The sequence below is a fragment of the Xenopus laevis genome, chromosome 7L (assembly GCF_017654675.1).
Source record: "Xenopus laevis strain J_2021 chromosome 7L, Xenopus_laevis_v10.1, whole genome shotgun sequence".
Classification (NCBI taxonomy): Eukaryota; Metazoa; Chordata; class Amphibia; order Anura; family Pipidae; genus Xenopus; species Xenopus laevis.
In genome coordinates, this window is record NC_054383.1 from 105964172 (window position 1) to 106088349 (window position 124178).

Sequence of the window (124178 nt, forward strand, 5' to 3'; positions counted from 1 at the left end):
AATGCTCATTTCTTTATGTTTATGAGACATAGGGCTTATTCTGTTGTAGATTTTGCCCGAATCTTCTGCACCTTTTTCTTCCAGATGAAAAAAGTAGTGTGACTAATATATTCCACCTCTCTCTCTCTCTCTCTTTTTTAGGGAAAGAGCAACCTAAAGTTATCAAAGAGCAGTATATCTGGGCTCTACAAGTAGCAGCGGCGGCTGAGCAGTCGTGGCACAGCGGTTCAGCTGTAGATCTGCGTAATGAAGTCGTAGACGTATCAATTATTAAGACTGAAATAGTTTGAGTAGAAGTCCTGCTTTAGAGCTTCTGAGGGAGGATTGATTTGGCTTTAGCAGGTGGTGAACTCACCCTCTAATTCTCTTGCAGGCTCCCTACAGTTACGGACCCCACTATTCTTGCACTTACATTGCAGTGGCCAAGCAGTGTTACTAACAGTGTTGCTTTACACAGAGACATACTTTATCTTTCAGATGTCTGTCGTTAGAAAGAAAAATATTTATTATTCAATTCTAAAATAGGATGGCTGGAAATCTGGGCCACTCTTTGTTTGGAGACACATCTCCTGCCATTGCCACATTTCTCTTGAAACTCTGCTTATTAATAGAACAAGAACTTATTTTATCATGGGGATTCTGGTGTGATACATCCCTTTATTTCCTCCCTTTTATTCTGCCACTCTCTATTCAGTGAAATTAGAATTGCAGAGGAGTAGAAGATGGCCAATTAGTTATATAATTAGTTGACATAATGAAGTAAGTGATATACAGTATGCTAATTAAGTTTTGTTCACTTCTTATCTCCACTTTGTATGAAGAGACATCAGATGATGCAGTTCAGGAAACTATAGGAACAAAATGAATTGGATCAAAATGGCTGCTTGTAGCCATTGCTGTTTATTGAAATGAAGCTGGAAAGGGTAACTTTTCCTGGGCCCTGGAATACACTTATATGTAGGAAGACAGAGACAAAAACCTCAGTCACATTAGACATTTACCTGTTGACACTATGCAAGTTGTACGCAGCACCATAGAAGTATAGAGTATAGAGAAGTATAGAGTATAGCTTTAGGAAAGGCTCTGAGTCAAAGTGGTACCATTTTACACTTTATATTAAGGTCTGCCCATCTGTCGGCCCTCCAGCTTTTGCTCAGGTTCAGCCCACAGCATTTACTGACAGCTGAATGCCTCCAGGATGCTGCCATTGGTAGCTTAACAGATTAAGGTCCAGTGATTTTAGAGCCGGGGCTACTTTTTTAACCAATGCCTGTCCAATGGGAAGTGGAGACAGGGCCATTGGCTTTAAAGGGGAACTATCGCTAAAATGAAAATTTAATATCAGCATACTGAAATAAAAGGCAAATCAATTAAATATTCTGCACTGTTTCTGAAATAATCAAGTTTATCTTCACTATTTCTCTCTCAGCCTCTGTTTCTCTTCATTCTGTCTTCATGCAGGAGTTGGGTGTCAGATATTCATTGACAGTTGATCCAATATATCTTATAAGGGGGCTCATTTTGCCTAGAAGATGTATTAGAGCTCACTCTATTAAAATCACCAGAAATACTGTCTCTCTACATGCAGAATTTGTGCAAAAGTCAGTTATTTTGTTTGTACTGGAATCAGTTATTTGAGTGAGCTCTAATACATCTGCTAGGAAAGGAAGATATGATATATCTAAGATAAGATATATTGGATCTAACTGTCAGTTAATATCCCCAACTGCGGCAAGAAGACAGAATGAAGAGAAACAGATGATGAGAGAGGAATAGTGAATGGTGGTGGGCGAATTTCTCCCGTTTCGCTGAAAAATGTGCAAATTTCCCCCTAAATTTGTGGAAAACAGCGAAAAATTTGTGATACTCGAAAATTGCCGCCCCCATCGATTTTGGACACACGTCCGAAAAGTCACTTGCATCAGTTTCAATGCAGGCATTAAAGTCAATGGGCGTCTGAATAGTTTTGACTGCGTAAATTTTGACGCAAGCGACTATTTGGACGTGCGTCAAAAAATTTTTCCGGGAGTTTCACAAATTTATTCGGCAGCAAAATGCGAAAATTCGATGCAAATTTATTCGCCCATCACTAATAGTGAACATAAACTTGAAAAAACTTCAAAAACAATACAGAGTTTTTAATTGATTGTATTTAAAAAGTTTCTTATTTCAGTATGAGGAAGCTTTTATTAAAGGTGGTGGTTCACCTTTAAGTTAACTTAAAGATTGGCTTATTCTAAGCAACTTTTAAATTGGTCTTCATTATTTTAAATTATTCGTTTTTTGTATTCATCTTAAAACTGTTTCCAGCTTTCAAATGGGGGTCACTGACCCCATCTAAAGAACAAAAGCTCTGTAAGGTTACAAATGTATTGTTATTGCTAATTTATATTACTCGTCTTTCTATGCAGGCCTCTTGTAATCATTTTCCAGTCTCTTATTCAAATCAATGCACGGTTGCTAGGGGAATTCAGACCCTAGCAAACAGTTTGCTGTAATTGCTGTAATCCCTCCCTACATCTAAAAGTTAGTATAAAGGTGAACAACCCATTTAAATTTTCATTTTCGCGATCTTTCCCCTTTAACAAAGTTCCAATTGTGACCAGTCTAAGTCCCATAAGTAATTGTTTTATGAATACGAATGCAAAACATGGAAGCTGCACTTAGTAAAAGAGGCAGATAACAGACAGTAGCTATAATGGTGAGCCCCTGACTTAACCCTGTGTGTCCAGCTCCTATTACATCCACTCCCATCATCCTCTAACAACCTGGACTACAAGAAAAGATGCCGGGAAACGTAATCATCGGAAATTGAGTGATAAAAAGAAATTGTCACGGAGAGTCTTGTATTTGCAGTTCCATAATAGAACAGTCTGGATGATGGTTTTAACTTAAATGAAATCATTTTTTTTTATTATTTTAATTCTGATTACTATTATATAAGCTAGCTAGGAATATTTTATACTGGAAGTGAGACAAATGAAGACTTTGTTTTACATTATATTTGTGTATAAGCCACTTGCGTTATTCTATGCATAGAAAAATGAAAAAAGAAAACTTATTGCAAGTGACTGACTGTATTGGATTGATTGTTTTGTTTTGCATTTTTCTTTTATGTGTAAACAAATTGTTTTTAGCAATGAGGTTTGTATTTGTTTGGCATTATCCGCAGCCCCCATTTATACTTTTGTTAAACATTACTTGACCTTCACATGGATTTAGGGACTTGCCGATGTCCTTATTCCAGTTAATAGATGTTAAAGGGACAGTAACACCAAAAAAAAATTGAAAGTGTTTTAAAGTAATGACAATATAATGCAGTGTTGCCCTGCACTGGTAAAACTGACGTGTTTGCTTCAGAAACACTACTATTGATTATATAAACAAGCTGCTGGGGAGCATTGGCGGAAATTGAAAAAAGTGTATATGGCACAGGTTAAATAGTGGATAACAGATAACACCATTATGTTCTACGGAGCTTATCTGCTGTGTAACCTGGGCTGCCCCCATTGCTACACAGCAGCTTATTTATATAAACTATAGTAGTGTTTCTGAAGCAAACACAGCAGATTTACCAGTGCAGGGCAACACTGCATTCTATTTTTATTACTTTAAAGGAACAGTTCAGTGTGAAAATAAAAACTGTGTAAATAGATAGGCTGTGCAAAATTAAAAATGTTTCTAATATAGTTAGTTAGCCAAAAATGTAATATATAAAGGCTGGAGGGAACAGATGTCTAATAAAACAGCCAGAATCCAACTTCCTGCTTTTCAGCTCTATAACTCTGAGCTAGTCAGCGACTTGAAGGGGGGCCACATGGTACATTTCTGTTCAGTGAGTTTGTAATTGATTCTCAGCATTCAGCTCAGATTCAAAAGCAACAGATATGACCCATGTGCCCCCCCCCCCCTCATGTCTCTGATTGGTTACTGCCTGGTAGTCAGGGTAAACAATCAGTGTAAACCAAGAGAGCTGAAAAGCAGGAAGTCGTGTTCAGACTGACATGTTATACATCAAATCACTCCAGCCTTTATACATTACATTTTTTGGCTAACTAACTATATTAGAAACATTTTTTATTTTGCACAGCCTATCTATTTACCCAGTTTTTATTTTTACACTCAACAATTCCTTTAAAACACTTTCATTTTTTGACGTTACTGTTCCTTTAATTAATTGCTATAGTTTATGATATTGGTAATGTCTATCCCAGCAGTACCTAAATTGTACATTTCTTGATATTCTACTGCCACTCTGGCAAATATTATATTAGTACAGCTTGAAGTGCTTTATAGTTGTTATCCCACTGCCATTAGTACTTTATGCCATGATCAGGACTTGAAGTTTTGGCCATGACATTTCTTATTAGCTGATTTTCAGCATTACAGCTGACCTTAAAGGACCTGTAACATCAATTTTTTTTTTAAATTCGTTAGTATAGAACAAAAAAAAAAAAAAAGCACAAAGACAAATTAAACTTTTAAATTGCTAAGACTTTATTAAGAAATAAAGTACCGAAACTCCACTTGCGCTCCTCTTCAGAAACGACCATCCATAGTGCGGCGATCTATTTCTCCTCCCTGCCTTCCTTATAGGAGATAGCCAGGTAGGAGAAATCGAGCGCCTCACGATGGATCGTCGCCTTTTCTGAAGAGGAGCGCAAGCGGAGTTTCGGTAAGTTATTTCTTAATAAAGACTTAGCGATTTAAAAGTTTAATTTGTCTCTGTGGGGTTTTTTTTTCATTCTATACTAACGATTTTTTTTTTAAAAAAAATTGGTGTTACTGGTCCTTTAAATGGGCTGTTCACTTTTAAAGGAAAATTCAACCCTTAATTTAAAAAAAAAAAACCCTACATAGACCCCCCTCCCTCTTCCTCCCCACAGCCTAGCTGCTACCCCGGGGAAATGCCCCTAAAGCTGGCCATAGATGTTGAGATTTTTAAAAGATCAGATCCTCATCGTGAGACCACGATCTTCTCGGAACGATCGTACGAATTTACCATCAACTAAAAAGACCAATTTGCCAGGAAAACAAAGGGGAGCTGCCTGCTTGGCCCTGCAAACATAGATAGATTGCACTGGGACCGACAACGATTTTTTGACCTGGCCGATCAATTTCCCGACAGATGTCGGCCGAAAAATCGTAAGATGTACGATCGTTCAAATCCCACTAACCGCACGATAATTTCGAAGGATTGGTCGGGCTTCCCTAAAATTGGTCGTTCGGCAAGAAGAATCGTCGCGTCTATGGGGAGCTTAACTGTTTACTTACCCCTCGGTGCAGATTCAGTGATCGGAGTTCACGGCAGCCATTTTCCGTGTCTGAGAATGAGACCGGTGAACCAGCGCATGCGCAGTTGGAGCAATTACCCGGTTTGTGACAACTGCGCATGTGCCGAAATAGACAGAAATTGTCGAAGCGTTAGAAGAAGACACGAAAACTCGGAAGATGGCTGCCGTGAACTCTGATCCCTAAATCTGCACCGAGGGGTAAGTAGAAAATTAGGTGCATTTCCCTGGGGTAACAGCTAGGCTGGAGGGAGGGCGGTCTATGTAGGGTAGGGGTTAGGTTTTTTTAGTTAAGTATGTTATAGAATGGTCAATTCTAAGCAACATTTTATTTGGTCTTCATTATTTATTTTATTTTTTATAGTTTTTTTTATTTGACTCTTTCAAGCGTTCAAATGGGGGTCATTGACCCCATCTAAAAAATAAATGCTCTGGAAAGCTACAAATGTATTGTTATTGCTACTCCATTCCTGGGGCACATTTATTGTAAAAGTGTGAAGTTTCAGATGGGAGAGGTGCCCGCCAATTACTTGATTTGACAACATTTCCCCAGCCCGCCCTTCTCTATCTCACCTAGACCTGTGATTGGCCCCAGTGAATGTGACTTGAAATAGACCAATCTGTGTCTTTAACAGAAATTCTTGTTTTTGTATCATGAGCAGCTGTAGGTCTGGGATACAAGGCAGGAAAATAAATCCTATAAATAGTCCACACAACTCTGTACATGATGGAGATGCCTATTCCGAATTATTACAAAAACACTTGAAAACCAGGTGTCGTTTTTATTATGTGACAAAGGAACCAAATACAGAAATGACATAAAAAATACATATTACGCTATTTATAAAATAATGTATTTACAGTAACAATTGTGGAGTATTTTAACACTGCCCAGTGAAAGGAACTGATCACCTTGAATATAAGAACAGTAGAAAACAAAAATCTTAACGCAATAAAGTGCTTTACATTGCTGCTGCATGAAAAGCTTATTCCCACGCTGCTGGGACCTGTGCTAGCTCAAGGGCAAACAATAACTCTATATTATTATTATTAACATGGATTTTTAGAGCCAACATATTGCTCAGCACTGAATATGCAGAATGGGAATCCGGGATGAAGGAAACAAGGACAATTTCATTGTCAGGAATTCACATGGGGGAGCCAGGCATGCAGTATAAAATGCCAATGTCATCTATAAATGGATCAGTCTGTTACTGTCGCAGTGTAACATTACACACACAAGCGCTAGTGTGCAGGGTTAACTTGTATTTAATATTGCACAACACACACCTCTTGATTTGAGCCAATGGGCCTGCACTGAATATATTCGTATCTTCCAACTTCCATGTGCATTAGGTACAGGTGTGGGATCTGTTATCCGGAAACCCATCATCTACACCATAGACTCCATTTAATCCTAATGATTAAAAGTGATTTCCCTTTTCTCTGTAATAATAAAACAGTCTTAGATATAATTAATCCTTATTGGAAGCAAAACCAGCCTATTGGGTTTATTTAATGTTTACATGATTTTCTAGTAGATTTTCCAATTAAAAAAAATCCGTTATCAAAACTCCACGCCCAGAGCATTCTGGATAACAGATCTTATACCTGTACAGGAATTCCATACCTCCCGTTTTGAGTGGGACAGTCCCGCTTTTGACAGCTCAACCAGCATTTGTACTGACATTTCCGAGTTTCTCTTTGATCTGCTGCACTGAACAGCCAGAAAAAGATACAAAGTTTTTAACATAGTTGGCTCTTGGCACAGAGCCCAGAATAGATACTTAAGATACTTTTGTAACAGTTTTAGATAAGATAACAACGAAGACTCACAGCTTAAAGGGCAATTCACCTTCATTAGCAAAACTGTAATAACACATAAAAACCATAGAAATGTGTTCAAACTTTCATAACCTGCAAAATTTTGTAAAATGGACATGGTAATTAGGTAATTTTTTTGGGGTGACAGGATTTGAAGGCTTTGGATTCAATTAATCCAAATCCTCCTGAAAAGGTAGAAACCTGGATTTGGTGCATCTTTACTGGAAAGTGCTTGTGTGTATATTCCCTCGTGATCTGAAATCTACCCACTAGTGATGATTGAAAATTTTTTCCTGCGAAAATGATGCCCATAGACTCCAATGGGTAAAAAGATTTGTTGCGTGTCAAAAAAAATGTCACCCATAGACTTAGAATGCACTCCGGTGAATTTTCTGTTTTTCGCAAATTTTTGTGAAGCAAAACGGGTCAGATTCGCTCCATCACTACGAGTCTCCGCATGCATCTGAAACTGGGCAACACAGCTTGCCATCTGCCAAAGAGAAGAATTAACGCAACCGACTGCTCCATTTGTGTTATGAGGAAGTCATGGATCACTAATAAGTGTGTATGTGTATAGTGTCTGGGGTGGGGGCGGTCCGGACCCACCGGGGCTGCCTCATCATAGACCCCCATCACCCCAAACGCAAGCTCCCTCCATCCACCTCCCCCCGCGCTGGTGCGTCATTTCTAAGCTCTTCTTGTAGACGTGATCAGGGCCAACATCTGTGAGAGGCGGGTCTGGGCAGGCAGGGCCCACTAGTTTTTTTCCCAGTGTCCCACCAGCTCAGTCTGACTCTGCATGTATAGCGCTATTTACTATCAATCTGAGGCTCCACCACAAGAAATGGAAGCCTTTCCAGATGTCCTACAGTGAGAGTTCATGGTGCCTGTACCTACAACACTATGGTCAGTCATTCCTAATTCCAAAGAAAATAATATAAAGACAGGTACATCATAAAACTACCCAAATACCTTAAATCTAGTGAAGTCTGATATACTAATCTGAACTGCTGAAACTGAATCTCTGCTGAAAAATATTGTTGAATTATGACCAAAGCTTCAAGCCACTGTCAGCAGTCCCTTTGGGTGACTTACAGGCAATTTGATGAACATTACTCCTTTTCCATTGGTCTAAAATGCAGGCTCCTCCCATGGAATCTCAAGACATGGAAAGACCAAATCAGTTGGTGAGGATGACAAATGAGTTTCTTTGCTGATTTGACCATTTGGGTTGTGTGCCGAGTCATCAGATCGTCAAAGGACAACAAAAGTGGCCTTTAGAGACCAATCAGAAGAGAATCAAATTTACAGACGGATACATAATGTCACGGCACGGCAATTTGAAGACTTTAATCCACTGGTCTAGCAGTTTAGGCTTTACGAGTTCCATAAACATTTGTTATACATCATTTAGTTCACCATTAGAATAACTATGTACAATGAGGACCTTGCCCTGCAAGGACATCTGAGCACAATATACATTTCATTGGAATTGCTGTTTTTTTGTTTTTTAAACGTCAGCATTTTTGTTAATTCTGGCCCAAAAAATGGGGTTTGCACACGTGTGATATGTGATAACCAATAACTCATGCAAGGAAATCTAACGCTCAACACAAAGCATTGATCCGAGACAAAGCACTCGTGTTAGTCTTACAATAATGTGCTTAGATTCTCATTCTGTACAAGGAGAGAAATGGGGAACTCATGTGCCCCTAAAAGTGGCCTCTTTGTATTCACATGTAAAATTTTCACTTGGCTGCAACATTTTTGGAAAGTGTGATTTTTCCATTAGACAGAAGAGTACATGACATTATGTTCAATGAATATGATCAACTACACTGGAGGCATGGCCTGATGAACTGCCATGTAAATTCCATTCCCTAAATATTCTCAGAGCCTGTTTAGTTTATAAGTTTGAAAATAGGTCATTTTTCGGCAGGTTCTCTCTATACTTTTTTAATAAATTTGCAACCAATCAGTAATTTTGTTTTGATCTGCCTGATTGCTATGGGTTACTGCACTGGAGCAAAGTTGGGCCATGTCACCAATTAAGCCAAACACATTCTATATATTTTGCTAATTGAATTGACAGGATTTATAAATATATATGTGTGTACTATGGGTTGAAACCAGTTACAGGTATGGGACCTGTTATCCAGAATGCTTGGGACCTGGGGATTTCCAGAATTCGGAATTTTGAATGACCGTATTTTAAGGAGGTTATTTATCAAAGTCCGAATTTATCTCAATATTTTCAGCTACAAACTCTGATCAAATCCGCTCTGGGTTTTTGAGTTTATTAATTGTTACATTTTCCCAAAAATTTGCTTTGCGGGAAAAAAAATCAGGTTTTCAAGATTTTTTCAGATTTTTTACCCAAAAACTCAGATGTTTGGCCAAAAACATTGGGGTATTGCACGAAACCCAGCGCACATCAAGAAATCATTGGGACTTCTCCCATACACTTCTTTGCAACCTTGACAGGTCTGAGATTCAGACTTTTTCATCCTCAGGGGTTTAATAAATTCCGAAAAATTGAACAGTTGTATTTTTATTAAAATGTTTGGCATTGTGTCAAGTCACACAGCCAAATTCTTAAAGGGGTTGTTCACCTTTAAATTAACTTTTGGTATGACGTAGAGAGTGCTATTCTGAGACAATTTGGCTTCATTCTCTATTTCATTGTGTTTTTTAATTATTTTGGGGTTTTTTTGTTTAGCAGCTTTCTGATTTGGACTTATAGCAGCTGTTTGAGAGGGTCCGGTTTACCATAGCAACCAGGCACTGGTGTGAATGAAATATATGAAGATAAATAGGAGAGACCTGATTAGAAATATGTGTAATGAAAAAGTTACAATAAAATTGTGACTGGGTAATTGCTTTTTTGAAAAGGAGGCAGAACAGGAAGGAAAATAATTAAAAAAAACTATAAAAAAAAAAATAATGCCCATTATATGACATACTTAGGGGCAGATTTATCAAGGGTCAAAATTCGAAGTGAAAAAAAACGTCAAAATTCGACCATCGAATAGGGTAGTCTGACATTCGAAGTCGAAGGATTTTTAAGATCGTACTATTGTACTTCGAATCGTACGACCGTACGATTTAATCGTACGATTTAATCGTACGATCATACGATTTTACAAAAAAATCCTTTGACTTCTCAAAACTTAGCCGAATACTGAGAGACGGTACTTCGATTTTCGAATGGTCGAATTTGTATTTTCAATTTGAATCGAAGTCGAATTTGGCCTATTCGATGGATTCGAAAATTCACTTTCGGGTAAAGGGTTTAGTCACCTTTAAATTAAATTAGAGTGACATTTGCAACTGGTTTGTATTTGTTATTGTTTGTGGGGTTTTTTATTCAGCAGCTCTCCAATTTGCAGTTTCACCAATCTGGTTGCTAGGGTCCAAATTACCCTAGCAACCATGCCGTTATTTGAATAAGAGACTGTAATATGACTGGGAGAGGCCTAAATAGAAAGATGAGTAATAAAATGTAACAATAACAACAAATGTATAGCATTACAGAGCATTTGAAAGCTGTAAACAGTCAGAAGACGAAAACTATGAAAAAAATGAAGACCAATTGAAATGCATTGATTTGATTAAGAGACTGGAATAGGAGAGGGACTGAATAGAAATATGAGTAATAACAAGTAACAATAAATGTGTAGCCTTACAGTGCATTTGTTTTTTAAATGGGGTCAGTGACCCCCATTTGAAATCTGGAAAGAGTCAGACGAGAAAAAATAAATTGAAAAGTTGCTTAGAATAAGTTCTTTTATAACATACTAAAAGTTAACTTAAAGGTGAACCACCCCTTTTACAAGGGCAGCAGAACAAAATTCCATAAAATTTGTTTCAATCGTCCACTTTCAATTCAGATTTTTTTTTTTTTTACATGAAATGTGTAAATAGAATATGTAACTGAAATACAACAGATCCCTGCAGGATGCACTTATGTTATTTGTGCAAGGAAGCAGAGGAAAAGAGCAGGAGCCAAAGGGATGTTTTGTTTCTATTTTCCTTAGAAATGTGCCTGCCCAGTGTGCTGATATCATTCATCCAAAGGGCTGAAATGCCATTGGAAATACTTAAGCATTATTGCGGTGGTCTATTTACATGTACACACACACAAACACACACACAACACTATCACTGATAAAACTCAAACACTTAGGGGGGTTCTTCTTAAAGGGATTCTGTCATGATTTTTGTTGTGTAGTTATTTCTAAATTACACTGTTTACACTGCAAATAATTCACTCTACCATGTAAAATGTAATTTCTGAACCAGCAATTGTATTTTTTTCAATTTATACTATTGGTGTGTAGGCAGTCATCTCAGGTGATTTTGCCTGGTCATGTGCTTTCAGCACTTTAGGATGGAACTGCTGTCTGTCAGGCTGTTGTTTCTCTTTCTCAGTGTAACCAAATGTGTCGCAGTGGGACTTGGATTTTACTATTGAGTGTTGTTCTTAGATCTACCAGGAAGCTGTTATCTTGTGTTAGGGAGCTGCTATCTGGTTACCTTCCCATTGTTCTGCTGATGGCTGCTTGGGGGAAAGGGAGGGGGTAATATCACTCCAACTTGCAGTACAGCAGTAAAGAGTGACTGAAGTTTATCAGAGCACAAGTCACATAACTGGGGGCAGCTGGGAAACTGACAATATGTCTAGCCCCATGTCAGATTTCAAAATTAAATATAAAAGAATCTGTTTGCTCTTTTGAGAAATGGATTTCAGTGCAGAATTCTGCCGGAGCAGCACTATCAAATGAAACAAAACCATGTTTTCCCATGACAGTGTCCCTTTACTGAACATTTATAAACAGCGTTTGTCAATACACTGCTCAGGCTGAATGTGCATTCGTTTACACAGATTCATTAAAAAGTGAGTTGAGTTTAATAAAGTTCAGTGTGAGGAAACCAACAGCAGCAGCAGAGACACAAAGCAGGGTATGTTTATATTCTCTAATCCCAGGCACTCAGAGTGTCATGTTATTGTGTATGGAAAGCTCTCTCTATGTATCATCATCATCATTCCAACACCTCATTGCTGACAAACTGTATCAGTGACCAAAACTTTCATCTTACACAGAATAATTAAATATATATATATTAAGAAGAAGAAAGAGAAACAGTATATACACAAGAACTGTCGGTCGTGGTCCGATTTTCTCTTTTGTGCCCCTAAAACGCAGCAGGATTGAGACCAGAGACCTAATTCCAAAACAACACGCTTCGAGGTGTGTATCTATACAACTCCTGAACCTTTCTCGTACTTGAAAGGCTATTGCTTTTTATCGTTGTCCAAGGCTTTGAAAGTCAATGCAAAAATACTTTTCTGGCAGTTCGTCGGGAGAGATACGGATCCCACTTCCTGTTGCAGTTATTTCAGCAAATGGCCGCCATCTTGGAGCTGGAGATTGATCTGTGTGAAAGCAGAGGTCTTTAATACTTCTCACTGACGGCCTTTATGAAACACAACATGTTTTGATTATTCTCATCAAACCAGCAATTCCCCATGTGTTTGGTTGCTTGGCTGCCTTTTCTACAATCACATGTTGTCAAAGGTTTCTCCATTCAGTTGATCCCCATAATAAATGACCCTAAAATGAAAGCCGTTGAGCACAGAGGATAACAGCCTCATATCTCTTCTTCTGGAACCAATAAGCAATCATCACGTATGGTTTGTTGATTTCACGGCACGGCCATTTTGATTTGGCTTAACGCAGGCGGGTATTTATTTGGTGGGATACGCGACTGCTCGGAGGAGTATTAGTTAATATCACTGTTTTCGTACTCCTCTTTTATGGACTGTCTGCGTGACTTGCAGTCGGGTAAATCAAAGCCAAAATCTGCCCATTCATCAGCACCGCCCCGGTTGGGAATGGTGATGGTGTGCCGTACTCGGAAATGTACTGCCTCCATAACACGCTGGCGCTGGAGCTCACCGGAGCTGCCAATAGAAATGCTGGAACCGTTGCCACTTGATCGAACAAGCTGCTGGGCTCCATAGTCGTGGCTCTTGTTAAGCTCTTGAATGCCTCGCCATATCATTGCTTTGTAATGTTCTGGGATTTTCAGTGCCCCAAGATCCTAAAAGGAGAAACATTTAAGAGTTCAAGTATTAATATTATATCATTTTCCAAAAGTACAGGTGTTTAAAAATGAATATGCTTCAGCAGATGGGTTGGCATCTCCATACAAGGACCTACAAGCGGATGGACTTTCTAACTACTCTTGGCAGAATTCTCTAAAATTTCTCAAAAAAATACTCCAAAAATACTAAGAATTTCATATAAGATTACCCTCTTCCTTTTTAGTCAGCGAAAGCTGCCATTTTTGTTTGTTCTATCACTCATACAGTGGTAGAGAGTTTTCAGCAGCCACGTCAGTAGGCCGCCTCCCTGATCCAGAAGGGACCAATCACAAGGGGGCATCAGTTGCCATATGTCGCTGATAATAACATCATATCATTTGACAGTAAAGTAAGGATAAGTGATTACATAATTAACTTCACCTAATATGTAACAAATAAACAGATTTTGTTTAAAAAAACAAAAACATCTAGTAAAATCTTATTTATTTTCAGCTAATAATTACATCCAGTGTCATGTGTGTGGCAACCCTCCCCCCATTACGTCAACAGGACAATGTCACATTACTGCAGCATTTTACACATTTATATTTACATGGCCTACTATTGAGTTAAAGTGGTGACATTTTGTTCGGTTATTTTTATGTTCCGAAGGACAATATTTAGTAAAGGGATTCACCTCGGGAAATTGTATAGGGTATTATCACTTTAAAGGGGTGGTTCTCCCTTAAGAACACTTTTAGTATGTTATAGAATGACCAATTCAAGCTACTTTTCAATTGGTCTTCATTTTTTTCATAGTTTTCGTCTTCTGACTGTTTACAGCTTTCAAATGCTCTGTAATGCTATACATTTGTTGTTATTGTTACATTTTATTACTCATCTTTCTATTTAGGCCTCTCCCAGTCATATTCCAGTCTCTTATTCAAATAACGGCATGGTTGCTAGGGTAATTTGGACCCTAGCAATCAGATTGCTGAAATGGCAAACTGGAGAGCTGCTGAATAAAAAAGCTAAATAACTCAAAAAACACAAATAAAGAAAAACACTGGCTAAAATATCATTCTCTATATCATATTAAAGTGAATTTAAAGGTGAACAACCCTTTAAAGGAAGGTGCATACACAACCATGCCGATAGATAGTTTGGACTACACAATTTTAAATGTGCAGATATAATTTCCCATTTATATTTAGGAATTCGATTTAAAATAAAGTAGCCTTAAAGGAAAACTTTACCCCCAACATGAATACTTCAACAACAGATAGTTTATATCATATTAAGTGCATATTATAGAATCTTATCTGGTATATATATATATATATATATATATATATATATATATATATATATATATATATATATATATATATATATATATATATATATATATATATATATATATATATATATATATATATATATATATATATATATATATATATATATATATATATATTTATATTAAGTAAATATTGCCCTGTTATATCTCATGCCTTGAACCACCATTTTGTGATGGTCTGTGTGCTGCCTCAGAGATCACCTGACCAGAAATACTGCAGCTCTAACAGGTGTGAAGCAAAAGACAGAACTCTCTGTTAATTGGCTCATGTGACCTAACATGTATAGTTTGTTTGGTATGTTTGTGTGCATTGTGAATCCTACAATCCCAGGGGAGGCCCTTATATTTTTAAAATGGCAATTTTCTATTTATGAATGCCCAATGGCACATACTACTAAAAAATTATATTATTATGAAAATGGTTTATTTACATGAAGCAGGGTTTTACACATGAGCTGTTTTATGCAATCCCTTTTTATAGAGACCTACATTGTTTGGGGGTATGTATTTCTTTTAATTTTCCTGTAATCATCCCTATTTGTAATCATCCCTATTTGTCCTATTGTATCTCCTCTGTAGTGGCCTGTTACCTAGCTATGCAAATGTCTTCCCACGTTGAGATTTTGTGGTTCCCAAACTCTGAGATCCAGCCTCAAGGCTACTTAGTGACGTATTTGGGCAGAATGGATTTTTTTTGCCGTTGATTTTGGAAACCCACCATAAAGGTCAATTAGAGCAATATTTTGGATGAACCCTTATACGGTGTCTAGATATTGTTTGGTCTGAATAACTGATACAGGTTTTCATATGTCTATAACCTTTGGGGCTTGAAATGGGGGATTGAACTGAATACATTTCTGCCCTAAACTACCATTGCTATAAAATCAGAATATAACGGTGTCTAGCTTGATTGCTATAGAGAGGCTGGAAGAAAACATGCAACACTTGACAGCTAATACAGGTTAGTCTTAATTGGCTAAAATTTTGCTGTAGTTGTTTATGATTAAATGTTTATAAATAAATAAATTGATTCACATTCAATTCTAATAACTTTAACTTTATGGTTTTGCTGTTGGTATTCCCCAAACTAAACAATGCCAAGCCTGTGAGCATAGTCACTTAAAATATCACAGCACCGGTGGCACAGCAACAAACTCTCAAAAACCTGTTATCCGAATAAGGGGCAACAGTTTACTTCTTATATTTCCAGCTCTCTTATAGGGCTTTCATAGGGCTACTGAATATTATGAGTATTATAACAGTGTTAAAGGGGACCTGTCACCTTAAAAGATCATTTCAAATATTATTTTATGATGTTAGTCAAACAAACATCTTACACTTACTTACACTATAAAAATTATTTAATTTTTTTTTTAACCTTGGAATTCACAATCACAGAAAGCAGGCAGGCAGGCACCATTTTGTGCACTATGTTATTGAGGCAAGCTTTGCATCATGCCAACATCTTGTTTATGTGCTAGAATGGGGCACCTGATGTCCATGTCAATGCACTGGGAATGTGGGGAGTGCAGGTTTGCCCTGCCTAGAAAGGCGGACAATATATGATTGACAGCTGAGACTTTAATAACAAGTTTATAACAGGTATGGATATTTTAATAAAAAAAATTATTTGGGTTTCATGTTTATATTGAAAAAGACTTTTATTATAATAGAGATTTTTATGTGGGTGACAGGTCCCCTTTAATATTAATTATAATCCTAATAATAATCCCACGTTACTGTAAAAAAAAGTGTCGCTATTATGAAGAGATTCAATTGGCAGATTAAGAATAGGAAATGCTAGAGAACCTAGAATCTTATTGCCATGCATGATGCATCAAGAACACAAAATGAGAAGCTGACACAAATATATTGCATGTGATTGATTTAAAGATTTAAAAGTCCTGAATTATAGGGTCTCGCTAAAGCGCATGGATCTGCTGTATGAATTTTCATATTGAGCAACCCATATATATGCTACAAACAAAGTTCTACGAACTCCCCCAGTTCATGACATCATCTATAATGCTCATGCTTGCAACTAAGCACCTTGACCACCAGGTGTCCCCTCATGCACATTCATTGGGTCCCCAACAATAGAGGAGAAGTGAGGCAAGAGTGGAAGGCCAGGAATTGAACAGCAGGATTAGAGGACTTCTCGTACATCATATCAACACAGATAGTTCTGGTCAGAAGAGGCTACTGTGAGCACATATGGTGGAAGATTTGTGTACATTGCATGCAGAGGACAAGCTAGCAGTAAGTGGCTCCTGCCTGTGCAAAGCTTGTGCTAGAATATGGGATTCATCTTTAAAGTGAGCGATCAAGTGACTGAGAAGGTAACTTATTGTACTGAGCTGCATGGAGAACAGCAGCAATTATAAATAGCTTAAATTAGAAGAAGCCAGGTGTTAGCTATTAGCAGAGCTGAATCTTGAAATCTAAGATGATGGCAACTGTAGTTCAGTGCTGGAGGTAGCCTACTACATGACTACATTCAGTGTCGGACTGGGACACCAGGGGCCCACCCAAAAACCTTAGACAGGGGGCCCACCAAAAGACCTTAGATCAGGGGCCCACTCAGTACTATTATAATTCCTCTCCTCACTTAACCTCTATTCTCCTAGTCTCTTTTCTTTACATGCTATTATCTATTATTCAGTCTATTTAGTCTCTTTGTTCTCATAGAAATAGGGAATGGCCATGGAATATGACAAATGTTTTGAAGCAGGAGAGCCCACTGACACATGGGCCCACCGGGCGTTTTCCTGGTATCCCTGTGGGCCAGTCCGACACTGACTACATTGGCCAAGTAAGTACTTCAGTACAGACATGTCAGCCCTCAATATCATTTTCTATACAAATAGAAGAAGGAAAAAGGGGTGTGCAGTACAAAGACTGCAGCACTTAATTGCAGACAGGGATTGATTTTAGACATGGCCTTGGTTTAGTCTACTCTACTGCCCTTATTGAATCGCTTTTATCATATGTTATTATTATACATTGCAATGAAAATATCATGTAGTGTTGTCCTGCACTGGTAAAACTGATGTGTTTGCTTCAGAAACACTACTATAGTTCATATAAACAAGCTGCTGGGGAGCAATGGTGGAAATTGAAAAAAGTCTATATGGCACAGGTTAAATAGTGGATAACAGATAACATTATGTTCTGCAGAGCTTATCTGCTATCTGCTGTGTAACCTGAGCCTTTTCTCCTTTGAATGGCTGCCCCCATTGCTACACAGCAGCTTATTCATATAAACAATAGTAGTGTTTCTGAAGCAAACAGCAGTTCTACTAGGGCAGGGTAACAGTGCATTATATTTGTATTACTTTAAAAAACTTTCATGTTCCTTTAAGGGATCAGTAATGCCATAACGTACAAATATTTTTTATCTGTCCAACCAGCAGCTCTCTAAAGCACCTCTCTGGTATAGTGACTCCCAACCTATGTGGAGCCCAGTTTAAAGGTCAGTAAGGGTGAGATTTGAGAATAATGCTTATTTGCAGCCCTAGATTTTTTTTTGGAGCTCTAGCTAAATGACTGATATATCAGTCGTTTCCTACACAGGTATGGGATCTGTTATACAGAATGTTCGGGACCTGGGGTTTTCTGAACAAGGGATCTTTCCATAATTTGGATCACTATACCTTAAGTTTTAAAATAAATCATTGTAACATTAAATAAACCCAATAGGGTGAATTTGCTTCCAATAAGGATTCATTTTATCTTAGTTTGGATCAAATACAAGGTACTGTTTTAATATTACAGATAAAAAGGAAATCATTTGTAACAACTGTAATTATTTGATTAAAATGGAGTCTATAGGGTATGGCCTTCCCGTAATTCAGAGCTTTTTGGATAACAGGTTCCGGATAATGGATGCCATACATGTATCTGTACCCTTGTTAGAGGGGCCCTGACCAAAGGTCAGTACTTCAAAGAGGTTTTGAACTGCCCTAAAAATCCATGGTTGATATTGGAGCCCCATTTATCTCCCTGTTTAAGTACTAAATTACTGTACTAGAAACAGTTGATCTTAGTGTTACTGGTGCTGTAATGGAAAAAATGCAAAATAGCAAAAGTCAAAGCAAAAAGGGGGTTTGTGGAGAATAAAAGAGAAAATCCTGGGGACATTAAAGGAGATAATAAAATATTGGTCAAGGCGCAGCTTTCCGTATTTGTGAGATAATGTAGAGGTTTTCATGTAAGATTCAAATGAACTGATCTATTAGCATATCTACACAAACACTACTCTTTACCTTCACTAGAATGAATGAATGGTATAAAGATCAGAAACATAAAGAATAAGTGATGTGTGCACATTTTTTTCCTCCTTTATATAAACTTGAACAACTGGCCGTAGGTATATATTTTTTTCCTGAGCGTATTTACCTCCATAGTAAGGTTCTGCAGGTGGTAAATATTCTGTAACCCTTGTGATGTGAAATATTCGATGCAGTTGGGGCACCCCAATCCTGTCAAAAAACTGCAGAAACAAAAGAGTTTGGAAAATAAAGTAGTATTAACTCACAGACATATGACGGGATCTTAGAATTGATTCAAATTGACTCCTGCTCTTTTCTATGATTTTGCCACCATCACTTAGCCTTTAACAAGTGGAACTCTATTCCCCTGTGCTACAGAACAAAGAGCTTTCACAGCCAAGATGTAAAGAATTATCTAAAGAAATTGGTTTTATTCATGAAGCAAAAGCCAACAGACAATTGTATTACACACACACACTTGTCATACAGAAAAGCCAAGCATTTTCTTTGTTATCCTTTTCTTTTGATTTCAGTTCACATGACAGCAATAAATTGAGGACTATAATATGATTCCCTATTTAGAGTTCATGGAAGCTTGAATATAATATGACATTTTTGAAGTCTATTATAGGGATTTGCACTAGCAGAAGTCAGGGGGTTCTTTTTAAAAATCCAAATGTATCTGATTTTTTAAAATAAAAAAGTCAGACCAAACTAGAATCTAAGATTTGACCTTATTTATTATTAAAAAGAAGCTTGATTTAATCAGATTGGGGAAAAAGGAGATAATATTGAACGGAAAGCTGAATTGTACGATTTTTTTCTGAATTGATTGAATTTTTCTAGCTTTTTCATAAAAAATCAGCAATTTTTGGATTTTTGCTTGAAAATAGTTGGATTTTCAGGCTAATTCCAGTGCAGACCACAGAAACTTCCAAATATGATAGGTACCTCTCCCATTGACTTATATACAACCTGGGCAGGTCTAAGATGCTGGATTTTCAGATTCAGACTTATTCCATCCTGAGGGTATAATAAATCTTGAAAAATTCAAGTTTCCCCCCCCCCCACTAAAAATTTGGATTTTTTCGAGTTTTAAGCATTCGGAATTTTATAAATAACCCCCAGAGTGTCTGAGTAAGTAAGAAAACATCTCTCAAATTTGCAGCAGGGCTTCATGGTTTGTTTGTGGGCAAATTAGGGCTTATCGGGGGAAAGATCCACCCATTTGGTAACCTCGCCAGTACAGCTTAAGACAGATGTCTGTTTCGGAGGATCAGTAAAAGAAATGCATTCCCATGGTCATACTGCACCAATATCTTGTAAACTGTCCCACAACTTTGGTTCATGTATGAGCAGCTTTAGGCTTGTGGCACAATGGCCAATAACTTGGGGTTTTTCTATGCAATTTCCACAAAATATTGCAAAGAAAAGCTTATGGAATGTAGTGCACAATTATTATCTTAGAAACTGCAATCATCTATTGTACAGTATGTGCCGAAACCATCATAAATCTCATAGACTTCTCATGGACATTTCCCTGTGACTGAATTCTTTTAGCCTATTACCCTTGTGAAATGTCTGAAAAGCACGCACGTGACGTGCACCAAATTATTCTCAAACTATGTAGTGTATGGGACCCAAAGAGATTGACAGGAACAGAACAGCTGGTTCAGAAGAGAACTGACTATTGTGAGAGATCTGATGCAAACACACCAGTGCAGATTGGCAAAAACAGAATACCAGGCCGACTGAGTTCCCAAGCTGGTGCTGCACTGGTCTGCTACTCCAAAGACTAATGCGGACTCATGTGTAGCAAGAAGCCAACACATGTTCATGAACAAAGCCCATCCACTTCTCAAATGTTTAAGTTGAACACAGGTCTCTGAACTCCTGCAGCAACATTTCTTTCTGTGGGGCAGGACAAAAAGTGCAATAAACATGGCGGGTTGCACATTGTTAATGACTCCTAGTTCCAAAAACGACTTGGAATAGAGAGGGGGCTGATATACTCTTTGTACTGTTTCCAGTTTCTTACTGACCAAGAATAGGTGAACTGGAAAAGCTCTTCTGAGGCACACAAGTATTTAATGTATGGATCAATGGCTGAATGAATGAATTGCATCACTGCAGCCACGCAACCCACACTTAAGATGCCAGTTATAGCTATTGAAATTCAGGTCTTTCCAACGTGTTCAGTAACAATCTAGCAGCACTGTAACCCCCATTAGGTGCATCACAATTTAACTTACTGCCTGCTGGTGCCTCTAATCTAGTACTGTGAGAGACAGCGCCATAATGACAAATTGAAATAAGTGAAATTATGTAATAACTACAATCTTGTGCTTTACTTGCTATAGTAAGGTCAGAGCAGTGGAAGGAAATAGAGAGAGCACAGCAGAAGAAAAGAAAACCTTAAGCAAGCGTTACATGGGGGACTTTGCTCTATCTGATGCAGTTTTAAGCAACAGTTCTAGATTAACAGAAGGATCACTCTGTTTGGGGAATTGAGGCTGGACAGTGAACCCTTTGTGATATCACTGCTTTTATTGTTTAGGCCTCACAACAATAAACCATCTCATTACACATTTAGCCAAATCCGGATCACTGGCCTAAGCGCATAGCTTACCCAATGTTACTACAGGAAGTGATCTAAAGGCTACCATCAGGTGAAGAACATTTTTGTCTGGGTAGTGTTACAGTGAAGGGGCATTTTTGCCAGACCTATGGCTGCCACAGCACAGCCCAATGGGGGTGATATCTCAGATAAGTGTGCTTTTCCTGCCACTTGCTAAGATGCTTCTCCTTTCCAAAACGTGACATCAGGCCTAAGCCAGGACTATATTTAAGTCTGAATTAAAATAATATGTGCCTTGTAGTTTTAGCTGAATAGTCATAAAGTTATGATTATAGAACACACAAGAAGTACCATATCATATGGAATGTGAGGAAATGCTGTACACCTATTTTACGATGGTATTCCCTAGCATAAATATATCTATTTGCTGATCTCATACTAAAGTCCATTTTAAAAAGGAAAAAGTTATATACATTCAATGTGTATATAAACAAGTCAAAACTGCAAAGTAAACTCCTAATAAAATGTACAAATATAGTGAGAGTTTGCTTAAAGGGGCCCATACACTAAAAGATCCAGTCGTATGGCGAAGGCGCTAAATGAGCGGATCTTTCCCTGATATGCCCACCTTGAGGCAGGTAATATCAGGCTGATCCGATCATGGGCTCTAGAGCCAGAGCATTGGATCTCAATGCTGGTAATGTAGGTGGTCAGAAAAAGGGCTGCATCAATGAACCAATGTGGTCCTCAATCTGACGGGAATTTTAAGCCTACCTGATCAACTTCTGGGCAGATATCTGTGGAAGCCCATTGGAGAGCCCTATGCACTGGACAATTAGCTGCAGACTTTGTCTTTCGGCAGCTTCTATTGGCCCATCTATGGCCACTTTAAGAAGCCCTGTTACCAATCAAATCTGAGCAAGGGATCCCTGGGAAGTATGCAGCTGATTTTTTTTTTTTGGAGAAAAACTGACATGAGCAAAAAAACTTATTTGATTAACTTGGGGTGCCAAACATATGACTGACATGCCTTTCCTTGTTGTTTAACTTACTATTTAACAAATTTAAAATCAGTTATTTATCTGTGAACTGGCCTTAAAGATAAATATAAACTGTTATTGTATTTAAAAATGGATGATGAGATAATGTGTTATCATGACATGATGCATGCTGGTGAAGAATACCTTTTCTAAACGATGCCCTATGGTACAGCTGTCCTTTTCTATTCTAATTGCAATATTCCATGTTAATAGAAGCGGTTAGACTGTTGCCAAAATAATAAATGTGCTACAATAAAACAAAATAATTACAGCAGTACCTGACTAGGCTGGGGTCTGCGCTGTAGGGTGGTGGAGGGGTGCAATGTGATCCTGATACCATAGACTGAGATGAATGTGCCCCATTCATCTCTCCATTAGTCTGCAAAGGATGACTGTTTAACATGCCGGGACCTAAAGAAAAGAAACTCCAATATTACAATCTCATAGAGATGATTTAGGAGGAAAAGTCAGTTATGATTTAGTAAAAACCCAACTCCATGTTGTTCTTCAGAGATCGACAACCCAGACAGCCCTTGGTACATATCTGTTCAAATTAGCAGCCAAAATAGAGACACACATAAAAGCTGCCATATAATGAAAAGCTAATGGGGTATGAAAAGTAAAGACACAGATATTAAAAAGTTTTCACCCTGAAAATCTTCAAGGGCAGTTGGTTTTGGTATTTGGTAAATTCTAGATGGACAAATTATATTAAAATCAATATAAAGTGAGGATGTATTCAACTGGCAAGGTAGCAAGAGGCACATAACAACATTTATCTTTGATCTGTGGTTTATATATGAATTAGCACAATATCATACGGATAATATTAACAGCAAATCTTGTGGGAATAATGTTACACACTCTTCTGTTGAAATTGCAGGGTAGGCTGTTGAATGTTTCTCAAGCTGGTGTATACTGTACATTAAATAACGGCCGCTTATTCTAAACCCGTTCTGTTTACTTACCCATTGGTCCCAAGTTTGGCCCTGCATTAGAATTATGCTGGTTAGGTTGTCCCACTAATTGGTTGACAGAAGGCAGCTTGTTGATCCCGCCATGAAGTTTATTCATTGGTGAAAGGGCAGGACCATACGAAGAAGCACACTGCATATGGGTTCTGTATTGAAACAGTGATATGTTGTTTTTTATTACATATATATGAGTTTTTTAAATAGTGAAACACAGAAATAGGCAAGAATGGACTATGGTATTGTAAAGATGGCTTGTTGTATATTAATATTGAGGTTCAGATGTACTGTACACAGAAGGCATGGGAATGCACAAACAATTACAGAAATGCTAACATTCTTACTGTCTCTGAAGAAGCTGCTGCTGTTGCTGCCTATACGAATCCACCAGCTGCTGAGGAACAAGCTCCACCAATTCCAGACTTTCCTTTATTTTCATCAAGATTTCAAAATTCTCCCGACCACGAACCTAAAAGAAAAAAAACAACAAGCCAGATTGTTAGCACTTTATCTAGTTAAAATCTCCATTGTCATTGATTTTGCCTCCAGACATATGGATTTTGTGGCTTTATCGCACTACGGTGAAAGTTTAAAGGGGTTGTTCACATTTGAGTTAACTTTTAGGGGCCCATTTACTTAGCTCGAGTGAAGGAATAGAAGAAAAAATACTTAGAATTTCGAATGGTCGAATATGGCTACTTCAACCATCGAATAGGCTACTTTGACCTTCGATTGCGACTTCGATTCGAACTAAAAATCGTTCGACTATTCGACCATTCGATAGTCAAAGTACTGTCTCTTTAAAAAATACTTTGACCCCCCACTTTGGCAAATAAAACCTACCAAGGCCAATGTTAGCCTATGGGGAAGGTCCCCGTAGGCTTCCTAACAATTTTCTGATCGAAGGAAAATCCTTTGATCGATGGATTTTAATCCTTCGAATCGTTCCATCGTTCGATTGTAGGAATTGCTCTAAATCCTTCGACTTCGATATTCGAAGTCGAAGGATTTACATTCGGCAGTTGAATATCGAGGGTAAATTTGCCCCTTAGTATGATGCAGAGAGAGACATTTTGAGACAATTTGCAATTGGTTTTTATTATTTGTGGTTTTTGAGTTATTTTGGGAGCATGCTTCCCATTGATATTCTTAATATACAGAGTAACTGCAGGATTTTACATCATTACTTACAGGTATATAAAATATCTCATCTTCACCGTGCCTCCTTTTCTTAATATTAGCACCCACTGTTTGAGCACTCGGGGGACTCTGTTTGAATGCTGTAAAAGAGAAGGCATTGGTTAGTAAGTAGAAAAAATAGGATTCTCTCTAGCAAGGGGTATTGAACACAAGCTTGTCTTGTCTAAGCTCCAGTGCTAGCTGGAAATGAGAGATGACTCAAGCAAACCTCAAGTTGACTAATACTGTATGTTTGTGAGAGCAGGCCTGGGCTGGAAATCTGTCAGCTGGGGGAAGTGGAGATTTTAAGGGCCTGTCACCATAATAATCTGATATGGAGCATGAACTGGAGCCATTGTTTGTAAATGCCACAACTGATTTGTACTCTCAGGCTGCTACTGCATGAAAGGGTTATTATGTCTAACTGCAGTTGCAGTCGCTCTTATACCCTATACCCATACCCTAAATAAGACATAAAGAAAATGTAAAAATATGAAAAACCATTCAAAAAGATGTTTCCCTCATTTTAAGATCAGCTGCTAAAGGTGCCGATACCTGGACAGATGACACTTGTAGGTGAGCAGTCCTGTGCATGGGATCAACAGTCTCACTGATGTAGCCCGCAACTTGAGTGACTACTAAGACCAGCAATGCTTACATTTCTAGATGTGCACTGCAGCCTATGAAAGTGAGCCTCCCTAGAATGTCATCAATGATATCATGGGGCTAGCCTAATAATGGAACATCTTGCAACCCCCCCCCCTGCTCCCACCTTAGCTGAGATGCTTGTATAATGCTGAACTGAAAGTTTATAATGACTATAGTTGACTTTACTGAAAGAGTGAATCACTGATTATATAAAATAATATATATGTAATATTATCTGGAAATGCTTCCCTGTTTAAACACTTGTGTATCTTTGTAGTTGAAAGGACCATTATATAATGGAGGCCATTAAAGAAATAAACAGTAACCTCTAAGGGCTTTAATAAAATCCCTGGTTGCCAATTCCTAAAGTTGTATATTTTTTGAGATTTCTACATTTAGATTTGTCTGTATATTACTTACTGCGTTTGTTTGCATTGCCATTTTTTGCCGCTGTTTCGTTTAATGCTGCTTGCTCCCGGAAGTGATCCTCATCAGCCTTACGGTCTCTGCCCGGACAGGCACAGATACGACCTTCAAAAGACCTTCTGCCCAATACTTGCCCACTAAATAGCAACGAGAAGACAACAACCATATTTCCTTTAAGAACAAATGTGTGTCTATCTTATAACACAGTGTTTTAAACACATACAGTCATGTAATATAGATCATTTAAGTAAAAAAGTAGTTTCTAGATCCAGTTGCTTCATGTCTTTAAACATTCATGGGGCTCAAAGGTGACTTCTAATATCCAAACGCGTGTGTGGGTTATTACTGCTATTGGGCCACCATCTAGCTACATTAGATTAAAATATAATACAGGTATAGGATCTGTTACCTGGAAACCCTTTATCCAGTAAAGCTCTGAATTACAGAAAGGATATCTCCCATAGACTCCATTATAATCAAATAATCCAAACTTTAAAAAATGATTTCCTTTTCTCTTAAATAATAAAACAGTAGCTTGGAACCTGTTATCCAGAATGCTCGGGACATGGGGTTTTCCGAATAACAGATCTTTCCGTAATTTGGAGCTTCATGCTTTATATCTACTAGAAAATCATGTAAACATTAAATAAACCCAATAGGCTGGTTTTCCTTCCTATAAGGATGAATTATATCTTAGTTATTGATCAAGTACAATGTACGGTTTTATTATTACTGAGAAAAAGAAAATCATTTTTAAAAATTTGTACTGTATTATTTGGATAACATGGAGTCTACGGGTTACAGCCATTTCGTAATTTGGAGCTTTCTGGATAACGGGTTTCTGGATAACGGATCCCATACCTGTACACCTATACTACCATAGCACCATAGTATCCAATAAAAATGGCAGTAAAGTAAAGAATCATGTATATCTAACCTGGGTGTTACAAGGCTCTATCGGGGGAATGTAATAAAAATTGCTAACGGAAAAACTATTCGCAATGCGAAAAGTTATGCCTTTGCGCGAACAAATTTTGCTTTGTGCGAATTTAATATAGCTTTAGCGAGCCCGGAAACTGTTTAGCGACCACTTCCGACAGTGAAAGACCGTTTGCGAATTTTATAGTTTGCACCAATGCACAGTCAATGTAATAAAACTTCTTATTTAAAAAGTCGTTATGTTTGCTCCAAAAGATTACGACACCTTCAAGCACTTCTTATGAGTGCGCAATTAAAATTCGCAATGCGCAATTAAAATTCGCAATGCAATAACAGTTTAAGGAACAATATTACATTGCGAGATGTGGATTTTTAGTCTTATTGGTGCGAATTGTTTTGCTCTTTGCGACTTTTATTACATTCCCCTATATATGTTTATATGAAGTGTTAAAGGACTACAATAACCTCAATAACTTTTCCTTTGGAATTGTTCTAAATAGGAATATCTAAGCTGGCAAGTTGTAAAGAAACAAATCAGTTACACCTTCACACCAACAAGCAGAAAATTATTATACATTCATCTCTTGAAACTCCCATTAGACTAATATAAGAAGGCAAATGGAAAAAAGTGAATATACTATGTTCAAGTGTTATTTTTACATAAAGGACTTATTTACAGACTTTCATACAGTGGCGTAACTACTGGGGAGCAGGGGGTGCGATTGGGCCAGGGCCCGCCCCCCCTCAGAGCCCCCCCGGCAGCTCACGCACCACGATTCCTGGCCGTTTCCGGGTGTACAGAGGGGGGCGGGGGGCCCGGCAGCGCGTCCCGCGCCAGGGCCTGCCCCCCTCTAGTTACATCACTGCTTTCATATGATGTCGATTGTGTGCACGGCCGGGCCAAGCTGACATGGCGCCCTAAGCACTCCAGTCGGCTACCCTCGCCCCCCCCTCCTGTCCGCATACGCGTAAGTGTGCATGCCCAATAATAGAAGAGAAGGGAGGGAGGGGGAGCAATGAAGGGGAAGGGCAGGGGAGGGAGGAAGGTAGGGGGTGAGTAACAGAAGAAGAGAGGGGAGAGTGATAGAGGGGAGGGGAGAGCAGCAGGGGAGCAAATCCGGACTAGGGGTAGGCAGAAAACCTTTGAAAAGGCACCTGCCAAGCGTCCCCACATCATTGCGCCCTAGGCAGGTGCCTCTTCTGCCTACCCCTAATTCCAGCCCTGATTGTGTCTAGCAAAAGACCATTAAGAATTTCATTAGTGGGCACTAAAGGGCTGATTTACAAACATAGGTGCTAAATTGCTAAAATCAACAAATTAATTTTGTAACCTATAATAGACCAAATGTTCAAAACAATTTGCTGATTGACTGTTTATTGTAGAGAGCACTGTCAATATCCAGTACATAATGCAGAGCAACTTGGGCAGGTACGCCTTTCTATTAAAAGCCATAAGGTGCTTCATGTGCATGCACACTGGTATCCTGCAACCTGGGGTAAAGCATTGCACATGCATGTAGGCCTGAAGAAGAAGGGCTGCACAAGTGGAACCTTAATGTGAGTTTAGTTGCACTACCCCAACAACAGCTCTGTGAGCAATTACAATGCCCGCGTTTGTTCCAAATTGGCTTCAAGCTAGTAACAACTTATCAAAAGATGGGGTTTTATAGGTTATATAGGGCAACAGTACATTATATTTTTCATTACTTTAAAACACTTTAATTTTTTGGTGTTACTGTTCCTTTAATGAACTCAACATTATAATGGCAGGATAAAACAATGACCCCCTACTCACTCTCTTGTTTCCAGAGTAATAATGATCAGAATAGGCCGCCTGTTCATTCCTCCCACACAGCTACTGTTGCACATGAAGTTGTAGAGTATTGTGGTGAACTCTGTTCCAACCTAGGCACATGGAGCAAAATAGCATTTCATTACAGCAGACAAACAAAAAATAGGTAACGGAAAAAATGCTTGCCTACCCAATTTTCTTTATTAGATTAAAGCAGTTTAATGGAACATAAAAACCTTGTCCATGAGACATTCATACATCCATTAAAGAGGGAGAAACCATTGTTCTAATTTAATATGACAACTCTGTTAAAGTATGTGAAATTGTGAACCTAAATCATGCAAGGTTTTTCCTACTCAGACCCATGGTTTTTGGCTCAAAAGTGGAAGCAAATTTTAGTATTCCTCTGGCTGAATTGAAGTATTTTGCAACTGCTGGAGTTTGCCTAGTCCTGCTGTATGACATATCAAGCATAGAAAAGATGGGGCGCTACTGTTTCTGTAGATCTTCGGTGCTATTGCTCCTGTAGACAAGGTTCTCACCTTGTCTACACCTGGGATAGGCACTTCCTCCTCTGAGACAATGTATTCTAGGAATATGTTGAGACACGAAAAATGGAAAGCCTAGAAATGCATTAATCATCCCATGGATTTAGTCTGCCACTAACATGTCTGCACAGATCCCCATGTGACTAGTGGTGAGCCATGTATTTGCGGCGAAATTCAGAATTTCGCCATCTGCTAATTTTTTCACGAAACTGCAGTAAATATTTTTTACGAAACTGCAGTAAAAAGTTTTTTCTTATTGTGACTTTTTCTCCAATGCATTTGGAGAAAAAGTCACCATAAGAAAAAACGCCCATTGACTTTAATGCAGTAGGACAAAAAAGTCGCAATAAGAAAAAACGCCCATTGACTTTAATGCATTTGGAGAAAAAGTCACCATAAGAAAAAACGCCCATTGACTTTAATGCATTTGGAGAAAAAGTCACCATAAGAAAAAACGCCCATTGACTTTAATGCAGTAGGACAAAAAAAGTCACCGTAAGAAAAAACGCCCATTGACTTTAATGCAGTAGGACAAAAAAAGTTACCATAAGAAAAAACTTCCATTGACTTTTAATGCAGTAGGACAAAAAACGTCACCATAAGAAAAAACGCCCATTGACTTTAATGCATTTGGAGAAAAAGTCACCATAAGAAAAAACGCCCATTGACTTTAGGGCAGTAGGACAAAAAAGCCGCAATAAGAAAAAACTTCCATTGACTTTAATGCATTTGGTGAAACAAGTCAACATGAGAAAAAATGTCCATTGACTTTAATGCATTTGGAGCAAGAAAAATTGTTGTGCGCGTAAAAACACCCACACCCATTGACTGCAATGCGTTTGGCAAAATTTCGCAGTTTTGAGAATTTTTCGGCGATGCAAAACGGGACAGATTCACTCATTTCTACATGTGACCCATTCAATCACCCATTCGGATCGATAGATCAAGCAAATATACATTGATTTGTCAGTTTGCATCTCTAGCCAATAAGCAAGGCACTTGATTACAATAATGGGCAGCATTACCTGGGGTGGTTCGAACGGCACCATAACGCTTTGCCGACCTGTTACTGGGTCATCCACATACTGAGATAAGTTATTGCCTTCCACTCGTATCAGATGGCTTGCTGGGGCTGCTTGGCCTGGAGCAAAACAAAGACAATTTTGATAGCTAATCTTGGTTTTGAATGAGAAGCATTGGAACTGGCAATTGGATTTAATATTTGCATTGTGAATATTTTGCTACTCCCATTGGCTAAAGGTTGGTATAGCCCTGTCGTTTTTGGAATCATCTGACGGGCAATGGGTTGGTTTAGCTTTATGAAGGTTTAAATACTCTGACTCCTTATCGGTTGGTTGTAGTCCTTCACAATTCCCAACGTTGCTAACACACAGACAAATAAGAGGGATTCCATCAGGCACTACTGTACTGTAATAGGTACATGATACCCCTCCCTCACTGTAGAAAGGCAACTTACTGAGGAATGGTATGTTATACCCCCACATTGTCTGTATTTCCAACTTATCTATCCTATTAAATCATTTCTTAGGCAGAAATGTTTCTCTGTAATAATAAAAGAGTACAGGTATGGTACCTTTTATCCAGAATGCTCGGGACCTGGGGTTTTCTGGATAGCAGATCTTTCTGTAATTTGGATCTTCATACCTTAAGTCTACTAGAATATCATGTTTATCATGAAATAAATCCAATAGGCTGGTTTTGCTTCCAATAAGGATTAATTATATCTTAGCTGGGATCAAGTACAAGAAGTTACAGAAAGGTAAAAGGAAATCATTTTTAAAAATGTAGATTATTTGGATAGAATGGAGTCTATGGGAGATAGGCTTTCTGTAATTTGGAGCTTTCTGGATAATGGGTTTCTGGATAATGGATCCCATACCTGTACATTGTATAGTAGTGATGTGCAAGGCGGATTTTACCCGCCCCGCTCCCGCCCGATACCCAGTTCCTTTTATAGACCCGCGCCGACATGCCCCGCCGATGACGTCACAAATGGGGAGGGGTGAGCAGGCGTGCGTCTATAAAACTTGAACCCAGAATTCGGAAGCCGGCATTGTAAGGTGGCAGGCGTGGAGAACAGGCAGAAGAGCTAAACCTGGACCCGCCTGCGACCCGGAAAGGGGGGTGCAACGTCGACTCGAACCTGTCCGACCTGCACATCACTATTGTATTAATTCTTATTGAAGTTTAATGTTAAAATTATTTTTTTAGTGGATTGAAGGTACAAATTACAGAAAGATCTCTTATCTGGAAAACCCCCAGGTCCCAAGCATTCTGGATAGTAGGTTCCATAACTGTTTCCTTATTGGAGAGGTTCTAATCTGCATTTTGCATGTTGTGAGATCACAACAGACACTTACATACCAGCAGAATTCACATTTGACAAATGAGCTACCATTATCCTCCCCCTTGGGAACCCTCTTAGTGAATACAGTAGAAAAATAGATGCTCAATAGGCAATACATGGCTAAATGATACAAAAATGTTCCTTCAGTGAGTTTTAAGGAACAGTAACACCTAAAAATAAAAGCATTTTAAAGTAGTTAAAATATAATGTACTGTTGCCCTGCGTTGGTAAAAGTTATGTGTTTGCTTTAGAAACACTACTATAGTTTATGTAAAAAGGCTGCTCTGTAGTCATGGGGGCAGCTATTCGAGCTAAAAAAGGTGAAAAGGCACAGGTTACTTAGCAGATAACAGATAAGGTCTAGAATAAAATACAATGGTATTCTACAGAGTGCATCTGCTTTGTAACCTGTGCTTTGAAAGGCTGCCCCATGGCTACACAGCAGCTTGTAGATATAAATTATAGTAGTCTTTCCGAAGCAAACACACCAGTTGCACCAGTGCAGGGCAACAGCATTTTATTTTTTAAATACTTTTGGCTTTACTGTTCCTTTAAGAAAGCATTTATTTTTCTTAACATGGGACATACAGGTCATGTCAGCACTATATGGGTTGAAACATCAAGAATTACACATGAAGCTACGGGAAAAAGTCTGCAACAAAAGGCATCAGGATATAAGCACAATATTTGATGAAGAGTTTCAGCCTAACAGCTGCTATTTCCATTTTACATGTTATAAATATCTTATAGAGCATATTATAGCCCTGTAAGACTACACTACCTAAAGCCCTTTATCCCTCATTTGCGCTAAAGTAGTTTGGTAACTAGGTCACCAAAGCTTAGCTTGCTAGCCATCGCAGGCTTTAAAGACCTAACTCGGTTTCAAAACACATTTATGCAGGAAGCACTATTTATGGTGAAAAAAATCTTGTTTGAAAAAAGCAAACTAGGACAATTAATATTGTGGCACAATATGGCTTTCCCAGAATTTTCTATGATACAGATATATATATATATATATATATATATATATATATATATATATATATATATATATATATATATATATATATATATATATATATATATATATATATATATATATATATATATATATATATATATATATATATATATATATATATATATATATATATATACTGTATAGACCTGGAATTTTTCCGGATAAGGGATCTTTCTGTAATTTGTATCCATACTTTGTCAACTAAAAAATCGTTTAAACATTAAATATACCCAAATTTGACTTCAATAAGGATTAATTTATTAGTTTGGATCAAGTACAAGGTACTGTTTTATTATTACAGAGAAAAGGGAAACCATTTTTAAAAATGTGAATTATTTATTTAAAATGGAGTCTATAGGAGAGGGCGGTCCCTTAATTTGGAGCTTTCTGGATAATGGGTTTCCGCATAACAAATCCATGTACTGTTTTATTATTACAGAGGAAAAAAAAATTATGTTAAAATGTTTTAATAATTTGATTAAAAAATGGAAATGTCTATGGAAGATGACCTTCCCATAATTCAGAGCATTCTGGATAATGAATTTCAGGATAACAGATCCCTTACCTATATATATATATATATATATATATATATATATATATATATATATATATATATATATATATATATATATTAGTTATTTATATTAGTATGCGCCAAATAAAAATACATTAATCTTTTTTTTTAAGTCCTGAGATGTGCGGTTTGACTGTATGTTAATGAACCTTTTGAAAACTGCACCCAGGCATCTGAATGAGTGATTTTTGGAGAGTGCAGATATTCAATTATATATATATATATATAGTGAATAAAGTACACCCTCTTGTAAAATATAAGGATATTATAAGTTACCGAGGAGTTTCATGACCACATAAAAACACGAGGCCGAAGGCCGAGTGTTTTTATACAGGTCATGGAACTCCGAGGTAACTTCTAATATCCTCATATTTTAACAACTGGTGGTACTTTATTTATTATAATACACAAATTTCAATGAGTCATGTGACAGAAATGACATCAGAACTCACCGTTTATAACTGATGACATCAGAACTCACCGTTTATAAGGATATAATTTACAGGATATTCATGGCTTTTGTGTATTATATAGATATATATAGATATATACAAAAGGTTAGTAACAGCACTCTCGCTTAAGTGAATATAGTTGTGGTGCTTGTCCCTTGGAGTACTCCGGTTAGTCTCCCATATTATGTACAATCATTGTCACACATGGCTTGAGAAAGGGCCTGGATGGCTCGAAACATCGCTGATTGATATGTGCACATATATGGTGATGTAAAGTTTTTTATCTTTTAATAGCACCGGGATATGATTAATTAATGGTGAGTGCCGGTTCAACAATATGACTATATATATATATATATATATATATATATATATATATATATATATATATATATATATATATATATATATATATATATATATATATATATATATATATATATATATATATATATATATATATATATATATATATATTATATATATATATATATATATATATATATATATATATATATATATATATATATATAAATATATATATAAATATATAAAAGAAAAAATGAAACCGCACTCCTAGGACTTTAGTGAAAAACACTTGGTAGGTTTATTTCAACGTTTCGGCTACTGCACTCGAGCACAGTAGCCGAAACGTTGAAATAAACCTACCAAGTGTTTTTCACTAAAGTCCTAGGAGTGCGGTTTCATTTTTTCTTTCGTATGCTATCTATAACCAGCACCCAGGCATTTTGTTGGTTGATTGGTGCACCAGCTCTGAACTATATATATATATATATATATATATATATATATATATATATATATATATATATATATATATATATATATATATATATATATATATATATATATATATATATATATATATATATATACACACACATACAGTCTGCTCTATATGCAGAAGGTGTGCAGGGGAGCTTTGACTCTGAAATATGTGGCCCCCACAGTATAGGCATGGTATCAGTTATCCGGAAACCTGTTGTCCAGAAAGCTCAGAATTACAGGAAGGGCATCTCCCATAGACACCATTTTAAACAAATAATTAAAAATTTTATATATACATATTTACTTTTACTCTGCAATTAAAAAAACAAAACCTTGTACTCAGGGGCGCTCCACCAATGAGGCGAGTTGAGCTACTCGCCTCAGACGGCAGCGCACCCCCTGGTTGCCAGGAGCGGCAAAAATGCTGCTCCTGGTAAACTAAGAGCCGAATTTCCAGGTTTTCAACCCGGAAATTTGGCTCTTCTAGTGCAGAGAGCGCAATTGCACTCTCTGCTCTAAGCGACATGGACCGCCCCTGCCCTCTCCGGGGCTCTAAAGGAGAGTGCCGTGGGGAGGGGTGGGGGAGGCAAAAGAAGGGCGCCGCAGGCGGAATAATGTCTAGAATCGCCTGTGCTTGTACTTAATCAAACAATCCTATTGAGTTTATTTAAAGGGCATGTTATCCCCAACCAAAGGTGGGGTGGCTAATAGAGCCTGATTTCCGGTTGGGGATAACAGTAGTTTTTTTTAAAAAAAAAAAATGCCCCCCCCAGCACTACGCTACCCGCACCGGGAGGGAGATCCCAGTGCGAGCAGCCATGTCGGGTCACTTGCATGCGCATAATGAAAAGCTGCCCTGAATTGCTCATTATGCACATGTGTGTGACATCACATGCACGTTATGCGCATGCTAGTGACCGGACAGGGCTTCTCGCACCGAGAGCTCCCTCGGGGTGCAGGTAGCGTTATCCCCACCCGGAATGCAGGCTCTATTACCACCCCACCTTTGGTTGGGGATAACATTTTTACCCAACAGGTGCCCTTTAAATAAACCCGATAGGATTGTTTGATCAAGTACAAGGTTTTGTTTTTTTAATTACAGAGTACAGGTGCCCTTTAATGTTTAAATTATATTTTTGTGTAGACAAAGTATGACATACCTCCCAACATTTTGGAAGTAAAAAGAGGGGCAAAAATTTTTTTTGCACGTAGCGCACCAAATTTTTGACCACGCCCCTTTCTGTGGCCACACCCCCTAATTACCAAGTTCATTTTACAAAATCTGGCGGGTTATGAAGTTTGAAAATAATTCTCCTTATCTAAACTGTTTTTTTGTGTCTCTAAATTGTTACAAAGTATCTTATTTGCACCTGTTAGCTGCTGTGTGCTCTAAACGCAATTAAGTTAGAAACTTTGTTTCTTTTTCTGGCTGTTCAGTGCAGAAAAAATAGGGACTTTCCAGTACAAATGAGGGGCTGCAGGTTGAGCTGTGAAAAGAGGGACTGTCCCTCCAAAAAAGGGACAGTTGGGAGGTATGTATAGTAATCCAAATTACTGAATCGATATTTATAAGGAGCAAGCTCAACAATTTCTTACCATCATTAAAGTCACGCCCAAGTTCATGATTGGGACATCGTTTCACAACCTCAGTCACATGTTCTGCTTTCTTAAACACCGGCATTGCCCGAATGACTGAACCAGGCGGTGGTTGATTAGACAACTTGATTTGGATGGGACATGTCTTAGCTATCTGGCAGTACAGCTTTTTCAGCAAAGGAGAATACTGAAAGAAACAAAGATAGTATTGTTATTAACAAAATCACCCTGATAGAAAATGTGCCCTGTATTCACAACTGTGGAGGGTTGGATTCTAGGCCCATGCCAGTAATTCAGCGTGTGATCACAAAGGAAGGGAGAGCAATGACCGGACATATAACCATTCTTGTAACATTTCCAATTATGATATTCCAATCCAGAGCTTCTCATTTTAGTTCACATCTTGAAAATAATCTGCTCAGATTGTATTTTTACATTTTAGGCATTTAAAACATACACATAATAAATGATAAAATAAAATTATTTTCTGAACACAAACTAGATTGCAACTAGCAAAGTGTAATTCTGTACAACTGCCATTCATTAAACTTTTCCTTAGAACCCAGGATTCGGTTCGGAATTCAGCCAGGATTCAGCTTTTTTCAGCCGGATTCGGATTCAGCCGAATCCTTCTGCCTGGCGGAACCGAATCTGAATCCTAATTTGCATTAAATCACGTAACTTTTTGTCACAAAACAAGGAAGTAAAAAATGTTTTCCCCATAAATGCAAATCAGGATTCGGTTTGGTATTCGGCCAGGCCTGGATTTGTGGAAAGGCCACCAAGGCCCGGGCCTAGGGCGGCAGGATTTTAGGGGGCGGCATGCTGCTAAACCACACCCACATTAGTTCAGAAACACTGGGGATTGCAGGAGATACAATAGTTTTTTAAATTCCCTGTGCGCCAATCCCCATTGCTCCGGGTCCCAATGATGAAAATTTGCGTGAATAAAGGGGAGGGACAGGGGTAATGAACAGCAGTGGCCTAGGGGTGCCCGCTATGTAAATCTTTCGCAAAGGATTCGGGGGTTTGCCTGATCCAAAATAATGGATTTGGTGCATCCCTACTACAAATGTAATAAAGCAACTGTAGTTCTAGGCGTTTATAAAGGGGGACTAATCTGCGGGCACAGCCCCAAATTACTGCCCCAACTATACCAAGCTATGTTTCAATGTAGCTTGGTCCTCGCTAGGTCATGATGTCATGAAGGTCGCCCTGTTAAAGTCTGTAATACAACAGTTTGTATGTTAAATTAGAAGGAAATAAGAAGAACCTGTATGTATTTTACTTCCTTATACTAAGTCTGCTATGATTACCAGATGCCTTAAAAGCCGTTGGTCAGTATAAGAAGAATAAGTATAAGTATTCACTTGTGAATACATTCTTCCACTTTCATTTTACTGGCTTGCACTTGTTCTGCATTTCTATATGAAGTTTCCATTCTGTTCCTTCAGGCGTCACAAGCTCTGCACCTGCTGCTGTACTGCCCTGTGTAAATACACCAATGACTTACTGAGGGCGATAATTAGGGTTAAGTGCAAACAATCCTATACCTATGGCTGCTAATACATTATCATGTACTTTTTCTTGTTTCCCATTCAACTGACTTTTTTCTATTAGTGTCAGGTTCCTACCTTTAAGTGATGCTTCTCTCTTTAATTCTAAAACTAGAATGGATTTGTTTTCACTGATTTGGGTTTCTTTCTTTCTCTCTCTCTCTAACTCTCTTTCTAAGAAAATTGGTGGAGGAACCGATTTTCTTATTTCATTTCAGCTTTCATGTGGGCCTTATTTCTTCTCTCTCTGATTTATAAAGGGAAACGTTCAAACTGCGTGACGCAAAAGGAGTGGAACCTGATTTTTTTATGCACATATGGAAATATAGAGAATATGCAATCCTTATAAGTGGTTAATGCATTTGCCAAAACCTACATAAAAGTTTAGGAAAGGGCAAATGAAACCTGTTTAAATCCCCTCAACTCTGACATCATAACATATGCCCTTACATATTTTAAAGCTACAAGACTCCTTTTAAAGGGGTTTGTTACCTTTGAGTTAACTTTTAGTATGATATACTGTAGAGAGTGAGACAATTTAAATCTGAAATAATTTTTCTAGAAAAAAGTGGAGAGACAAAACATTGGAACAAAATTGAGCGTTAATTCGTATCATACGAATTTTTTCGGTTTATCGGCCGAAAACCCTAACTTTATCGGATTGTCCATCGCAGATCATGATTTCAAGAAACAACTTCAGGGACATCTGCCATTGACTTCTACATGACCTCGGCAGGTTTAAAATGGAGTATTTTCAGATTTGGATTTTTAGCAGCTTTGGGGTATGATAAATCTCAAAAAATTTGAGGTTTTTTTCCCCACTAAAAATTTGAGTTTTCCCCCTAAAAATCGAGGTTTAATAAATGGGCCCCTAAATGAACAAAAACTTTTTTTTTCTTTACTATGTTACTTTATTTTTATTTTTTTCAAATGGTAATTTGACAGATGTTTAAAGACAATCTTCAACATGTTACGGCAAGCAGTAATGCCTCAAAATGATCCCAAACATTCACCTGAAGCAAAAAGGGCCTTTATGCACCATTTGACTGATCATTGAGATCTGCCAAGACAAGCAGGGTGTAATTTGATGTCTATGATAAATAATACAAATAGCTTTGGCACTGTTTCCTTGGGAATATATATACATATATATATATATATATATATATATATATATATATATGGAGTTGGCTGTTGTATGAGGCAATAAATGGAAACTTTTACGGTGCCTGGATTATGGATGGGCTTACAGGGCCACTTAGTGACACTTATAGCTAGGTAGAACAGGCATGGGACCTCCATACCTTAAAGGGATTCTTTCAAGATTTTCATGGTGTAGGTTTTCTTTAAAAATTACACTGCAAATAATTCACTCTACCATATAACATTTTATTCCTCAACCAAGTGTATTTTTTTAGTTGTACTGTTGGTGTGTAGGCAGCCATCTCAGGTCATTCTGATCCTCTGCTTTCAGAAAGAGCCAGCACTTCACAATGGAACTGCTTTCAGACAGGCTATTGTTTCTCCTACTCAATGTAACTGAAGGAGTCACAGTGGGACTTGGATTTTTACTAATGAGTGCTGTTCTTATATCTACCAGGGAGCTGTTATCTTGTTACATGTTGATAGGCTGCTGGGGGGGGGGGAAATATGTGGGTGATATCACTCCAACTTGTGCAGCAGTAAAGATTGACTGAATTTTATCCGAGCACACGTCACATGACTGAGAGTACCTGAGAAACTAACAACATGTCTAGCGTCATGCCAGATTTCAAAATTATATATAGTAAAATCTGTTTGCTCATTTGAAAAAGGATTTCAATGAAGAAGTCTGCTGGAACAGCACTATTTAACTGATGCATTCTGAAAAAAACATGTTTTCCCATGACAGAATCCCTTTTACTAAAAAAATTAAGAATTAAACCCAATAGGATTGTTTTGCATCCAATAAGGGTTAATTATATCCAGTGTCGGACTGGCCCAGCGGGACACTGGGAAAAAACCCAGTGGGCCCCGACCCTCATGGGCCCCCGCCGGGCAGTTCAAGCAAAATAGAAGCAGTAGCACACCTGGTCTCTCAGTATCCTCACCGGTGCTTGGGGTTAAAGGAGGACGGCACCTTCAACAAATGCTCAATAAGACGAAACTCCAGCACACGAATGCTTAAGGGTTCATAACCCGTGTTTATTGTCAATGCCAAACAGGAAACAACGTTTCGGGGGCGTACCCCCCGCCGGGCAGACCCCCTCTCCGGGCATTGAGTTTTTCCAAAAAAAATGTTTCTTTAGGCGCCACGCAGCACCGTGTCTGCAAATGCGTGACGAGCGATGTTGTTTGCGCATGGCGCCGTTCAGGCATGCAAGTAGAGTGCACCATTCGCTTCACAGTAGGGGAGCCCAGTCCAACCCTGATTATATCTTAGTTGGGATCATGTACAAGGCACTGTCTTCTTATTACAGGGGAAAAGCAAATCATTTTTTAAAACAATAGAATTATTTGATTAAAATGGAGTCTATAAGAGATGGCCTTCCCATAATTTGGAGAATTCTGGATAATGCATCCCATACATGTATGTTACAGCCAAACAACAGGCTATAATTACCAGCATATATAGCAGCTGCAAACACACCATGGCAAAAAGTGCTAAGCCCCAAAATGGCCCTAACTTGGTGGCCCTACAAAGGTTTCTGAACTGTAGGCAGTGTTCCCTCTACAACCCTCAGAATCCCACAGGCAAGCATTTATTATATTTTCCATGAACATTGGGCCCCTTGCTGAAATTGAGCACTACTGACACATCTCCTAGGACACCTCCCATTGATGACGATGACAGTGTAGGCAAGATAAAACTGAAAGCAGAGACAGTAAGTTCGTTGTAACAAAGGAAAATAAATATATGACCTAATGTTTCCATAAAGGAAATTTACAAATTGACGGCCCTTTACTCTTTCAGAAGATACGATGATGGCCGATTATCAGTGTCTTTTTTAATTTTTTCTCTCAATATTTTTGACAGTTTTAATTTACAAAACAATGTGTATATATTGCTTATAATCTGTGTTTATACCTTAACACCCATTCAGTTGTACGAGCATAAAAGACTTGTGTCAGTTCAGTGATGAAAGACTCGGAGCATTTCAAGACTTGACAGATCGTCTGGCCTTTGAAACGCTACCCACTCGTCTTGCCTTCTCAGCTATAGTGTTAGAGGCGCCTTCACTGGCAAGCTGAAATAATTACTCATACAAAGCAAGTGATTACATCTCCTGACATGAATATTTTGCTATTGTTGTAACACGATGAATATGTTTTAATTGTCATTTGTTGTTGATAAGTAGTACTGAATACAGTCAGGCAAACGGAGTAGCAATAAGGGCATTCAACTATCTGATGTTTCTATAAAACCTTTATAAATTTTGGAGATCTGGCAAGATTTTATCTGGCAAAATGAATAAGGTCACATTTATAAAAATGATTGCATAGCACACAAGGCAGAAAACCAAGTTACCCTTTGCCCCTCTCCAGTACATGTTTGGGGTCAGAGGCCAACTTAGAACAGAAGAGGTTGCACAAATATAGTAATAAGACTAATTGGCCTGCAAGTGGATCTTTTAGATTTCTTCATAGAAGATCTGTTATCTGGAAGCTCAGCCCTTCTCACAGCTGGTGCCTGAGCATTGGTCTTGCTTCTGAGTACTGTGGCTTGTCCCTAAAGCTGGCCATAGATGTAAAGATCTTTAAACTTATTTGTTATTGTGAGACCACAATTATCTCGAAACGATCGTTTAAATGTACGATTTGTCCATCAACTAAAAAGACCATTTCAGGCGATATTTCCAGGAAAACTGAGGGTAGCTGCCTGCTTGGCCCTGCAAACATAGATAGATTGCACTGGGACTGATAACATTTTTTTAACCTGACAGATGTTGGAGAAAAAATCGTAAGATGTACGATCGTTCGATTCCCACTAACTTCACCATAATTTGACTTATTGGTCGGATTTCGCTAAAATCAGTTGTCAGTTCTTGCTCCAATCATGGTCCTGTTCCAGTTTCTGTCTTCCTCCGCAGTGTCCTTTCCTACTAAGCCTATTCTTGATTCTATGCCCACTCTGCCCAGTCACCGGTTCTCAAACTGATCTGTTCCAGTCCTGATCCCTTCACCCTCTCCGTCCCTATCCTGCCTGACCTTTATTCTTCACCCACATCACCATGTTCTTGATCCTGTCCTTCATCACCCCGTCTTGTCTACTGTGAGCACAATTAGTCCTTGCCTGTAGGACTCATCCTCCATACAAGTATGCTATGGTGTTGTATAAGAAATAGATAAAACCTCAGCTTTTACCGACTGGCTCATATTCTCCATCTTGTTTTACTGTATTTGCTAATGAGCAAGCAAAGCCAAATTGCCATATGGTGCACTAAACACTGAGAGCAATGGAACAAGGGGTGTGTTGATCCCATTTTGAACACAATTGCCAGTACTACCAGTGTTACCAGAATCAAGGTACCCACAACTCCATATTATACCAAGGAAAATAATAACATTGCAAAGAAGATGCTCCGCACATGGGGCTTATATGTCCTACGCAACTTTAAGACCAGCATCCCTTCCGAATCCCAAATACAACTGAAAGCTTTTTCTGATGATATCTTTGGATTTGTGAATGGCAGATCTTCCGTCAAATTTCTGTCTCCATTTTATTTAACCTTTCCACAGCAATAAATCAGCTCATTGCCTGCAAGGTGATCTGTCTGTATTATAAACAACTAATTGGCTGAATAATTGGCTATTAGCCCATTCCATGACATCCTAGCCTGAAGGGCTACAGATTCCATTTGCACAAGCCACTCAGATTTGGAGTGATTAAAGTGAACTCTAGGACTTTGCACGTTTGTTGTTAATGGACATTGTTGTTTGAATTAGTTGTATCTGAATGCACAACAATATTAATGCTGAAGGCATAAGCACAAAATAACAGTACATGAACCTAAATGGTAATCTTAGGTTTAACGACAATGTTCTGCCTGCTTCAGTCTACAGCTGTGAAAGATGACTTCCCAAATGTTCTAACTCCTGAAAGAGGGAGCAATAGCTTCTCACTAAGGAAGGTATCTGGGTAGCTATAATGGACAGGACATGTATAAAAGTCCTCAAGTTCTTGTGGTATGAACTGAAAACTGGAAAAGTCCTGATACAGTTCTGCCTCTTGCTGTTGCTCTTGCGTGTTCTGAATTTTAAACTAAAGCCTGGGCCACTTTGCCTGGGCCTGGGCCACTTTGAGTCAGTAACCACTAATTCAGATAGTAATCCACAAATAATAAAATAATCATATATGCTGAAATTTGTTAAATTTTCTACACAAAGGTTAATGGGGGAATGTTAACCACATATATTTTATAGTTTCCCCAATCAACAGGTAGCATATACTGTATATCAGTCACATGTACTATATGAAAGCAAACATTTGCTTGACTGTTATAGGTCACTAGATGTCTAGACCCAGTGTAAATGTTGCTCTTTATATTAAATTACCCTCTATGACCCTGTCAGTAGTCTATGGTAATGCAATAACAGGCACACAAAAGGTATGGGATCCGTTATCCAAAAACCCATTATCCAGAAAGATCAGAATTATGGGAAGCCATCTCCCATAGACTCCATTTTAATAAAATAATTCAAATGTTTAAAAATGATTTCCTTTTTCTTTGTACAGGTAATAATAAAACAGTACAATGTACTTGATCCCAACTAAGATATAATTGATCCTTATTGGATACAAAACAATCCTATTAGGTTTAATTAATGTTTAAATGAATGTCAATAGACTTAAGGCATGGAGTATTATCCAGAAAAGTCCCAAGCATTCTGGATAACAGGTTCCATACCTGTACTTCGTTCCAGAGCTAGTGACTGATAGCAACCAGTCAGATGTTTGCTCTGAAACGGTAGACCAATAAATTAGACTAAATAAGTTATTATGACCATCTATTGCCAACCAAACCCAAAGCAGTAGAGAGGCACCAAATCAAGGACTTGGTTTGGGATTCGGACTGATTGTAGCACTTTTGGAAGATTTGAAATTCAGCTAAATTCTACATTTTCAGCCAAACCAAATCCAACTTGTGACTTTAAAACTCCGGGCAAATGAATGCAACAAATACAATTTAAGCTCATGACATAATAAAACAGAAACAATTCCATTTTTAGAACACACATTTCTTTCTCTCTTAAAAGCAAATCCTGTACATTTTGGGAGATTTTGCAGCCGGCCAGGTGCTAGAATACTGTCAGATTTTGTCAAAGGACCCTTTTATGTAGACATTCCCAGGCAATCCTGAACTTGTCTGGGAAATAAAATTTCCACAAGAGGAGATGTGTATTATAGTTAGTTCTTAGGTAACAAACTCTCTCATTATGCCATGTTATGACATGGATAAACTTCTGCTAAATAGCTCTGCAGATGCCTGCAGCAGAGAAACACTACGGTCCAACCCAACATGTCTCTGCTGATAACCTTATCAAGTTCTAACAGCTCCGAGATCTTCTTCAAATATCATTTAACGTAAACATCAATTCAATTCTCCCTCTTCTACGATCCCTTTGTTCTCACTTTCAAAAGTATCAGGAAGAAGAAAGTAACTCCTAGGGACAGCATCAGTTTCTTATAGTCCACGTATTTTGTATTTATTTAAATGTAAAGACTAATGGACATCAAAACTGTCAGTGGCACAGTATGTGAGTTCAGTGCTCAGTGCTACAGTAAATAGAGCAAACAAGGAGGTTAAAGGGCATGTATTATATTCATGAATTACATGATTTACATCTTAAGTCTTCTAAGATGGTTTAAGAAAAGAAAGTATATTACCTTTATTCAAATAAAAGCCTTAAAATCATTTGGGGGGAAAAGAGCTAGTGAGTCTGTATTCTGTATAGTGTGAACATACACATGTGGGATTTAGTATCTGGAATTCTCGGGACCTAAAGTTTTCCAGATAAGTAGTCTTTACTTAAAGTGGGTTACCATATTGTAAGGCTGCTAAAAAGACAGTAAACCATTACAATTCTATTTATGCTAGCAAACGCTGGCGAAGGAGATAGACTCTGGCGCAACTTCACACTCTAATGCCAGGCAAATTTTTCGCTCTGGCGAAAGAGCATTACTACGCAAATTCACTAAGTTTTTGATTTTTTCCAAATTCCAAAATTTCCTTTTTACAGGGTGATAGGCTGAAAAAGTTTTTTTTTGGGTACCCTCCTTCCCCCCTACATTTCCTAACATATGGCACCTAAACTATACTGTGGGCGTATGTGTAGGGCATTATAACAACTCTATTTTCTTTTATTAAGGTTCCCTGGGCTTGTGCAGTGTAATGTATTTGCTGCAACATATACGTCTAACTTCCCGCCGTAAAAAAAAATTATCTAATGCTAGCGAAACTTCGCTATGCCTGGCGTAGTAACGCTAGCGCAACTTTGCCAGTGTTCGGCACCGGCGACGAAACTTCTCAACTTAGTGAATTAGCTTTGTCTATGCGAAGTTGCATCTGGCGAAGTGTGGCGAAGGCAGCGAAGCCGTCGCTGTCGAATTTTCGCCTATTCTTGAATTTCCCCCTTTGTGTGCCAGTACCGTTATTGTTCTAAAACTAAAAGAAAAAAATCTTAGCATTGCTGATATAAGTTTATAAATGCTGGTGTTTTGCTGGTTTAATTTTCTCCACAAAGTTATTTTTTTCACAAAAATCAGAACTGAACATTACTTCAACAAAAAGTTTAACACTCGAGATTTGAAAAATAACTTTTATGGTTCTTCAGGGATTTGGAAGTAACCCACATTTTCCCAAATTCCTCTAGTGTTCATTTCTGATTGAATGACATTAGTATTTTCAATTTGGTCATAAAAACATGCCAATCCCACCCCCACAAGCATGACATTTCATATTGGAAACCTATACAGCATTATTTCTTAACTTTTTGGCCCCCAGATGAAGACAACTGCCAGCATGCTTTTACCTTGTTAATATGATGGAGGCTTTTGGCAATTATAGAAGTTCATCAACATCTGGGGGCGTTCTAAGTGCTCTACAGTTACGCAGGAGTTAATAATTTATTTTTATTTAAGTTTGCTTCCTCAGGGAAAACAATTAATATCATAATTAGGGATGTAGCGAACGTCGGAAAAAAAGTTCGAACATATTCGCGAACTTGCGCAAAAACGCGAGCGGTTCGCGAACGGTTCGCGAACCCCATAGACTTCAATGGGAAGGCGAACTTTAACATCTAGAAAAGACATTTCTGGCCAGAAAAATGATTTTAAAGTTGTTTAAAGGGTGCAACGACCTGGACAGTGGCATGCCAGAGGGGGATCAAGGGCAAAAATGTATCTGAAAAATCTGCCTGTGTGTGCTTGGAAGAGATAGTGTAGGGGGAGAGCTGTTAGTGATTTCAGGGACAGATGATAGTAAGTTTGCTGGCTAGTAATCTGCTTGATACTGCTCTGTATTGGAGGGACAGAAGTCTGCAGGGATTTGAGGGACATTTTAGCTTAGGTAGCTTTGCTGGCTAGTAATCTACTGTTCTCTTTAAACAACTGCCATACGTTGACCTTGTAGGCAAAACAGTGTGCAAATAATGCCTACAAGGTCAACGTATACACTACTACAGCGGTGGATACGGATTACGTAAAATATATGAATGCTGCTTGAAAAAAAGTAACTCAAGTGGTTTTTCTAGAGACGATAATATTATCAATATTTAGACAAAATGTGAACAAGGTCACACAGCTCGATGGCGGGTTGAAGAAAACAGTGTGCAAATAATGCCTACAAGGTCAACGTATACACTACTACAGCGGTGGATACGGATTACGTAAAATATATGAATGCTGCTTGAAAAAAAAGTAACTCAAGTGGTTTTTCTAGAGACGATAATATTATCAATATTTAGACAAAATGTGAACAAGCTCACACAGCTCGATGGCGGGTTGAAGAAAACACTGTGCAAATAATGCCTACAAGGCCAACGTATACACTACTACAGCGGTGGATACGGATTACGTAAAATATATGAATGCTGCTTGAAAAAAGTGACTCCGGTGTTTTTTCTGGAGACGGTAATATTATGGATATTTAGAAAGAATGGGAACAAGGTCACACAGCTCGATGGCGGGTTGAAGAAAACAGTGTGCAAATAATGCCTACAAGGCCAACGTATACACTACTACAGCGGTGGATATGGATTACGTAAAATATATGAATGCTGCTTGAAAAAAGTGACTCCGGTGTTTTTTCTGGAGACGGTAATATTATGGATATTTAGACAGAATGGGAACAAGGTCACACAGCTCGATGGCGGGTTGAAGAAAACAGTGTGGCAAATAATGCCTACAAGGCCAACGTATACACTACTACAGCGGTGGATACGGATTACGTAAAATATATGAATGCTGCTTGAAAAAAGTGACTCCGGTGTTTTTTCTGGAGACGGTAATATTATGGATATTTAGACAGAATGGGAACAAGGTCACACAGCTCGATGGCGGGTTGAAGAAAACAGTGTGCAAATAATGCCTACAAGGCCAACGTATACACTACTACAGCGGTGGATACGGATTACGTAAAATATATTATGGCTGCTTGAAAAAAGTGACTCCGGTGTTTTTTCTGGAGACGGTAATATTATGGATATTTAGACAGAATGTGAACAAGGTCACACAGCTCGATGGCGGGTTGAAGAAAACAGTGTGCAAATAATGCCTACAGGGCAAATAATGCCTAAAAGGTCAACTTATACACTACTACAGCGGTAGTAAAATAAAAAAAAGTAAAATAAAAAAAAATGAATATTAAAAAAAAAAATTAAAGTTGGTGCTGCTGAACTACTAGGAGCAGCAGATTAGCACACCAGTCCCACTCCCCAACACTGCTAGACTAATAGCACTGGGCTCTTATAGTAGTAGTAGTAGTAGTAGTAGTAAAACAACAAAAAAATAAATAAAAGCAGTCCTTACAAGGACTACTGTTATTGCAGCAGTCAGCAGATGAGATCAGAAGCAGGACAGCTGCCCACTGCAGCTACATACAGAGCACTGCAGTAGAAGGTAGATTACTAGCCAGCAAAGCTACCTAAGCTTAAATGTCCCTCAAACCCCTGCAGACTTCTGTCCCTCCAATAACAGAGCAGTATCAAAACGATTACTAGCCAGCAAACTTTCAACTGTCCCTGAAATCACTAACAGGCAGCAGCTCTCTCCCTACACTATCTCTTCAGCACACACAGGCAGAGTGAAAAAACGCTGCAGGGCTTCGGTTTTTATAGGGAAGGGGAGTGGTCCAGGGGAGAGCTTCCTGATTGGCTGCCATGTACCTGCTGGTCTGGGGTGAGAGGGCAAAAAAAAGCGCCAACAATGGCGAACCCAAAATGGCGAACGTCGCGCGACGTTCGCGAACTTCCGGCGAGCGCGAACACCCGATGTTCGCGCGAACAAGTTCGCCGGCGAACAGTTCGCGACATCTCTAATCATAATCATAACATAATCAATCTTATAATTTGGAGTGAAAAGGATTACTGAGTTATGTTTTGACAATGAGTCATAATGATATTTTCATAACATGTAATCAACTCTGGGACCTCCTAATTGGAAGCGTTAAACAGCAATCACTGCGGACTGTTGATAAAATAAATAGTCATATGCACTAGATGTTTGCACAAAAGGGACACAATAAATTAGGCAGTGGTACAGGGGTTTCGGAAGGAATACAAACCTTTCTCTTGAAGTTGCTGGAATTTCTATTCCATTCTCTTGATATCAGTGCTGCTGGAGTATACTGGGACATACACTATACACTATGAGGTTTGGTAACTCTAAACCTCCAAAAATCATTGGTTGAAAAACAATAGTAAGGTCAGCAACCCAACTGAGTTAAAGGGATACTGTCATGGGAAAATTTTTTTTTCTTCAAAATGAATCAGTTAATAGTGCTGCTCCAGCAGAATTCTGCACTGAAATCCATTTCTCAAAAGAACAAACTGATTTTTTTTATATTCAATTTTGAAATCTGACATGGGGCTAGACATTTTGTAAATTTCCCAGCTGCCCCATGTCATGTGACTTGTGACTGCACTTTAGGAGACTAAAGGCTGCTGTTTTTCCTTCTCAATGTAACTGAATGTGTCTCAGTGAGACATGGGTTTTTACTATTGAGATCTACCAGGCAGCTGTTATCTTGTGTTAGGGAGCTCTTATCAGTTTACCTTCCCATTGTTCTTTTGTGTGGCTGCTGGGGGGGGGGGGAAGTACAGCAGTAAAGAGTGATCAAAGTTTATCAGAGCACAAGTCACATGATTTGGGGCAGCTGGAAAATTGACAATGGTACTGATTGAAGACAAGACAGTTAATTTTAAAATGAGAAATATATGCATGGGCAAAATGCTCAGACTTTTTTTTATTCCTATACCCATATTTATTGGCTCATGGGATTCCACTGGAAACTTCCCAACCCTCTAGAGCAGTGATCCCCAACCAGTAGCTCGTGAGCAACATGTGGCTCTCCAACCCCTTGGATGTTGCTCCCAGTGGCCTCAAAGCAGTTGCTTATTTTTGAATTCCAGGCTTGGAGGCAAGTTTTGTTTGTAAAAAAACCAGGTGCACTGCCAAACAGAGCCTCAATGTAGGTTGACAATCCACATAGGGGCTACTAAATGGCCAATCACAGCCTTTATTTGGCACCCCAAGAACATTTTTCATGCTTGTGTTGCTCTCCAACTCCTTTTACTTCTGAATGTTGCTCACGGGTTCAAAAGGTTGGGGATCCCTGCTCTAGAGTCTATCAAAACAAACAGAATGACTGACAAGGTAAACAGATACATCACTCACTGTGTCAGGTCCCAGCAGATCTGGCTCAAGCTGAGCCGACGTCTCCTCGGGCCAATATCCCCACACCAGCGCCTGTTGCTAGTTCGGGCGTGCGTTTTGATGCGAGCGCGCATTTACGTGCGCGCGCGCGTTCAGACGCAGGTGCGCGTTCTGACGCAGGCGCACGTTCTGACGCCAACATGCGTCCTGGGGTTAAAAGGTCACTCCGGCCTAGGCTCAATGCGAGGTGATCGTCTCTACTGACACTAAGCGTATTTCTACTGATGATTATTCTGATTACGATTACGGCTTGTTCCTGACTACTCTTCTGATTATCCCTGGATTCCTGTATTTGCTTCTCCTGATCTCGACCTTGGCTTCCCTGACTACTCTACTAGATTTCCCTCAATTGGCACCTGTTTCTTGATCGTTTCCTGTGTATGACCCGGCCTGTTCCTGACTTCGCTTCTTCAACTGCAGATAAGTGCTGAGTCCTTATTACGAACTGTTATTTCTGCAGACTCACCTAGCACTCCTGCTATTCCTTATCTGGGACCGTCCTGTACCAACCTTCAGGGCGCAACTCAGTGGGAAGCGTGGGGGAGGCTCATACCTTCAGACTCGCCTTGATTCCTGACACACTGCCATTTCAATACTACAGTGAAAAACACGCTTTAACCCACCACAAGCTATTTATTTTCAAATAATGGACCTTGTTATTTTCCACAAGAAACACTAACTTTTGTTGTTTCATCAAATAAAATCTGTGTAATTTATCCACATGGCTCATATAACACACCAGAGCTTTAGCAGACCCGAAGACAAGTTAGGTCGGACTTCAAACCGGTCATTAAATTGAGCGAATGGCTAATCTCGATAGAGTCACCTTAGGATAATTCAAACCTAGCAAGCAGATAATTGTTTAATTCCAAGCCTGAGAACATGAAAACAAATTGGTACTATTCCACAATGATAAAACTGGGTTGCATTATGAGGATCAAGGTGGCTGCTTTGACGGAACTGCTTGATGGAGGCTTAAGGCCAATTATCAATATGTATTACGTTAACACAAAATTCAATTTTAACTTTGTGTTAAAAAAAAAAAATGAAACCAGGAGATGAAGTAGCCCTCCTAAGTAAAACCGCTAGATGATGTGTTCCAACACATTCCCAACTGATAAAACAGTAGTTATCCTCAGCTGTTGACAAGGCAGCGTCTAGACTTGTCTGTTTTGGGGTTATACTATTCCGTCAGTTTTTTTTTTTCTTAAAGGAAATGATTTGCCCAAACAATTACATTTTCCCACCCATCACTCCCCTCCTACTGTACATTCCAACTGGTGTAAAAAAGCTTAGAGTAAACTTGCCCAGGACTGCAATCAATGGATCTCAGTGATGCCACCAACAAGGCAGGAGGCAGCGAGGGAAAGAAAAATGCAGCTGTGGGCTGTTACTTTTTTTTTTATTTCTTGCACTCCTACCAGGCAGCTGTATTTGTGTCCCAGGGCAGGTTTGGACAAGACTGTGGCACACAAGTGATAATAATGTGTCTGTCATTTTACTATGGCATGTAGGATCTTGCAAACCGCAAATACCGTTAACTGGCTTGAGTGAATCTGTTACAACAGATCCTGGAATACATAGGGACTGCAGCACGTACCTCATTGTTTCAGCAACGATACAGAATAATTTTACCTTGTTTGGTTCGAATTTAGGAAAGGGCACACAAGCAGATTCGAAGAAACCAAATTAATCAGGGGAGGGTGGAACTAATTAATCACAGTGAGGAAAGCTAGAAGTAAAGCCATTTTCTGTTATACTAAGGATCAGATTTTTTCTTCCCTAAATTTTTAGGATAATAAAGCATTGTAAACACACATTTTTTTTCTCTTTGGTTGTGGGACATGCAAGTGGTTTCTGGGACTTGAGCACCCTCAAAATACAGTCTCTTTTCCTTTTAAATAATGAAGGATATCTACCTACTGGCACAAGTTGTGTCCATAAATAGCAATTCCCTTTCAACTGAAAGAATGGGGCCTGTTGATTGCTATGATCTCTAGACCCAACAAGTGATCAAAATATTTTGTGCACATGGGCGGAGAGTGACTTTTGTGTTTGGGGAGGCTACTTAACCACTTACTTGCCAAGACATTTTGATCTTACCTCTCTGCTTATGTCTCGTAAACCCAGAGCATGTCATTGAAGACAGAGCAATTACTTGCACTTACAGTAGGTCCCTGATAGCTAGCACTCTATAATTTATTATCTGAGCAGGTAGGTGAGAAAAAAAAGCTGTTCTAGTATTAATGATGACCCTCTATTAATATCTTGCAATAAATGAACAAAATGCCAAGAAATGTCTTCACCTCTGACTCTGACATGATAGACTGCTGCTTTGAAAACACTGACAACAGAGGAAAACATGAGAATCAAATTATCCACCTTGCAAAGACCAAACATTTTCCCTTTTATCTTCTATAATTCTCAGACAGGCAAGGCATTTAGTGGGTTTTGTCTAAGTATATTGAGAGGTGCAGTTGACCACCAGCTTGGGGCTGCAGGATGAACCCTGGATGTAGCTGATGTGGAAGGTTTGGGTAGGATCCCTAAATTAGTAGCCCAATTTGGCAGGAAAACTGCCAACCTGGGAACCCTGGACTGAGGCTTTTTCCCTGCCGCTAGGAGATTGGCTAGGCTGAAGGAAGTTTCATATTTCTTCCTCCAAGCCTAGCCAATGCCCTTGTGGCAGGACCATGACTTACAATGTGAGGCTAAAAGAAGAATTTTCTTTGTTTTTTAATTTTTACTTACATTATTCATACTTACTCATTATTTTATTTTATCAGCTAGGTTTGGGAAGGCTTAGCCTTTCCAAGTCTTATTGAAAATCTGCCTACATTTGTGCATAGCAGAGGACTGATATTCAAATTATTTTAAATGAAATGGAGGGTGCTGTTTGGGGCAATTCGTTCATCCATAGAATACTAGACTAGTGTCATACATACCTAGGGTGTTATATACTAAAGATTTTTTGTGAACAGGCTTTTTGGGACAAAAACTCCCAATTTTTCATGGAAAAAAAACCTCACATTTTTTGACATTTATTATACCCCGATGCTGCAAAAAAAAAAACAAATTCGCAAACCTGGCATCTCAAACCAGTTGAGGTGATGTATAAGTCTATGGCAGATGTCCCTTTCATAATTTGAAGATATCATGATCTGTGCTGGGTTTAGTCTGATATCTGAAAAATTCAGTGTTTTCAGCGATAACCCAAAAAAAAAAAAAAATCAAGCGATTCGGGAGTAAAGGCCGAAAAATTTGTATGATTTGGGTTTTTGCTTGATTTTATTTAAATTTTTCCCGACCCAACTTCTAGTTATTTTATTGATACATGGGAGTTTGATCTAACTTGGTTTAATAAAAATATGAGATAAATTCAAGTTTTAATAAATAACCCTATAAACATAAAAAATATAAAAGGATCACCAAAAATAAAGGCCAAAAAAAGCAAAGTAAAACGCCAAATACATCCCCTATATTTAACCAAAACACCATTTGCCTTTTTCTATAACAATTCCTACATAGGTATAACACTGAAACTAGCTCTAATGTTTTACACCACCCCAGATTTGGAATAGACCACTGGAATCCATGGCTGAAATAAGGGAAAATTGTATCATACTTACCGTAATTTTCCTTTCCTGGACATACTCCATATCAGAACTCACCGGGATATCCCCGCCCCCATGCCCCATCAGAAGGACCCTCCCCAAAGCTTTAAAAGCCAGCCCCCACCCCCTCTATGGCGTCTTGTTACTAGCTTTAAGACAATCATTGTAGAAGGGTTGGGAACTAGCTGATATGGAGTATGTCCAGGAAAGGAAAATTACGGTAAGTATGATACAATTTTCCCTTTTCCCTGGACATACTCCATATCAGAACTCACCGGGACATAGCAAGCTTAATGCCCAGTTGGGAGGGAACTAGGCTCTAATAGGCTCCTGGATAATATTGCAGTACTTACTGTTGTGATGTACAGCACTCGACTGATTTCCTAAAACAACAGCCATATAACCCACCTTGGGCTTCTGACCTCCTCTCCCGTATATTGGAGAAAAGACCCTCAGAGGAGGGCTACTAGAATAAAACAACAGAGCACACTACCTAGTCTCTGAAGCTATATGCCAGAAGCTAAGGTTTCACCACACCTCTAGCTGGTCACATGATTACATTCAGCAGAGGTTGCTCAGGAATGCCCCAATTAGCCAGAGTGTTAACTACTACAATCTAAGTTGCATAATGACATATACAGTCAATTTGCCACCAACTAGGCCTATGACCCATTTTAAGCATGAAGCACATCTGATAGCAAGAAGAAAGGATTCAGGTCATACCCAGTGTAGCGGCAGCAGCAGCTATAACACGACTGGAGCAATTCTTTGGAAGCTCAGGTACTGAGTAGTTAATCACATATCTACATTCAGGTGAGACTACTCAGGTATGCATCCAATTAACCAGTTCCCAGATTACCTGACTCTGCACTACTATAACATAATGCAGAGTCAGCACTACCCAGAACAGGAGGAATATTCTGGAAGATCAGGTAGTGTAGCTGATCACATGATTCTATTCAGCTGATGCCAATCTGGTATGCATCTCATTAGCCAGTTCGGAGAGGTTGCCATTTAACACTGCACTAGTTGCTATAACCTTTTCCATAGCAACAATAGGATTCAGTGCTATCAGGTACACACTTGTTAAAGGGTTTTTATAACCCCAACCTGTTGTGTATAATGCAGTTATTCCGCCTTTGGCCGTATCCTTTCCGATTATATAATACCGAAATAGGATTCAGTGCATTACCCAGTTAGCACTACCCAGAACAGGAGGAATATTCTGGAAGGTCAGGTAGTGTAGCTGATCACATGATTCCATTCAGCTGATGCCAATCTGGTATGCATCTCATTAGCCAGATCTGCGAGGTTGCCATTTCACTCTGCACTAGTTGCTATAACCTTTTCCATAGCAACAACAGGATTCAGTACTATCAAGTACACACTTGTTAAGGGTTCTTATAACCCAAACCTGCTGTATCAATAATGCACATTGCAGTTATTCTGCCATTGGCCGTATCCTTTCCGATTATACAATACAGAAATAGGATTCAGTGCATTACCCAGTGTAGAGGTAGGAGCCATAACACAGGACTGGAGATATTCTCTGGAAAACCCTGAGTTTGGCTGACCACATAACATTCAGGTATATTCAGGTATGCATGAAAACAGACAATTGTAATAGGATTGAGCAACTTACCTCTCAGAAATACACCATACCAGCCCAAAGTTTTGATACAGTGGAGTGGGGAGTTGTTTTTTTTTTTTTTTTTTTTACCTCAAGGGCCCCCACACACGTGCGCCTCCATGAGTGGAAGAAAGCGGAATGCAGCGGGGTGCAGACAACAAAAAAAAAAAATACCCGCGTGCAAGGGCCCTAATACACAACCTTAGGAAAGACTTTGTGAGGGAGGCAGTTGGCTCAGAATTCTGACTCCATTTAAGGGAACCAAACAAAAACAAAATGGAGACTGTCAGACTCAGGCCACTAACTAAATACTGAGTACTACTAACCTTCCACCTCCCTCGCCCATCCGCAAAAATACAGGGGTGCAGGGTCACACACCATTGCCACTGGATGCTTTTAGGCAGGCCAGGAGGGCACACGGATGGGGGGACAGGCACTTGCCGCTGGATGCCATACAGACAGCCAGGAAGGCACATGGGATCAAACATACTGTAACAGCTTTGTCCTACCTTTTCCAGCTGAACAGCGCTGAAGGTCCCAAATATGAGGTAATGTGCAGGGGAAAAGATCTCATGGATCAAAAAACCCCAGTCCCTAGGTGCCATTTCCGGTCACCTAATGCTTTCCCAAGGTTAAAAAGCAAAAATATTGCTTTCAATGGAGCAAGGAAAGCAGAAGGAAAAAAAGACGCCATAGAGGGGGTGGGGCTGGCTTTTAAAGCTTTGGGGAGGGTCCTTCTGATGGGGCATGGGGGCGGGGATATCCCGGTGAGTTCTGATATGGAGTATGTCCAGGGAAAAAGGAAATAATGACATCTTTGTCATACAGCGCAGTTTTTTTACCAATTCGCAATATTCGTTTACGCTAAGCTACACGCTCGTGAACACAATTAACATACAATTGCAAATAAACCAAATCTTACACAGCATAATTATGTGACATAAACCTTATGTAGTGATTGTTTTTGTAGCTAACAGTAAATTTGGGCAAGCGAAACATCTCATAGGCACACTACACTACTTGTTTTTTTAATGGATAAATTATATTTCAACAAATGTATATTAATTAAAAATGTATTTCACGTTAAAAAATAAATCTCCTACATTTCTAGGATATGTTTCCGAGGACATGATAGACCCCATGACTCATCTCACTTTCACCCAGTTACTGACACTAGCAATGAGGCCTGAAAACAAAGTCTCAGATTCTGCACATTAGCCTGACAAAATGGTGAAAGATGGAAATTTAAGTCAACCACGACACAGGGGGCATTCTCAGAGGTGAATACTATTTTCCATGGAATCTTGGTCTCCTGTCTCCAAAGTTGGACATTTTCATTATTTTAATATTTTTATTTACTTGATTAGATTTAAAATAATATTGATGAGTTTTAGTTTCCCATAAGACCCTCAAGCAAAGATGTCTTCCATTGGACACCCATTTGCTGCTCTCCTTCCATTACCTCTGCAGGCAACTGAATTCAGGCTGCATTGCACATACAGTAGAGTGTGTCATTGTAGGAGAGCAGAGCTGCACTCCAAGGTGCAAAAAACTGGGCCAAGGTCTAGATTCCAAAAAAAAAACATATTGGTTTGCACTTTGCCCTGAAATGGTTTAACCATTTCACTATCATTTAAAAATGCAAACTATTTACTGGAACTTGAAAGAAAACACTTGAAGAAGCTCAGAACAAATGCAAACCTAACCTAGAATTCTTCTGCCCGGCCAAACTGAATCCTAATTTGCATATGCAAATTAGGGTCAGGGAAGGGAAATCGCGTGACTTTTTGTCACAAAACAAGGAAGTACAAAATGTTTTCCCCTTCCTAATTTGGTGTTCGCCCGAATTTTTCACGAAGGATTCGGGGGTTCGGGTGAATCCAAAATAGTGGATTCAGTGCATCCCTACATATTTTAGACCTTTTAAATATTTATTCATCCAAAATTCTGTGCAGTTTTCCATCTGCAAATAATATTTTCCAGTACTGGGCTTGGCTGAATTAAATAAGGGGTCATTTATTTCTGGTAAGGGCAGTTCTATTTGTGCAAATTTCCCCATAGTCAGATGCTATTATGTAAAACCCCATTCATACTTGCATCAACATGTCGTAAATGACCCCCTATTGTGTTAATAGTAGTAATAATGGATTTTGATTCCAGAAGCTGAAGTCTGCTGCTTAAAGCTTCTTCCATAGATGTTTCATAAAACAGTGAGGGATGCACTGAAACTCCCCTATTCCCCCTACCCCTCTAACTTGTATGTCACCTGCACAAGCAAGTAAGGGAGCAGAAGAGTGAGCAGCCCGCATTGGAGACCTGTCTGCATCAAAACCCTAAGGACAGAGCTGGGCTGTGTCTCAAGAGCTGCTTCTCAGTGCCAGATTTTTGATCCAGTGCTCCATACAAAGTGCATCAACCCCAGGGGGTGCAAGAACTGTTAAATGACCACTAAGGGGCACACTCTTACACTTATGTCCCAGTGGTTTTAAATGACCCCTACTGTCATCAGCAATTGCTCAGTTCTTGAAGGTCAGATTCAGTTTGGCTCAGCCCCAGGCCCGGATTGTGGCAAGGCCACATAGGCCCGGGCTTAGGGCGGCACATTTTTTGAGTGGCATGTAGCCCAGTGCTCCGGCACTTGCACGCTGGCGCTATTGTGCCTGCGTGAGGTAGTGCGGGTGGAGTGCGTAGCCTAGGGGCTCCTGCCCAGCAAATCCGGCGCTACTCAGCCCTGAGGATTTAATCATATGCAGATTTAATCATACTAGGTAGCAAGTTTTTTTTGTTTGATACAAACTTTGGAGCTAAAAGCATCATTTATAAAAGGCACAACATTGGAAAGCAGGTCTAGTATCCCATGGCCACCAATCAAATGCATATGTGTAAACAGGAGAGCAATACTTGCTTCCTCCTTATTGGCTGTTATGAGATACTAAACAGCTTATATTATGTTACCCCTGTTCCTGAGATATTTGCTTGGATATATTTCCCTGACCTGGAACAGTCTATTGCTGGATGGCCTTCTTCCTTTTATGGTGCCCCTCTTATACGCAATAAAGTAAATCATGTTAAAGGCCATGAGGGGTGGTCACCAATGAGTTAAGGACACCAACGTGAACACGCAAGCAAACAATAAGGGTTGTCAGTCATCCAACAAGCCTGAGCAGCTTTATACAGCATCTTATTACCATCGCTTGCATCAAAAAAACAATATTTTTGCATGTCTTATCATGCATACCAAGGATTTGCTTTTACTCTTCAATGGGGGGGGTTAGTATAAAGCAGAGCTGCCAAAATAATTACTTTTTATTTTTTTTGCCTTTCTCCACACAGCTAGCATCAGCGAGATAACGTCTTGACTGATTTATACCTCCGCTGCTTGATACTTATAAAGCCCTTAAAGTACACTGCAAACTGCTGGCCCATGTGCCATAGAAAGCAGCCACGGTTTCTAATCAAGACAAAGCAGGTTAAGATATATATATATACTATGTTTTTATACATTTCTTTCCACTAAACTTGCCTATTATAGCCTCATGTTTCCTATCCTTGAGTCTCTGGATGTTGATGCACTACAATTATTATAATACTTTCACCCTTGATTATATGTTGAAGGATGCTGGACGTTTGGTCCATCAACATCTAGGGACCCTGGGTAAAGAAACTTTTTTCTCTCTTTAACATTATACAGCTTCAGAATTCCAGAACTCGGAATGATTTCATTATCTCTGCAGACTGCCTTGCATAGTGTATAGGACAATTGTTGCATTTCCCACAGCCACCAGCACCATGCAACTGAAGTTAGAGCCACTTTATTATTATTTATTAAAGTCAAGTTGTGTTTTCTTGAAAAATTTGAGTTTTTCGAGGGTAGTTTCATTTTGGGGGGGGGGAAAGATTTGTTATGCCCCAAAGCTCCTAAAACCCCGAATCTGAAAATACTCCAGCTCAAACCTGTCGAGGTCATGTAGAAGTCAATGAAAGAGATCCCTTTAACCTTTTGAAGATGTTTTTGGTCTTAATGATTTTCGGGTATTTTACAGTGTTTTGCGCTTAAAAACTTGATGAATTCAGGGTATTTTAGGCTTTTTAGCCTATAAACTTTTTAAATTTGAGGTTTTCAAGGTTTTTTAGCTTATAAATTCGAGTTTTTCCCCCGAATTGCATTCAATTGAGTTTTTTCCATTTGTTTTTTTATAAATAAGCAAAGATTCAATAAGCAAGTTGTGAGTTTATTCAAAGTAGAAAAATCTTCACAAAGCTCACGAACTATACCTTTGTTCAATATCCCCCCTAATTTCAGTGACTCTCTGGAATCTCCTGCCATTGTTTCCAACACCACTACCCATCAGTGCTGGGCCAAGTCAGGTGGGCGCCCTAGACAACCTGGCCGACTTTGTCGCCCACATCGTTTGCGCATGCACAGAAGAGAGAAAGCGTGAGTGCGCATGTGTGGAAGAGCGCACGATCGCCATTCAGAAGGAACTGCAGCCACACATGGGTCCGAACTAGGGCAAAGCATCAGAAGAGGTACGTGCCTGGTGCCCTAGGCACTTGCTTCTTCTGCCTACCCCTAGTTCTGGTCCTGCTAGCCATTAGGGGAAATGTAAAACTCTTCCTTTTGAAGCAGTGATCCCCAACCATGTTGCTCACCAACCCATTAGATGTTGCTCCCAGTGGCCTCAAATCAGGTGCTTCTTTTTGAATTCCAGGATTGGAGGCAAGTTTTGGTTGCATAAAAAACAGATGTACTGTCAAAAACAGCCCACACTTGGTCTATGAAATAGGCAATCACAGCCCTTATGCCACTGTAGAACATTATTAATATTCGTGTACCTCCCAAACGCTTTTTACACCTGAATGTGGCTCACAATTAAAAAAAAGTTGGGTACCCCTGATTTAAAGCCAAACTTTATCTTCCCATCATCTGTACATGTAGGCCAGCCCATCTATATCTGCCAAGGCTCATTCTAAGTGGGTGGATGGTACACCATCAGACAGAATTTACAGGATTATCTGTTGAAACCACCCCAAGGTACCATTCATGCCCAGACAGGCAGTGTGGCCAAAATCAGCCAAACTGCCAGATCAAATCTAGACATGTATGGGCATATTAAGACAAATATATAGCAGAGATATTATGGTATAAGCAATGAACAGTCATAAGACCAGTTGTTAGATACTGTGTATATAACTATGAATCATTAAAGTCATTTTGGAAAATATGATGACTCATAAGAAAATTCAGTTAGCAGACTGGACAATCACAGAAATCACACCATTCTTTGATACCATTGTCATATTATAGCTTATCTGAGCCAAAACTGACCAAAAATATTATGAATGAATCAAAAGCCCATAATGTGCAGTACAAGGGAGCCTATTCCTGTCATTTCATGAACACACATCCTGAAAATAAACATTGCACTCAATAACAATATCTGTATGGGTATGACCAAGCTGTATATCTGCAAACTCAGTTTAAAGGACCAGTAAGAGAAATATTTAAATGATTAATTTACTTCACCCCTAACCAAAGACTTGGGTGTATACAGAAAACTAGTACCGACCCCAAATCTCAGCTAAATTAGCCCTTAGAATCCCTCCACGATAATCACTACCAAATTAAACTGCTTTTGAGCAACAAGCCCCATATTTTGGTAACTTATGACTCAGAGTCAGATTTCTGCACAATTTAGTTTACATGACACAGCCCTCTGCTGGTGAATGCAAACACTCATTTCTAGACATTATGGCAGAAAAACATTTCCCATGGTTTATCATGTGAAAACTCCATTGGAGCCTGAGGGAAAATCTGGAATTGAGTTGAGATCTAGCCCTCTCTGAGCTACTAAACCCTTTAAGATGAGAAGTAGAGAAGGCTTTCTTTTAATCATGTGGATAATTATAACGTTTGTACTTTCCTAAAAGTAATCCATCAGCCAATACTTTACACTGTCAGGAAGGCATAGCTGGGTGAGCTTGTCTTTCCTTTATTGCATGTAACACTTATGAACTAACAGTGCTGAGTCGAGTATGAGCTGAGAGATTTCTTGGCTCTGCAATGACATTCTATACAGGCATAACAACACAGACCTGCATAAGAGAAGCAGCAGACTTACTGGAGGCCCCAAAGTACAGAGAACCCAGTGGGAGGAATATACCCCTTTAATATATATTTGTGAAACTGTCATCTTGAAGACACCATGGCAGGCCCAATGAATATTGTGAATAATAAATAATGTGAAGACCTGTAAGTTCTAGCCATACTGCTGTACATATAAGCAGATAAAGTCAAAATATTTAACACATTTTTCATCCATTCTTGGCAACATCTGCTTGTTCAGTTCCACCAGGCCTATTTCCTATAACAATCTGCTCACAATTGTGCTCGCTCAATCCATATAAAGACGCTTCAGTAGATGAGGGTGCACAAACCTGTCTCTATTAGCTTTGAGAAAGTTTTAGGGCAGGGGCACACAAAGCTACTTGGGGAGATTAGTCACCCAGAGATAAATCGCTTCTTCTTCGGGCGACTAATCTCCCCGAACTGCCTCCCTGTTGGCTAGAGTGTAAATTGCCGGCGGGATGGTACTCGAAACACTTCATTTTCCGAAGTTGCCTTACGAGAAAACTTAGGGCGACTTCAGAAAACAAAGCGCTCTGAGTGCCACCCAGCTGGCGGTTTACACTATAGCCGACGGGAAGGCTTTTCGGGGAGATAAGTCGCCCGAAGAAGAGGCGATTTGTTGCCGGGCGACTAAATCTCCCCGAATCTTAGCGTGTGTCACTAGCCTTAAGAAAATGCAGGGATCTTTTATCAAGGGATTTACATATATCAGTGTATTTGTAATGCAAACAGCGCTGTTAAAGCTTCCTGCTAATATGTTTATAATGTTTTTACTGACAAGTAAGCTACCTGCGAATACATTCAATCATCTAGATCACTGATCTTCCTACCTGTCACTTGGACTAAGCAGCACCACGTCTTTTCAGCACATAAACACCAAACTGCACAACTGCATCATTCAGTAGCACAGGCCCTTTCTCAAACTTCCCCGGTACCTTACTGAGTCGCCTGTATTCCTGTCTGCATACAGTAAAAACCCTCATTTCAGGGGATTAGAAAAAATGATGTAAAATCAGAGACATTATGTAAAATGAGGGCAAACTTAAAGGAGTTGTAAATTTTGAATTACTATGAATAAGAGAGTAATATGCATTTTGTTTTCATTTTTTATGATTTGTGGTTTTTGAGTTATTTAGCTTTTTATTCAGCAGCAATTCAGTTTGCAATTTCAGCAATCTAGTTGCTAGGGTCCAAATTATCCTAGCAACCATGCATTGATTTGAATAAGAGACTGGAATATGAATAGGAGAGTGCCTGAATAGAAAGATGAGTAATAAAAAGTAACAGTAACAATAAATGTATAACCTTACGGAGCATTTGTTTTTTAGATGGCGTCAGTGACGCCCATTTTAAAGTGGGAAAGAGTGAGAAGAAGAAGGCCAATAATTAAAGAAAACTATAAAAAATAAATAATGAAGACTAATTAAAAAGTTGCTTAGAACTGGCCATTCTATAACATACTCAGAGTTAACTTAAAGGTAAATCAAGCCTTTAAAATCAGTATTCTGAAATCATGTGCTGTAGGTTCTAGATTCTAGATGACAGTAAATGCAGCCTGCTGATTGGTTGTAATGGAATATTAGGCCTGGGACAAGCTTTCCTCTTATTACATTTGCACTAAAGAGTCAAAAAGCATGCATTAGCTTGGGCAGGTTCTGTTTACTGATCTTGTCTAAAAGCAAACATCTCACTGGTTAATGTAGATTACTACACGTAACACATGTTGTAGGGCTTATTTATGTGCCACACGAATCAGATGCTAATACTGTTATTAATGCCATCCAAACACAATGTCTACTCTAGGGAAAAGGCCTGTGCTGCATATTTGTGCATTATTTAGCTAAATGCATGCTGGTTTTCATGCTATTAGTGCACTGTGAGGAGGCTGATTTGAGCAATCAAGCACATTCAGTGGGTGTTAATCCTGAGTGCAGCTCAGGAGCAGCGCTGAGCACTAACACCTGCACGAATCTATGCATCCCATGCAATACTGTATACATACATCAGTACCTCCTGTACAAATATACCAATTATTGATATACTGGCCCCAAAAATACTTTTTTTAGCGTAAAACCCCTTCTGATTTCAAACCTGCAGTCATCCATCTGGTTGGACGGCACCAGTGGAAAGGAAAGGTAGTAGGTAGTAAGTAAGAAAGAAAAGGTAAGTAGCTTTTGTTATATAGCCATGGTAATCACCGAGTGTTAGAACCCACTCAAAAGTGAATGCCAAAGCCCATGAGCATTGCATGGCTCAAAAGTGCCCACACGGGGGTGCTAACAACATCCAAGTGTTGGGGGGAGCGGAAAGGTTATGACCAGGTTGGGTAGTTTCCTTTATAAACTGTTTACTGTAGCATTTCTTTGATAAGTGACTAACAATGCGGTTAATATGTGCTCATACTGGAAAGTCCCACTGCATGGATGGATATTTATTCTCCTGCAAGAGGTTAGAAAATGATTGAAGCTGATTTTGAATGTCTGAGAATAGTAGAAGGTACTGCCTAAACAGAATTCACTCATTGCGTCAGTAATAGGGCCATAAGCACAGGATCATTAACAAATAGTCCACAAGCCCCATCGTCTGTATAATGATAGTAGTTAGCCTAATGGTTTTGTCTAGAGGTGCAGGGATTGGCAGTTGCCTAAGGGAAGCCTCTAATATAAATATAAATAAACATAACAGGCTCTATTTACTGCAATATAATACAACTTCCTGAGGCACAGGAAAGTCTTTCATGTAACAGTGACACACAATAAACATAAGCATACACAGCATTGTAAAGCCCTGAAGTGAAACCTGTCAGTAGGTTAGTATGTCACAGAGCTACAGCAGCCTCTGATGCTCCCCCCTAAATAGGAGCCATGTACAAGCTTTGCCTGTGTTGGTCCGCATGGTGGACACAGACTGGTACAGGTATGGGACCTGTTATCCAGAATGCTCGGATCCTGGGGTTTTCCAGATAATGGTTCTTTCCATAATTTGGCTCTTTATACAGAAAAACATGTAAACATTAAATAAGCCCAATAGGCTGGACTTGATTCCAGTAGGGATTAATTATATCTTAGTTTGGATCAAGTACAAGCTACTGTTTTATTATTACAAAATAAAAGGAAATCTTTTATATATATTTTCTTTCTGAATAATGGGTTTCCGGATAACGGATCTTATACCTGTACTTTTTGCATGCACATCAAGGAGCCACACAGGATTTTAGCTGGATACTTCAATAAGGAGTGGAGGCTCAGAGGTGAGTTCTGTATTTTTTGAGTTTTCAAATATTATTTTTGATGTTTCACAATGAACAGCATGGAAGATAACAACATGACAGCTACTTTCCTGCAGACGCAAAATCATATAACAAGTAACACATAGTGCTAGTTCAAAAAAAAAAAAAAAATTGAATATGAAATAAAAAAAATTCAAATAAACAAACACATTTCTAATCGGTTATCAAACAGAACATTAACTATGTGAATATTTGAACAAATAATAGAATACAAAAGGGCTGTTGTACCTCTGGGATTCTACCTTAGCCTGGTACCGATACTAAATCAATTGATATCAATTAAAAATGGGAAGATCTGAAACATCTGTAAAGTCCACACAAGGAATGCATTAACTTACATACAGTAGAACCCCTATTTTAAATTTTTTTATGGATCAGAAAAAAATGGTGTAAAATCCAGGAAAATGTTATCATGGAAATGCATTATATACTGGTGGGACCACAATAAATAGTGTAAAATAAGGGTATGTAAAATGAAGGTTTCATTGCAATGATGGAACAGTCCATGCAGTGGTTACAATGCTGTTTGCCTGACATCATTCTGAAGCGACCCACACTACTGTACCTTACATCACACTGACATGGCCCATACAAGGGATGCTTTGCTGCATAATTCACATTCTCCTGGCAGGATGCTACAAGGGATACATTACTCTTACTGGAAAGGTCCATATAAAGGATAAATTATATGATCATTTTGGTATGGTCCACAAAAGAATGCCCATATAAAACTCATATCACACGAGTGACCTCTCACTACCTGTGGACATAATAGGATCTCCTAGCAGGACAAATAACAACACGTTCTTTATTTTCTAAGAGGAATAGAAAAAAAAGCTGCAGAACTCACCGTCCATGTGGCTGACTTGGCTGTACTGGATTGCTGGAATGTCACCTCAAAGTTGTGTGTTCCTGGGTAGTCTGTGTTGGAAGGAATGACGGGAGCAGGTGACATGGCCTCAAACGTGGAGCTGGGCTGTGAGTAGGGGGAATGTGTAGGAACATTCGAAGTATGATCAGGGTTGTAGGGACTAGTGGAGGCCGCTCTGCTGCCGATACTCTGATCCATGGTGTTGTTCAGCAGATTGAACTGGGACTGCAGTAAGGGAAAGGGGAGGAGAAAAGAAGTAAAGGTAAGATTGATAGAAGCATCAGCAGCAATTTAGGACTCAGGGTATCTTATTACAGAATTCTTAAAGGTCTTGCTTGCTTAAGAGACATTCAAAACATTTCCTCAGGCTTTTTCCCTTTCTTTCTTTCTTTCTTTTTTTTTTTTTTTTTTTTAACAGGTCAACACTTGTGAGAATGACAGACTTTGTTGTGAACTCAAATTCAAAACACAGGAATACCTCCATGCTAGCAAAGCGCTGGGATGTGGGGATATGTTGGAACGTTAGCTACTAATTCCAAAAAAACAACTAAGGAACACAGGCAGGAGATCATGTGCATTAGATAAATGCCCATGTTGCCTATCCATTTCCTCTGAGATTTGACATATTTTTTCTTTCATGTAATTAATAATTTGCATTTCAGTTGGGATTTACACTCACTGGATATGTTTGTCCCTAAGTACAAATTAAAGAAAAATAAAACATTGACTAGAAGCAGGGGAGATACAATTGCCCAGTTAATGAAGTGCCCAGTAGGCATCTTCTTTTAAGGTGTCCTTTAATTACACTGATATATACAGTAGCTGTAGGATCTGAAATCCCATAGTTTGGTTCTTTCCATAATTTGGATCACCATTGCTACAAAAAAACACTGAAGGTGGTTATACAGATGCTGACCAGTAGATACAGCAAGATGAATATGTGTATACACATGTATTAACACCTCTATCAAATGAACAAATTAAAAATCAATCCTTAATCCACCTGGATTGCAGAACAGCCCCCTACTGACAATACATGCTCAAATGGCTAAATTATGGAGCTAAATTACAATTCCATTCCTAGAACCCCTTGAAAGCAGAGGGCAGCAAATGTGCTTTGACAAAATAGGAGTGAATGTGGTTTAATTTTCGAGAGGAAAGGGCCACTACGTTCATCAGCATCCCACAAATCAGAAATCACACCTGACCTCAGAGGTACAAGTACTGGAAACACAATTTTCTGCAGTTATTTTTTTTATACTCTTAGAAATAGTTTTTGTTCTCGGAAATTAAGAAGGGAAATATCTGCCTTTTAGTGTACAAAGCCACCCCCGTTCCTTCCTCCTCCCATTTTCTCTTCTTTCTTGTTTGGCCTCTAAACACACCGATAAAAGGCACTTATACTTAATCCTGCTGTCATTGTTTCCCGCTACAATGCACTAAGCATACATTTTAGGGAAAAGTAATTCAATCTCTTTCATGTCTGGAGCCTCTAATCTTAAATTCCACGTGTGGCAAAATACCATACAAATATATTTATATATGTGTGTACGTGTGTATGTAAATATATTTCTCTATATATTTTTTTTTTATATAATGAACCCATTATTGTAAGCATATAATAAGTTGCTGAGGAGTTCCATGACCATACACAGGTCATGGAACTCCGAGGTGACTTCTAATATCCTCATATTTTACAACAGGGGAAACATTATTAATTATAATACACATGTCTCATTGAGTCCAGTGACATCACTAAGCGCCATTTATAACTGATGACATCTCCAAGCACCATTTATAAGGATATAATTTATAATTATTTATGCCTCTTTTGTATTGGGGTTACACATACAATGTTTCATGTATATCTTACTCTTTGTATATATTTTATAAGAAGCACGGAGGCTATACAAACAAAAGGCTCCATAAACACACATTACTATTCTAAGTGAATCTCAACTCCCACCCCCACTGCAATTTTTGAATTAAAATTGGGTTCTCTGTCTGTGCAAGGCAAGTACTGAAGTGCATAAGCATGTATTAAAAGTGCATTAAACAAGTGGAGGCTATGAAAGTAAAAATATAGAAAGCCACCTGGTGGCAGAGAAAGAGAAAGCAGGCAGTATGGGTAATTTTAAACAGAACTAATGCTTCATATTTTAGTTATATGGTCTTGATGTATAGCAATGCATTCAGCTTACACACTCATTACAGCAACTAAACGAATGTGTTTATATGCACGTTTTTATTTGGAGACTGACGTTTCAACCTTACCGAAGGTCTTTTTTAAAATGCACAATCATAAACAGAGATAAACCCTATGTAGCTGGAAAGGAGAGTGAACACAAACTAAACACTCAAAACATAAAATAAAAATATAGAGATGTTGATGCTAGAGAAAAAAATTGTTACCCAAACATATTTATCACAGTTAGATGTTGGCATCATAAGATCACACGTTTGCATCGATATTTAGAAGAAGCAGGAAAAAAAACAGTATGCAGAAAGCAAACAGACAGCTTATAAGGGGCATAGACATCAAGTCTGTGGGTAACACGCACCAAAATTATTACAGGACCAAAAGAAATATTTTTTTTTTCAGAAATATCAGTAAGAGCAAGAGTCTGATGTAAAGAGTTCAATGATTAATCTTTAGACTGACAGTAGTGTTCTGATCTATTTCCTTAAGAACTAGAGTTCTTGCCTGAACCACTAAAACTGACCTGGATGAAAAGTGCATAATTAAAATTTGCAGAAACGAGAGGGTAAATAGCGTTATATATTTGTATTTAATACAAAGATGTCTATTAATTAAGTGGACATTTTGACCCAGGACCCTTTATATAAAGAGGAATTGGTGGCCCCACAGAATAGACATAGGACTGAGCACATCCTATTATAATATAAATTTCTGGCCTTCAGGCAAATTGCTATGCTTTTTTAATGTGTGAGATTAAATGCAAACTGTCCTGACTGTAGAAGTACAAATTTCGATGCAGTCTGCCTTTATTTTTCTTGGATACCTACTAAATAAAAGGCATGAGATTTTCATTGCATTTTTCTGCAAGTATTTTGTATCCTCCAGCTCCAGTAATTAAATTACATACAAGTGTTAAAGAATACAAATATTGGTGAGACTTTTTTTCTCCTTTAAATGCAACTCCCCCCCCCCTTCTTCTACCAGACTATTTTCTATTTTTCCCTGCGTTCCATGGTACTCACACCTGATATTTTTCTCATTTCCAGTTAGCTGTGAGATCCGTCTGTTTCAGATTTCTCATTAGATCAGCTGGGACGTTGCCTTATATGTAGTGTTGTTGAGACTTGCATTTTTACATTTATTATGAATGAGAAGCTGAATTTACGTAGGGAGCAAATACAGCATCCACGAGAATGCATCAAAATCTTTATTACAAGTTCAATTTCTAGCTCTATTAAGTCTTTCTGGCCATTAAAGTCAGTGTCCAAGTGATTTGCCTACAGGCCACCAGTCTGATCAGTTCCTCTTCTGCCAATTCATTATAGTACACTGGTGGATTACACTTCAAACCTGCTGATAAACAAACTTATGATTTCCATAGTACATTAATATTGCTTGGGAATGCTGGGTCATAAACATGACAAAAACTGTATGAAACTTTTCTATGCACAATTTTATTTTGTGCCTACAGAGGATGCTGAGTATACCAGAGACAGGGATTTTACAGAACTGGCTGCTGAAACAGGACAAAAATTTAGGTGATTTTTCCAATCGAGATTTTGATCGAATCCTGAAAAATTACTATAGGTATCCAGAATGCGTAGGACCTGGGGTTTTCTGAAGAAGAGGTCTTTCCATAATTTGGAGCTCCATATCTCTACTAAAAAATCATTTAAACATAAATTAAACCCATTTAGGACTGTTTTGCATCCAATTATATCTTAATTGGGATCATGTACAATAATAATTTTTAAAAACTAGAATTATTTAATTAAAATGGAGTCTACGGGAAATGGCCTTCCTGCAATTGTGGATAAAGGGGCCCTGGACCTGTACAATGTTCCAATAGAATATCATTGTTTTTGTCACCTGAGTAAAAAATAACACATTGATGTGAAAAAGTACCACATTTTGAAGCAGTCACCATGTATAGAGATAGCAGGTTCCTTTCTTCCTGCTCAGTGACTCACACAAGAAAGAATCTTGTTCATTTGCATGTTTGATTTTATTGTACGGGAACTGCCATTTTGCATACATGCTGTTATAACGTAATCTTCCCTGAGAAGTCACATTTAAATGTGGCAGTTAGTAGGTGTTTCAATTTCTGTGTGTACCATAGCTCTTACACTGAGAATGTTAGTCCAGACCTCAAATGAAGCCAAATAAGTCAAATATTAGTTAATGCCTTGACTTCAAATGCAAGAACCGTCAGCAATTATGAGTTTCCTTATTCCAGAACATATAGCCCCAAGTAAGACTTGCTCAGATAATGTTTTCTTGGCTCCTTTAGGTCAGGTCACACTGTTTATTTTGTAAGTGATGTTAATTCATGGTTACAAGCAATCAATTTGGACTTGCCAGCTATCCATGTGCCTTTAGTTGTAAAGACACTCGGCTGCTGTGAATGTGGCTGAGCAATACATTAGACACAACATAAACAAAGTCATTATGTGTTTAGACAAGAAGTGTGTTTTCTCTAGTTCTGCACAGAACAAATACTGTCTGACAGGCAGCCCCACCAAAATATACCATCACCATGTTATAGGGATGCAGCTGAGCAGGCTCCAGAAACAAAAAGGGCTGAAGGCAGAGTAGTGTAAATGGAGCTAAACAAGGACGTGGCTGGGTTAGGTAGTAGCATGGGTAGGTTTTATGCTGTCTAGTTCTCCTTTTAAAAGTTAAACAGTGATTTGTTGTTCCCAGTTGTACCCACATAATCATGGGAGGTCTCTGGTCATACCATTATATAAATGTACAGCAGGACCCTCTATGTTTATCTAATGCAAGAATAAAGATGGATGCAACTAGCATCATAATTTAATAATCAGCCCTGTAGCATCAGTTTATATTACAGGCCATTTTCTGCTTGATAATTTGTGATGATGACCCCTCAGCTCAACTTCTCAACAGCTGCTCAGAGCCCACTGAGCATGTGGGTGTCGCAGACACTTTCCAAGATGGTGACCCCGTGTGACAAGTTTGAAGTCCTGGATCATTGCTGCTATTGACAAGCTGAAACTTTAGGCTGGTGCTATAAGTGCAGTAAATAAAATATGGCATGTTTCACCATATTCAGTTTTAGGGTTTAGTTGTACTTTAACTTTTAGTATATTATAGAATGGCTAATCTAAGCAATTTTTGGTTTTCATTATTCTTTTTATAGTTTTTGAAATATTCTTGTGACTCTATCCTGCTTATAAATGGGGGTCACTGACCCCATCTAAAAGCAAATGCTCTGTAAGTTTACAAATGTATTGTTATTGCTACTTTTTATTACTCATCTTTCTATTCAGCCTACTCCTATTCATATTCCAGTCTCTAATTTAAATCAATGCATGGTTGCGAGAGTTAATTGGACCCTAGAAATCAGATTGCTGAAACTGCAAACTGGAGAGCTGTTAAATAAAAAGCTATTTAAAAACCACAAATAATAAAAAATGAAAACCCATGGCAAATTGTCTCAGAATATCATTCTCTACATCATACTAAAAGTTCATTTTAAGGCGAACAACTCTTTTAAAATGAGGTGTGATTTGGTAGAGCAGAAAAACACGGCACCCCTGCCTGCCAGCAACCTAATTAACATAACACTTTTTAAAGAGGACCATGTGTTTTTCATCACAACCATGACAGCACCCAAAAGGGCAAATAGATGCTAATGCAACATGGAAACGCCACTCATAAGTGTATAGTATCCTTGCAGAAAAGGGAGGCTCTGGTCACACAATAAGATCAAATTGATGGAAAAGATATGGAAAATAAATGCTACTGACAGTGTAAGTCAAAGTGATTCCACTTTCCTGCCTTTTGCACTAATTAATTGTAATCAAGCCATTCCCAGCCTCAGTGTCCCTAGTGTAATATCACTATGGTATCCTAACTGGGTGCATTAAAGGATTATTTTAGATCTAAGAATCCTGGCTGAAACAAGCAAAGGAGCAGTTATATTTTTTTCTATGTTTGCAATACGTTTAAGTCACTGTGTATAGCAATGGTGCTACCTTTCTGTGACCAAAATCTGAAATCATGCTACAGGCTGCACCGATTTATGTGCAACCCTATATACATCTACAGGAATTGCCTTTTGGAATATGGTTTACCTATTTGCCTAGGGTACCGTTTTAATGGTTGAGTCAGATTCACTGATTGAATAGATTAATGCAGAGACATAACTTTTTCAGCTAAAATCAATGTTTTCACATGTTGGATGCATTCTCTGCTGCCAAAAGTGATAAAAGAGACTGGTGTGGAATGTCCCATCTGAACACAGGCTGCTATTGTGAGACAGCCACGCAGGCCTCTTGACAGCCTAACCTCAGTTATTTAAAAGAGAAGATCACAGGGTTGTTAGATTAACTGAATATTAATCATATAAGCAAATAGACGGGAGACGTTCAGGACACATTTTTCTTCCAACTGATCATTTACAATTGCAGGCACTATTGTTTTTCATTGTGCCAAACTAGACAAATATGTCCTGAAGAAGAGGGTTGTTTTACCTATAAATATCAGTTGTAAGAATCTGTGGAGACACGAGGGACCTGCCCCTTATTTGCTTTCTAATTATCCTTCACTTGAGCTTTGAAAAGCTGGGAGGGATATATTCGTAGCTCACGGCTACCACTCACAAAGCCATTTATCAGTGTGGTTATCAGGGGCTTAATGACAACTGGTAAATATCAACCTTCACAGAACTGGCTGAACTACTTGCCAGGACACCTATTGATACTCTCCCAAATATGGCTGCATGAATTTCCAATGAATTTCCAAAATAGGGGTGAATTTATACAAGGGGTGTCAACAGCCCTGATCTATCAAAAGGATTCAAAAGAAAGTATACCTTATTCTAAGTATCTTTTATTTAGCTGACAGTACGAAAGTATTATAGGACCAGGAAAGACAAATTTACTCTTTTCCTTGTATGTTATGGTCATCAAAATTACAGAAAAACCCTTAGGGTCAGGCCACACTGGGCGTTTTGGGGAGATTTGGTCGCCTGGCGACTAATCGGCTCGTTTTTGCGGCGACCAATCTCCCCAAACGCCTTCCCTCACTCTGCGCCAGCTAAAATGAAAAAAACGCCAGCACTAATCACATGCGGCGATTCGTTATCCGAAGTAGCCCAAAGTTTCCTCGTGAGGCATCGCCCCGTTTGATTAGCGCCGGCGTTTTTTTTTTTCATATCCAATTTATCCTTACAACTCTTTGTATGTTCTCCCTATGCTTGTGTTTGCTCCATGTACTATGGTTTGAGCCTATACTCCAACAACATATAGGTATGATAACTGGCTCCTGCTAAAATTAACCATAGTTAATGGGGTCCTACCATATGCACTAAGTTTACGCAGCAGTAGTAACCCATAGCAAACAATATGATGTTTGCTTTTAAACAGAAGACCAGTAAATGCTACCTGCTGATTGGTTGCTATGAGTTACTGCTCTTGGGCAAACGTAGTGCCTTTTATTACATAACCCAAGCTCCACTGGGACAGGGACTGGTGTATAATCTCTGTGCTGAGAAATATTGTTATTCTTTTAGAAATAAATACAGTAGAACAGTACAGTCATAATGGGTATACACTGCAAAGCCTCTTGCCTATTATAGAGACGGGGGCCTTAATTTTCAAAATCCAAATTTTTCTGATTATTTTAATAATTATAGTCTGACCAAACTAGAATCCACGATTGTACCTTATTTATTATTTAAAAAGCACAATTTAATCAAATCAGGCAGGGTCGGACTGGGGGGACCGGGGCCCACCGGGACTGTCGCCGAGGGCCCCCCTCCGGCCACCCGTCCCCCCACTGTGACGCGCCGGCTCAGCAAGGAAGCCGCTCGGTGCGCATGCGCAACAGCGCCGCTTGGCGCGCATGCGCAGGCGGCGCTGCTCAGCGCCGATAATTTTTTTTTAAATATAAATATTTAGAGAGGGGTTCTGGCCCGGCGGGGGCCCATGAGGGTCGGGGCCCACCGGGTATTTTCCCGGTGTCCCGCCGGGCCAGTCCGACACTGAAATCAGGGACAAACACAGAAAAATTTAGCGAAAATCCGAATCATAATTTCTTCCGACTGTTTTCCCAAAAAGCCCGTATTTTTTGGATTTTTGCCCCAAAAGTCCAAAATAGTATATACTACAGAAATTTCAAATAGGATAGGGACCTCTCCCATTGACTTACATACAACCTGGGTAGGTCTGAGATGCTGGATTTTTGGGTTCTGACTTTGTTCCAACTTTGGGGTATAATAAATCTTTAAAAATGTGACTTTTTTCTTTGCCACTAAAAATTCACATTTTATAGCAAAAAAACCTTGGATTTTTTGAGTTTTTGGCATTCAGATTTAATATATAACCCTCTAATTGTCCATAGGAGGCACTCAGGCTGCTCAGCTGGAGAACACATAAGACAGCAATTGAGGTGACAGCAGAAGTATTTGTGTATGTGTGAGAACATAAACTTAAAAAAAAAAAAAAAACTTATTGAAAGTGCTATCACTGTAATATCTTCTAAATAAATTCATTTGAACAATTACACAAGATGAGACCTGCCCTTAATCTGTGGGCTATTACTTTAAATATTTTGTTTATCACCATCCTCAGATGATGTTCCTGCAAGCCAGCATTTGAAATCTGCACAGTTCAAACACATCTGCATTCTTCTAGACCACAAGAATGAACGTTCCTGGCAAGGGCAATAAATATTTCTTCCTAAATGGAGTAAAGACAAACCTGCCATTTACTCTGTCACTGTGCAGATTCAACCAACACAAAAGTGACTGCTGAAAATCATTTTATTATATCGTAAAGTGCTATTAGGAATAGCCAGTGTCATGGTGTGAGTGAATAGTGCTCACTAACTCCAGCTCAGTTACAGTTGCCCCTATGTGGTCTCAAGTTTCGACTCTGGGTGCATGGGACATGGGGCCAAGCCAAATGGTAGTGGGGGGAAAGGGTGAGGGTTGTTTTGCACAGGCCCAACAAACCTGCAAACGTAAGACCCTGGGTGATGCCGGTGGCTAGATCAAGCAAAGTTCTACTCATTTGGAGACCTCACACAATGAGAGAATCTTTTTTGTGTGTGCCAAGTTTAAGAAGCATATACAGCTAGAAGGGCAGGTAGGAGCTGTAGCTACAGAGAACTAGTAGAGGCACAACTGTATATCTCTCAGTACCAAATGGGGGCAGCAAATTAATTAAAGGGGTTGTTAGCCTTTAAATTAACTCTTAGGGGCACATTTACTAAGCTCGAGTGAAGGATTCGAACTGAAAAAACTTCGAATTTCGAAGGTTTTTTTTGGGTACTTCGACCATCGAATAGGCTACTTCGACCTTCGACTACAACTTCGACTTCGAATCGAACGATTCGAACTAAAAATCGTTCAACTATTCGACCATTCGATAGTCTAAGTACTGTCTCTTTAAAAAAAACTTCGACTGCCTACTTCGGCACTTACCGAGCACCAATGTTAGCCTATGGGGACCTTCCCCATAAGCTTTCTAAGCTTTTTCTGATCGAAGGAAAATCGTTCGATCGATGGATCAAATCCTTCGAATCGAACAATTCGAAGGATTTAATCATTTGATTGAACGATTTTTCCTTCCTCGTTCAATCGAAGTATTTGCGAATATCGCAGTCAAAAAGATTTTACTTCGATGGTCGAATATCGAGGGTTAATTAACCCTCGATATTCGACCCTTAGTAAATGGGCCTCCCCGTGTGATGTAGCGAGTGATATTGTGAGATAATTTGCAACTGGTTTTAATTTTTTCATTATTTGTGGCTTTTGTGGCTTTTGAGTTATTTTGCTTTTTATGCAGCAGTTCTCCAGTTTGCAGTTTCAGTAATCTGGTTGCTAGGGTCCAAACTAATTTGAATAAGGAAATGGAATATGAATAGGAGAGGGCCTGAATAAGAAGAGTATTAAAAAGTAGCAATAACAATACATTTGTAGCCTTACGGAGCATCGTTTTTTTTTATATGGAGTCTGTGACCCCATTTGAAAGATGGAAACAGACAGAAGAAGAAGGCAAATAATTCAAAAACTTTAAAAATTAAAAAATGAAAACCAATTGAAAAGTAATTTAGAATTAGCCATTCTATAACACACTAAACTTAACTTAAAGGCGTAAGGTTTCACATACATTTCATCTTTCTGTGATAAATATTCCGTAAAAGGGGAACTATCACTATTTTTCCAGTTGGGCTCCTGCATAACAACCCCCTCCAGCCAAATGCAGAATCATGCTCGATGGAGGTCAATCTGGCTCCACTAACCCTATGGCATCTGGATGGCAGGTACGGAGGAAGAAAGCAATTTTAGGGAGTCCATTTCATGTGATTAGGAAGGAGGCAGGTGGACTGTGTAGGTGCCCTACCTTTTAAAATGTAATGGGAAGGTTTAGTTCTCCTTTAAGAAATACAACACTTTTTTTAGCAAGGTTTGGGGATAGTCTTCCTACACTCCTTCCTTCCTGGTCTCAAATTATATAAATAGTCACTGATGTGGCAGTGTATACAAATAGGCCTGCTCTAATGAGATTTCTGGGAAATAATTCCGCAGTCTGGTCCATCATCTAAAGTTTATAGGATATATTTTTTCCCTCAATGCATGGAGGAACTATTTTCCCCCTGATCATTGAGTGTTACTCAGAAGGATCAGTGTAGACAGCTTTATTGTGTATGCTGAAAGCTACAAAATGTGGCATTTATCTATGTCTGTCAGTCTTTCAACTAAGGGGCAGATTTACTAAGCTCGAGTGAATTTTTGAATCTGCCCCTAAATGTACATTTGTGCTTTTTGGATGTTATCTTTTATCCAATGTATTCAGCGGTTAAATTCATCCTTAGCTTATACCTGAATCCACTTCCTATACAGGTTTTATTTACAAATGTCTTCATTTCTTCGCTTTTACCTTTTTGTCTCCTTTATTTCAATTAATTTCATTAAGTGCATTATCCTGAAAAGTGTAATTGCCTTTCTGAACTCCTAGGAGACTTTTATAAATTTGCTGCTCGTATTCTAACCGCGCTTAGCCAAAACAAATCTAATTGCTGATTGGTTGCTATGGGATACTTGCCCGATGCAAAGAAAGCCAGACTTTATACTAGAGACAAGCTGAATTTTTCCAGAAGTGGAGAACATATTGCTGTGTCACTGACAACCAAGCAAACCCCTTACTGTAGAAAATAAGGTTCTTCTAGCTGCAGGAGGAACAGGTGAGTGGAACAGGTAATAACAACCCACAATTCACTACGAGAATCGCACAGGGTCAGCCATTAACCACCCAAGATAGCATTAAGGTCCTTTACCTACACTTTTTTTTTTTTATTGTGGCAACCGATCAATGCTAATGGTTACCTAGTGCATTCTGCAGCCTTAAAGGAGGAGAAACACTATATAATTACCCACCATAATCTGAAATGATACACTGTAATATTCTCAAAGTAAAACAATAAGAAATTAAAGAAAACAAAAAATATAGAGAAGATTTAGGGGCCCGTTTATTAACCTTTAGTATATTATCGTATGGCTAATTATAAGCAACTTTTAAATTGGCCTTCATTATTCCTTTTCATAGTTTTTTAAATATTTGCCTTTTTCTTCTGACTCTTTCCTGCTTTCAAATAGGGGTCACTGACCCCATCTAAAAACAAATATTCTGTGAGGCTACAAATGTATTGATATTGCTACTTTTTATTACTCATCTCTCTATACAGCCTCCTCCTATTCATATTCCAGTGTCTTATTCAAATCAGTACATGGTTGCCAGGGTTAATTGGACCCTAGCAACCAGATTGCTGAAATTGCAAACTGGAGAGCTGCTGAATAAAAAGCTAAATAACTAAAAAAAACAATAATAAAAATGAAAAACAATTGTAGACTGTCTCAGAATATCAATCTCTGCATTAGTTAACTCAAAGGTGAACAAGCATTTTAATATATCTTCATGTAGTAGGTCAACTTACTAATGTTTAGGGGCCCTAAACTGAATTTGCTTTGGGGCACAGTAACATCAAGTTATGCCACTGCATAACAATATAAATTGCTAATAAGCTGGTAGGGAATGTTGACAGCTAAAATTTGTGACATTCGTTAAATATTTCTCAATCTCTGACATGAATAAATAATTATCTCTGATGCTCAGTGTCGCTGCCTGCTCCCCTGGGTACAAACTTATGACACTTAAGCATACAGATCCTAAAGGGGCACAAGTCAACATGCCAAAAAGAAAATCGCTGGCTTCTTCGTTCGTTTTATTCAAATTTTGAAAACTTTGATCATTCTGATCATTACGATTGATTTTAATGTAATCAAATGTAGCATCTGCATACCGGACATGCACAGAAATGTGAAAGTATGATTATTAATCTACACAAACCGGCTTTATAGAATACAGGAAATTCTAATACAAGTATGGGATCCATTATCCGGAAACCCGTTATCCAGAAAGCCCCGAATTACGGGATGGCTGTCTATCATAGACTTCATTTTATCTAAATAATCCACATTTTAAAATAATATTTCCTTTTTCTCTGTAATAATAAAACAGTGCCTTGTACTTGATCCCAACTATGATATAATTAATCCTTATTGGAAGCAAAACAATCATATTGGGGTTATTTAATGTTTAGATGATTTTCTATTAGACTTAAGGTATGCAGATCCAAATTACAGAAAGATCCATTATCCGGAAAACCCCAGGTCGCGAATATTCTGGATATTAGGTTCTATACCTGTACTATTTTGTAATATTTCTCTGTTCAATAGAAGCATAATGACATATCAGATACTTTTTCTCAATTTAGTAAAACGTCCTGTAAAATGAAAATTTCTTTAAAGGGATTCAATGAAGGGCCCTTGCTTCAGGGTGCTGAACAAAGCAGCAAAGGGAATGTAATGTATCTTTCCTCCTGTAAGGTATATATAACTTGTAGGATAACAAGGTAGAGTAATACTAAATGCTGTTAATAACAATTAATATCAGAAATGGTCAACACAAACCCTCCAGCTGAATTCTTAGAATCATCTAATGGCCAAAGACTTTCAGAGGGTTCATAATAGTAATATAATAAAGGAATGCCTGCACCACTAAGTATAACTGTTTCTGTTTGAGCTGTATCCAACTGTACCTAACTATACATAATGTTTATTACTTAGCTGCTGTTTATTTGGGCCTACCTTCCTTAGCATACTGTATCAGCACTATCAAATTAAAACATAATTCATGTTGTATTTTATATCATAGACTATTACAGGTATGGGACAAGTCATCCATAATGTTCGGGACCTGGGGTTTTCCAGATAAAGGATTTTTCCGCAATTTGGATCTCCATAACTTTAAATCTACTTAAAAAGAATTTAAATATTAAATAAAACCAATTGAATTGTTTTGCCTCCAATAAGAGAAAGTGCATCTTAGTTGGGATGAAGTACAAGGTATTATTTTATTATTACAGAGAAAAAGGAAATCATTTTTTTTAAAAGTGTGGGTTTTGTGGGTTGCAGGATAACAGATCCCATACCTGTACTGTGAAAATGTCATTTTAATTTAATTTGTTGTTTTCATCACACTCGTCATTTAAGCTATTAACTTAAAACATATAAACACCTAAGAAAATAATTCTATTCTAAATGTCCTATTTAATTAAAACAAAAGTGCAAAGGTGATTCTAGCACTGAAGAACCTACTTTAGATTAATCAGCAAATTACAAAGAGGAAGCATATTACAGTACTGGGTACAACTAATATTTACAGGCAGGAAGGGTTCCATGAAAATAGTGTAAATGCAAAATCAAACCTTAATGAATTGCCTGCTTTTTGAGAAAAAACACAGATGCGTCTAACGGCACCTTTTTTTACACAATGCCAGGTTTCTTTTGTTGCTACCTCCCAAAGAGGTTCCTACCTCCCAAATATCTCTAAAGGAGCCCCCTGTTCCGTACACAAAGTGCCTAATTTTCAAATCTCACGCATGGCGGAACTTCAAAGCCAACAGGTGTGAAAGCAACAAAGAGGCAGAAATCATGGGAAATCGGAATGGGGAAACCAAATCCAGCATGGGAGGCAAATTAGAGAATGGAACCTACCGTGTAATGCTGCATGGGGTCGCTTATGTACAACATCTTAGTCTTCCTAGAATACAAGTGCTATAGGGAAATGTCCCACCTGAGAAGTCATGGGGGTCACAGGCCTTGTGGATGAAGTGGCATGTAGATAGAGCAGCAGCACCCAACAAAGTGCACAAGGCTTGGAGGATGCTGTGGTACATGTAAGCACTATGTTGTTGTTTTTTTTTTCTTCTTTTTTTTTTCCATCACCCTTGGTTCTGTCAACTAGCTGCATCCAACAACAAACATGGCTCCTCCCCTTTTCTTTTCCTCATGACTATTCATTAAACCACAAGGCAGGCCCAGGCTTGCCCAGTGATGTATTGGACTGCACCAAGTATCCCACAGAGGGGAAGACAGGGGTCCGTGCTTATTATTGAACTTTAAAGTGTTTTAATTAGCTAATGCTGGATGCAGGCAATCTGCTGCCCAGCTGAAACGCAATAAGAGCTGGCACTGGGGCAATTACATAGTATCGCTGTTATTGCTAATGGCAAAGGCAGTTGTGTGTAGCTGTTTGCACCTCACTTTTATTGTCACGGTAATATCGTGAACAGGTGTCACAGCCAAAATTAGGGTGTAAGATCTGAGCCAAGATACGGGTGATATGGGAGCAACATTTTATGGTGCAAAGAAACCTGTGCTTGATTCTTTGCTTAACTCTTTCACTGGCACCATTGCTAACCAACCCTTTAATCTATGCATAAGGAAACGGGCAATGTGGGAAAAGACTTATATTGCACTGGGGTTCAGAAGTGTAACCAGTGAAAGCCACATATCTATTACACATGGTATAAGCTGCCTAGCTTTTATTGTGCCAGTGTATTCCCCTGTGATGCCAATAATGATAGCATACAACAAACCACATACAGACACACTAAGAGGAGAAGCCGCAGTCTCACAAATCTTTCCTGCCCAACAGATCCATTCAACAGTGTCGGACTGGCCCACAGGGATACCAGGAAAAGTCCCGGTGGGCCCAGGTGTCAGTGGGCCCTCCTGCTGCTAAACATTTGGCCTATTTCATGGCCATTCCCTATTTCTATGAGAACAAAGAGGCTAAAATAGATGGAAAAATAGAGTATAGTATGTTAAGAAAAGAGACTAGGAGAATAGAGGTTGAGTGAGGAAAGGAAGAAAAACAGTACTAAGATTGGGCTCCTGGTCTAAGATTAATTGGTGGGCCCCTGGTCAAAGGTTTTTGGGTGGGCCCCTGGTGTCCCAGTCCAACACTGCCATTCAAGGTAAAAAGACATGCAATGAAGCTGCAAGTGCTACGTAAAAATAGTTACTAGGGAGGCACTGGATCCAGATGTGTCGAATCACATTTGTTTGGCCATGGATCTATTCACTGTATCTGCCAATGGCCATGCAAGTGATGGTATTGTATAAATTAAATGACATGGTTTGAGGATTTGCCACTCTGCTCCTGCATTTGTTACATCTTTCTAGTGCTTATCATAGGGCGATTATCTAGGTCAGGGGTCCAAAACCTTTTCTTCCAGTGAGTCACATTCAAATTTAAAAAGAGTTGGGGATGCCAAATAGTGGTCGTGATATGCTATTTGATAGCCCCTATTTGGACTGGCAGCCTACAGAAGACTCTGTTTGGCAGTAGCACCTGGTTTTTATGCAACCAAAACTTGCCTCCAATCCTGGGATTAAAAATAAACTCCTTTTTTAAGGCCCCTGAGAGCAACATCCAAGGGGTTGGTGAGTAAAATGTAGCTCGCGAGCCACTGGTTGGGGATCACTGATATAGGTACATAGTACCTTTAGTAACAATTTAGTGAAGTTAGTGGCATGTTAATCTGGCTCAGGCTGCCTTACATACAGAAACGTATATTGTGAAAAGCAGGATGGGTAGAAATCTTTTCAGTCCCATGATCATAGTACCCTACAATATACATGGTCAGGCAATAAATGACAAGTTGTGGACAATTTATGGACAAAGCCATATTATTGGTACTATTTTTTATTTTTATTTTACTGACACTATGGGAAAAAGAGGCGAAAAAAGAGGAAAACATTTGTTGAAAATGGTTTTACTTTAATTCTAATAGAATATACATTGAATATTAAAGATAAACAGGAGGGGAGCTCTTTGGCATACAGGGCAAAGTTGGGACAGCCTACAGACGCTTTGCTGTGATAGAAGGAAATAATATAATGGTAATGAACCATGAAATTAATGGATTTTTTTTTAATCTTAGGCTGTGGAGTGAATTTGCCTGGGGATCTCATTCAATGTGCCCATATTCTCTTGAGCCCAGACACATTATGATTAATTCTGGCAGTATCAAAGATCTAGCTTTAGGCTATACCCAAAACTCTGTCCCCAAAATGCAGAAGAGTATAGCTGTATGGCAGGCTGTCATTGTCAGGAGAAGAAGCTTGAACCTGAGTGACAGGTCTCACAGCATTACTAAAGACACCTATTTGTTGCTGCATGAGCAAATGCGGCCGCCTTTTATTGCTGCTTCTGACTTGAAGCAATGGTAGGATCATGTCCTCACCCCCTAAATCAGCTGTTTTAAAATATCAAATCTGTCAAATTCTTTAATTTTTTTTTGTGCCACATTTTATACAGCCCTTCATTTTGCAAAGGCCAGGGGTGTTATTATTATTAGTACCACATATTTATAAAGTGCCAACATATTCTGCGGTGCTGTACAATATACAGGAAACAACCAATAACCAATACAAGATTAATTTAAATATTTAATTAAGCATGAATAAATACAATCTCTGTTCCTCTAGAAATTAAACTACAACTCCCAGAATGCTATAAGAGCAGCCTTAGTGAAGTAACCATTGGAGAGACACAAGTTGCAGTTGCATATGTTAAAGAGACAAATGTATATGCCTGTATTAATATACTGAATCATTTTGCCTTTGGTAGCTAACTCAGTGTTAGTGCTGATAAAAATACCTTCCAAGCTTTATAATGTAATAAGCCAGAATGTGAGCTGCGACCAAAGGCTTGCTATATAATTAGTATTCTACTCTCCACCTGATCCCTCAGCCTTCTGTTTGCCAACAGTGCAAAGAAAGCCTGAGCAAGTAAGAGAACAAAGCAATGATCACAGAAGCCCCAACTAATGTCCAAGAGCCATTCTGCATTCTCATCCACTGAGATGACAAGTAACCTGAGTCTCAGGACAAAGTTAGTCATGTAAACTTTTGGCCTTTATCACCTTTCTTTCCTCCCAAAAGCCAAGTCCCAAATAACCAGAAATTTCGAAATCTCAACCCTTTTACTCCTCCATATGCTTAATTTCATATCCAATATTGCCCAACGTGGTGATGTGGAAGTCTTATTCTTGTTTTTCCCATGGGGTCTTATAGGGTACCATGGGTAGTAGAAGTAGTAGTAGTCACAAAGGACTCCCTATATTTATGGTGACACACCCAAACAGCTTATCAGCTGCTTGTATCCAACCCCCAGCCTCATTATCTCATGCTGTAATAATAATAATACGCATGACATGATCCCTAACATTATTGACTCAACAATGGAGAGTAGTGACTGCTGCTGCAGTGAAGTCTTCACCTCTCAATGGCACAGAATTAGCTATTTACTTATTTACTTGCACACTACAGGGGTCATTTACTGATCAGTGCAAGTGCTAAAGGAAACAACAGTTCCCTGGGCAAAGCTGCGCTCCTCCTGATGATGCAGATCACCTAAAGCACCTGGAGTGCTGTCTTATACAGGCAGCGCTCTACTTAAGGGTATAGCCACAGGTCTCTGCTCCATTATCAGCTAGAACGCAATGTGCAAAATAAATGACCAACAACTGTTTTGCACATGGACATGCTTATGCCAGTATTCTGTATGTCACAACCATGAATTAAGGACTATCCAGCTCATCTGTAGAAATTGCTTTTAAAGCCTATCACTCAAGAGGCATTTGGATTTTAGACTTTAAAAAACCTTGGATCTTCTCATCGATGGTAACAAGAAGCAACATGAGTCGCCCTGAATATGAAATCATTGTCCAAAAAGGTGGGCTGCTCACTACAAATGTTGTGAAATATATAATTTCACACTGTATTTTGTCTCATTTACTTTTAGCGCCCAGCATGTTCCTATTAAGATAAATCACAAAGTGGGACTGAGTGTGTGTGTGTGTGTATGCACAATATAAGGTACATATTTTATGTGGTTTAATGCCAGCTCTGCAAGTTTCAGCATATGCTAGCATATTCCTTCATTGGAAAACTATTCTAGCATTACCTTTTATTATATATCCCTGCCAAAATGGTTCATGCTCGGACAGGGCTCTTCTCCTGCTGTTGTTTTGCCTTTTGTGGTCTTAAAATTCACATTTTAAAATAATCTAAGTCACATGACATACCTGTAACTTATGATGATCATTTTGCCACAGAGTTAGTAACACATACACAGAGAGGGCAGACATGTACGAGCCTATGTCTGCAAGGCTAATAGCATGATTACACAATAAAAAAAGAAAAGGAATTCAGAATCTCCTCCCCGGCTTAAGGGCTTTATGTCCCTGTATTTATAATAAGCATTATCTCTGCCTATAAAAGTACAGTGTGCACATGCTTCTAGTTAAAGCCTGGAATGTATAATAATCTGTTGGTAAATGGCACTATGGTGCGGTATGGTATTGTGTGCATTTTTAAGACAAACTCAGTTTTGTGTGAGCTGACAGGCTGAACCCATGAAGTGGAAGGCAGTATATATATCACAGCAGAGAAAATGATACATATGCCAGTAAGGAGAGAAGGTGCCTATAGTAGCAGTGGGATAATAGACTCTGGGAAGGGACTATGGTTGTAGGATAGCAGTTATGGTAGGAAGAGATGGTGCCTATAGTAGCAGTGGGGATAATAGTCTCTGGGAAGGGATTGTGGCTGTAGGATAGCAGGTATAGTAGGGAGAGATGGTGCCTATAGTAGCAGTGGGATAATAGTCCCAGGGAAGGGATTGTGGCTGTGGGATAGCAGGTATAGTCGGGAGAGAGTGTGCCTATAGTAGCAGTGGGATAATAGTCCCTGGGAAGGGATTGTGGCAGTAGGATAGCAGGTATAGTAGGGAGAGATGGTGCCTATAGTAGCAGTGGGATAATAGTCCCAGGGAAGGGATTGTGGCTGTGGGATAGCAGGTATAGTAGGGAGAGAGTGTGCCTATAGTAGCAGTGGGATAATAGTCTCTGTGAAGGGAGTGTGGCTGTGGGATAGCAGGTATAGTAGGGAGAGATGATGCCTATAATACAGTAGGAATAACAAGCTTTGTGAAGAAATTGTGGCTATGAGACTAAAACACAGCAATACTGCTGCTGCTCAACCTGTGGCCCTTCAGTGTTTGCCTAAGTACAATTCCCACAACAGTCCAGAAGTGAATGACATGCCAATTGCCACCACCACCCCTCAAGAACGATTCTGCCAGTCTCTTATTTCCTCTAATTATCAACCACAAATGCATTAGTGCCACATAATGCCTCCCTAGCAGGCATGACCAGAAGAATAATAGATCGGTTGATGCAGTTCAGCATGAACCATGAGATATACAAAGAAGCTTACATCATTTGCAGAAATTAAAACATTTCAAATAATAATTGTCAGTATACTTATGCTTCTACTGAAACAATTTTGGCCTCTCTGCCCCTATAAAGCTTTAAATGATTTGCTGTGATGCTAGCAGCCTTTCCACACACACCAAATGTAAAGCAGGGGTTTCCAGTAGTCTGTGGACCCCTAGTGGCCAGAGCACAACAGGAAATAATCTCACCAGGCAACTTGAAATGGAAATAAATGTGAATATGTGTAATTTAAACCGTGTAGTTAGGCCTGTGATTGCAGAAAACATTTTTATTTTCCAAATACATCGCTTTCTTTAGAGGGGAGGCCTAAGATGCGTTAGCGTAAGCAACAACTTAAATTATTAAGATCTGAAAACCTTCCATTTTTGCTACAGTATTGTAGTTGGACATGTGCTTCTTTTGTAAGTCCTACCACTTTGGAAATGGTACACATTCCCTTTAAAATTAAAGTTCTTAGAGGTTATATAAAGTGTTTGGAAAACTGACAGTAGAGTATAAAGGGCATAAATTATTTTGCACAATTGTATATTTAAAGAGGTACTGACTTTAAATCATCTACATCAGGGGTCCCCAACCGCTGGGCCGCGGACATACCTGAACTGGGCTGCCGAGCCGAGTCTGCATTTGACACAAATATACCGAATTTGACGCAGATGCACTGCATCTGACACTGATTCACCAAATTTGATGTGGATGCACCGAATTAAGCAATGGTGCGCCCGAATTTGACGCGGCATGCGCAGTTGTCACCCTCCCCTGTTAGGGTTGCAACCTTTTCTGGAAAAAAATACTGCCCTTCCTATATTTTTATGGTTTTTCCCTATAAATAACATTGGCATCAAGTAACATTTTTACCAGCCAGGCTGGTAAAATACCAGCCAGGTGGCACTCTTCCCCCGGTCCTTGCAAAAAATTCTGGCTTTACACCAGTTCCTGGGGCAAAAAAGGTTGGGGACCGCTGATCTACATAATATTCCCAGGACCTGGTTTCCTGGACATTACTTCTAAGTAAAACCCACTAAGTAGCACTAGCAGTTGTGTTGCTGCTTTCTCTACCATATGGAAGAGTCAAGCAACCCAGTTTCCTAAGTGCTCCATAGAGAGCTGGCCCTAGAATGTGAGTGTCTGCAGATTTCATTTTATCATAAAGGAAAACTATATCCCCAAAATGAATACTTAAGCAACAGATAGTTTATATCAAATTGAATGACATATTAAAGAATCTTACCAAACTGGAATATATATTTACATAAATATTGCCCTTTTACATCTCTTGCCTTGAACCACCATTTCGTGATGGTCTCTGTGCTGCCTCAGAGATCACCTGACCAGAAATACTACAACACTAACTGTAACAGGAAGAAGTGAGGAAGCAAAAGGCAGAACTCTGTCTGTTAATTGGCTCATGTGACCTTACATATGGTTTGTATGTGTACACAGTGAATCTTACGATCTCAGGGGGCGGCCCATATTTTTTAAAATGGCAATTTTCTATTTATGATTACCCAGTGGCACATACTACTAGAAAAGTATATTATTATGATAATGGTTCATTTACATGAAGCAGGGTTTTACACATGAGCTGTTTTACTCAGTATCTTTTAATAGAAACCTACATTGTTTGGGGGGTATAGTTTTCCTTATATTAAAGGACCAGTAACATCAAAATTCTTTTTTAAAAAAATTAGTTAGTATACCATGAAAAAAAACACCAATTAAACTTTAAAATCAAACAGCCTATTAAGAAATAACTTACCGAAACTCCGCTTGCTCTCCTCTTCAGAAAAGGTGATCCATTGTGCGGCACTCGATTTCTCCTCCCTGCCTTCCTTTCAGTAGGAGAAATTGAATGCCGCACGATGGATCGTCGATGTGTCGCCTTTTCTGAAGAGTAGCGCAAGCGGAGTTTCGGTGGTATACGAACTTATTTTTTTAACGTTACAGGTCCTTTAATAAATAAGAACTCACCCAAGTTCCATTCATTCCTATGAGATCTTTAGAATTGTATTTATCAAATGGCTCTAACTTTCAACCACTGATAAAATACAATTCTAAACATCCCATAGGAATGAATAGAACGTTGGTGAGTTTTTTTTATTTATTAAGCTCTAAACTCACATATAAATAAATCTGCACCATAATGCACTAAAAAGTACAAAGTACAATACAACAATAAGGAAGAGGAAGCAGGTATCTTATATCGGATTACAAACCTTTATTTAAGCATTTAGACAAGTGTGTTGTACACAATATTTTTCAGATTGGCATGTTTTCACTTACCATGATAGATTCATTCATGCTCCTCATTTGATAAACATCCATGTTGACGTCAGCTCGATTGGATGCTTCAGTATTGTTTGAATGACTTGATTGGGGAAGTTCAAAATAGGTGCTGTCTGGCTCTCTAATGGAAGAATAAAGGATACATTACTTCAAGGCAGTGATCACATAAAACATATGTATTATCCATTGTATTAAATATAAAAGATCTTGTGGACCTCAAACCACCAATTAGGGTGGGATTTTAGGAGCTCTCCTAGACAGTCCTGGAATGCCCACCTGAAAGGCATTTAGGGTGAGATGTGAAATCTAATTTACAGTCATAGACCTTCTTGGAACTATTGCTGAATGGCAGTCTAAAGTGGATCCTAATAATACCCCATGGTATGCAGCATATCAGTAATAACAAAATGTTCGGTTGATTAGAACAAGTTGTACATGAACAGTATTATAGTGTCTTAATGCAAACAAAAGAAGGTGATTTAGACCTACTGGAACAAATAAATAATTTAATACTATTTAACATAATTTCATAGAATCTACAGAATTGCCATAATAGTACCAAACCCATAGATTGTACACGGAACCGTTAAATAATAACTTCTCCAAAAAAAACTGTATACTTGAAACTGACACATTTCTATAACTACAGTATAAGGAACATAAATTGGGAAAAATACATGCAGCTTTGACTATTTAAGTAAAATCTTTCTATTTACTGGGCTTGGGTTGCACATTGCATTATGTCTCATTGAAAAACAAGGCCCAGCACTGATCCTTGAGGTGCACCATTACTTGCTGCTCTTCTACTGAGCTACTAAGCTTGTTCCATTAACAACTTGGGGATGTTTACTATTCAACTTTAAATTACCCCCTTATAGTTATCACTCTAGTGCCAGGCTATAGTGGTCATCAAGGAAGAAAGGACCAGACTGTGAGTGACCATGTTAGCACTTGTTACTTCATTGCACCATGGCCCAGTCCTCAAAATTGTATTGTTGCACTGTTTATGACTTTTATAATATAGTCCTATAACTTACAGGGTACTCCAGAGGTGCTCAAATGTCGTCCCTTCATCTGCTCCAGAAGACTGGGACATCTTTACAGAAGGGGATTCCTGCAAAGGGTATATCACTCTGAAAGAAAAACACAAAACATTTAAATGTAACATTTGCAGAAAATATATAACATTATATTATCCAGTAAATACCATGGTTAGTTATCTCCTTAAGTGCCATATAAGTACATGGGCTACCCAGTAGGGAGTGTGGAGTGTATCAATACAGGAGAATATAAGGAAGATTAAGACCCAATAGCCAGGGCACAATGGAAATCTTACACAGTCACTAATATTGATACAGAAGCTATTAGAAGCAATGCCAGGTGAAATTAAATGTAAATATTCACCTATTAATATATACATTAGACAAATACAAAGGGACAGGGTATATATGTAGTTTATTGTTCTAATGATACAGGTATCGAAAATGCTCGGGAACTGGGGTTTTCCAGATAAGGGGTCTTTCCATAATTTGGATCTCCATGCCTTAAACCTAGTAAAAAATAATTTAAGCAATAATTAAACCTGAAAGGATTATTTTGCCTCCAATAAGGATTAACTATATCTTAGTTAGGGAGAAAATACAAGGTACTGTTTTATTATTTCAGAGAAAAATGAAATAACTTTTTTTAAATCAGAATTAAGTGATTAGAGTCTATGGGAGATGGCCATCCAATAATTTGGAGCTTTCTGGATAACGAGTATCTGGATAATAGATTCCATACCATATATACCATATCTACATGCTTGCTGTGCAAGGATGATATTTTGTATGCTGTACTATGTACTGATAAACAATATTGTAAGCCTTCCAGGGCAATCAAGTGGCAATAACATGAATTGATCGAGTTATAGGCTAAAAAAACTGAAATACCTTGAATTGAATTTTACCTCCAACGGAAACTACCTTTAAATACCCAAAAAACATGAAGCCAAAAAACATCTTCAAATGGTTCAAAGGACCTCTGCCATTGACTTCTACATGACCTCAACAGGTTTTAGCTGGAGTATTTTCAGATTTGGGCTTTTAGCAGCTTCGGGGCATAATAAATCTCGAAAAATTCTAGGTTTTACTGAAACTACCCTTGAAAAACTAGAATTTTTCGGGAAAACACAACTTGACCTTTAAAAAATAACCTTCTAAATGTACACTTTCCTTGTGATTAGTATGTCCGCTGAAGCATATAAGAAGCAAGAAGTACATAGTTAATAGGGATGCACCAAATCCACTATTTTGGATTCGGCCGAACCCCCGAATCCTTCGTGAAAGATTCGGCCGAATACCGAACCGAATCCGAACCCTAATTTGCATATGCAAATGAAGGGGTTGAAAGGGGAAAATATTTTTTACTTCCTTGTTTTGTGACAAAAAGTCACGTGATTTCCCTCCCTGCCCCTAATTTGCATATGCAAATTAGGATTCGGATTCGGTTCGGCCGAATCCGAATCCTGCTGAAAAAGGCCGAATCCTGGCCGAATCCCGAACCGAATCCTGGATTCAGTGCATACCTAATAGTTAATAGTAATAGTTAATGGTAATAGAGTAATAGTTAAACATGCCCTGTTTGTGTTGCACGTGTGTAGACTGCACTGGAACTGGAAGTAAGAAATAAGGTTTCAAAATACAGGTATGGGACCTGTTATCTAGAATGCTCAGGACCTACGCTTTTGCGATAATGGATCGTTCCGTAATTTAAATTGTCATACCTTTAAAATCGTGTAAACAATTAATAAACCCATTAGGCTGGTTTTGCTTCCAATAAGGATTAAATAAATCTTGGTCTGGATCAAGTACAAGGTACTGTTTTATTATTACAGAGAAAAAGGAAATCATATTAAAAAATTGGATTATTTGTATAAAATGGAGACTATGGTTGATGGTCTTTCTGGAATTCGGAGCTTTCCCGATAATGGGTTTCTGGATGACAGATCCCATACTTGTATGCATATCCTGCATAGTAACACCAATAATATGCCCAATATATTTCAAATTCTGAACAAACCTACATAGAATTATATGAGTGAAACAAAACGGCATCATTGATTCGAAGTACTTTGTAAATCAGTCGTACTGTTCTCACTAGTTTGCTAGAACTTTTAATTGACTAAATAGTGAATTATTAACAGCCCAGTATTTAGACGGTGCCACTGCACCATGGGGCATGTCACATAATTCCCCTGTGATTTAACAGAGTGTGAACGCAGCACTGTAAGAGTCAATTACAATAAAGTGTTACCACTTCCTTCAAGAGTCCTCAGCTCAGACACTGCTAAAGTCTCTGGAGGACGTCAGCCAATAGAAGACCAAATTAGAAGCCTCACTTCCCATCGTTAAGAAGTGCCAAGATGGACAAGCCTAGGCCTGCTCAGTGTTGGTCATCAAAGGCTCAATATATCACTTTATTCTCTTCATATCTTACTTACAACAAGCACATTAGACCACCAAGAGTTTTCTGATTTGAGGTTTTCACCATACAAATTGGTATAATACTTTTGCATTAAAGCTGTACAGGCTGGGTATACACGCACATTTATATCAAAGGTTGCATATAGTATTCTCCCATTATATTACTATATCGCAATTAGAATGCTTAAATGCTACAAGTAACTTCTGCTGGAGGTACAAAGGTAAAGATAACCATAAGTGTGCTTGAATTTATATGAAACCAATAGTTGGCATAGAATTAGGAGTAAATATACTAACACCACAAACTTAAAAAAGCAGCAAGCAGAGGGTCCTTCTAATGGAAATATACAGTCTAAAGGGGTATGAATAGAAAAGTAGTTGTACTCCATAAATAGCTTTTATTGTTCATATGCCAAAGAAGCATTAATTGGAACATATGGAGCTTGTGCAACAGTTTAAAATGTCCTGGTTTATTCCTTGTGCTTTATTATATCACATGCATGGCCTGTAAAAGTCTGCCGTGGATCATTATATTTAGAGATACAATTATTTAAACTATACCCATTGACTTTGGTTCTATGGTAAATATAAAAAAGCTGTAAAAATCAACCCCACTCATGCAGAATTGAAAGATGCTACTCATCCAGAATTCAAAGACACCACTTATTTTAACTGATACGGATATAATTAAACAAGGAGACCCAGCCTGAATAGAAGTGACGCTTATTGGCCAAAAATGTTTCCATTTGGTTTGTCATTTTGGCTTATACCCCAAAAGTGATGAGATTTGCAAAGAAGTGTATATTAACTGTCTGTATATGATCGTTTTGCAGGAAAGGTACTAATGGGAAGAAGGCTACAATCCGTCAGTATGCAGGTTGTAAGGTACTTCTAGATTATTATATGCATTTTTGAGGAATTCAATAAACACAGTGCTACTCTGTTACAGCAGGACCATGCCTAATACGCATACTCAGTAATTAGTAATGACGGAACCTAGGGCTTCACACAAAGAGGCCAAGTTGTTCAACAGATGCTCCAAAAAATACCAAAAAAATATTATCAATCAGATAATTCTTTATTCAAATACAAAGAGTATGCATGGAAATATATTGTAAAATCCACATTTAAAAAATGAGTTAAAATTAACACTCTCATCCAAACAGAGGAAAGGCATAAAAACTCTGTGGTGCCCATTTATTAAACCTCAAATTTATCTGGTCCAGATTTTTAAGGGGATAAAAAAGCCTTGAATTTTTACCCCAAAGATACTAAATATCTGAATCCGAAAATGCTCCATCTCAAACCTGTCGAGGTCATGTAGAAGTCAATAGCAGATGTCCCTGAAGTTGTTTCTTGATATTGTGATCTGCGCTAAATAATCTAATAAAGTCGGGGTTTTCGTCCAATAATCCAAAAGAGTTTTATCAGTTTTGCCACAAAATTTGGTTTTATTGTACAATACGAATTGATGCTCGATATGGTCGCAGCTTTTTGTCGCTCCAAATTTTTCAAGAAGAATTATTGATAAATGAGTTCTAAACTTGGGCGATAGTTTGGTCAACTTTGTTTTAATTAAAAAAAGATTTGTTTTAATAAATAAGACTCTAAATTATCATCTCTTCTCTGTAGGAAATGTATTATTGACATGGAATTCTAAAAACGTAGTGTACTGTGCTGCCACCATCAGAAATTTGCTGGTTCTGCGGGCATGTTAATTCCAGAATGGAGCACAATACCTGCTCCAAGTTTTAGCAGAACTATATTCTATAACTATATTCATGAGAGATGGGCTTTTGGAGGCATTCCCCTTTCCAACCCCTAATTTGTGTGTTGTTCAGACAGCATCAGTGCGCATATGGTGATAATGCACATGGTAAGGACAGGGCTGTCTTGTACCTACCAGTGCTGCACTTCTTGCATCTTGTGCTTGATTTTTAATCATGCACGAGAAGTGAGAATGGGTGCAAAACTGCACCCTTTAATGCTCTAGCACTTGTATCTGTAGCCTTCATTAATGACCCCTTGTGTATTCTGCAAAACTAACAGGCTGAATTTGTACAAGCGCGAATACACATATTTCTCACAGTCAGAATTACCATCATACTGAAAGAGGATGTTAACCATAACCATACAATTAACTTTTGGTATCTCCTCTTATATTTTTTGGTGGATTTTTTCATTAGCTTATTCTGTGATGCTCCATTTGGGAATTCAAATTGTTTTTATTGGCTAGGGTAGGTGGGATTATAACAACCGGCACAACAGGATATTTCTAGCAGGGAAACCCTTGCTCGTTTATTTGCGGATGCAACGTTTCGGGGTGTAACCCCTTTGTCAAGCAATGCTTGACAAAGGAGTTACGCCCCGAAACGTTGCATCCACAAATAAACGAGCAAGGGTTTCCCTGCTAGAAATATCCTGTTGTGCTGGTGATTTTTCTCTTCTCTGACTGTTGTGGTGGCTGCCAATACCTCCTTCATCGAGCACCAGGTGTCACGAGATTCGGACGGGCAGGGTGTGCGAGGTGAACCCCCTTTTTCTTCCTACGGGATTATAACAACCCAATAACAGCTACTTGTATAGTAGGCTTAAAGATAAATGGAAAATAAATGATTACAAAAATAAATAATCAGAATGAAAACAAAAAAAATCTCACCTAAGAAAGAATCCAATTTAGTAGGAATAATTGTTGCACACCAGGCATTACAAATGCAAACATTTATTTAATATTACATCTTTCTGTGTTATACCTGATATGCCAATCTATTATACATTATGGACAGTCCATATGGTTATGGACAGACATCCATAACCAGATTTTATGGATAGTATGGCCAATCTCAATGATACTGCTGGGCATGTATGGTGCCTCAGAGTGGCAGTTGCCACAGATCACTCTGGAACTGAAAATATAATTTGGCATAGAATCGTCTTAGACAGATGCCTTAGCAAATGAGGAAATGAAAAGAGCCAGAGCACCTCCATTCTGCCTTTAAAGTTTGATTGTTAGAACCATCTGCAAAACCGTAGGACCCCAGGAATCCTGAAGCATACTGAAGGTGGTGCAGCCGGGAGACCTGGTGCAACCCTGACGGTAACCAAAATGCACATTATTTGTCTTTTCAAGGCTGAGCAGTCGGCTAATTTAAAGGTCAGTCAATGCATGGTCACCTTTACTTTACGAGGAAGAGGGCAAGCTGCAAATTGTGTACCAATATCTCTATATGAGTAGTTTTAAGATAAACATTCATTATAAACGTACATTATTTGTACCATGAATGAGGGTATAGTGCATTAAAGGAACAATAACAGCAAAAAATGGAAATTGGCAAACTATAATGTACTGTTTCCCTGCACTGGTACAACTGATGTGTTTGCTTTAGAAAGACTACTATAGTTTATATAAACAAGCCGCTGTGTAGCCATGGGGTAGCCATTCAAAGCACAGGTTACATAGAAAATAACAGATGCACCCTGTAGAATCCCATTGTATTCTATTACATACATAGCTTATCTGTTATCTATTAAGTAGACTGTGAATTTCTCCTTTTTTTTAGCTTGAATGGCTGCTCCCATGGCTACACAGCAGCCTATTTATATAAACTATAGTAGTGTTTCTAAAGCAAACACATTTCTTTTACCAATTCTTAGCAAAAGTACATTATATTTCAATTATTATAAACTGTTTTTATTTTTTGGCGTTACTGTTCCTTTAAGCATTTGTCCCTGTGATTCTTCCATGGTGTTCCTACAACATGTTTATTTCATTTGTGAACATCACCTGCTATGGAGATCCCCTGAGATTTCACACACAAAAGCTGATGTAAAGAGTCTTCTGACTCTTTTCAGCTTTCAAATGGGGGTCACAGACCCCATCTAAAAATGCTCTGTAAAGCTACAAATGCTGTAAATCTATTGTTATTTCTACTTTTATATTACTCATCTTTCTATTCAGGCCTTCTCCTATTCATATTCAAGAATCTTATTTAAATCAATGTATGGTTGCTAGGGTAATTTGGACGTAGTAACTAGATTACTAAATTGCAAACCAGAGAGCTGCTGAAATAGCTAAATAACTTAAAAACTTTAAATAATAGAAAATGAAAGCCAATTGCAAATTGTCTCAGAATATTACACTCTACATCATACCAAAAGTTAATTTAGAGGTGAACAAACCTTTAAGATTTCAATTTGGATTGGAAATTTGGGCAAAGATTCAGTATTTGGCTGAATCTAAATCCCAGGGCCCGGGAAAGCCATAGTTACACCCCTGTCAAAAATGATTGCATTTAAAAACCAAATGGAATTCTAGAGAAAACATGGTAACCATGCTATCCCAATGCTTTATTATTTTTATTTGTGCTGACCAGTTTTGTGGGCACTAAAATATTTCTGAAACACCTTTTGATTCTTTTTTTGAGGTCATTTAAGGACTGACGTCTAAACAGACTGTTATTACTACACACAAGTTTAAAGATCCCTGGTGAATGGTTACAGCATTAATAAAGATAACAGATTTCTTCATCCCTAAAGGAAATTAAAGGCAAGGGAATATTTAGAGCATCTGTGTATGCAGGCTTTCCCAGGTAACCATATGCCCCGTGTAAGTCATTCATATGTTCCTGTAAGGAGGCCGGAACTTGCACAGAGAATCACAATATCCAGCTTTCCACTGGGAAATACCTTTATTCACACAGGGTAAAGACTCATATGCCAAGGCTGGATAATGTTGCTTGTAATTATTACCAGTTGTCATTAGCATACTTTCCTTGCTTGCCTAAAACCCTCCCATTTCTGTGTTATTTTTGTTGGCATCTTAAAGCCCAGGTAAAGTAAAATAAAAAAAAAGTAAGGGCCTTCTTCACTGTATTATCACACTGGACATTTAGGGGCAGATTTATCAAGGGTCGAGCTGGAAATTAGAATTCGAAATTCGAATTTTCAAAACTTTTTATGGTCAAAACTGTCAAATTCGACTAGAGAGTTATTCACATTCAATTTGAGTTTTTTTAAAACATTCGAATTCGATTTACGAGATGTATCATACCCTGGCCCTTTAAGAACTCAAATTCGACTATTCGCCACCTAAGAAATTCCATTCTATTTTTCAGGTCGATTTAATTCATCTGAGTTTAAAAAAATTGATTTTATTAATACATTTCGATTGGTTGAATTTCGAATTTATGGGAGTTTAGGGGAGTTTTTAAAAACTCACATGAATTCGAATTTCGACCTTTGATAAATGTGCCTCCCCACGGCACAGTACATTTTTGTTAATATACACAGTAATGTTAAATGTTGCTGTATCTGAAGAGAAGGGAGGACAAATCTTTATGTCCATCATTACGGACATCAAACCTATTGGACTAAGCCCTGCCAATAAGCTCTGCTTCCAGGCCCAACTCATTTCACATGCATTGGGAAATGGATTGTTGCCGGCTTGTGGGAATTTGGGTCCTTGGATGACATGGAGTATCTTTAACCCAGGAAACTACAGCACAAGGGATACTAAGCCAGATTCTGTTGGAGAATAATGTTATCTCAAGGGAGTCTTCTTTATCATTCTAATCTAGAATTTTGTCATGTTGTTGACACTGGCATTCTAAATTGATCATGGATCTCCAGCATGACTTCCTATATCCCTATCAATGTTAATAGTGGTACATAGCCATTATGGTTGTGTGATCGTACTCCTGTACCAAAGAACAAAAATATAGTAACAGTGGAGCGCATGTGGAATACAAAAAGCATAATAGCAAACTCTGTGTGCATTATTATCATATACAGCATTGCCTGACTGAAGCGCCATGATGTGATCGAGGCAGAACTCACTTCCCCCCACTCTTTCCCTACGAATCTCCATATAGCACATTCCCCCACCAGAGAATCACACAATACATAAGTTAAAATGTACCACGATGATATTAAGAAGTCATCCTAAAATTTGATTGTATAATAAAAACAATTCAAACTACACAAATGAACTGGGAAAACTGCCCTTGCAAACGGTGCTTAAAGATATCATCAAGGTTACTTTCGTCACATGACCAGCCAAAACTTGTGCAGTTATATCACACTATATGTAAAATATGTATAGTTTATCATCGTTAAATGGAAGAAATGGCTGAAAAAAATATGAAAAAGCCTGCACTAAAGCTCCCATAGCAGTAAAGTCCAAACAGTAGAATTCTAGTTTCATTTTTAGATGTATTTCTTTATATACATGACAACACGTTTTATGCAGATATCTGGCTCCTCCTTCAGCATAAAAAGAGTAACAGTATTCTCTTGCTTGCCTAGCGAGGTCCCTTGTTTCTCACCCAGTGTGTAGATTTGACTCCCTCAACCAAGAGAATTAGTTACAAGTGCGATTTCTTGCCATTTTTCAGAGCCAAAACAACTTCCTTGGCAAAATACAGAAAACACATGACCAGCAATGGCGACTTAGATTGTGACACTTTCTGCTTTGTTTTATCACACTGCAGCAAAATGATGCCTCAAATGATACGTATTTGGATGTGGGAATGTATTCTATAAATTTGGCAAACATTACAAGCCTTTGTAGTAGCAGCATGTAGCATTTAGGCATGTGGCACCCAACCAGTAGCTCCCTTGTGTATACAAGTGTTGTGTAAATGTCCTTCCTTGTGTTAAAATCATCGTGCAAAGTGAAAGCAGCACGTTCTGCTTTACAGACACCCATGGGTGAGCCTGGTAAATGTTATGGAAGTGCTTCAATTTCTTACCTATGATGCCAAATCTACTTAAGATCCAGAACACGTCCAAAGGATGAAGCGCACTTTTGGCACAGCTACCAAGCTCTAGAGGATATGAAATAATGAGTGCCAGAGTCACAGATCACGTGGGTCATTCATTCTGAGAAGAAGTCAGATCTGTTAAGGACGTGTTGGGTGTTCTTTTCCACCTTTAGCTGCTGTAAATACTGTAGGCAGAGTATGCTACTGTAAGTCAGCACACTGCAATGGAAATGAAAAGTGGCTTGATAATAAAGTGAATACTCAGCAGAGTGAAGGCACGATGTAAAATACCACAAACCATGAATGTAATAATCCACTGCTTAACCCCCCAGAGGGAGCTGCATTCCAGTGCACGGTGAAGTGGCCCTGGCCATTTGCAAGCAACAGATTAATGATTTTTACATATACAACATCCAAGCAGAAATGCTCTTTACCTCGGGGACTTCAACTGCAAAAAGTATTATATATTTTTAAATAAATGACTGGATACAAGTAGATTGTTTATAAATACCCCCTGAACCTCTTTTGTTAAATATTTAGGGCCTAAGCTTTTAAGGTGGGCACAGATGGGAAACGTTTAAGTGTCGATAAAGTCATAGAAAAGTCACCAGATATGACAGGCGTTGCCCCATGTGGGTATAGCCAATCTGCAGACAAATTGATAAGTGGGAATTAAGACTCCTTATCTATGTATGCAGCATTCCCACAGCAACTGCAGGGGAAAAATGTATTGGCAAATTATTGGCATAATCCTGGTATACAGTAGGTCCCCACTGGAGGCTGTCAGAGTAAGCAATAGATAGTACTGAGAGAGAGCGGTGGAGCACAGTGAGAGTTTGTTGCAGTCTACTCTAAGCGCCTTGCCAGTTTACCATTGAATTCCAGCCAAACACTGCTAAATGCAAAAGCTTTCATTATTTCTTATAATTTATCCAGATGGCACACCAGTTATTCTTTTCTGTGGGGTAACCTACTGATATGCCTGCAGCCAAAGAATTGTTCTGCTACATATTGTGCTTTACCCTGCAGTTAGCCACCTCACATAGTGCCACCAATGTTCCCTCTAAGCTGTGCATTTGTGTGCACACGAATTTTGAGGCCAGCACACTCAAGAAATTGTGGTACTCACAAACAATTTTTGCATTTACTCTGACCTGCACGTGCGCACAAAATATTTATTTTGCACACAAAGCCGAGAAGGAATTAGAGGGAACATTGAGTGCCACCCAGGTCTAGCTGCTCATACCAAACCAAAAATCTCAGCAGCACTATAATATTGGGGAATATGAAATAAAGCAACAAGGCACAAAGGTTGCACGTACATATAACTGGATGCTTGTGCAAAAAACATTTAAATGGATTGTAAGCAATGACGGCAGTCACAGGGCTTACACAAAATAAAAACAGTTCATTAAGAAACAAGGTTTATTAATCTAACGTTTGTGTCCCACACAGGAACCTTTCTCAACAGTTTGGTCCCACATAGGAACCTTTCTTCCTTGAGAAAGTTTCCTGTGTGGACTGAAACTTTGGTTTATAAACCTTGATTCTTAAATGAACTGTTTTTTATTTTGTGAAAACCCTGTGAGTGCCATCATTACATAAGTGACTACCACTGACAGCATGCGCCCAGTTCAATTCCAGAAGGGGACCGGGTGATTTAATTGCAGTGGGTCTACACGAGAGGATTGCAGTTATCAAAAGGTCCTGAGTAGCACTGGGCCTTAATTCAGGCCAACAGCCAGATTGTGCACAACAGGAAGTGAAGAAAAGTTCCTCTTCCTCATCTGGCAATGAACCATACACTGGCAGAGTGCATTTGCAGGCTACATTTTCAAACATGCCCAACTGATGAACCGACTGATCATTAAACTACTTTAGCTTTAGGCATGAGTGTATAGATTTCCAATAATTATTGTATGAACAGTAAATGTGTGTCAAATGAGAATACACAACGTTTTGGCTGCAAATCAACCTATTTAAAAAACCTACCACATGCTAGCAACCTGTGATAGTCTCAGAACATGCCTCTAAACAAACTGGTATCGGTACTGACATAAATGCATTCTACCTTGTACCATACAATGATAATTTAACAATAGAAATGTATTGTTAACCATGTATTACATTAAGACATTTAAAACAAACTCAACACTGTTCATAACATTCCCATACACGTCGGAGGTCTATTTCAGGAGTACAATTGCTGTAATTTAGGTTAGACATAGATTTTCACATTGGAGTCACTAGAAGCCACTTCCTGAATGTCTAAAAACTGCAGCCATTTTGCCCATATCCCTTGCTAAGTTCCACCTAAGGCACGAGGCTATAGATGAACTTTTTAATGTACAACTGACCAGATGCAGTGAAAACAGTGAACACACAACTTCATTTTGTGCTTATTAACATCTCTAGCTTTACACACACACGAGTGCTGCCTGGCACACTTAAAAAAGACATGCAGACACCCACGACAGTATTAACCATTATAAGTGCAAATAGCTGTAGAAGATAAACGTGGCTCTCTCTTACCCAAACTCCATGACGATTTTTGAAGGAAAGGCATATTTTTCTTTAGCAAGTTTATGACTGCAAACTATCTTGCGTGATTGCAGTGTGGTTATAATGCATGACAACATCAGATGTCACGTGGCTCCATTCATTCTAAACAGTATTGTGGTTTTAAGGTCGTTTTTAAAGATCTTAATTTCCATGATGTGTGCTGTTGCATCTATCACACATTGGCCTGATTAAAACATTGAAAAGTGAAGTGCATCCCAATAACAAACTGATTACATGTAATATATATTTTCATAAAAAAAGAAAAGAAACTAATCTGCACTTTTACTGACTGCAAAGCAGAATTTACTTTCCCTTTATTTTTTAGAACAGTTTAGCAAACATATTGAAATAATAACCTGTGCAGAAAGCCTTATGTGTTTCCATATTTATGCTTGTTATTTTATAAAAGGTTACCAGACTTACAGTTTAAAGCTGACCATACACAGGCAAATTTATCTGCCTCTCTAACAGCTATCTGGCCAATATTGGGCAGATATCTATTGGACGGATGTGAAAATCCCACAGGGTGTTGATGCAGGTCTCTCTTGATGGGCCTACATAGGTGCCCGTTATCAGCCTGGTTTGACCCACCCTGTAGATGGCAGGTAAGACCCACATTGGTGCACTGATGAGGTCTACTTCTGACTGTCACCCGTTATGATCAGCCCAACAAGTAGGTGGCCAAATCACCTTGTTGTTTGGCAGACCTCAAAATATATGGGTAGCTTAAGGATTTTTTGGCACAATTGGTTCCTTCACTTGTAGCACCTTGGAAATAATATAGCTGTTTTACTCTGCATCTGTAATATTCAGTTGGTAAAAGTTATAAAGACTTACAGCTAATATAAGATCATGTTGACTCACAGATGATCTGTCAAGTTTGAAAATTGTATCTGTAGTTTCACCATGGTGGCAGGTGCATGGTCCACTGGCACATGGCCCTAACAAACAGAACAATGGAATGTGGCATGAATGTATATGGCCACTTGTATAGTATATATCTATTTAGTCTGTGGCAGTGCTGTTCAACTTCTGTGGTACAGAGTGGCGGAATTTTTCTGGACTACGTAGTGGAGGGCCAATAATGGAAGCCAGTGTTGACCACTCCCTGTTTTTAAACCAAACCCAATTTAAACCAGACCCATATTGAAACAAGAACTTTTAAGACCATGTCCACATTAATGGTGGTAGAATTCCAAAAAAAGAAATGGTTGGTGCTCACTGCAGGGATATCACTCATCACTCATACGTGAAACAAGTTCATCAAGTCATATTAAGACATACCCTTAAATTCGTATGCCCCATCCTCCCCTGTGGATAACACAGCACCCATCAGCACATGATTAAACACCTTGGGGATGCATAACAAGTATTTCCAAATGATAACAAACTCCTACCAGGTTCACCTCCCACAGGAAGAACATGGCACACACAGGCAGAGTAGGGCAGAGTATGGAACAAACAAGGATCATAAGGCAGGCCGAGTATGGAACACACAAGCAGCATAGGACAGGGAGAGTATGGCACACACAGGGAGCATAGGGAAGGCAGAATCGAGCAGGAGACAGGGAAACCTTATAGGACCACTCTAAGATGAACAGTTCATACTGTGCTACATACGGTGACACAGTGCTGGTGCCCCTCCAGCAGTTGTTTGAGGTGTGAACAGGTGAACAATGTGGGCACGTTCAGTCTGGGACTGAGATGTGAACAGTACGGGTGTGAACAATAGAGATGTCACAGGTGTGAACAATGCAGGAGTTTTCTGTCTGAATTTGAGTTGTAAACAATGCAGGGGCCAGTTAATCTCAGTACTGATACCTTTTAAATTTTACACAAGTTAAACAGTCACAACAGGCAGACTTTCATGTGGGGGGCCACACAAGGGGGGTCGCCAGCTGGACAGCACTGGTCTGAGGGATGATTGATTGGGTATCACTGACCTTAGACAGACAGCTTCATGTGTCTAAACTGGGAGCTACTGAAGCTGAGCACTGGGCACCGCTATAGCCTCAGACTTATGTACAGGTGAAAAAGCACTTAAGGGTGAATGTAATTAAAATCACATGCAATGTTTAAAATTGCATTTTTGTGAATGTTTAATACTGCTGACAATGTAAAATCATTTGCTGGCAAATGTTTGCTCATTATTACTAAGCAAAGGTTACCTTTAACACCTGCTCTGGAAATATTTTGGAGCAAATAACCAATTTGCTACTGTGAAATGTTGTTACATACACTGCGTTCGCAAACTTTGCGATAAAGTCGTTGAGGTCTGAAATCAGCCAAAAAGAATGCAAGTAATGAAAATCTTGGTCGCTATCATTCACAATGGTCTTTTCAAAAGTTTTACGTGGGGGCTTTACTAGGGGTGCTATTTTGCAAGCCTCTTACAGAAAGTTTGCAACTGCTTAATCACTAATATCAAAATTGTTAATTAATTATCAATAAATGTATATGCATGTATTATCCGGGAGTAGCATGAATTATATGTTTAAAGCTAGAAAGAAAATACCTGGGCATTAGTCCTTTTTATTAATTTCAGCTGAAATATTTCACAAAGGGCTGAGGTAAATTTATCCATAGGACATAAATTTTAAATTTATCATTGGACATGGGACAGATAGGAAAATATAAGCTGAGCATTGATAAATAAAACCACTGAAATATTAGAGTATATAAATGATTGGAATACATTCACCTAAATACCTAAAGAAAGCAAACTAATTTTCATACGATATTCGGTGTGTGTATGGTGGAAAAAGAGCCGATCCGATATCGGCAAAAGACTTGGATATCGGTCGGTTCATCAATCGATCTGGACAGAAAATTTTGATCGGGTGCCTTTAAAGGCACCAGAATATCGGCCATTGTTAGTGCTGAATTGTCAGAAACATGTAGAATTCTATTGTTTCTACCTGTATATCTGACAATTCAGCTCTACACGTCTGCATTGAAACGAACAATCTTTCTTGGAAAGATCTTTTCCAAGAAAGATCGTTATTGTTACGTCTATGGCCACCTTAAGGGTCAATGTGTCCCAAGTATTGTGTTTCTTTGCTTTCAAATGTAATCTCCCAAATGGTGGTGCTCTCCACTTAGGGGCCTCAAAGCTAAGGGCAGGGAGACCCTACATGAAGGTGAAATTTGGGAGACATCCTCAAATAGACTCTGAGAATTACACCATGATGACAATTATAATACAGGTTAATACAGGTTATACAAGGTATGGTATCTGTTATCTGAAATGCTTGGGGATCTGTCGTTTCCAAACTGGATCACCGTGCCTTGGAGCTACTAAAAACATTTACATATTGAAACATTCAAACAAAACAATATGATTGTTTTGCCATCAATGTGGATTTATAGAGATTAGTTACCATCAAATACAAGGTACCATTTTATTATAACAGAGAAAAAAAAAATCATTAAAAAATAAAAATAGTTTGATTTAACAGGCTCCTGAATGAAGAGAGACGGGAGGGTACTGAAAAGTAGCATAAGTATTTTAGAAATGGGATAGAATCAGAGCCGGGCCAACCGGGCCAGGCGCCCTAGGCAACCTGGCTGGGCACGGCGTCGGCTTAGTGTGCGCCGGCGCGCATGCACGAAACTACGCGCCGCAGCGCATGCGCGAAACTACGCACGTGCGCGCAAGCGCATTTAAAACAGAAATTACCGACGCCAGTCAGGGAGACCCAGGACCGGACACGGGGTAGGCGACAGAGCAGGTAAGTGCTTTGCACCCTAGGCACAAGCCTACTCTGCCTACCCTTAGTTCCGGCCCTGGATAGAATTGTCTATAGTTTCTCTTTGAATAGGACTCTATGGAAAATGGCCTTCCCCATAATTTAGAGCTCTCTGAATAAAGGGTTTCTGGGTAATACATGCCATACCGCTATCCTTAATTTTTAGTATGATGTAGACAATGATACATAATGATACATAGTAACATAGTAAGTTAGGTTGAAAAAAGACACATGTCCATCAGGTACAACCTCTGTGTTAACCTGCCTAACTGCTAGTTGATCCAGAGGGGAAAAAATGACTTTGATACCCTGAGACAAATTGCAATTGATTTTCATTTTTTATCATTTCTGTTTTTTAGGTTATTTAACTTTTTATTCAGCAGCTCTCTACATTCTATAACATACTAGACGTTAACTTAAAGTTGAATGTGTCCAGGGTGGTTATTATTGTTAACAAGATAAATGAATTAAGATGGGTAGGACCAATGTCTCTCCTATAAACAAAGAGCTGGCATTTTAAGTCCAGCCATGCTCCTCCTCTTGCCCCGGAGGCACGAGTCTCTAAAGAATGGAAGTGTGGATTTCAATGTGAGTCTGTGCCAGTAACAAGTTTTTTCCTCCATTCTTGATTAACCAATTTCAATAAAATATAATAAAATATATGAATATTTATATCATGATCAGATATATAAAAATCAATTCATTCAAGGAAAAGGAGAAGGGAAAGGAAGGAAGGAAGGAAGAGAGGGAGGAAGGAAATGTTGTGGTACTGTACTGACTTCAAAAATAAACTGGCATTACAATTGCAATTTCAATAAACATTTCACAAATATGGTAACATTAAACAATGCATGCTAATTTGCAATGCTCATATATACTGTCTTCTATCTCTCAAAACTGTCAGTACATACATGAAAGACAAACTCTGTATGAAAATGCCTGAAAGCACAGTTTTAACAAAAAGTGTAAGTTGCCCTACCTGAGCTGCAGATGGTATAACTGCAAGGAATTTGTAGCTGAAAGGAGCGGCCTGTTCTTACGAAACAACTCGCCGAGCACAAGCAGCCGTGTAGCGTCCCTGTCACCAAGGTGATGATATCAAAGCTAATGGGGGTTAAGTGAAAGTGTGGCTTGGCTTCGTCCCATTTTCCTGGTACACTGAGCACATAAAAGCTGGGAGTGCTATGCTTGGTTTAGAAGGCTTTATTATGTCGAAGATGTACATGTTTTGTCAACATTAAAAATTAACTATAGCATTTCTATATTAACTCTCTTTAAATAGTAAAAGGTTCAAGGGATCTTCCTCTCCAAACACTTGGCACTTGAAAGAGAATATAATTCAGAGGCAACATCCCCATACACATTCATTACACATTTTCAATGGCTTTAAAGTTATTTGTGTAATGCAACGGAAAGCAGAATTTATTTACATCTTTCTGTTCTTTGGTTCTGACTCTTAAAACAATGTAGCAGAAGTCAGTCTTTTAATCAGCTAGCTTCTGCTGCATTGGCAGGAGTCAGAGCCAACAGTGAAAAGAATATAAACAGCCAGACAGATACTGCTCTTAATAGCAATTAGCTTTTATAAATATAAACTTTACAGCCACAGAAACTGTTTAATGAAAGTATATCTGAAAGTTTCTTAGAATTGCATTTTCCTTGGGTGGAGTATAAAGAAAAGATCAGATCATTGGGGGTTCAAATTTGTGAGGCACCAACAGTGACTTTAATCACATCTCTCCTACCCCACACTAGTACAGGTATGGGACCTGTTATCTAGAATGCATGGGACCTGTGGCTATCCAAATAATAATTTGGATCTTCATTTAAGTCTACTAGAAAATCATGTAAACATTAAATAAATCCAATAGGCTGGTTTTGCTTCCAATAAGGAGTATTAAATCTTAGTTTGGATCAAGTATAAGGAGCAATCTACCGGTTCGTTACAACTGTGCATGCACCGAAGGTGACGGAAATTGCCGAAGGGAAGGAAGAAGCCACGAAGAATACTGAAGTGATGAAGATGGTGTCCGTGAGCTACGATACGCTCTTTTGCACGTGCGGGTCAGAATTATTAGAGGGGACACATAATCTGCTGTAGCACTGTGCAGGGGGAGGCAGGGAGGGGGGCCAGCAGAAGGGGGCCACATCTTTCCAAGACGACTGTTCACATGCTCAGTGTGGTCTGGGCTGCTTAGGGATCGTCATAAACAAAGCTGCTTGAATTCTACATGGCTGGGAAGTAAGGCGGGGGCTCCCCCTGCTGTTCATAAGTATGATTGTTTCCCTGCTCAGCAGTTAGGGACCATCTGACAATTCCTATCCACAGCAGTAAATGAAGGGAGAATTTCACTGCATACAGTCAGGTTTCTTATAAAATGGTACACATTTTTTAATTAAATTATATTGGAGATAGGTTTCTTTTTCATTAAAGAAAGTAAAAATGGGATTTTATGTTTTTGCCTTTCCTTGTCCTTTAAAGCCGTTGTTCACCTTTGAGTTAACTTTTATGTTAGTAGAGAGTGAGTGAGTAGAGAGTGATAGTCTCAGACAGTTTGCAATTAGTATTCATTTTTTATTATATGTGATATTTGAGTTATTTAGCTTTTTATTCAGCAGCTCTCCAGTTAGCAGTTTCAGCAATCTGGTTGCTAGGGTCTAAATTAACCTAGCAACCATGCATTGAATTGAATAAGAGACTGGAACATAAATAAGAGAGGCCTGAATATAAAGGTGTAATAAAAGTAGCAATAACAATAAATGTGTAGCCTTACAGAGCATTTGTTTTTTTAGATGTGATTAGTGACCCCCATTTGAAAGCTGGAAACAGTCAGAAGATGAAGGCAAATGATTCAAAAACTGTAAATAATTAACAACTGAAAATGTTGTTTAGAACTGGCCATTCTATAACATACTAAAAGTTAACTTTACTTTGACCCACCTCTTTAAGGGCAGCAAGAGGGCCAATACGCCACAAAAACCACCTTGATCTGATTCCTTTAAGGGTCCTGGTCACTTTTAAATGCTGGGGGTAAGTTTATATTTGGGTGCCAATTATTTACAGCAGATGACTGGGCTGATAATGCTGTTCACCAGATGAGGGAGGGTGAATCAGGATGACTCCCAAAAAATGGATGAGTTGATATATTTGAAATAGCTTGTGAAATAACCTGCTGATGCTGTGATGGCAATATCTATTAAAGGGGTTGTTCACCTTCCAAACACTTTTTTTAGTTCAGTTGTTTTCAGATTGTTCCCCAGAAATAAAGACTTTTTGAAATTACTTTCTATTATTTCTTTTCTACTGTTTTTCCAAAATCTAACTTTAACGTTTAATGCCCTGTCTCTAGTGTTTGAGTCTGGCAGCTCAGTAATTCAGGTTCAGACTCTAAACAGATACAATTCTGTAGCATTTAGTTGATACATTTCTCAGCAGCATCTATGGATTATTAGCAACTATTGTATCAATTCTAACAGCTGTAATGAAACCCAGAGATTCTGCTCAGCAGGGACAAAGATAAGAAATCTATCAACTAAATGTATCAATTTAGAACAGTTTAAAGGGTCAGCGACCCCCCCTACCAGAGCTGCTTTAGAACGTGAAAAATGACACTTTACACTTCAATATTAGAAAAACAGTGACACATGGAAAATAGAAAGTAATTGGAAAAAGTTGTTATTTCTGGTGATCTATCTGAAAACGACTTTTTTGAAGGTGAACAATCCCTTTAAAGGAACAGTAACGTCAAAAAATAAAAGTGTTTTGAAGGGATACTGTCATGGGAAATTTTTTTTTTTTCAAAATGAATCAGTTAATAGTGCTGTTCCAGAAGAATTCTGTGCTGAAATCCATTTCTCAAAAGAGCAAACAGATTTTTTTATATTTAATTTTAAAATCTGACATGGGGCTAGACATTTTGTCAATTTCCCAGCTGCCCCAAGTCATGTGACTTGTGCCTGCACTTTAGGAGAGAAATGCTTTCTGGCAGGCTGCTGTTTTTCAATGTAACTGAATGTGTCTCAGTGGGACATGGGTTTTTCCTATTGAGTGTTGTTCTTAGATCTGCCAGGCAGCTGTTATCTTGTGTTAGGGAGCTGCTATCTGGTTACCTTCCCATTGAATGAAATATAATGTAGTTTTGCCCTGCACTGGTAAATCTGCTGTGTTTGCATAAGAAACACTACTATTGTTTTTATATATAAGCTGCTGTTTAGCAATGGGGGCAGACATAAAAAGGAGAAAAGGCTCAGGTTACACAGCAGATAGCAAATAAGCTCTGTCTGTCCAATGGTGTTATCTGTTATCCATTAGTTAACCTGTGCCATATAGCCGTTTTTCAATTTCCGCCATTGCTACACAGCAGCTTGTTTATATGAACTATAGTAGTGTTTCTGAAGCAAATAGATCAGTTTTACCAGTGCAGGGCAACAGTACGTGATATTTTCATTACTTTAAAACACTTGGGGGCAGATTTACCAAGGGTCGAAGTGAATTCGAGGGAATTTTCGAAGTGAAAAAAATTCGAAATTCGAAGTAATTTTTTGGATACTTCGACCATCGAATAGGATACTACGACTTCAAGTTCACTTCGACTTCGAAGTAAAAATGGTTCGAATATTCGATCATTCGATAATCGAAGTACTGTCTGTTTAAAAAAACTTTGAAAAATTAAACCTGCCGAAGTGCTATGTTAGCCTATGGGGAACTTCTAATGCATTTTTCTAAGTTTTTTGTAGTCGAAGAAAAATCATTAGATCGATTGCTGAAATCGTTCGATCGAACGATTTTAGTTTGACTGCAGGATACCCAAATTCGCTGAAAAAACTTTGAATTCGATATTCGAATTTCGAAGTATTTTTATCTTCGAAATTCGACCCTTGATAAATCTGCCCCTTACATTTGTTACTGTTCCTTTAATGACTACTTGACATTGTCTTTATACAACTCAATTTTATAAATTATACAAAAAAATATAATTCAGTGCTAAACTCTTGCCCTGTAGTCTCTAGCAGTAAATCAGTGTTACCCCTGTTTTATAGCATCACCACAGGAGGGTATGAGAGGGTCACTTTTGGATAAAATAAGCAGCACAGGAGATGTGGCTGAGGTATAGATAGATGTATCTGAATATGTGGGCATTCAAGGCTTGCTCGGAAGTCAGGATGTTATTGTTTAGATAGAAATAAAAAGTTTACACCAAAATTGTTGTGCCCTAAATGGTAGGGATCAGTATCATAAGTACCGCTTTCCATGTTTCCACCTCCCCAAAGAAAACATAGGTTCTGTGTCTTTTATCATCTGCATGGCAAAACCCACTAGGTTAAAAAGGGTCCAGTTATTTCTACTAACTTTTTGAATATTGCCTAGTAAGATTAAGTGCATGACATCAGTTGTTTCAAGGCAATGCAGCAGAAGCAATGTGATGTTTTTTAAAAATATTATTAAAAGGGATTTAGTAATCCCTTTGGAAAAAAAGGCTGTTCTTCAGAGTGAAGCAGTTGAAGGGGTTTAGTATGATGTAGAGAGTGATATTCTTAGAAACTTTGCAACTGGTTTTAATTTTTTATTATTTGTGGTTTTTGAGTTATTTCGATTTTTATTCAGCAGCTCTGCATTTTGCAGTTTCAGCAAATCTGGTTGCTAGGGCTCAAATTACCATAGCAACCAACATTTGATTTGTATATGGGACTGGAATATGATTAGGATAGATCCTAAATAGAAAGTAGCAATAACAATAAATTGAATCTAAGGACCCTATTTAGAAAGTATCAAAGTGGTAATTGTTACTACAGTCAGTTTTCATCAGTATTGGAATTGAAGAAGTTGAAGTAGTAAAATGTTGTAAATTTAGTAATGGTTGAAATCCCATTATTTCCCATCATTTCTGTTAAAAAACAGAACACTTTTTTTCTTTTTTCAAAATAAAGCAAAATGAAAAGACTATATGCTGAAAATATATTCAGCCAAGTCTTTTAATGCTTACAAGAATCAGGAAGTTGGAAGCGAAGATCAGTTTCATTTTCTGTTTTTTGCCCTGATTTTGGAAGGAATAACAAAAAACACAGAAATTCCTTAATTAAAGCAATTGGTGTAATGTCTGTTCAGCACAAGTCATATTGCTTGAACTTGTGATGAAAATGGTGATGTACTTCACTACTTCTATAATATGCCCATATTACCAAATGTTCAACAAATGGTCTTTGTTGGGATGAACGACAAGGGGATGATTGACAGGAACTATGCCGTAGTTTAGCTAGAACTACATATATCCCACTAATCTAATTTTAAGGATTCTCTGTAAATATGGGATATATTTAACAGCTTTCCGTGTTTTAAAGGCATAATATTCATGCCCCTCTGCATTTTAATGACTGAAGATATGTTTATTTTCTTTCATACCCAATTAGACCCTTGTTTACCAATGTCTCATTTTTAATTTGCAGTTTTGTGAAAAGCCAGTGGAAATATTAACAAGTAAAGGCTTTTTCATTTTATAGCAAAATAATTAGTTAGGTTACTGACTGTGGGTAGACATTAAAGACTGTAGTGCATGTTTGGGCTTGCATTTCCAAAAACAACTGGAAAAGAAGAGACTGCTAATTATCAGAATGTTTTGATGACATTGTTAGACTACAGGGAGGTAAATAAATGGAAATAGAAGCGAAAATGAGAGTCCTAATAGAGCTTTGATGCATATCTTAAGTTATTATAAGATTGGTAACCTTTCTGGCCTTATTACATACAGTATTATTGGAGCAAAAACACAATAAAAATATTAATGTGGACAGAATGCAGTGAATGTCAACCAATTTAGTCCATAAATTATTGAAAAGTATAATATAATATATATTATGGGAACATGCTAAATGTATGCAGATTTCAGAACTTATTGACAGAATGGTAGTACAGGTATGAACCTGTTATCCAGAATGCTCGGGACCTGAAGATTTCAGGACAACTGATCATTCTGTAATTTGGATCTTCATACCTTAAGTCTGCTAGAAAATCTTGTAAACATTAAATAAACCCAATAGGCTGGTTTTGCTTCCAATAAGGATTAATAATATCTTAGTTGGGATAAAGTAAAATGTACAGTTTTATTATTACAGAGAAAAAGGAAATGATTTTTATATATTTGGATTATTTGGATGAAATGGAGCCTACGGGAGACAACCTTTCCGTAATTTGGAGCTTTCTGGATACCGGGTTTCCAGAAAACAGATTCCATTCCTGTATTACATTTGTATGACGACCTTCTATATGATGGATTGTAATTGAAATGCTAAAACCAACCATGGTCATATCAATCTGAACCAAATGGTTCCAATGGTCTCAATCAAAGCTTTCTTAACTAGCAACATTTTAACAGCAAACTATCATTACCCCATTTTCCATTTATAATATGCTTTATATATACAGGTATGAATCATGGTATCAAGAATGCTTGGGACCTGGGATTTTCCAGATAAGAGATCCATAATCCATCATTTGGATCTCCATATCTTAAATCTACTAAAAAAACATTATTTAAACTCATCCATCTTTTGCGTCCTCGATAAGCTGACTGCGAGATCGGTATTTCTGTGCATGCTTGTTGGAGCAGTTTGCCATTTTGCGCAACTGCGCATGCTCAGAATTACGCGGAATTTGCCGATCTCACAGTCAGTTTACTGAGGACGCAGAAGATGGACGTGTGGAACTTCGCTTCAAGAATCTACGGTGAGGGGTAAGTATGGCGTATGGGGCATTTCCCCAGGGGGGTAGTCAGCCTGGGGGGGGAGGGAGGGGGGTCTACCTGTGGTGGGGGGTACGGGTTTTTTTCAGAACAGGTTGATTTCTCCTTTAAAGTATGAAGATCCAAATTATGGAAATATCCATTACCCGCAAGACCCCAGGTCCCAAGCACCTTAACCCACAAAATATTGCCATTATAGGACCTGCACCCAACCCATACCTGCATCTTCTTGCTCCATACCCTACTTCTGGGTATACCTCTGGTTCCAAGACAGGGAATGTTGGAGAGCAGTGAAGGAGTTTACTTCCCCAGTCTGACCCACACCCAACCCTAACCTCCAATGGTTTCATTGAAACCAGTATTCAAGATACTGTAACTAACAGCTGAACAGTGGAACCCCACAAGAATTAAAATCAGACAAAGACAGGTGGTCATATACCATACAAGCACTCCACAGTATATAGAGTTTGACAAAGATTGGTCTACTTTAATAAATGGTCAAAAGGGGCACTTGTTTTTCTTTATGGTGTCCCATGTAGAGAGGAACTAGGTGGAGGCTCTGAACACATGTTCATGAGACCAGTAGTTTGTTTTATGTCTTAATTCGGTAACTTAACGGGGTTGTTCACCTTTGAGTTAACTTATAGTATGATGTAGAGAGTGATATTCTGAGACAACTTACAATTAGTTTTCATTTTTTATTATTTGTGGGGTTTTTTTCTTCAGCAGCTGTCCTGTTTGCAATTTCAGCAATCTGGTTGCTAGCTGTCCACATTACCCTAGCAACCTTGCATTGATTTGAATAAGAGACTGTAATATGAACAGGAGATGAGTACTAAAAAGTAGCAATAACGAAAAAATTGTAGCTTTACAGAGCATTTGTTTTTAAATGGGGACCCACCACGGCCTTAAAGCAGTCCTGCTAATAGATGAGTTTGTCCATACAATAGACTCAAGTCACTACAGCTGGGTTTAGTATATAAAACACTTATTTCTCTTACAGAATAAAAAATAATTACATGATGAATTACACTTCTCAGAACATAAACCTGTGTCCAATACTTCCCTGCCTTGCTGTTGTGTTAGCAATAATGTCTGACATAAGGTTTGCATTAAGAAATATTATCCTGTAATTACAGCTCCTAGCAGAGGAGAAGTTAAATGATGTATTTTATTTTAAAGGTTGTTAATAAAAACATTCACCAAATGACTGAACTGCAGGCACAAAGAGGGAGAGAGAACACCTGCTCAAGTACATATGTAGGTCCCAAGGTACTGATTCCCATGATATTATTCTTGTACAGTGAGAAACATCAGACAAACAATTAAATGTACCAGGCCTGATAAAAGCAACAAAGAGAATTGAATCTCCAGCTGTAATGCACATGGAACAAGATATTATTAAATACCAAGGGGATAACCCCAGACATTGGAAATGCAGACTCTTGCATTTGTTTTGATGTTATAAGGTAAAAAATACATTATTTCTTCAAATTCCTGATTTGTATACCATAAAGTCCAACTGCTGCAGGACCTAAACAGCAGCTGGTGTGAGTATGAAGAGTGGGCAATGTTGGACGGGGCCACCAGGATACCATGAAAAATATTGGTGGGCCCAGGTATTAGTAGGCCCTCCTGTTGACCCAAACAATTTGCTGTGTATGGCTTTCCAATGGCAGTTCCCTAGTTCCTTATAAGAACGAGTAGAAAAGGGGATAAAAGAGGGGTGATAATATGTAAAGGGAAGATACTCGGAGAATAAGTGAAGAGTGAAGAAAGGGGTTAATACCGAAGAGTGGGCTGGTGGTTAATCAGAATCTCTGTGTAACACCAAAGGGTCAATCACAACTAGTATTTTGGCGAGCCCCAACCTGACATCACAAACCTATATGTCTCAAGGCAGACTGACCAGGCAGCATGGAAATAATGGCAAGGGAAACCAGGAAAAACAGCCTGGAGAATAAATAAAATTAAAACCATATACATGGCAGCAGGCCTATAAATCAGCTGCCCTAGCACCTCTAGCAGTAGGGTTAAAGGGGTGGTTCATGTTTGAACTAACTGTTAGTATTATGTAGAGAGTGATATTCTGAGACAATTTGCATTGGGTTTTCATTTTTTATTATTTGTGTTTTTTTGAGCAGCTCTCTAGTTTGCAATTTCAGCAATCTGGTCACTAAGGTTCAAATTACCCTAGCAACCATGCGTTGATTTTGAATGAGAGACTGGAATACGAAAAGGAGAGGGCCGGAATAGAAAGATCAGTAATAAAAGGGAGCAATAACTATCAACTGGTAGCCTTACAATGCATTTGTTTTTAGATGGGGTTGGTGACCCCCCCTATTTGAAAGCTAGAAAGAGCCAGAAGAAGAAGACAAATGATTCAAAAACTATATAAAAGAAAAAATAAAGGCCAATTGAAAAGTTGCTTAGAATTAGTCATTTTATAACATACTTTGGGGGTTATTTATCTATGTTAATTTATCTCAATACTTTCTGCTAGAAACTCCGATCAAATCTGCTCGGGTTTTGTTACACTTATTTATTATAACATTGTCCCGAAAATTTGCTTTGCGGGAAATTTTTCTGAATTTTTCATCCGATTTTCAAGATTTTTTCGTAATTTTCACCCGAAAACTCAGAAAACTTCGGGGTATTGCTCAAAAACCCAGCGCACATCAAAAAATCATTGGGACTTCTCCCCTTATTTGCAACCTTGACAGGTCTGAGATGCCAGGTTTTCAGATTCAGACTTTTCCATCCTCGGGGGTTTAATAAATTCCGAAAAATCAGTGAGTTTTTAAAAGTCAGATTTTATAAAAGAAACACAATTTTTTTCGTGATTTTTGCATTCGGAGATTAGTAAATAACCCCCTAAAAAGTTAACTCAAAGGTGAACCACCCTTTAAGCTGAAGAGAGGGAGTCTGAAGGTGATAATGTCCCTTTAGCTCAGGGTAAACCTAGCACTCAGGATACCGCCATATACAGAATCATCATAACTACTGGCATCTTCCTCTGCTATATGACTGATGTATCTGACTGCACATATTGCACCTGCCTCTATCTTTTATATTTTATAACACAATACACTGCAACAACATTTGACTTGGCTGCTCGGGTCAGTGACCCCCCCCCCCAATTGAAAACATCTGTGAGGCTAAAAACACTTCTTGCAAGTCAAGCAAAGCCAATATTCCTAAGCACATCGCAGACAATAATTTCCCTTTTCTTTAAGTAAAAAAACAAAAGCCTCCACCTTTCTAATACAGGTGTGTATACCGCTGTAATGTGGCTACAGATTCACCTGCAGGTCAGTAGCAAGAGTAACATTCTAGGCAACATCCCCCTGCATGAAAGACAAATTATGTGCTCCAAGACCAGTTGGCACAGCTGAAGGCTGTTATTAAGAACTAGTTCTGTATGATGTGGCCTCACCTGTGTCCTAGTTGGTTACACAGGGATCCATGGTAACAACCATAGTAACACAACGCGGCTAAACCCTGCAGTGTCACAAGCATTTCCCTTTAGATTAATGCGCACCGGGAGGCAGCAATGTTGCAATTCTGGCAAACCATGGTGTGTGACTCAGGGGCACATTTACGTTAAACTGATTTCACATTCAGTGCAGTTCATACAAATAAACCAGCGGACATACAGCTGCTGTTGGACTCCAACGACTTACAGGAGGGGCAACTGGAGAATTGGGAATTCTCTAATCTAAAATGAGAAGCATATTTGCTCAGATATACTGTCTTACTTGCTTACAAATCAATACTTGAAAAAAAAAAACCTTTGGACAATGTAAGTGTGTAGTCCATAATTATTATTATAGTAATACTGTGATGCCAAACCTGCTACCCCTCCAGCAGTTTATGACAGGAGCTGGAGGGCCACAGGCTGGACTCTGCTGGTTTATACTACTGCACTCGTTGAACATTCCTTTCCCAGCTTTGTGTGATCCTGTTTGCTAAATGTTTAGCCAAGTTGCTTCCCTGGAGATATTTTATCAAAACAAAGCAGCGTAATAAGGGACTATTAACTGCATATAAACGTCGGCAGAGACTCTCTTTCCGTGCACAGGTTCCGTGGCACTATTTTCAAGTAAGGAACTCATAATTGGATGTCCCATTCAGCACACAGCTTCTTGTAGGATAGATTGCAAGCCCACCTGACAAGCAGCCCTATTTTAGAATTGTCTTTGCTGCTTATGACTCCCCACACATGATATACAGCTCTGCAGAATAGTTTTGGGGGTTAACTTAAATGATAACCTGGGGAGAACAGACTATTTGTATCAGTACAAATCTGTATTTACTGTCATTTTATGTATGGGACCTGTTATCCAGAATGCTCGGGCCTGGGGCTTTCTGGATAATGGATCTTTGCATAATTTGGATCTTCCTACCTTAAGTCTACTAGAAAATCATGTAAGCATTACATGAACCCAATAGGCAATAACAATCACTTTTACCGCTACGGAGCGCTGGTCAAAACATTCTGGAGTCTGGTATGATTAATATCAATTTTTGGCTTTATTCATGCGCATAAAAATTACACAGGAGGGGATTTACATACAGGATAAAGATTAATTATGTCTTAGTCGGGATCAAGCACAAGGTACTATTTTATTACTACAGAGAAAAAGGAAATCATTTTTTAAAAATTTGGATTATTTGGATAAAATGGAGTCTATGGGAGACAGACTTTGCGTAATTTGGAGCTCTCTGGATAACGGGTTTGCAGATGAGATAACGGATCCCATCCCTGTACTGCTGATTTCTCCATATTTTTATAAGACAAAGTTATAAAAGGTATTGTTTTATTACTACGGAGAAAAGAAAATCATTTTTAAAAATTTGGATTATTTGGATAAAATGGAGCCTATGGGAGACCGACTTTCCGTAATTTGGAGCTCTCTGGATAACGGGTTTGCAGATAACGGATACCATACTGCTTATTTCTCCATATTGTTATAAGACAAAGTTATAAAAAAGAAAGTTTCTCACTGATACAGCAATGAACCACAAATAATAATAGCGGAATATGTGCACCAAATACTAAACGATACACAGAAACACCTGAGGGAGCATGTGATTACAACAAGGCGCCATTTAAAGTCAATTCGAGAGAAAAAAAAAACAAATGTTCAGAACAAAAACAATATTTATACAAACTACTGGTGCAGAAGTAGAAACACAAAACAAAGACTGCATTTACATTTAATATGGTGGAATCCTAAATTGCCTTTGGTTGCTGTTAGCTTGCTACTAACGATCGTACATCTTACGATTGTTCGGCCGACATCTGTCAGGAAATTGATCGGCCAGGTCATAAAATCTTTGTCGGTCCCAGTGCAATCTATCTATGTTTGCAGGGCCAAGCAGACAGCTCCCCTTTGTTTTCCTGGCAAATTGGTCTTTATAGTTGATGGTCAATTCGCACGATCGTACGATTGTTCCGTGGTCTCACGATGAGGATCTGATCTTTTAAAAATCTCAACATCTATGGCCAGCTTAATACAGTTCTTTCTAAGGATGGCATGTAAAAGAAGATTATAAAACATCTATGAAGTTGATTTATGTTCTATATCTTGGCATGGGAGCTGCCATGTGAGTGCAGAGAGTTGTGTACCTGAAATGCCAGTCTGTGCTGATAGTCCCCTGCACTGCCCTCTGCTTGATGAGTGTCGCTTGCATGAAAGTGCTTGGCTGGGATCTGCCAAAAGAGCTGATGAGCGATCCTCTTGCCCTGTCTGTCCGGGCTAGCAGCTGACAGTTGCAATGAATCCGGACTGCCACTCGCAAAGCCTTCCTATTAACCTCTTCATCGCCGGGCCCCCACTTAGCAGGCGATGACACCTGTTTTGGGCATTGCCGCATTGGCGACATTAGCTGTGAAAGTGACGTGCAGAAGAGGAGTTGATTAGGGGGTGGATGTGGCAGTTGCTGGATCATAAAGTTGATGCACAGGAACACAGAGGAGGCAGGATCTAAGATGGGAAATTAGGGGGAGGGGAGCCGGGACCTTGGCCGCCTTTTAACAGGCAGCCGGCGGGAAGGGGGAACTTTTTAAAGCTGTGATGATGACCATTCTGTGTCTGTAGGTGAACTATAACTTAATGCGCTTTCCAGGGATATAGTTCAGCGCACTGCTGGGCATTCCTGTAATAATAGGCTGAATCTATCTGCGACACAAAGTTTATCGCAATCTTAATACCTTTAACGACTATGCGCAAGTCGTTGCGACACACTCGCCGCAACTCCGCTGTACTGCATCGAAGCGCTAAAGAGGTATCGCAAACGTTTCTCTTGCGACAAAGGGAATATTTCTTCATTACGCGGACAGCAGATAGCGATTGTGTGGCTACAGCTAGCGCCGCGTATTCCCTGATCATTCTGTGTTTATTCGTTTGAATAACATTACTACCAACCAACCAAACCGAATATGCCGCAACATCATCCTTTTAACACGTTTTCCAGACGACGAAACAAAATTCTTCGTCTTTATATTCGTTACGTTTTATCCAGAATTCACAATATGCTCAATATTGTAATGAACTAACGTTCTTATTCATAATAAACATCAGTTCTTTTTCATGCTCGTTTTATTTCAACACAATCTTGCAGAAATTACGCGATTTACATGTTGCTGTCATATATTTATTTTGGTGTAAAAATACCGGCATTTATTTATCCTAGAGATATTATCTTTCTAGGCATCATTATTTCAGCGATACATTGTTGTATTTGAATTTTCCTGGCCAATTGAATTTATCATTTCAAAGAATAGAAAGACAAAATGTTATATTGTGAGTTCATGCCACAGTCACAAATATATCTGCAACAATGTACACAGTTTACAATGTAACATTAAGATCATTTTTAAAGGGTGATACTATGTTAACTTTTAGTATGTTATAGAGTGGCAATTTTTCAATTGGTCTTCAATATTTATTTTTTATAGTTTTCGAATTATTTGCCTTTTTCTGCAAATAATCAGCTTTTAAAGGGGGGTCACTGACCCCATCTAAAAACAAATGCTCTGCAAGGCGACACATTTAGAGGTAGATTAATCAAGGGTCGAATTTCGAAATAATGGGAGTTTTTTTTTTTTGAACTCCCATAACTTAGAAATTTGAATAAAAAAAAGACCAATCTAAATTTATTTTAAAAAAATTAAGCTTTGAACTTCGGGTGAATAGGCTGTATTTGAATCGTTCGAATCGAAGTTTTAGCATATTCGATCGAATTCGAAACAAAGTATTTGCCCCAAAAAACTTTGATTTTTCAAAGTCCACCAAATTACTCCAAATAGGTTCTATGAGGTCCTCCATAGGCTAAAATAGCAATTTGGTAGGTTTTAGATCAGGGGTGTCCAAACTGCGGCCTGAGGGCCACATGCGTCCCAGGATGCATAGGAATGCGGCCCAGCTTGGTTCCCGAGGAAATAGGAGGAGGGGGAGGAGGGACTCTGCCCGTTGCCCAGTTAGTAATAATAATATAATAATATGTCTATTTATTATCCAGGTGTGCCATATTCCAGTGTATAGCTCCATCTGGTTATCCAACTGACATTGTAGTTCTTTTCTGTGTATTTCCTTTACGTTTACAAATTATACGTGTTTGTGTATTTCATGTGTGGCCCCCTGATAATTTTCTTTTTCCAATGTGGCCCGGCGAGCCAAAAGTTTGGACACCACTGTTTTAGATGGTGAATGGTAGAAGAGACAGTACATGATAAATTTAGATATTCGAATAGTCAAATTTTTTTTAATTCGAAATGAATTTTGGCCTATTCGACAGTCAAAGTACACAAAAATAGCTTGAAATTTTAATTTTTTTACTTCGAATTTTCACTAAAACTAGAGACTAGAGAGCTGCTGAATAAAAAGCTAAATAACTCAAAAAACACAAATTATAAAAAATGAAAACCAATTGCAAATTGTCTAGGAATATCACTCTCTATGTCATACTTGGGGGCTGATTCACTAACTTCGAGTGAAGGATTTGAAGTGAAAAAACTTCGAATTTCGAAGTGTTTTTTGGGCTACTTCGACCATCGAATGGGCTACTTTGACCTTCGACTATGACTTCGAACTACGGATTCGAACTAAAAATCGTTCGACTATTCGATAATCGAAGTACTGTCTCTTTAAAAAAAACTTTGACCCCCTAGTTCGCCATCTAAAACCTACCGAACTCAATGTTAGCCTATGGGGAAGGTCCCCATAGGCTTTCCTACGTTTTTTTGATCGAAGGATATTCCTTAGATCGTTGGATTTAAACCCTTTGAATCGAACGATTCAAAGGATTTAAACGTTCGATCGAAGGAATAATCCTTCGATCGTACTATCTGCGCTACCCTCGATATTCGACTGGGAATTAAAATCCTTCGACTTCGAATATCGAAGTCGAAGGATTTTAATTCCCAGTCGAATATCGAGGGTTAATTAACCCTCGATATTCGACCCTTGGTGAAGCAGCCCCTAAAAGTTAACTCAAAGGTGAACAGCTCCTTTAAGATATCTTAATATTGAGACGTTAAGATTTTGTTATTAACAAATTCTGCACAAAATAGAGTGGTTTGTAAACTAATAAGAATGTGCCCTTTCCTATGGGAAAATCTGCAAGTATATACTAAAAGCGAGAGATATTTCTTTTGGAGAATATAACATTATATAAATGCTATAAAAATTTAATGAAAAAATATAAAAATAAATATGTATTTGGTTTCTAATTAAGAATGTTTACTGTCTGTACTTCCAAGCATTGCTGGTCCTGATATACAAGTGTGACCAATTTATAAACTGATATATGGTGAAGGGGACATTCTTGTGTTTAGATTACAATCTGGTTTTATAAATACTGTTTAAAGGACCAGTAACATCAAAAAATTTAAATGTTTTAAAGTAATAAAAATATAATGCAGTGTTGCCCTGCACTAGTAAAACTGATGTGTTTGCTTCAGCAACACTACTATTGTTTATATAAATAAACTGCTGTGCAGCGATGGGGGCAGCCATTCAAAGGAGAAAAGGCTCAAGCTATGCAGCAGATAGCAGATAAGCTCTGTAGAACATAATGTTATCTGTTATCCACTATTTAACCCAGGTATCCCCAACCTTTTGAACCCGTGAACAACATTCAGAAGTAAAAGGAGTTAGGGAGCAACACAAGCATGAAAAATGTTCCTGGGGTGCCAAATAAGGGCTGTGATTGGCCATTTAGCAGCCCCTATGTGGATTGTCAACCTATATTGAGGCTCTGTTTGGCAGTACATCTGGTTTTTATACAACCAAAACTTGCCTCCAATTCAAAATAAGCACCTGCTTTGAGGCCACTGGGAGCAACATCCCAGGGTTTGGAGAGCAACATGTTGCTCACGAGCTACTGGTTGGGGATCACTGATTTAACCTGTGCCAAATAGACTTTTTTCAATTTCCGCCATTGCTACACAGCAGCTTGTTTATATGAACTATAGTAGTGTTATTATTGTCATTATTTTAAAACACTTTAATTTTTGTTGGTGTTACTGTTCCTTTAAATGCTAGTCTGTATATAGGTACTGATAATATAGCAACACAACTACAATAAGTTGGTGACCGCGTCCATATAATATTCATTATGTACAGACTTGTCTCTGGGCAGTAATTACTATTGTACTATTGTGAACAAGTGATTTACAGCTTTTGGTGTGAAATGCAATGTAGGGTCAGTGGATATAGCAGAAATGTGTTTGTGACTCTAAACTATTTAAAATGGTTGTTTAACTTTAAATTAACTTTTAGTATCAAGTAGTGAGTGATATTCTGAGACAGTTTGCAATTGGTTTTCATTTTTTATTATTTGTGGTTTTTGAGTTATTTAGATTTTTATTCAGCAGCTCTCCAGTCTGCAATTAAAGCAATCTGGTCGCTAGGATCCAAATTACCCTAGCAAACATGCACTAATTTGAATAAGAGACTGGAATGTGAATAGGAGAGGGACTGAAAAGAAAGTTGAATTATAAAACATATCAATAATGATAAATGTGGAGCCTTGAAGAGAATTTGTTTTTGGCTTCTTCAGAAGAAAGCAAATAATTCAAAAACTATAAAAAAAGGAAAATATGAAGGCCAATTGAAAAATTGGTTAGAATTAGCCATTCTATAACATACAAAATGTTAAAGGGGAACTCAGGCTTCTAAAGCAAAATTTGATAATGAGGCCCAGGTAACACAGAAACCCCTAATATACTCAACATAGTTACCTGTTTCTTCAAAAAGTATGAATAAATGCCATTTTCTATGCTGAAATCCAGCTAACAGTTTTTCTCTTTCTGCATCATTTGAAATCCTGGCAGGGAAAGAGGGACTAAACACTGATGTTACAAATTGTAACAACTTCTCCACAGCTTACAGACAGCATGCAGGAACTACATAACCCACAATGCATTGTACTGCTAATTTCCTTATTGAAATCACGTGTGCAGGGAATTGTGGGTTTGGAGGATGCAGGCTGAGGACAGATGGCTGTAGATACAAAGTAACAGTAGTCAGCCAGCTCATCAAAGTAGTCAGACAAATCAGCAGGAGGCTAGGCTTAGGGCAAGGCCAGACATGGCGTTTTTACGTTGTGTAAATACGCCACTAAAACCACACACGATCGTCAACATGCATTTTTCATGTGTTTTCAGCACGTAGGTTTAGTTTCCCAACATGAACTTCTCATTGTTCTCGTTCCCCATAATTCCGCTGGCTGGAAATAGAAAAGCTATTTAGAAATAGAAAAACTATTTACTTGCAAAACGGAGCAGGAATGATCGTCAATATACAACATAATTACGTTACCGGCCATAAAAACGTACATGCGTCATTTATCTCGCGAGAATTTGAACGCCAAATACGATGCGTATTTATGTAAAGTATGGTTTCAAACTTGCAGATCCCATTGAGTCTATTGATTTGGTCGTTTCTTAACGTATTGGCGTTTCTGCTAAAAAAAGCCAATACTGGCGTCCTGTGGCGGATTTCAGCTTTCAAGCACCCTGTGAGAATTGCCATAGTGTGTTTTCCATTAGTTTCATTGGTAGTGCAGTATGAGTATTTACGCCAGACGGAGCTTTTTTAAATACGCAACGTAAAAAACCGCCACGTCTGGCCTTGCCCTAGGGAACTGTCAGAAACCATTTAAAATCGTGAAAACTCTGCACATTTTCTATCTAAATGATGTATATTGCAATTAAAATTAGGTTTACCTTTCAAAAAGCTTGAGTTATGTTTTTGTGGCGTACCCCTTTAAAATAAAGTTGTACCATCCCTTTAAAGGGGTAGTGCAAATTTAAATGATCTTCTATTAATCTGTAGAATGGCCTAGTTCTATTCTTAGCAACTTTGCGATTGGTCTTCATTTTTTATATTCATTTTTTTATAGTTTAATTATTTGACTCCTTCTTTTGTTTGTTTGCAGATTGAAATGGAGGTCACTGACCAGAAACTAAACAAGCAAAAGGGATCCTGTCATCGGAAAACATGTTTTTTTTTCAAAATGAATCAGTTACTAGTGCTACTCCAGCAGAATTCTGCACTGAAATCCATTTCTCAAAAGAGCAAACAATTATATTCAATTTTGAAATCTGACATGGGGCTAGACATTTTGTCAATTTCCCAGCTGCCCCCAGTCATGCGACTTGTGCCTGCACTTTAGGAGAGAAATGCTTTCTGGCAGGCTGCTGTTTTTCCTTCTCAATGTAACTGAATGTGTCTCAGTGAGACATGGGTTTTTACTATTGACTGTTGTTCTTAGATCTACCAGGCAGCTGTTATCTTGTGTTAGGGAGCTGTTATCTGGTTACCTTCCCATTGTTCTTTTGTTTGGCTGCTGGGGGTGGGGGAAAGGGAGGGGGGTGATATCACTCCATCTTGCAGTACAGCAGTAAAGAGTGATTGAAGTTTATCAGAGCACAAGTCACATGACTTGGGGCAGTTGGGAAATTGACAAAATGTCTAGCCCCATGTCAGATTTCAAAATTGAATATAAAAAAAATCTGTTCTTTTGTGAAATGGATTTCAGTGCAGAATTCTGCTGGAGCAGCACTATTAACCGATTCATTTTGAATTTTTTTTTTTCCCATGACAGTATCCCTTAACATTTTTCTCTGTGGCTACAATTTTATTGTGACTTTTTATTAGTTTAGTTATCTTGCTATTCGGGCCTTCTCCTCTGTCTTCCAGTCTCAAAAAGCCGCTGCCTGGTTTCTAGGGTCAATTGAAGCCTAGCAACCAGACAAATTCCTATCTGGAGGAGAGCGATTGAACAAAACAGAAATCACAAAAATGAAGACCAACTGGAAAGTGTTCCAGAACATTACAGTCATTACTATCATACTAATAGTTACATTAGAAGTGAGCCGCCTCTTTATGGATTTCACACAAGTAAAGCTGGCCATAGATGTTGAGATTTTTAAAAGATCAGATCCTGATCGTGAGACCACGATCTTCTCAGAACGATCGTACGATCGTACGGATCTACCATCAACTAAAAAGACCAATTTACCAGGAAAACAAAGGGGAGCTGCCTGCTTGGCCCTGCAAACATAGAGAGATTGCACTGGGACCGACAAAGATTTTTTGACCTGGCCGATCAATTTCCCGACAGATGTCGGCCGAAAAATCGTAAGATGTACGATCGTTCGAATACCACTAACCGCACGATAATTTCGAAGGATTGGTCGGGCTTCCCTAAAATCGGTCGTTCGGCAAGAAGAATCGTCGCGTCTATGGGGAGCTTAAGATACCTGGCAATTGCTGCCTACATACCAGTTTATTGTAATATAATACACAAAAGCCATGAATATCCTGTAAATTATACCCTTATAAACGGTGAGTTCTGATGTCATGTCATTTCCTCGGAGTTCCATGACCTGTATAAAAACACTCGGCCTTCGGCCTCGTGTTTTTATATGGTCATGAAACTCCTCGGTAACTTATAATATCCT

At 38.6% G+C, this 124178-nt stretch overlaps 2 protein-coding genes across 5 annotated transcripts in view; one reads left to right on the forward strand and one right to left on the reverse strand.

Annotated features, from left to right (window-relative positions):
• LOC108696623 (myo-inositol 2-dehydrogenase) overlaps nucleotides 1-705 on the forward strand; it is an 18444-nt gene extending 17739 nt beyond the window's left edge. The window contains exon 10 of the mRNA XM_018226151.2: nucleotides 142-705. Coding sequence (XP_018081640.1) covers nucleotides 142-290 — 149 coding nt within the window. The 3' untranslated portion in view covers nucleotides 291-705. The remainder of the gene's footprint in view (nucleotides 1-141) is intronic.
• An 11206-nt stretch (nucleotides 706-11911) lies between these two features.
• tp73.L (tumor protein p73 L homeolog) lies at nucleotides 11912-117031 on the reverse strand. Of its 4 annotated transcripts, XM_018226152.2 has the most exons (14): nucleotides 116835-117031; nucleotides 87968-88063; nucleotides 86928-87051; nucleotides 64745-64990; nucleotides 35762-35948; nucleotides 29981-30096; nucleotides 28411-28520; nucleotides 25671-25813; nucleotides 24615-24703; nucleotides 23768-23892; nucleotides 23421-23572; nucleotides 22731-22863; nucleotides 18962-19055; nucleotides 11912-13220 (listed from the first exon to the last, which is right to left on the reverse strand). In XM_018226152.2, the coding sequence occupies exons 1-14, from the start codon at nucleotides 116897-116899 to the stop codon at nucleotides 12900-12902; spliced, it is 2001 nt and encodes a 666-aa protein (XP_018081641.2). In that variant the 5' UTR covers nucleotides 116900-117031; the 3' UTR covers nucleotides 11912-12899. The 4 variants fall into 4 exon arrangements, with proteins under 4 accessions (XP_018081641.2, XP_018081643.1, XP_041425377.1 ...); XM_018226153.2 differs by lacking the exon at nucleotides 18962-19055 and having other exon boundaries at nucleotides 13060-13220; nucleotides 116835-117028; XM_018226154.2 differs by lacking the exons at nucleotides 86928-87051; nucleotides 87968-88063; nucleotides 116835-117031 and adding an exon at nucleotides 79054-79208.
• Nucleotides 117032-124178: the final 7147 nt, after the last annotated feature.

Coding starts and splice junctions, on each gene's coding strand:
- tp73.L (XM_018226152.2), bottom strand. CDS start 116,899: ATGCAAGCGACACTCATCAAGCAGAGGGCAGTGCAGGGGACTATCAGC. Junction 88,064..116,834: donor AGCACAGACTGGCATTTCAG/GTACACAACTCT, acceptor TTTTTCTTTCAG/AGTGATATACCCTTTGCAGG. Junction 24,704..25,670: donor TGGCAATGCAAACAAACGCA/GTAAGTAATATA, acceptor TCTCTTTTACAG/CATTCAAACAGAGTCCCCCG.